Source organism: Anabrus simplex, chromosome 2 (genome assembly GCF_040414725.1).
Source record: "Anabrus simplex isolate iqAnaSimp1 chromosome 2, ASM4041472v1, whole genome shotgun sequence".
NCBI classification, from domain to species: domain Eukaryota; kingdom Metazoa; phylum Arthropoda; class Insecta; order Orthoptera; family Tettigoniidae; genus Anabrus; species Anabrus simplex.
The window spans coordinates 139729733-139873911 of record NC_090266.1 but is presented as its reverse complement, the minus strand read 5'-3'; positions in this window follow the sequence as shown (position 1 = coordinate 139873911).

Genomic DNA, 144179 nt, shown 5'->3' with positions numbered 1-144179 from the left:
TACATCGCAAATGGGAAGTACCCCGGTGGCAATGGTCACTTACAGTAGTGTAATGACAAAGTAAAATTAACATAATTACCCGACAACAAACAAACAACAAGAGTACAACAAGCATTTCTATGGAAAGAAAATATGACAAGAAATACTACTAGTTTAACATTCTAAATCCAGCATCATCATATACAAATTCACACACAACTTAAGTATTTCCAGTGCGTAACACTACGGCTTACAATACTATAGGTTGAGCTTACTACTAGCTTAACACTACAAGGGATAATAAAGTAAACTTAAAACATAACTACCCAACAACAACAATTGGAGTAAAACAAGCAATTCCGCGGAAAGAAATATTGAAAGAAATACTATTAGTCTAGTTTAAAATTCTAAATCCATCATCATCGTATACAAATTCACACAAAACATAAGTATTTCCCAGTGATTAACACTACAGCTTACAATACTATAGGTAGAACTTACTACTAGCTTAACATAACAAGAGATAATACAGTAGAGTCAAGTTAAAACATTGGTAATTACCCAACAATAACAAGAACAACTACAACTACAACAACATAAGTACAACAAGCAATTCCCTGGAAAGATAATACCACAAGAAAAACTACTAATTTCAAAATCTAAACCAAGCAGAAAATCACAAATTCATTGTCCGTAATTTGCAACTTTTACTCTTCACTTTACACTAACATGAATGGTTTTCTGAAATGACTTGATAGCGGACGGGAATCTATCAGAGACTGCTGCAGGTGATTTATTCCAATCCCTTATGGTCCTGTTTACGAAGGAAAACTTGCCCACATCCGTATGCTGGTTTCTGGCCCAAATTTTATGCTGCTTACGATCATTTCTCGGTAAGTATGAGGGAGGTTCCAAACTATTCCTAATACTACTCCAGGCAGCCCTTCCCGTATAGCTCTTCTAAAGACCACACAGGCGAGCTCTAGTTTCTAGATTCAATACTTTCGCATTTAATGGTATTCCTCCTAGTCCCGGGTACGAAACGCATCGTTCTTTCTTGAACTTTTTCCAGGGAATTTATTAAACCCACCCTGTACGGATCCCAGCACGCAGATCCATATTCGAGAGTCGGTCTTACCAAGCATTTATAAGCTTTACTTTTGGCACCAGAATTAACTTTCTTGAGATTCCGCATAATGAAATGTGTACCGGGAGGTACACCTCATCCCCGTGCATTTAAATGAAGCGGCTTAAGGAACGCTATCTATCATTCGAAACTTGAAACAGCTAGTGCATTGAGTTGGGACATTGATCAGAAAAGTCAGTACTAAATGACAGGGTAATATGTTACTTTAAAGTTTCCTAAACTGACTATATTTCGTTGTTTTTTTGTATCACTGGGTTCAAGAAATTTGGACGTTCCTCCATAGATGTCTCTATGAAAGAACTGAGGTCATGTACTCTGGCGCAAAGTGAAATAACTAGAAATCTAAAGAAGTTTTGTATTTACAGGTCTTCTCAACTGAATGGACTTTCATTATTTTGGACCTTCAAGGTTTGCAACACTTCTTATTCATCCCGCCAGCGTTGGTTTCTAACCAATCAGAACTTTAATGTATTTATTTTTCAGCCAATCAAACGTTTCTTGTACCTACTTTATCAGTCCATAAAAATGACAGGGTGTGCCCGCATTTAGTCCAGAGCCTTCTCGATGCTTCCCCTTGGGTATAAATGCTCTAGCTTTTTCGAGCTAACTTGTCTTATTGATCGTCGAATTACTGAGTGTGTGTGTTTTAAGACAGGAGGCGGGGGCCTCAACATTCGGCAGGGAGAACATCAGCTAAGGTAATGGCCAATAGTTTTTCCATCTAAGTAGTTATCTCCACAAGCTGACCCGAGGGGAAGGTTCTAATCTTTAACTATGTAACCGCCTGTTTCCTAAATTAAAATTTTCTTCTTTTTAATGTAAAATTGTAAATCGGGGATAGAGAGTACGTTACCCTCTCGAATTCCCCTTCAAATTAATCTTGAGGTGACTACGATTTTGTAACGTTTTTTCTCTTTTAAATCTTTAATTAACTTGTCCTTTTAGTCACCTCAATAGTGTGGGATTAGCCTCTGCATCATCGGGCTGCAAGCCAAGTGGGGTTTTTACCTTGTTTTTTTAGGAGAGCAAGTGTACGCCTCCATATATTTTGAGTTCGGGCCAGTAACTTAACCTGGTCTTTTCTCGAAAGGCCCAGAAGAATGGGTATTAGAAACCCCTGTATAAGCTAAAATTCATATGGTATTGTAAATTGCAGATTGCGCCTGGAGAGGCCTAAAGGTGTAATTGTATTGAACAGTGACGCTCTATTCTGTTTGTGATATTTAATGGTTGCCTTGAGTAGACCGTAAGAGTTGCGAGCGCAGTCTCCTTGGTCGAATTTGGAGAGCATGTAAGCTCTTTTCTTGTAACGTAACAGATAGTGGTGTAACATTGAGTGGTGCCTTTGGAAGGCCGTTAATTGTAACCGTTGGAGCAAAGTGTTCTTGAAAAATGTGTTTTGGGAGATATCTCTTCTTTGCTACCTGTCTATCGCAACAATTTTGATGTTGGGAACTTGGTAAATTATAAGCGTGAAGCTCAAATCGTAACTAGACTTTTCTGGGGTTTTCCCTGTTTTTTCTACTTTGTACCTGACTACCTGTATCTGACATATTGTTTGTTAAAGTTTAATTTCTGAAAAGCAATATAACCTTTATTTTAAAATTTTAAATTCATCTTTGACTATCGTAGATAGACCCATTCCCACCAGCACCTTCTTTCACCTCTGCGTTCCACGAAACCCCGGTAACAAAATGTAACGATCTCGAGGATTTCCTAACTGCGTTTTCCACTTGCACTGATCAGCTTGAGTATTTTCTAATGGTAACACCTAAGTACTCACAATTATCAACTTCTACAACACTCTCCCCTCCAATTTCGTAATCCCTCTTTCTTGTCATTTTCTTTTAACTCAAACACAATTTCTTGCTTTTTCCGCTGTGGATTTTCATTCGATTTTCACGCGCCCAGTTTCCAATCGTATCGAAATCCTGATGAAGCAATAGTTCGTCCTCCTCTGTCTTTATCTCCCGGTATATGACGCAATCATCGGCAAAGAGGGACACTTCCGATTTTATCGAATCAGGCATATCATTCATTAAAATTATGAAAAAAATTGGCCCAATAACGCTACTCTAAGCCGCACAAGCCGTAACACTTTTTGGAGAAGATAGCGTTTCTCCCACGCGAACCCCCTGAGTTCTTCCATTGAGAAGTGCTCGTATCCATTTCACTACTGTTTTGTCAATGCCCGTACGCGCTAACTTGTTAAGGAGGATGTCATGTGGCACAAGATCGAATGCCTTAGCAAAATCAATTATTATTACGTCAATCCTTGACCCTCTGTCGGGCTTATCCGATGTATCTTGACATGCGGAACAGAGCTGATTTTCGCAGGAGTAGCCTTCCGTAAAACCATGATGCCCCTTAAACATCATTCCAGAAGAGTCCCATTTTAACCTCAAATAATCTACTATAAATTGTTCCATTTGTTTGCATACGATTGATGTCAAGCTTACCGGTCTGTGGTTATTCAAGTCGCTCGTGTCACCTTCGTATTGTTCAGTGATATATTAACGATTCTTATTAAATATAGTAGGATCACTTCATCCCCGAGTTTAAGTGCCTCCCCGGAAATAGAATCTGGCCAGCAAGACTTCCTTCTTCTGAGTTTAGAAAGACTTTTACGCAATAATTAAGCTTTAATTTGGAAATCATTACTAGTTTTCGGAAAATTGTCCCTGAATAACTGTGCCGCCGGATCACAAACCTTTCCGTAGTGCTTATTTAGTGCTTCCGCTTTATCTATACCTGTTGTCGCCAATAAATCCCCTCCTGTACAAAGAGAAGGAACTGACTTGCTCTCACCCCACAAACTTCGTATATAATTAAAAAAGGGTTCCAGTTATTTCGGTTTTCATTCAGGATATTGTCAAAATATTTCTCCCAGCCACTTTCTTTTCTGCTAGCAAAAGCTTCACCAAACGTCTATACTCCGCTTTGCACGCATCGTTATTATTTCTTCTGTTGAACGCTCTCCTAGTTTTACGTTTAAGCTTCCTAATAGTCGCGGTGTTGTACGACGTACCTGAATTTTGGGAACGAATTTATTCAGTCCAGTATTTAAAATGTTTTTTAACTCTCCCCAATGTCGTCCATCCCCTTGTCCTCCTTTAACCAGTTAGTATAGCACAAACTCAAATAATTTTGAAAACCTATTTAGTCTCCCCTCGCATAGCACCAAATAGTCTTAAGACTTCCAACATGGCTCGTATTACAAATTTCCGAAGAGAGAACGAGTACCACTGCACTGTGGTCACTAATCCCCCGAATTACGTCACAAGATATAACTATGTCATCCGGTCTGACTAGAAAAACATCTAAAAGTCCTCGTTTACGTGTGTTCTTTGTAACTACTTGAGAAAAGCCATTATTCCACACTAATAACTTAACTGCTTCCTGCGATAGGCCCTCCCGTAGTTGACCCAGCCCTTTTTACTGACGGTAGGTTAAGATCCACTGCAATTATAGGCCTTTTCCGGCGCTTATATTTGCACGTGTCAATTCTGGAAGACGAGTGATCGTGTTTATTTGTTGGTCAGTGTTATTTCTTTTCCTTCGTACTATGTTGTTCACATTGTTATTATACATTTCGTTGCAAAAGACTGACATAAGTCAAGTGGTCTCGTTTGTAACTAAACTATCACTTTCCTGAATATGTACAATAACACGACGATAAACGAATATATGGCGTGTCCGCCCAGTTTATGCAAGTTGATAATAATTTCTGATAATTCATTCGGAGAACCTAGTCCCGTTCTCAAGAACGTTAATTACTCGAACTGTTCAAGTTTTAATAGAGAAGTCTATCAGCTGTTGACGACTCGCAATATTATATCACTTCCTATCTCGCACATAAATAGAGTTCAAAGTTCCCACCTTTGACACTTAGAAATTTGTACGCCCACAGACGCGAACACTTGTACTTTCCGTAAACACAACTACCGTAGGCAGTCTGCCGAACAGAGTAACGATCTCTGACCGATATGTTCCACAGCTGGCCCGCGCACTGTGGCAGCTGGGAATTCACACAGATACTGATTTAAGTTAACTTAACTAGCGCCTTTTATTCTCGTAGTCCGGGTATCGTGCCTTCTGGTTCGTCAATCTTCTACCTTCAATTTCTTGGTGATCCCGCCTTGGCAGTTTCGATCCTGGCTCAGTCCGGTGGTATTTGAAAGTGCTCAAATACGTCAGCCTCGTGTCAATAGATTTACTGGCAAGTAGAAGAACTCCTGCTGGAATAAATTCAGGCATCTCGGCGTCTTCGAAAACCGTAAAAGTAGTTAGTGGGACGTAAAGCAAATAACATTATTATGGGCTACACGATGATGTAATTGAAGTTAGTGTACCACATTCGGTTCTGGAAATCATGAGATGGAAGTACGAGGACGGTTTGAAAACTTCTCAGAATCACCGCTAGATGTCAGTGCTAGAGCAACGAGGTTCCCGCGCAATAATCACTCATCTTTTGTGAGTGAACACATGGCACGTCAGTGCTCTAGCTCCAGGAGTATGGTAGTTACGACTCTTTGCTGTTGTTCCTGCGTAGTGATTTGTGACAATGGAAAAAACTGAGATTCGAGCAGTGATTAAATACTTTGTAAAGAAAGGTATGAAAGCAAAGGAAATTCATGCCGACTTTCAGAACACACTGGGGGACTCTGCTCCTTCATTTTCAACTGTTGCCGAGTGGACCAGCGAGTTTAAATCTGATCGGGAGAGCTTGGATGTTGATCCGCGTATTGGACGGCCAAAAAGTGTTACAACCCCAGATTTTATCTCAAAAGTGCATAAAATGGTCATGGAGGATCGTCGACTGAAAGTGCGGGAGATTGCTGAAGCTGTAGGGATGTCTTCTGAATGGGTATATTATATTTTAACTGAAGAATTGGGCATGAAAAAATTATCCGCAAAATGGGTGCCGCAGCTCTTGACATTGGACAATAAACGCACCAGATTGGGAATGTCCGAACAAATTCTGGCCCGTTTTCAGTGCAACCAACAAGATTTTTTGCGCCGGCTTGTGACTACAGAAGAAACTTGGGTCCACTACTATACCCCAGAGACAAAACAGCAGTCAAAGCAGTGGACACATGCTGATTCACCACCACCAAAGAAAGCAAAGGCAGTGCGTTCGGCCGGAAAGGTCATGGCCTCAGTCTTCTGGGATGCAAAAGGCATTCTGTTGATAAATTATCTTCCTACTGGCCAAACAATTACGGGGCAATACTATGCAAACCTCCTAGACTAACTACACTTACAACAGATCAAATGAGTTATCTGAGGTGCTGCTGGACCGCAGGGCACGATTTTTCTCTCTTTTTACACGTTCCTTTACGTAGCACTAAAACAGGAAGGTCTTATGGCGATGATGGGAAGGGAAAGTGCTAGGTGTGGGAAGGAAGCGTCCCTGGCCTTAATTAAGGTACAGCCCCACCATTTGCGTGGTGTGAAAATGGGAATCCAGTGAAAATTATCTTCAGCGCTACTTACAGTGGGGTGCGAACCAACTATCTCCCGAATACTGGATAGTGGCCGCACTTAAGCGACTACAGTTATCGAGCTTGGTATATACTTTCATTGCTCCCCACTCCCCCTCCTCTCATGATAAAAAGCGTATGATTGTATAACACAAAGTCGCAGATGAAGTTATTCGCGGTACTGGTGTTGTTAATGTACCGCTTCTCAACCCAACAAGACCGAAGGAAAGACAACTACAGGGTTATTGTTATGAAGTGCAACGTAATTATACTTCAGAGAGGTATTATTAATTATTTTAAACACCAAAACAGCTATCAACAGCTAAGCGAGCTCCTGGGTAGAAAGGCTGCAAAACAGTGTGCAAACCGCCTTCACAACCAGTCCAGACACACCTTTCCTTTGCCTGAAATGCCTTGTATCCTTCCACAAGGAGAAGTGACACAAGGTTAATGGAAGAAAGGTAGCTACTTCTGCTGAAGAAGGGATGTCAACCGCCTTCACAACCAGTCCAGGCACACCTTTCCTTTGCCTGAAATGCCTTGTATCCTTTCACAAGAATAAGAAACACAAGATTAATGGAAGAAAGTTTGCTACTCCTGATGAGGAACGGGTGTCAACTCTCTGCATAACCTTTCCTGACACACATTACCCTTGTCCGAATTCCTCTGAATCCATTCACAAAAATGAGTAATTATAGATTAAAGACAGAAAGGCTGCTGCTTCTGCTGCACATGGGTAGGGTTGCCATACGGTTCAGGATGAAATTCATGACACCAACAAAGACAAGTTTCAACCACAGGCGCCGACTCCACGGGAGAACTTGCTCCCTTACATATAGTGGTACGGGGATTCAATCGTGCTTATGCTCCCGTAAAATATTTGATATATTCATCCTTGACCCCTTGCTCAAGACCAAAATTTGGCGCCTATGGTTCCAACGAAAGTATTTGATTAATTCCATGCGAACTGTCCCATCCATTGTCAAAAGCACACTTGTTATATGACGTTAATGTTGAGAATGAAATAGAGAAATAATGGGAAATCATACTTTTAGTAAAATACCTACTTTACAGACCACTCCAAAATTATATAATATTCAATGTTATTTGCATAGATTTTTAAGCAACAGATGGGATAACAGGTGGAATGACTCATTTCTCAATAAGATATGTAAGTGAAAAATAAAAACAGCATTTATTTACCTTTGCTTAAAGATTTTTATGTCACAGATATGCCCTGATGCTTACAGCGATCATATTTTTTCTTGAACTTGGCACACGTTTTAGCAATGCGTCATCTCTGAACATGCAATCATGAAATTCAAGACAAGATATTTCTTTAAAATTGTACTGCAGCAATTACATTGATTTAACAGATTCTACTTTCAGAATATTTCTGTCATCTCTTCATTATGAACTCATTAAAGACAAAATTCTTTCCAATCATGCATTATGGCCAGGTAAACAAAAATATAACTGAGCCAATTTTAGCAATTCAGAATATTGCTCACTGGATTTACATTGCCTTAAAAACTGAAACCATTTATTACTAGCTAACATGGATACAAACTCATTTTCATCTTTTCTTCTTTAACAAAGTTTATGAAACACAATGCTTGGTTAAATGCCATAGAATCATCAGTTTCGTTGCCCCGTTTCATAAAATATTTGACTGTCTCTTCTATTTGCCCTTTCCATGACGGAACATCCTCCAAAACCATCCATTTCAAACTTGTTAAGTCAGTGCATGAACCCAACCACGTCCGCAAATATTTGTCACACGTTTCATAACAAACATCAGCTTCTTTCTGAATATTCTCTCCTTTTGTGTGATCATCCAGATTGTTTAAGATTTCTTGAACGCTTAATATCCCCGTCAGGAATTCGTAAAATTTAAGAAACGAGATTTCCACTTCCGGAGGTGCATATGGCCCTGAGGTTCACTTAGCCTAAGCCAAAAATGAGTACCAGGTTAATTCCTGGGGGAAAAGGCGGCTGGGCGTAGAGCTAACCACTCTAACCCATCACGTGCCGCGGTTAACAATGGTGGAAGCCTTTACCTTCCACTCCTATAAGGGCCTTAATGGCAACTTCAACAACTGATATAGATTCGTGCTCTATCTTTAAAATGGATATTTGGAATGTATTAGAAAAGGACTGAAGAAAATAGAGCTAGGCATTGGCAAGAGGATTCAAAAAACTATTTCAAGTATTTTGGATAATTCTCGATTGACAGGAAATAGAATTGTAGAGATTCAAACAGTGACAGGGCTCTTTCCACAGCAAGTAAAATGCTTAACCATCTTGTCTTTTGAATGATGTAGTAGATCTTGATAAGAAACACTAACAGAAGCACAGAACTCCTTAAGAGTATTTACTCTAACTGTGTAGATGGAAAAAATTATTGAACAACTTCATGACATCTCTATTATTACAATTTATTGAAATTTGTATCCACCTTATTCAATACATTAAAATGTTGTTAAGATGAAATTACAACATATATTTTATATATATTTTAACCCACGTTAATTTATGAGGAAGCAAACCAACTTACATCGGACCTCATCAACTTAAAGTTTAATACTCGCAAGTCTCAGACAATATGGACTTTGAAACAATACAATTGTAACACGGTTTTTAGATCATCAATAAGTTCTTTAAAATTTGTTTTATGTGACGTAGATAAACTTATGTGTTTGCCAATGTTTCCTAAAATGTATATCAGCTGATGATGACGCAAAATAAGGCGTTGAAACTAGTTACTGATAAACTATATGTTGTAATTTCACCTTAAGAACATTTTAATGTATTGAATAAGGTGGATACAAATTTTAATAAATTGTAATCTTTGTTCAATACGGACGAAAAATGAAATTTATTAACTTAAGTATCTCTATTATCAAATTCAAAATATCAGTCCCAGCATGTGGGGTATTATGCAGAAAATTTGCAGGGTATCCCACTCCTTATAGATTGTCATCACATTACATATAATCAAATGACTGAATATATTATTTCCTTCTTATTTTTTCTTAGCCCAACAAAGTTAGCATTAGTGTTGTCGCCCCCCAAATGCAACTATCTTTCCTGAAATATCAAATGTGTTTACAGTATGTAACAAGTAATTGGAAATAGTAAGAGAAGTTTCATTTTCTGGTTCATCAAATTCAGTAACCTTAGTCTGTGCACGTACAGTTCTTATCGAAATACTGAACAAAAACTGGAAATATTTTATGATATATTTGGTTCCTAGCATCTGTACTTATGCTTAGAAAATCCACATGTTTTACATAATGCATAATGCATTGCTTCATTTATTTTATCATTTTTCTTTGTCGTGTGTTGTTCTACCGCATCAATATAAGGTTTCTTTAGTCTTTAGAAAAATACTTTCATATTTTATATCAATATTATGCAATATAATGTACTGCTTTATTTATTCTATTATTTTACTTTGTCGTGTGTTGTTCCACCGCATTAACATAAGGCTCTTTAGTCTTTAGAAAAATACTTTCATATTTTATATCAATAGTATAGGAGATTAGATAAAATTGTAGAATATAGTTTAGATATAAGTTTCACCATGTTAATTGTAGCTTATCTGTCGTAATTGCCACTGTAATTGGGACACTAAGTCCAGTAGTGTGCAATAAATAAATAAATAAATAAATAAATTAATTAATTAATTAATTAATTAATTAATTAATTAATTATTCTGACCGGGCAAGTTGGGCGTGCGTTTAGGAGCGCGCAGCTGTGAGCTTGCATCCGGGAGATAGTGGGTTCGAACCCCACTGTCGGCAGGCCTGAAGATGGTTTTCCGTGGTTTCCCATTTTCACACCAGGCAAATGCTGGGACTGTACCTTAATTAAGGCCAGAGCCGCTTCCTTCCCATTCCTAGACCTTTCCTATCCCGTCGTCGCCATAAGACCTATCTGCGTCTGTGCGACGTAAAACAAATAGCAATAGTAGTACATTATTCTGGAAACCATTCAAAGTATTGGGAGCAAGAACATTGTTTACAATTGATTCAGTTTTTGTTTTCGCACTCGAAAATTCACATGCAATATTTGAGTCGTTGAATTCCTTGCTATACATCTTAGAGCTACAAGTGGCTGGGTAGTATGACATATGGTGCTTAATGGAGTGATACGGTACGGAAAAGCACCTTCAGCCGCTGTGACATTCTCGGCCTCATTAGTTTGTTCAATGAAGTATCCCTGAAGTACTGATGTTCTTGAAACAGTAGACAGAGTATTCTTATGCTTCCCTGTTAATGAATGTTAGGAGACATCCCCTTTACCTCCGTGGGACACGTTGACATATGTATTCAAAGCAAAATCTCACTTGTTAAGAATCGCAATTATGCTTCTGTTGGATTCAGTTTACTTTTAATGATCAAGTGCCGAAGTAAGAATCATGACCTGCTACTGTCTAGGCTGAGTAAAGATTTCACATAACCTAATCTAATCCGGCACTTTTCAATTTAGGTGGTAAGGTAACCATAGTAGCATTATGTGACTGTTATTAATGTTATACATTACATAATAAAATACACACAAAAACGCAAGTGCCTCTAATCCTTCATAAATTAATGTGAACTAAAGTTAGCTAACCTACTTTAACCTTTCAACTTAACCTAGACGAACACGATTCGAAGTTAAACCATAATTTCTAACGATAATAAAAGTAAGAGTAGCCCTATTAAACATAGGCCATGTTGTGAATATGGTTGTTCAGATTAACTGAAGTGAACGTTATTGTTCGTAACTAACTTCATGTTGCCGTAAATTGGAATAAATCTTATAAATGTCTAATCTATTATTATTGTTGTACAATCTTCCTGCAATAGCTGCAGGTTGCCCAAAGACAAAGAGTACCTTAACAGCAATATATGGATATCGTATGATGTTACGTGTATGCAGTCCCTATTCTATTACACCACAGAATATTATTTTCATTTACTTACTACCAGAAATCACAGTATGCTTCATGTTCATTTCTTCCACGCTTAACCGATGTAATATCTTTTGTCCACATTTCGTTGAATTTTTGAAGTCACATTTTTGACATAATAAAACTTTTCAAAATGATCCGTTGTACATAATACCTTGATAACTATTTTCCGTGAATTGTACATTACAGAAACTCGCAAATAAACTAAAATAGAACAATGTTGAAGAGAGATAATATGCTGAAACTACGTCGAGCACCGTATAAAATGTCTGTTTAGCAATAGTAACCAAAGCGGAAACACGCTACACCCGGGTGGAAGTAGATAGCGTTAGCGTAGGTCAAGCCAGTTACCATGACAACATCCGGTGATGACGTCAGACTCTGCTTCAGGATGAACAACTAATAAATGTCCATTCCCTTTCAGAAGCATTTGAGCAAAAGTTTAAATGATTTGCTCTATATTTTTAATTCATTTCTTTTTTGCTATTTAATTTACGTCGCACCGACACAGATAAGTCTTATGGCGACGATGGGATAGGAAATGCCTGGGAATGGGAAGAAAGCGGACGTGGTCTTAATAAAGGAACAGCCCCAGCGTTTGCCTCGTGTAAAAACGGGTAACCACCGAAGACCATCTTCAGGGTTGCCGACAGTGGGGTTCGACCCACTATCTCCCGGATGCAAGCTAACAGCAGCGCACCCCTAACCGCACGGCCAACTCACCCGGCATATTAAAAATCAGGACATTTAGAGATTTTTAAAAATTCTGTCAGGACGTCGGGACACATGCTCAAATTCACAATAATTCCGCTTTTTCAGTAGGCCTACGTATGGCAACCCTACATATGGGGTGCCAACTGTCTGCAAATTGTACCTAGACCTACATTTTCCTTGTACTGTTGTGCGAGAAAACTTTTCACAACGAGATATTGAACCCTTGAACTTACCATTCCATCGTTGGTCGGCCACGGCTGCTACAGCAGAGCAATATAGAACTCTTAAATCATGGATCGTTGCGGGAATAAATTCGGTCACGATCTTAACCAAACGATGGGGTTCAGAAGAGAGCCTAACTACTTGAAATGAGGAGCAAATATGTGCTTACTAACTTTTATTAAATTCGAAATGGCACGACAACATTATTATTTTAATATAAATCCTTGAAATAAAAAATTTATAAATCATTTATTATTGAATGTTTCAAACGCAATCACATTGAATAGCGTTGATTTATTTCTCACAATATCGAAGAGTTGCTTAGGAGAAAGTAATAAATTAGTGGATAGCGAAACTGAAAAACTGAAAAAGGAAAGACCTGAAAACCGGGCACCTATTACTCCGAACGAGAACTGAGAATTAATCCACACGATCCGTGGAAAATCTGACTTTCAACAAGTAGAACGCCTGATCTCCTCTCAATTAAGGTTATCCACCAGTCGAATACCCTTGCGGATACGAAACACCCGCCGAATGGAGCCTTAATCGAACCAAATTGACTATCAGTTGCTTTGGATAGGTTGCGAAATATTATGGGAAAGCATGGTGTTCACTACGAGTTAATAGTATATTCACAATTGAAATAAAATTCCACCATGTATTTGTCATTCATGACACCCTTAAGTGATAAAATAATCCCGATGCTAAATGTGCATCACCCAAACAGCTGTTCGGAAGGAACCAACAACAACATGATCCGCGAGGATCTTACGTTACATCGTTCTGAAGGAACAAAACTGCGAAATGCAGGAAACACTTATTCATCACGCATTTAGAAGAAATGCCAAACACTGTTAATTAAAAAGTGGTAAATCACTTGAAAAGTATTATTATCAAACCGATTTTCAGGTTAGAAATGGTTATGTTACGTTTAATAAAATTACCAGTCCACATTGAATAATACAACAAACTTAAGGAATTCTTTCCTCTGAAAACAATGACTACCATTACAGATCCAACTACTTATTGTTTGTCCCAACACACTATCTATAAAGTTAGCACTTGATCGAACTCAACTACGTATATGAATGAAAGAACGACAAAGATTGAAAATAAAATTAATATTACTGGCTGACGAATCGAAACCACATTCGCAACTCAAGTCTCACACTAATACATTGAGTGTCAATATGCACACTATCAAAGCGAAACGGACGTCAGAACGACAAAACAATTAAGTCCGTAAAATAAAATAACATATCGAAGTCATTTAAACTCAACACGCATGGAGAATTACAGTAAACTGTTCCATCATAATTTAGAAGAAATCCAATGTTGGGCAACCCTCATTCGCCGATAACGGTCCCATATCTTAGGGAGCACCTTCCAGCTGTTGGAGCTGCGCACAAGTTGGCCTCATTATTACCGATCTAACCCTCTTCATATTTCATATTTTACTGTAGATGCTACCTTCGCCCAAGTCACTTCGCAAAAACAAAAAAAACATCTAATCTGAGACTTGAGTATGTACAGCTGACATCCCAGACCTATCGTCGGGCTCACTTAAAATCTGAACATCCTAACACTAATCTCTATGTACACAATACCTTCCTAATTCTGTCGTCGAGCGTGAACTAGGACGTCTAATCATCAGTATACTCCAAGGATAACATGTGACGTCCTAAATCTATAGTCGGGCGGTAAACTGGGTCGTATTACGTATCCCCTAGCATATCAGGCGAACCAGCAATTTCAAACAAACTCTGACATTTCAGTTGTAAACCTGGTCAGACTAATAACACACCACGGAACAACGTCTCTTACTATTAAACAAACGCAAGTCGGAAAATGCATTAAGTCTCTATCTCGTTACAAAACGTGAGCTCGAAAATAAATATACGTGACGAACAATCCCCCAATTCAAACACGATCTCAGCATGCGCAATGAAGTTTTAGGGAAGAATATAATAATTCCCAACACACGTCTACCGTTTAGTGGATGTATTCAAAAATAATAATCATCACTACCGCATTGGAAACCCTCAAATCGCCTACCGTCAATTTCAAATATTTATATCTATGACTATCCAGTGAAACGAAATTCAATACAACACCAACCGTGTATTCTAAATGCTCTTTTATCCTTGAGGTCACATTATCTTAATATTCATACTGACTTTACGTAACTAGTCACTTGACTTTTACTACCAAGACTTTTAATCTTTACAAGAATCGTTTTCACTTGGGATCTTACTAGAAATCTACGATGCCTCACACAGTAGTCGTCTCAGTTTTCGGATTGTTAGCGGAAAACACTACAGCCTGCCACAATACAGCCTGTCACACAAATCCTTCCTCGGCAAACATAGCCTGTCTCAAAACTCATTCTTCTCGCCTTATCCCAGCGGTATTACTTAAAATCCAGGCTCCCTTTCGCCTTCAGTATTCCTATCACTCTCATCTCCATATATATAAATTCTTCGGTCTCAATCCATCTTTCTTATATTTCCAAGACCCTTTTCATATTTCAATCCTCTTGTGAAAACGATAACCATTATAAAATACACCTCTTTATTTTACTGTTACTACAACTTACGGACCTCGAGAATACAAGAACACACCGCGATTTTCCGTATCATCGACATATACGATGTCACAAAATTTTTACTTCCCATGAATAAAACATAACTCTGTCGAATTTCACTGGAATTATCTAAATGCCTGCGATCCTTGTAAAACATACTTGTTAAATGCACTTTTAACATAGGAAAATTTTTATCCCGTGGTAGACATTATTATTATTATTATTATTATTATTATTATTATTATTATTATTATTATTATTATTATTATTATTATTATAAATTTCGACAAAAATTTCTGAATTCAAACGATATTTGAAATTAAGACATTCGCCACGACTACTTTACCATTATCGCTTTCCTAATTTTCCTCACTTTGGACAATATCTCATAGAACATTAACACCAGATTTAAACGTCGCATTTTACAGTTTCTTGACGTGAAATTTACAAAACTAACATTTTCACACGCTGACCAAAATTATAACATTTCACGCCTGATAATTACAAATATCAACCCGACGCACGTCTTGAAAAAAATTGGTTGGGACAAAGAAAAAAGTCTAACTACAACATAATACAAAATATAGACAGACCTGCAACTGACGTCATCTCCAGTATTCTGGCTACATTTGCCAGCTGACCTCGTGCTTAGCCGCACATTGGTACAGGGAACATCATCTTCTCAAACATATCTATCTTACAAATACTGCCTACTCACACGTTATTAAATGACAACACAAATCACGCACTTTCTTCGTTATAATTTGTACAGCAAACCTCCTTCGTTCTGCAGTCAACTGCGACTGTTTCCCTTCTCCCCAGAGTCGGGTTTCTGTCACCCTAATACAACAGGTGTTCAACAGATAACGGAATCAGAACTACTCTGACTAGCTTCCCCAACTCCCTTAACACTTTCCAACACACACGAGGTGATACAATAAAAATCTGCTATGTACTTTAACAGACGCCTATGCTTTCACAGTTTGTCGGCAAAAGTTCAGAAAAATTTCTATCACCTTCCCTTTCTAACAGAAGATGTGGACCTCAGCCACGAACATGTACTAAGTTATTTGTAGATCAATCTTGTACAATTTTATGCTGACGACGGGCGTAAGTTTCCGCTGCTTCAGAAACCAGACCGACACTGAGAAATATGCAGAGGGGGGTTTCTTTTATAGTCTTAGGATTGACGCTACTCACACCACTAAGCTTGATTACGTAATCTGCTAATTTCGCGTCCAATATACCGATTTTCATGAAACTTGTTCCAGAATTCCGGACAGACTTGCGATTTATTTAGATGTTAATCTCATAATTTTACCACACTCGCAACAGGTGAAATAAATTATTTCTGCCCGGGCGTTTCGCGGGTTTTCTTCATCCATTGACCTTGGCACGTGGAGCTAGTCCACTGATCTGACGCTGATTTGTACTTAGGCTTAACTGCATTTATATTTTACCCTGGGGGCTCTGTCTTCACGTAGGGTTTAAGAATAATTTAGATTATTTATTTCTGTATTTACTGTGTTGCCAAAATTTCTCGTTACGCAGAATTCCGTGAATCTGAAGAATTGTTGTGTACTCGAAGTCCACCGAGGTGTCACGGTATTTCACGAACTTACCGCGACAGCGCGGCTCTGGAAGCGCAACATGGCTGCTCTCAAAAATAAAAGTAGCTTGTTATTTTAAATAAATATTGAGAAAAATGAAAAATATGTTTCTCATCGTAGAATTATGGGTTCAATATATTGTAACACAATGTTCTAGGAAAGTGTAAATATTTTTACTTTTATATTGTATTTTGTTATTTAGAAACTGACACTGATTCATATTATTTGGCTGTCAATCAGACTGAAGATTCATTTTCAATTTTGCCCTGTGTTTCAAACAGAAAAGGCCGAGTGAAGTTGTCAGTAAAATATATATTGCATTCGTTAATGAGTAATTTGAACATTAAAATTAAATATTAGTATTTTCTGGAATTTAAAAACAGTTTTCATGAATATTCGTCATACATAATTTACACTTGTTATTCTGAATTTGCCAATAAAGTTATCATGTTTAGAATTTGTGACATTAATTTCGTGCCTTTACCAAAGCAACAAAATCTTCTGTGATACAACTTGGCGTCACGCTACCTTTTGGTTTCACGAAAAGTGGTGCGACATCATAAGACACCACATATGACCTTAGTATAATGCGATACTGTTCGCTCAGTGCAAAATATAGATATAACTGGATTTTACAGGGTTTTTCGTAAGTAACGCATAATATCAATGAAACTGTTCGAACATAGACTACCAAATGTTCACAATAAACAGACAATTTTTAGCTATTATTCAACAGAATGAGACGTCATAGAACTTTTAAAATGGTTAACTAATGTTTTAACCTGTAATGTGCCTATTTTCTTCAGTTGCATGCAACATGCCATTTGGTATGTATAACTGTTTGTTGCCATGGAAACAGTATAATTCTTGACATGCTTTATTACCATTTGCAACAATTTACACAGCTACTAAATCCAATGAATTTCAAGTTATTTAATAAGGGGTTGTAAATATTTTATAAGGTTTATTTGCTTTTTCAACTACTTGCAAAACCATAAGAAGTGAATTTCAATGTTGTGTCACGGAAATTTTTGTTGTTTTGGTAAAGGTACGGAGATAACGACACAAAATCTGTATATGATAATTTTATGTGCAAATTCAGACTAACAAACTTAAATTCTCTAAGCCCATTTAGGTCTGGCAATGGCTCAATCGGAGTGTGAATTCCTTTCGAAGATCTTCAATTATTTCTGGTGGTATATCTCTGCATGCTTTCTTGGTCCCGTTTGTATCTCTTCTGTCTTAGCAGGCCTTATAACAAAGACCCTGCCAAATATCCCCATAAAAAGTAATCAAGAGGAGACTTTGCAGGGTCTCTCAATAAATTCTCTTCTTGTGAAGCATCTATAAATAAAAATATTTTCCAGACATTCTTGAACAAAGACAGCGTAATGATGGGGAGTACCATCTCGTTGATACCAGATTGCCTCATGTGGAATTTGTGAAACTTCATTTTTCACAATTTGCTCTACGTCGCACCGACACAGAGATGGGAGAGGAAAGGGCTAGCAGTGAGAACGAAGTGGCCATGGGATTAATTGAGTTACAGCCCAAGCAGTTGCCTTGTGCGAACGTTGGAAATCACGGAAAACGATCCTCAGGGCTGTCGACAGTTTGGCTCGAACCCACTATCTCCCGAATGCAAGCTCACAGCTGCGCGCCCCTTACCGCATGCTCAATTCGCTCGGTTTTTCTGTTCATTTCACTTTCTGTATTTTATAAAGCGAAAAGCTCCACTAAATGTATAGCTTAGAACATTACCCGACAAATATGACTGGACATTCCTTACGCAGTTCATATTACGTTCTAATCATCAAAGTTATAAATTGAATATGATGCGAATATCATAAAGGCTCGTACTGAAGTTATCTTGAAAGTGTTTATGTTCTGTTACAAGGATGAAAGCGTTAACGTAAATGTCATCTCATATTCTCCTATTCCCAATGTTAATCCTTAACAAACAGCAAAGTACTGAAAAAGTTGTAACCACCATGGTGAATTAATAAAAGTTGAATATTTTGAATAATCATGAAAGGCAAAATTGAAGAAGGTTATCATATGTTTTTACCTCAATACAATTTATAGATCATGGTTGTTAAATAAAGTGCAAGACGTCAGTCTGCCTTGACCTAGCCCAGGCCCATCGATGGCAGGAAGTAGCAGCTCCTCTTCACTACACAAAACGAAGAAGACGCCGTTAAATGAGCAGGAAGACAGATATCGATGGTGCCTCGAAGGTAAAATCAATATCTTACCGAAGAAGAGTAAACGTGAGAATACAAAGAATAAACGACTCTGCTCGGGATCAAAATATCCGCGAGGCAAATGGATGCTAGCCTTACCTAAGTAAAGACCAGGTAACACATTTTTACCAATTCAAGGGCTAACATACTGGGTTTTCTGCCATAACTATCTGGCCGTAAGCGTTGTTTTTATTCGTAGATATCAGTTCTATTTATTCAGTAATTTTGTGTAGAGATTTTCGGGACTGCTTACTTCGTCACTCAGCCATTACTAGGACTGATTGAAGTAGAGTTTAGTTGCAAGGGCACCCTTTACTAACTACTTGTTATGAGAAGATTGGTCCGTCTTATCCTCCACAATATAGATTAATATATGACATTTATCTAATAATGACAGACTTCATGTTTATATTAAAGGAAATGAACATTATAGGCTATTGTGATAATTGAAATAAAATCGACAGAAAGTTTATAATCGATGTAGTACTGTATGTGACGCAGATGTAGTAACATAAAATTTAGATCAGATCTTGATGATTAAATTAGTGATGATTGAAAGTAAAAACGTTGTAGTATAGATAATAATTTCAAAGATAAAAATAAGTGTAATGATAGACGTAATGATAAAGGTAATGAAAGAGATAAAGACAGAGGGATTGGTAGGGATAAGATAAAGACGATGATAAAGAGAGTATTGTTGACTGGATCATTGAAGAATACTTATTAACATCATCGTTTTACACTTACCAAGATCATATTTCGGTGCGAATCATGAGAATAATTTGTATTAATCATTCCAGTGGCAATAAACTGCAGGACTGCCGCTATAAAACTATTATTTCTCACTCTTCATTACATTAAACAACGATATCCATCTACCAAAATCCATAGGTGTAGTTTGAACGTATCATAAACAGCTACTTTCTAAATGGCTGAAGCCAATAAAATCTAATTATCAATTGAATGGAAAGGAAGCAAGCCTATATTTTGTGTCAAACTGAAAGCTGTATCAATTCCTACCGTTTTTATGAGGTAAATATATAATCGCCTGGCGTAAGTGACAGCCAAACCACTCTCTGCAGCTCTCAAGTCTTAAGCTCTGTCACGTGATAGATATATTAAAACTTGAAGTGGGTCCTACAGAACAAATTCCAAGAAATTAATACACCTAAGAAACTAGAAGCTGAACATTCTTTACTTCAGCCCCTAAGTTTGAACATTTTGTTTCTATTATAAATTGTGTTTGACCTTATAAAAAAGATCTAACGCATTCTCACACTTAATAAGCTGACACTGAAAATCATAACTTCTGATCAGTCGGCTGAAGGAAATTGCAATTCCTTGAATAAATCCTAATTTCTATCCCATATGCCAGGTAAATCAGATGTGCTTAGGTTTTCTTGATTACATGAAAACTACTCGAAATTAAATGTTTCTTAGTCGTATCCTAGGCTACGTCTCAGTGAAATGTTATACAATAGCCTGATATACGCTTTCCCGTACAATAAAAATACCGTACAAGAAGCGCTAAATGAGAGCATATAAAACACATTGAACCTTTTCAAGTAATGCTCAATTCATTCCTTTTATCATTTTTATGAAATATTACTGAACTGTACAAGCTAAAACCACCCTTAAATCTATCGCTGGAGAATTACGTACCTGACTGGTCCAAGTATACATTCCTTGTTGATGGAAAATGTTGGAGTGTAATCACAAGACATGCGACAGGCTTCGACCTATTACAGCAATGACTTTTCGCTACCATATAGGGCAATCTCGTCACATTATCACTGATATAATAATGTTCTTTTTTATTCAAATGAGTGTGTAAACGAAGGTACGTAAATCGTGTACGGCAGATGTGATAGCTCATGCCATGTAATTACTACCCATATAGTGTTCAATAATTGCTTAAAACAAGGCCTCAAAGCTGCAACGCATACGAAATTTTTCGAAGCGAGGACTTTGGTGTCCTAGTGAATAAGCCTAGATAGTTACAATGCACAAACTTGAACTTTTTAGATAGGTGTGTGGAATAATGAAGGGCAGAGATCTGGCCTCACAGGGCATGGAGGGTCCAAATTTTGTACTAGGGTACATATTCGTAGTGAAAATTTAACATTCCTGAATTTTCCCATATATCATTATGACGAAGTTATAATAAACAAAGTAGACATAATAAATACATAAACACAGACCATGAACAATCGTCTTGTGTGTATCATTGCCAGCATTGAGCTGTAAACATTCAATAAAGCAATAGATGCATACACCATGCTTACGACTATCAGGCTTTAAGGCGACCATTATTCAGAAGGCAGTGGTCATTATAGAAAGGCAAATCTTTCCATACGTTGTATTTGACAGTGGTTTAACGTCACACTTACACATAGGTTTTCGATGATGCAAAGTGTTTATAAATTCGAATCATAATTCTTGTACGGGCCAGCACTATATGCAAGGTGATGATTACATGAATATGACATTACTCTAAGATGTAATGGAGTACGGTGCTTATTACAAGAACGAAAACCTACCGGCTTCGGATACGTTTCGATGGGTTGAAATATGGCTGCGTGAATCGATGTTTTTGGATGGTAGTTGTTCGAAATGCACCAGTGATATCTGATGACAACGAAGAAGCTGTGCATAACGCAATTGAAAACAACCCACACAACCAACCCATGATCTGAACATCAGGTGTACTGCGTATGTTGCGTCTCAATAAATTATGTATGCTGAATGCGTTCTACGACCATAATTATCATTGGTATTAATTACTGCGCCTCGTATTGGATTGAAATAACTGCATAAAAATTTTCTACCAGCACATGGTTTGAACCGCCGAACGCGCGGCACAACATTTGCCTATAACGGCAGTGGCCATGGAGAAGTCATCCGCAGCTCCTTTTTTAATACTTTAACATTTCAGTGTTAAACGCAGTTTATGATCAACAAGCAGCATTCCTTTTATACGCTGGTTTTTCAACAACAAATACATGTATGTCAAGCGATGTACCTTCACTACAACTTATTATCGGGCAACAGGAATGAATTTTGACTTTAGATTATAAACTGCAGGTTGAATAACTATGAATAAATATGGGCGGTTGATTCACCTGGTTTATTTAATATTCTTAAGATGAGCCGTATTTTGAATATGATACAGTCCAATATTGTAGGTTCATGAATTGCTTCAGACACTGCTATTACAGATGATCCCAGTCGCATCCCTGGATTCTTTCTTTCGTTCTTTCTTTCTTTCTTTCTTTCTTTCTTTCTTTCTTTCTTTCTTTCTTTCTTTCTTTCTTTCATAATGTGCTTACACTCCAGGGTTGGTTATTCCCTCGGATTCAGCGAGGGATAGCACTTCTACCGCCTCAAGGGCAGTGTCCTGGAGCGTGAGACGTTGGGCCGGGGGATACAACTGGGGAACGACCAGTACCTAGCCCAGGCGGCCTCACCTGCTATGCTGAACAGGAGCCTTGGTGGGGGATGGGAAGATTGTAAGGGATAGACAAGGAAGAGGGAAGGAAGCGGCCGTGGCCTTAAGTTAGGTACCATCCCGGCATTTGCCTCGACGAGAAGTCGGAAACCACGGAAAACTACTTCCAGGATGGCTGAGGTGGGAATCGAACGCACCTCTACTCAGTTGACCTCCCGAGTCTGAGTGGACCCCGTTACAGCCCTCGTACCACTTTTCAAATTTCGTGGCAAAGCCGGGAATCGAACCCGGACCTCCGTGGGTGGCAGCTGATCACACTTACCACTACACCACAGAGGCGGACATCCCTGGATTTTACCAAAGATTAAATAAAGAACGGAGACCAAGAATGTTTCGAGATTCCTGTGAAACACAGCCAACTGATTAGATGCCTGAAATTCTTCCACTCAAACAGGACGCTCATGTCTGCTTTGCAAATTCCTACCTAGAGAGGTAGCTTCAAGTTGTGTAGCATCGATTTAGACGGCACCTCAAGCACTCTACAGCTCTTGAAAAGATAGACGACATGCTATCATACACTGCTTGTCACCAAATAATCAACTATCGGCTTTCTTCTTAAAGCATTAATTTATCACTTCAGAAGGTAATAAACGTTATGAAGATATTATAAGTTAGTAACTAACTAGAGGTAAATTTCTACATTGAATCATGGTAGACTTAATGTCAACAAGACACTGGCGTGCACCTTTCTCGTTTAGGTGAAACGTTTAATCTGCAGGTTTTAAGATTTTCAAACCATTTGAAAAGCTGTTTGCGACTCCCTGTACAATGCATTAATGTATAGGTGGACTTAGTTAAAGTAATGTACTTATTTAAGTAAGCTTGTAGTTTTACGTGACTATTGATAACGTGATCATTGCCATTGGACCTTCAGTTTTACATGCAATCCAAACCACAAGGAAGTAATATTTATTTTCAAAATTCCCATTTACATTGACATGGACTGAAACCGCAATTGCCTTGGTGAGATATCATTCACGATGTCAATCGTTTTACAACCCCTAATCAATGTATTTGAATTAGATTACACCAGCGGTGCTCAACACTTGCGCCTCAGAAGCGCGACCACGTCCGACCAGCGCTCCGGCTATCCGCCACCCCTACGATATTTGGTGGAAGTGTGAGTGGGATAGATGTATCCTGAGAGTCACGGCAGGTGCGCCAGCGAGAAGTGTATCTGTGATGAAATCAGACTGATGAAGCCAAACCCGCAATTACAGCCTTCGTAATCAAACACAACATCTTAGAAGTGAAGCTTCCACGGTATGTACAATTATTCAGTTCTTCTTCCGCGATGAACTGTGTTGTTGTTTCCTGTACATTCCGTACAGTTTGCCGGCGTTTCGAATACATTGAAGTGTTCTTTGTCAAGGCGACTGAAATACCCGTACTCGATCCGAGGTAATCAGTCTCCCAGGCAGCAATCACACTACCTTTTGAAAGGAATTAGCTTATGAAAAGCTATGTCTTCACCAACAATCATGCTCAATTGGAAAGTCAGATTTTCTAGCTAGAGCCCGACAACGTAATTTTCATTGCAGCAGACATTCCCGTAGAGGTAGCATGTATATCTTATCCCACTCCCCTTGAAAAGCTTTCTAGAGGCCATTGATTGAGTGTGGACGTCTATTACCTAAGGCCCTTTCTAATAATAATAATAATAATAATAATAATAATAATAATAATAATAATCAATGTAATAATAATTGTTACGGTGATATCCGTGGAGCAGAAGGAGGTGAAAGAAGGTGCTGGGTTGAATGGGCCTAACTACAATATCAAGAATTGAATTAAAACTTTAAAAGGTTATATTTCTTTTAGAACTTCATTTTTTTTGCTATTGGCTTTACGTCGCACCGACACAGATATGTCTTATGGCGACGATGGGACAGGAAAGGGCTAGGAGTGGGAAGGAACCGGCCGTGACCTTAATTAAGGTATAGCCCCAGCATTTGCCTGGTGTGAAAATTGGAAACCTCGGAAAACCATCTTCAGGGCTGCCGACAATGGGATTCGAACCTACTATCTCCCAAATACTGGATACTGGCCGCACTTAAGCGACTGCAGCTATCGAGCTCGGTTTTAGAACTTCAAACTTAACAATTTTTTTCGCTGAATGAACGTAACAATGAAACATCATGTACAATGCCAATCTTGAAACAAGGCTAAGAAAATCCAAGATTAGCAAAATTTTACAGTTTTGTTGCTTCAAGCCCATAGTTTACAATTTCAGAGATACCGGATCCAGTTTACAAAAAGTGCGAACTATCAATGTTTCGACAAATACGAAAGTATCCCAAATTAAGAGCCCCAAAAGTTACAATTTTTAGCCTTCTAGAGGCACCTCACACCATAACAAAACTTTGAAAAGAGCTTACATGCTCTCGATTTCTTACAGCCCTCTCAAGGCAACATTATATCAAAATCTTATACTCTCTGGCTTCACCAGGCACGACTTACCAATGGAAACAGTTTTACACAGGAGTATCTAGTACCCAACCTACTGGACCTTTGCGAAAAAAGAACAGGTTAAAAAAATGGCCCGAACACAAACTGAACGGAGTCGTGCACTGCGCTCCCAGACAATGAAATATTAAAAACCTACAGGGCTCTCGGCCGATGAAACTGGGGCTAGTCCCAAGCTACTGAGGTGCCTCGCATGGAAATAACTTTAATATATTACAGGAAAGAAAACAGTTACGAAATCGTAGTCACCTCAAACCAAGATGAAGGGGAGCTCGAGAGGGTAACTCACTCTCTATCCCCGACTTACAGTTAAAGACTTGAAAAGGGAGAAGTTTACATTAAAACGGTAACATAGTTAGAAATTCGGACCTTCCCCTCGGATAAGTATGCAGAAACGGCAAGAAAGATTGAATTTATGTGACCATTACCTGGCTGAAGTTCTGCCTGCCGAAGAAAGAGGCGCACCGCCTCCTGCCTTAACATACACACTCAGAAAGACGACGATCAATAGACAAAGAAAATCGAAAAGCCGAAACTTATATACCCTCAGGGAAGGTTCGAGAGAATTCAGGACTAATCCGGACACACCCTCTCAATTTTTATTGGCTAATTCAAAGTGAACCAGAAATGCGGGATTGGTTGAAAACTAATTACAAATTTCATGATTGGCCAGTTTCAAAACTGGCGGAAAGAAAGAGAAGTGTTGCCAATCCAAAAATAAATGAACATAGATTGTCATGAAAATCTAGGAATACGAATCTTCTTTAAGTTATACGTTCTTCCACCTTGCACCAGAGTGCATGATCAGAGTTTTTGAAATGACATCTATGGAAGAAAGTTTAAACTTCTTGAAGTAAACAAACACAAAGCAAAATAAATCCAGTCAGTTTAAGAAACTTCACAACAACACAATTACTCAATACTTCAGTAGTGACATCTTCTGATTAAAGTTCCAACTTCATGTAGTATCAGTTTCACCTTTTGGTCGATAGAGGAGTTCATTAAGGCGCTCGTTTTGAATGAGCGGTGTTGACGTGTACTTCCCGGTACAATAATGATGTTATTTGCCTTACGTCTCACTAAGTACTTTTTTACGGTTTTCGGAGACGCCGAGGTGATGGAATTTAGTCCCGCAGGAATTCTTTTACTTGCCAGTAAATCTAGTGACAAGAGACTGACGTATTTGAGCACCTTCAAATACCACCGGACTGAGCCAGAATCGAACCTGCCAAGTTGGGGTCGGAAGGCCAGTGCCTGAACGGTCTGAGCCACTCCGCAGGGCAAGACACTTTTTAGGAGCCCAATTGCACAGAAGTCTATGGATGACCTATCAGGTGCCTTCACTAAAATGTCAGTAAAAGGAATTGCACGGATTCCATTTTCCATCTACATTCTCTCTAGGGACAGACGAGTCGAACGAGAGGTGTGGCGGGATGCTTTATCCTGATGTACCCATGCGTGATTTTTCGCCCTCCCATACAGTGCTGGGATATTTTTGTTGTAAATTGGTGTTAAATGCTCTTGCTGATAGTATGTGGAGTTCACCTTCACATTACTAGCGACACGGCGAATGGTTAACTTGCCATTGTAGCAGTATCCAGCGTTGATCATGAACCCCCTTGGAAAACTTCCCTGGCATTCTTTATACAATGTTTGGTAAAAAAAATTGTCCCTAGAGCGGTAGTAAATCGGCCAGGGTTTATTACAGTCACTAAGATACACAGATGATTCGTCTAATGTCACCACATTATTTCATCTGTACCCTGCCAAACAGCCCTCATACAGCTTTCATGTGTTAGTGCGACGTTCCGAAATGTGACGAGGCAACAGCTTGTGAACTCGGCGTTTATGCCGCTTTTCTAATTGCAGGTCCTTGTTGATTACGGTGTTAACTGTTGAAACAATCATCCTCAACGTACGTGCTATAGTCCTCAGGGAGCAGGGCCTTCAATTACCTCACCACTTCTAGTGTACTGCTTGTGGCTGGTCATGAATTTTTTCCTATCTAGAATTAAGCCAAGTCGGAATTTGCCTTTTTAATTCAATACAGCGCTGATTGCGGTCTTTGATATCAAGAAATCCCGCTTCATGCACATTCCTTGGATTGCAGAATAGCTATATTTAGCATCGGGAATGGTTGTTATGTAGCCCTACCAATAAGGGTCAATCCGTATCGCCATCGTTTCAGCTAAAGTCACGAATCTCTACACACACGTTCTCAGTACTGACATGAATCATCTTGACGTGCTCAAGTTGATAAGAGCGCCGCCAGCGGTCTTCAAACTCGTCATCGGAGATCCCGAACGACCTTCTGTACTTCTTTTAGTGGCACCTTGGTGAAAAGTGACGTGACGTCAAAACTTCCGTACTTTCGACTGATTAGTCCTTATGGTGCTGGATGAAATGTCAGGAGTCCTTCACGTAGGTTTCAGTGTGTCCTGTATGTGGCTGAAGTAATCCGGCTAGGTAACCGGCGATATCGTGCGTCGGAGATCCTTTGGTGCTCACAATAGGTCGCAGAGGTATGCGTTCTTTATGGATTTTCGGAAGGCCATACAGTTTAGGAGGTATCAGATCCGAGGAATTGTGTTTGCCGGCTGGGTGACTGAATACCTTGAATCGAACAGAGGTATTTCAGTCGCCTTTGACAAAGAATACTGCAAAGTATTCGAAATGTATTCGGCAAACGGTACGGAATGTACAGAAAACAACAACACGGTTCAACCCGAAAGAGGAACCAAACACAACATCTTTACAATAATAATAATAATAATAATAATAATAATAATAATAATAATAATAATAATAATAATAATAATAATAATAATAATAATAATAATAATTATTATTATTATTATTATTATTATTATTATTATTATTATTATTATTATTATTATTATTATTATTATTATTATTATTATTATTATTATTATTATTATTATTATTATTATTATAATTTAACATGTATTTTACAATATCAACATTTTGCCTACTGGCACATGCGTTCATTGTTTTTAGCAAACCAAATATCACAGTGACCTGAGATATGACGTATGTTAGTTCATTTACGTTTGGATTGTACAAATGCGATCTATGTTTGGAACAAGGGCTCACGATATACTGTTAACCGCATAGAGTTTCATAGGTTATAGTCCGTTAAACCCGCCCGTTGCCAGAACTTGGACAATTTCATAACAGATGAGGAACCCACTCGCAGATATAGAGGAAACCGAACATTCGAAGAACTTGAGAAGTTTGCTTGTGCAGAGCAAAAATGCCTCTGTTTTAAGCCTGTATTGTCTCTTCTAATATTTTAGTGTAGAATCATTAACTCCGAAAACGAAAGAGGTTAAACGTATTCGGTAATTTCTTTACTTGCATTTTACATCATATTATTGTAATAATAAAAAAATAATTGCTGCCATGTCCAACTAACTACTTTCATAGTTTTCGGAGACGCCAAGGTGACGGAATTTGGTCCCAATGTGTTTTTATAAGTGTTGACAAATCTACCGACACGAGGCTGACGTATTTGAGCATCAATAAATACCACCGGAATGGGCCAGTGTCGAACCTGCCAAATTGGGCTCAGAAATTAGGCATTTTAACCGTCTGAGCCACTCAGCTTGACTTTTACATCACATTAGGCTACTGAATATTGCTGAGTTATGAATTAAATGACGTCAATAACATACAGAGAATTTATATTAACCGTATTAAAACAATATGCCCGCCTCTGTGGTATAGTGGTAAGCGTGATTACCTGCCACCCCCGGAGGCCCGGGTTCGCTCCCCGGCTCTGCCACGACATTTTAAAAGTAATACGAGTGCTGGAACGAGGTCCACTCAGCCTCCTGCGATCGACTGAGTGGAGGGCATTCAGTTCCCACCTCAGCCGTCCCCGAAATGGTTTTCCGTGGTTTCCCACTTTCCCTCCAGGCAAATGCCGGGATGGTACCTAAAATATGGCCACGACCTCTTCCTTGTCCATCCCACCCTCCCCCAAAAGGCACCTGTTCAGAATAGCAGGTGAGGCCGCCTGGGTGAGGTACTGGCCCGCCTCCCCAGTTGTATCCCCGACCGAAAATCTCACGCTCCAGGACACTACCCTTGAGGCGGGAGATGTATGATCCCTCGCTGAGTCCGAGAAAATTAAGAAGAAAATAAACCTAAGAAGTAATTTCATTATAAAGAAACTCAGGAGCAAAAAGAACACATACAACATCCGTTATGAGCAAGAACGTTTTTGCAATGAAAACAAAACACAGTACGTAGTCTGATTCTAGGATGGCTGTATAAAACAGCTCCGATTTGGAGACCAGTATGAGCCTACGTATTAACGTAGAGGTGTCCGTCTCCGTGACTAAATGGTTAGTGTGCTGGGGCCACGGGTTCGATTCCAGGCCGGGTCAGTGATTTTAACCTTCATTGGTTAATTCTTACAGCTAGAAGGCTGGGCGTGTGTGCTGTTCTCAGCATTACAGATCATCAAAAGCATGGCCCCATCCTCATAGAAACGTAGATCGCCTATACGGCGTCAACTTGACAGATCTGCACCAGTCCTCTTCAGAGGGCAATCGCCATTATTACCACAGAAGTACAAAAACGGACGCTGTGCACTTTTCAATACGGAATGTGGTCAGTAAAATCATGCAAACGATATTTTAAATGCACTATTTTCGATGCAGAAGTTCATAAACGAGAAACGTTGAAGCCCGATTCACTGAGTGTAGCAAGAATTATTTACTTAAAGGTGACCCTTCCCTAGAAAGTGACAAGTGTTAAATTATGAACCTGGTGAGTTGGCCGTTCGGTTAGGGGCGCGCAGCTATGGGCTCGCATCCGGGAGATAGTGGGTTCGAATCCTACTGTCGGCAACCCTGAAGTTGGTTTTTCTGTGGTTTCCCATTTTCACACCAGACAAATGCTAGGGCTGTACCTTAATTAAGGCGACGGCCGCTTCCTTACCATTCCTAGGCCTTTCCTATCCCATCGTCACCATAAGACCTATCTGTGTCGGTGCAACGTAAAGCAAATAGCAAAAGAAAGTTTGATTATGAGCCTAACTCGGTATGACGATAACTGGGACACAATTAAAGCTGGACATGGTTAAAAATAACTTCAGTGTGCTTCAAGCCCCTCAGACTTTATGCTCTGTTTGTAGCCACACATGCAAACAAAATATGTTTCTAAATCACGAAATACGGCAATCGCCTTAATAAATTCTAGGCGTCGTAAAAGTATATCGATGATAAAATGAATTCTTACTTGGGAACTGTCACAGGGGTCAAAGTGAGCTTTTATATTTCATCCTTATCTGTCATTTTATACCTTCATCAATTACTGAGAACAAAAACTGGTACTTATCTCCAGGGTCGAGGATGGTTAGACCCAGTGAAAAAATTGGTAACGGAGCAAATATAATGATTCAATCCCACTCCGCGTAAAACGCCCCAAAGCTCTGCCAAATCAGGCCTTCCCTATGTTTGTTAATTAAAGTTTTCTGATTGAATGTTACTGCGTTTTATATACTGTAACATTCCTACATTACATCTAAAATTCACAACATTAATACAGGTTACCTTATAAACTAAACATGCATTAATTACACAAGGTTGAATGTTATCCTGAAATGCATGGTTTTTCTTAGCATTAAACCCAGTTTTTATGGAATGTATGCGGTAAAAAGAAGCATAAAACAAGTTTTACATGTTTGTAGTTCGCAGACATTCTCAAACTTCATCCCAACACAAAATAGTGTGGCTTTTTCTTACTTATCAACGGATGAAACTCTGAAGTTTGCAGTGCAGCCAAAATGTGGATAGTCAGTGCTAAAAGTATCATACCGTATAAACATGCACTAGTTCATACAATATCCTCCAGAAGGACGCAACTGAATACTGAATTTGTTTATTTATCATCAACAAAGTGAATATTATTCCAATTACTGATATAATAATAATAATAATAATAATAATAATAATAATAATAATAATAATAATAATAATAATAATAATATATGTCCACCATTTATTCCCGTTTTCTTATCGGGGTCGAGGATGAGGTGAGATGAAATTATATTGCATGTTTTCAAGACCGGATGCTATTTCTGATGTCAACCTCAGTTAAGGAGCTAATGAAGATTAAATAAATTATGGTTAATGAATTTGAGTCCGCCTCTGTGGTATAGTGGTTAGTGGGATTAGCTACGAACCCCAGAGGCCTAGGTTCTACTCCCGGCTCTGCCAGGAAATTTAAAAAGTGGTACGAGAGCTGGAACGAGGTCCACTCAGCCTCGGTAGATCAAATGAGTAGAGGTGGGTTCGATTCCCACCTCAGCCGTCCTGGAAGTAGTTTTCCGTGGTTTCCCACTTCTCGTCCAGGCAAATGCCGGAATAGTACCTAACTTAAGGTCTTGATCGTTTCCTTCCCTCTTCCTTGTAAATCAATTCCAATCTTCGTATCTCAACCACAAGGACCATGTTCAGCACAGTAGGTGAGATCGCCTAGGCGAGGTACTGGTCCACCTCCCCAGTTGTATCCCCTACCCAAATTCTCACGTTCCAGGATACTGCCCTTGGGGTGGTAGAGTTGGGATCCCTCGCTGAGTCCGAGGGAAAACCCACCCTGGATGTTAAACGGATTAAGAGTAAGGATGTGCAACGAATAGGCTGTGGTCTGTGAATAGGAACTGTCCTGGTACTTGCCGGGGAGTGAAAATGAGAAATCACAAAAGCAATTCTCAGGACGGCCAATGATGGGATCGTAACGAACTCGTCTCCCGAATGCTGAGCTAGGCTTCATAGTCGCAGTGCATTAACACGCGCGACCAATCCACTCGTAAATGAAAATCTACAGCTTGTTTCCAGTCATTTGACCGGGTCAGCAAAGGAATGATGAAGCCCCCATTAAGCGACGAGGATAGTAGCTGTGCCTGCTGCCGAGACCAGTCGCACTCCTCCGGGACAATGGTTAATAGCCGACCTGATAGATGAAATGAAATTATATTGGAGAGTGTTCCTGGGATGAAAGATGACAGGAGATACCGGAGTACCCGGAGAAAAACCTATCCCGCTCCAGCACAAATCTCGCATGACCGGGATATGGACCAAGGAACCCAGCGGTGAAAAGCCGGCACGCTGCTACCTGAGCCACGGAGGTTCGGTAATATTAATAATAAAATTATTATTTTTATTATTATTATTATTATTATTATTATTATTATTATTATTATTATTATTATTGCTAGTTGTTTTACGTCGCACCGACACAGATAGGTCTTATGGCGACGATGGGACAGGGAAGGGCTAGGAGTGGGAAGGAAGCGGCCGTGGCCTTAATTAAGGTACAGCCCCAGCATTTGCCTGGTGTGAAAATGGGAAACCACGGAAAACCATTTTCAGGGCTGCCGACAGTGGGGTTCGAACCTACTATCTCCCGAATACTGGACACTGGCCGCACTTAAGCGACTGCAGCTATCGAGCTCGGCATTATTATTATTATTATTATTATTATTATTATTATTATTATTATTATTATTATTATTATTATCTAACTGATCAAAAGTAAACGAACACCACTCTACACACGTAAAATAGAGCTCAGCTGTAAATAAGACTACCGCTGTTGTTATAATTGGTTGCTGAGTCCTCAATGTCGTTCAGTGATATGAGGTACCTCCTTCTGGACAAATTTTGCGAAATAGTTTTTCTCGACAGCTCAATTCAATATCTCTTCATTTTCGATTCAAGTCACCCATCTTAAGTTCAGAATTCTTCTGAATTTGAGAAGCTTCGTTTTCCTACTTTATGAACTAGTTATTATCCATGATCCACTTGAAAATGAAGATGTAGCAGCATACGCCTATGCGGATGATATTGTGATTGGTTCAAAAAGCTTAAAGAAACTGCAGAATACTATAAACGAAGTGGGGAAAATGGTGCATTGAACACAAGTTCGAAATTAACACCGAGAAGACGGAAATGATGGTGTTCAGATCAGGCGGACAAATACCAAAATCGACAAGAATCACCCTAGAAGGGAAAATAATATCTATCACCAAAGAATACAAATATCTAGGGATAACACTCCAGCCGTCTGCGAAATGCTTCACTAAGCACACAATAGAGAAAGTGACACAAGCAATTAGAGCGATAAACGAAATAAGCTTCATCAGAACACTAAAACTTAACACAGCAATGGTGCTCTTCAAATCGAAAATCGTTCCAATACTTACATATGGGATTGAAATTACATGGACACATCTGAATGAAAAGAACTTAGCAACACTGGAAAGAGTTAAAGCAACATACAACAAAAGAGCAATCGGAGTGGCAAAAACAACAAGATCCAGATTAGTCTACCTTCTCGTGCAGGAAACCTTCCTCATAGAGGATTTAAGGACAATGTATCCTCTACCTAACACAACGGCATCAGAGAACCTACTAAGAACACTAATAAGGAAACGAGAGGAAGTTCCCACAGAATTCTATGGAACTGGGGCCATGATCGATCGTACATGGACAGCAGCAAATTTTGAGACGAGGCACGTGTTTACAAGACTTGCAATATATGGATTCCACCATGTCATTTGCGAAAACCCAACATACCACGAACCGTCAAACTCATGCAAGTGTACATTATGTGGACAGTTATGTGAACGATATCACTTAGAACTCTGCAACAAGAGGACTAGATCTATCAGAGACTATGCGACCAATGGTGCAAGTGTTAAATTGTTATAACACCTTTCACTAACGTATGGCAATTTTGCTGCAATGAATGTTTTAAAACGAGACCATATCAGTTTAATGGTTTGTCAAAATACTTATGGCCCATCGGCATTTCATGTAGTGTCATCATGCCGAAAGGCAAGCTTCTTATTTGGGAAATTAACAAAGAATCTAAGACTAGAGTCTAACAAAAATGAAAATCCACAGTCTGTTTCCAGTCATTCGACCGGGTCAGGAATGGACTGAATCTATACTCCAATAGTCCAATACTCCAAAAGTGCTACAAGTGGTTGTGAATGAGTGTGTATACAGGGGTATGAGTGAGAGTATAAATGACTGGGTCTTCTTACTCTAATATTTTCAGGATAAATCAAGGTAATTATGATTCTAAGGGTACAGTGTTTGGAGTGTACATATCTAAATTTAAAATTGTCTACATAAGTTTATATGTAAATATTCAGTAGAGTTTATGTACACATGTGGAGACTGAGGCACTTCCGTGTATGTGGGGCTTGCCCTTTCTCCATCTACCACCCCTGAATTGTACATGTACAATTTAAGGAAAAATAATAGCAATAATAATAATATAGCGGCGAGGATAGGAATTGTGCCCGCTGCCGAAGCCTGTCGCACTCCTTGTGGTAATAATTAATGAATGACATATGGAATGAAATGATACTGTAGAGTGTTGCTGGAATGAATATGACAGGGAAAACCGGAGTACCCGGAGAAAAACCTGTCCTGCCTCCGCTTTGTCCAGCACAAATCTCACATGACTGTGATTGGAACCACCGAACCCAATACTGTGCAGTAGGATTACCTTGTCTGCTTCTTACTTAGAGGACACGAGTTTAATTCCCGAATCGTCCGAGGATTTCAGTTCGGAACTGAGAGCAAGAACGCGGTTAACTTAACCTCACGATACCAACCAAGGAGTAATCTTATGTAAGAGACAGCGGGCCAGTCCAAGAAAGCCAAGTAATACGGCTGAATATTTCGTTAGTAGTCATGACCGCATGACAGGTCCTTTATCTATGCAAAATTATTGCTTCACGTGATTGTAGAAATCTTGGTCATAGCCAGGTTTACAATACATGGAATTGTCGGGAATGAACCGCCTGCCTTCGTGAGAATTTAATGATAAAGCCCACTCGCCTCTCAAATTCCGTGAAGGTCCTTTCGTGTATCACTAACTAAAGCGTGAATTATTGCAAATTTGCGAAACATTTAGAGGAAATCTTGATTTCAATGACATTATTGTAGCAACCAACTGCACAGAGAACTAAGTAATCATTCTGAACTTAAATATAAGTGCAATGGAAAAACATTGGCACTGCCAAGAAGAAAGTAATATTGGTAGGGGAGAGAGCACAGCTAATCAGACGAGAACGTGATAGCAGAGTGAAATCGCCACTGGTTTCACACCACGGTGGCAAAAATACGAATCAGAGACTGCGCATGTGAAAATTTTCAAAGAATTATTTACATCCCTATGTTTCAACATCCACATAAAATTATATTTTATGAGGCCATGTCGAGAGTCGACTGACTAGATTTATATTATATATTTTTCTATGATGGCAGTTTATTGCGACAAAGCACGTCAAAGTCATGTAAGGAAACTAATACTGGGAGTTGACTTGTTATCTACAATATCTTTGCTTCAGAGGTCAAGAATCGTACCTCCATTTTGAGTGATTATCAGGTTCTGGTAACGTGAGAATATGTAAAGATAAATCTATTCGAAGGTATGCAGTAGTACTCCCCATTTATTCACAACCAGTATACTGCAGACTGAAGAAAAGGAAGCCTGTTCTCCCAAGTTGATTAGTGGTAGACAATAGAATTATTATATTTGCTGAACTGAATAGAGGATGTAAAATAATGAAGCAATAAATAGCTAATTTAAAAGAAAAGTTCTAACCCTGTGGCTGTAATAATGTACTTGAAAATTGTGAATTACGACTCGTGACCTTTGAGGTACAGACATTGTGTTAGAAGTCACACACCAAATTATTGCTCTGTTTCACAAGCTTTGCTGTAAGGAAGTGGAGACTATGAAAGAACACGCGCGAAAGGAACAATAATGATTGTCGATACTGGAGCGCAAATCATTTTAAAATGATCACTAACTTGTAAGATAAAGAGTAAATCATCGTCGTTATGTTTACTAGTTATTAAAATAATTTACATGCCAAGAAAGTTTTTTAGAGGCATTGTTTCTCCCATGATATAACTTACGCCGCAAAAGTTTAGAATATTGGGAATGTAATGCAATGTTAAAGTTACAGAACGTTGTTCATTGTATCACAGAGACTCACGCCCTGGAAACGTTAACTTTTACAAACACAAATGACATTCTTCCATCATCTAACACAAATAAATACTGTAGAAACAATGAAAAAGTTTAAAAATTTGTGTGTGGTTACTACTTTGTGAAGATTGTCCCTTCTTCACTCTGCTTTAGTACAACGAAGTACGGCTCCATGGCTAAATGGTTAGCGTGCTCGCCTTTGGTCACAGGGGTCCCGGGTTCGATTCCCGGCACGGTCGGGAATTTTAACCATCAATGGTTCATTGCGCTGGCACGGGGGCTGGGTGTTTGTGTTGTCTGCATCAGCATTTCATCCTCTTCACGCCGCGCAGGTCGCCTACCGGCGTCAAATCGAAACAACTGCATCTGGCGTGCCGAACATGTCCTCGGACACTCCCGGCACTAAATGCCATACGTCATTTCATTTCAGTACCTCCTCTGGCATTATTCAGGTCTCTGACACGCTATGGCATGCTTGTGATGAATACAGTGACTTCCCATCTTGGCAACTCTGATTATGTTTGTCCAATGCATTATCAATGCAGTTCATATCCGGTGAATTAGCTGGCCAATTCATATACTTGATAACTGCATCTCTCATGAAGTTACTCACCAATGCACATAGCCTTCGACGAAAATAAATTCAACACCATATTCATCCCTAGAGGGTTGTAAAAATGGTCGAAACATTTCATCGATATACCGCTGGGCAGTTAAGGTCCCTCGAATTGGTATCAAAAGTGTACGGCAGCCATGCATAATCCCAGCTCAAAACATTACACCGCCATCTCCAAGTGCATGAACTTCTTCAACACGCTGGTAATTTTCACCTCGTACTTTACGTCTCTACACCTTTTGTTGTAGTACCTGGCCTAAGAGATATCCGTGTTTCATCTGAAAACGTGGCATTACGCCATTTATTCGAACCCTCCCCCACCACACCCTATCTAGGAGTTCTCTTCTCAACATGATGAGGATTTTGTTGGAACACGTCGAATCGATCCAAATGACTTGAACAGGGCACTATGCAGTCGATTGCCTACACTTCGTGCAGATTCGCTGCACCATTTCCTGTCTCTAAATTTGGCTAAGCTCAGGGTAAAGCGCGTGATTGTGTTCGATAAAAAGCGCAACAGGAAGATCACTAAAATAATATATACTAAAAAGTATATGGACAGAAAACTTGGCAACGAAGCTACAGAATAAAAACGCAGGTATACGGGTAGTATGGATTTATTTATCCAAGAACATAGATATAGCTCATAATAAAATGAAAATAAAATGAAATATCAACGTGAATCAACCTCAAAAATATTGATCAAGAGAATGACACGCATTCGAATATAATTGAAAGTTAATATAAACTAAGGAAGAAAAAATAAAATAAACGGGTCGCGTCCCGTAAGCCAAAATCACAAAAATGCATTAAATTACATTTCATGCAAAATAGGATTCGCACGACGCCTGTTTTGGTGAAGACTGTTCCATTAAATTCCTTTATCAGTTGCCCAAGGGCTCGCTACTCAAAACGTCTATGTTAGAATGCGCATGTAATAATCGGTATACTAGTTGTGGGTTGGAATATACATATTTACAATCTGATCATTCCTATACACCAAAATAAATGCTAGCTTAGGGCTGCCCTAAATATCCCCACCAAAATAACACAGATTCTACAATGGGCACCGTCCCATTATGCAAATGGATCGGAGTTGAAGCCTCACTTCCCTCAAGGTAGCCGAGCGGGCTAAAGATCCTCTTTACACAACGAAGACAAAAGTAATACAACACAATAAGACAAACACATGCAATGCAAGCAATGATATAGACAGCACAAAATACACATGATGACCTGAAATAAAATACATATAAACACACAATTGAAGATAAAGTACTCGGGAGTCGATCCCGACTTATATAGGCTCCGTGGTCTCGTGCCTCCACCAGAACAAGTTTCTTCGGTGTCCGGACATTTGCGGTCATCACAAAATCACGGACATTTGCGGTCACTGGTATAAAATTGTGCCCACTCACAGAAATTCCCCAGTTGTCACAGGACATTTGCGGTCACCGCAATCTCGGCTAAATCTCGGGGTAACCCCGCTATCCTGCCTGAGCTCCTGCTCGCTCCTTTCAGATCAACATTTTTCTCACGCAGGCGTTATTTAGAGACTGATACCTTCAGACACAAACACAATTCTACATCCAAACTTCCTATTGTAAGTATTTACTGTCGTGTGCTGTAATGGATTTGACAGTTACTAGTAAGGCAAATGGTTATATGTACCGAAAGTATAGGGAAAGTCAACATGAAATCGTCACCTGTGTGTGTCTGAAGGTTAAAAACAAGTCATGCCATGTTTTTGGTAACATACAAATCTCTAGGTGAAAAATAAATATATTCTACTCTACTTCATATCCCGCCTCTCTTGGCCAACTGTTGTCCTCTTCCGACCCCACGGTACGATGTTTGCCAAACCAAGGCAGTTTTACATTTTCACGTCCTTCGTGACTTTTCCCTTCTTTTTCTCTAAAAGAGAGTCAGACCTATTCGACTTTAGTTCGGGTTAGTTTTAAGGGAGGATGGTGGCACCGTTCTTCTTACTCACAAAAACAGTATTAACCACCATCACGATAAGGTCCCGTGACTACCATGATATACTGTAAACAGTCACGCAGATATACAAGTTCGTATATTTGATATTTAAACTCTAATACACCACAATCTGAATTTTTATATACAAACATCAGAGGCTAATTTAAAAAAAAGTAAGTTTCCTATTTATTTATCGTGGAATAATTAAAGGTAAGTCAAGGTAAAAGACACTGTTATATTTAGCACCAGTCCTTGACTTTTAGACAATAGTTAATCCATCGTTAATTAATTAAATTTATTTATTAATTTACGGTAGTCTAACGTCATTCTAACATAATTTTCGGAGAAAATGGGATGGCAAAGAGTTAGAAATGTCGGACTCAGTGGCTCACACGGTTGAGAAGCTGGCCTTTTGGCCCCAGATTGGCAAGTTAGAGCCTATCAACCCGCGCTCCCAAGTAATGAGCTCCCGGAAACCCATTTAGTCGCCTCTTACGACAGGCAGGGGATACCGTGGATGTATTCTTCGTCTGCGTATCCCTCCCACAGGGGTTCACAACCTCCAAACTCGAGTAAACACCATAATTTGGTCGACAGTAAATTATATGTTTTAAAATGCTGATTCACACTTTATCCAGGCTTTGGACTGGGATGAAATGAAATGTCGTATGGCTTTTAGTGCCGGGATATCCCAGGACGGGTTCGGCTCGCCAGGTGCAGATTTTTCTATTTGACTCCCGCAGGCGACCTGCGCGTCGTGATGAGGATGAAATGATGATGAAGACAACACGTACACCCAGCCCCCGTGCCATTGGAATTAACCAATTAAGGTTAAAATCCCCGACCCGGCCGGGAATCGAACCCGGGACCCTCCGAACCGAAGGCCAGTACGCTGACGGTTCAGCCAACGAGTCGAACTGGACTGGGATAATGATTGCATTAAAATCATTTTGGCGTGTTTCAAATCAGCTGTAACTAATGATCGTCAATTATTTTTGTCGGGTTTAGGTAAGCCTCGTTATAATTTAGTTCCTTTGTACATACATACAGTATTTACATTTACATTAGGAATACCTGAAGCAGCAAGGAGATTACGCTAGCTTTCCTATGTAAGAAATTGCCTCTAAGCAGGACCTGATGTCGCTAGTTTTTTCATATTTCTTAAGGATTCTTTCAATCCTGTCATCTTTCTACAGTCCGGTTCCATGGCTAAATGGTTAGCGTGCTGGCCTTTGGCCACAGGGGTCCCGGGTTCGATTACCGGCAGGATCGGGAATTTTAACCATCATTGGTTAATTTCGCTGGCACGGGGGCTGGGTGTATGTGTCGTCTTCATCATCATTTCATCCTCATCACGACGCGCAGGTCGCCTACGGAAGACAAATCGAAAGACCTGCACCTGGCGAGCCGAACATGTCCTCGGACACTCCCGGCACCAAAAGCCATACGCCATTTCATTTCATCTTTCTTCACATATTTCGTCTTCCTCCTCTTACCTTGAAAATCGAGCTCCAGTTTCAGGTGCATACAGTTCGTCGCTTCTGCTTACTTCTTTAAACAAACCACCAAATCGTCGAATCGAGGATGTGGATTTCCAACTAAAGAGTTGTTCTTGTGATGCCATCTCTCTACAGCATTTGTTGTTCGATGTCGCTTTTTGCAACAGCTCCACATTCGGATGTAGAGACGTGTATCTTCGTTCTCCGTGCAGTCGCTCATTAGGCCAAGTTGCTGTACTTTCTCCGCAGGCATTGCTGTGAAGAAAAAAGCCACTTAACTCTGCTGACGGAAATAATACTCGAAGGGCTGATATCGTAGCTGCTTGGAAGTCAAACGTGATTTTCTTAGGATTCCATTGGGGAACCGCTTCCAAGGTAAGTGAAAGAAACGAATATAAGTTTCTCTCTTTCGTTTGGCAGGAACGCATAGACGACTGGATAAATGATGCTTTCATCACTCCGGCCTCCAAGGTCTGAGTGAATGGTGTATAACTGGGCGAACTGTTTGCTGCAACTCTTGAACGTGCCAGCCATAAAAATTTGCGCAGTATACGTAAGACTTACTCTATTATTTTCGGCACTAAAAATTATGTTTTTTCTCTCATGCCGTCGCCGTCGTCAGCTAAAAGAACGGGCTGCCATTATTCATCCTTAACGTCTCTTCATTAAGAATTTCCTGAGCACTTGTTTTGGCTCTACCTGAAGTCCGCGTGCATGATTCCGCTGCCGACACACTGTTCTTTTTAAAGTTTCTTGAGCTAGCATATCAGTGACAAAGTCGTAGCTCTTGTTACGCAGGTCATCCAATTCCTGCTCGTAAATCTGTGATAGTGGAGTCGTTTCTTCTCTTGCTCTCTTCTTTGCCTTTTGAAACTGCTTTTTCACTGTGAAGGCCGCTTCTTCATGTGGTCCACACTGATGAACGACGGTATGAAGTATTTCTTCACCTCTTGTCCTCGGCCGTTCTTCACACTTGTTCAGCTCCTTCAGACACACCCAGGTGACGATATCAGGTTGACTATCCCTAATACTTTCTGTACATATAACCTTTCTCAAGTGCACAACGATTTCCCTGATTAGTAACTGTCAAATCCATTACAGCACACAATAGTAAATACAGTATTCACACCAGGAAGTTTCGGTATAGAATGGTGTTTGTGGCTGATGGTATCAATCTCTAAATAATCCCCGCGAGAGTAAATGTTGATCTGCAAGAAGCGAGCAGGTGCTCAGGCAGGTTAACTGGGATACCCCGAGATTAAACTAATGAGGCCCACTCCCTGCTGCAGTGACCGCAAATGTCCAGTGACAAGTGGGGAATTTCTGTGAGTGGGCACAAGTTTATCTCGGTGACCGCAATTGTCTGGCGACCTCAAATATCCGTGACCTCAATTGTCCGGCAAACACTTTCTTCCACTCGGCTTGGGCGAACAGCTGTGATGCGACAACAGGCAAATAACTAGGGCGTGGGAGGGGCGGTATTCCAGGAACTTAACGGATCTCTCGCAAACACTCTCTCTTGTACTCAATGGGCTAGCAGCATATCAACTGGCACAAAAGGCAACTACCTGAACTGGGGTCCTTAACAAAAATAAATAATTCTGCACACAACCGACTTCATCTCTACGAGGACACACATTCTTTCATGTTATATGTTATATCTTCGCATAGCCCAAAGCATAATCAAGCTAATTCACAGGCTTACTCCTTAACGTATTCATGCCAATGCTCCTAGTCACTATATCACGACTTCACGCCTATCTTTCACAAATATAGCGCCTTTAATATCTCTTGGCATTTCCAGCCTCCCGTATAATTCATCATGGGTTCGATGTTCTAACATCCCTTATGCATTCCTGTCCTGAATATCGAAGATTCTGCTCTAATTACAACGATGAATGACATCCTGTCGCACCACTTGTCACAGCTGTAAATGCACATGCGTCATGCAAAGAAACACATCCTGTTCTATAGATGCTTCTAACCTGTCCTTTATCACGCAACACTGAATTGGCGTGTGGCCTCTTTAATTACGGCAATTACTCTATTAAACTCCATCCACAATAAGGAAGCATGGAAAATAAAATACACTAAAATCACAACGAAAACTCTTACCTAAAACTGTACAATAATTACCCTTGATTCTCTCTAATTAAAATATAAATAACATGCAGTTCCAGCCCTGAACAAATTTACTTTACAAAAAATCAACAAATCAATGCCACTCTCGCTTACGTTAAATGAATTCACTAATTAATTAAGAAGCCCAAACTAGTATATATTTACCACAATACACATGCATAAAATACAAAGGAACTTAACTTCCCAGCTACTGCCGCCAGCGACGAATCACATGACCACTAAGTTGAGCTAATTTAGCCCCTCACCACTGCACAGAATATGGGCTGAACAGTCTTCATCTCGACTCCTGGCGCTGCCACCGATACTACCTTTTTGGGGTTGGAGTCGCCTGGAATGATGTTGAATATCAGGATATCAGTTTCACCGCTTTGCGTGCACGTACACTACATATCGGCCTTAATGATAGACTGCGATTTGGTTCAGTCTACGTGAAAATTTTTAGTACGAGTTGCACGTCATTAAATGAAGGGAACCCTCCCGGCCGATATTAGTCCTTCTCGGCGGTAAAGGTAGACATACACACGACAGATCCCGATTCACGAACGCGTATTGATGGTTTGTGCTACTGGTTAGCAATATAGTTTATTCGTGAGCGCACTCAATGTGATTTGATGCTAGTCTAAATGACTCACGAAAGCAGAGTACTTGGTGAAAAAATTTCATATCATCTGCCAGGCCACACTTGGCTTATCTCTTCTACATTTCATGAGTTAAGAGAGAAATATTTAGCAAGGCACGCACTACGACAGTTAGTTCACACAGCGACTGCTCGCCTAACGAATGAGAGCTTTCGGCTGAGTGCTCGGAGAGATTTCGAATGAGCCAGCTACCCCCACCAAAGTAGTTTAAATAGCCTTCGAGCGAGACGTTGGGCTAGGTGAATCCCCATCGGGCTAGTAACGGCTGTTAGAGACTCGACGAACTTTTATTTCAAAGCGCATAGCCTTTAATTTATCACAAGTAGACTGCAATTCATTCCTGATACATGATAATTTATTTTGTACCGGGCGGTACACCTCCACGCCGCTAGTTCAAATATTGCGCCAATCGAAACTCCTCTACAGGAGAAAGCCTGAACTTTAAAAAACTGTATTAACTCAACAGTTTCTCAGAAGATGGCTCTGTGTGAATTTTGAAGTGTTTTTATTTGTCATTGATCAAGAAGTGTGGACGTTCTCTACCAGATTTATCTACATAAAAACTACGATTATGCACTCTGGTGCGAAGCAATGAACTTTCCTGGAGAAATTTTTTATTCATAAGTTTTGTCTTTACTATATTTTGTTCTCTTATCTTTGGGTTGGCAATATTAATCCTTTCTATCCGCCTGTTTTGAATTTAGCCAATCCCGAATTTCTTTCATTAATTCTCAGCCAATCATGTATGTCTTCTTCGATATGGATATGTAGCTCTAAGCTATCCAATAAAGTTGATTGAGGTGTGTCTACTCATTCTTGAAAGGTCTCGAATTTTCCACGAGGGTATAAAAACTGCTGATTTTCTTGTCCCGGAGCCACTAGTATAACATCTAACTCAGTGTGTGAATATGTAGCAGGGGGCGGGAAACGCCTCGTTCTTCAGTGAGCAGATCTTCAACAAGGTAATGGCCTTTTAACATCTTTATTTCTTGCTAGCTCAGCAGTTTAACTCTCGGGGAAGGTTCGAAACCTTTAATATGTAACCTACCACTTTTAAAATGTAAATTCCTCTTCTGTCTATGTAAAAAACTACAAATCTCTTTAACTGTAAAGCGGGGATAGAGAATGCTTTTCCCTCTCGAGCTCCCCTTCATTTTGAAATTGAGGTGAGTACGTTTTCATAACCGTTTCTACGCTTCCTTAATGTATTAAAGTTTTCTCATACGGGTCACCTCCCTAGCTTGGGATTAGCCCCTGTGTATCGGCCTAGAGCCATTTAGGTTTAAAAAAAGTGTATTTGGAGTGCAAGTACACGCCTCCAGTCCTCTCTGTACATTGGGCCAGTAACTTAACCTGATGTTTTATTTTCATTGCGAAGACCCTGTAGGTTGGGTATTAAATACCCCTGTTTCTTTGTGTGCCTTGAGGGCAGATAGAAGTGAAATTCGTTGTGGCCTTTGTTAGGCTTGAACTTTGAGAGCGGGTCTGCTCTTTCCTAAATTTGATTTCTGTGTGCCTCTAGGAGGCTTAACATTGTAATTTGGAGCAAGTGCTCCTTGGTATGATGGGGTTTTCTGCCCCTTTGTTCGATTTTGTACCTTGGTAAAGTTGGGCTAATTGCTCAAGGATTGCGATTGTGGGGCTCGAAGCCCAAATCTTGTAACGAACTGTAATTTGTAATTTCTAAATTTGTTGATCTGCTACTTGGTACCTGTTATACTTTGTTATTGGTTGATTTTGAAAAAAATATATAACCTTTGTTAAAGTTTTAAATTAACTTTAATTTTGTAGTTGAGACCTATTCCAGCCCGCACCTTCTTTCACCTCCGCCTACCACGGATAACCCCGTAACATAGTTAATAATATCTGAACTAGTTGTACCTGTGGAATTAAGCTTAATAGCGGTAATATCCATTAAAATTCCAATGATCACAGCCCTGGCATCTCGAAGTTTGCCAGCCTGAAACAACTGTGAAGTGGTTTCCCTCCAGCTCGCATCGGTTAAATTTGAAATCTAGAGTGGGGTCTGTACAACAGAATACATAGCCAAGGGCTCGATTTAAACTTGAAAAATCCGTTTGTACTGAATACAAGCGGGGTCCACAAGGCATGTGCCACAGCCTTTCAAGGTTCATGCCTTTGTCTCCAATTACTCCCTGATATAATAAAAGAAATTATGCCACAGTGCACCATTAAATACACTGATTGACAGAGCAAATGCAACACCAAGAAGGAGTGGTTCGAAAGGGATGAAAGTTGGGGAAAAAAACAGAGACGGCACGGACGAATAATTGATGTTTATTTCAAACCGATATGCAGGTTACACAATGCGAACGGCATCGACTCAGTAGGATGTAGGACCACCGCGAGCGGCGATGCACGCAGAAACACGTCGAGGTACAGAGTCAATAAGAGTGCGGATGGTGTCCTGAGGGATGGTTCTCCATTCTCTGTCAACCATTTGCCACAGTTGGTCGTCCGTAGGAGGCTGGGGCAGAGTTTGCAAACGGCGTCCAATGAGATCCCACACGTGTTCGATTGGTGAGAGATCCGGAGAGTACGCTGGCCACGGAAGCATCTGTACACCTCGTAGAGCCCGTTGGGAGATGCGAACAGTGTGTGGGCGGGCATTATCCTGCTGAAACAGAGCATTGGGCAGCCCCTGAAGGTACGGGAGTGCCACCGGCCGCAGCACATGCTGCACGTAGCGGTGGGCATTTAACGTGCCTTGAATACGCACTAGAGGTGACGTGGAATCATACGCAATAGCGCCCCAAACCATGATGCCGCGTTGTCTAGCGGTAGGGCGCTCCACAGTTACTGCCGGATTTGACCTTTCTCCACGCCGACGCCACACTCGTCTGCGGTGACTGTCACTGACAGAACAGAAGCGTGACTCATCGGAGAACACGACGTTCCGCCATTCCCTCATCCAAGTCGCTGTAGCCCGGCACCATGCCAGGCGTGCACGTCTATGCTGTGGAGTCAATGGTAGTCTTCTGAGCGGACGCCGGGAGTGCAGGCCTCCTTCAACCAATCGACGGGAAATTGTTCTGGTCGATATTGGAACAGCCAGGGTGTCTTGCACATGCTGAAGAATGGCGGTTGACGTGGCGTGCGGGGCTGTCACCGCTTGGCGGCGGATGCGCCGATCCTCGCGTGCTGACGTCACTCGGGCCGCGCCTGGACCCCTCGCACGTGCCACATGTCCCTGCGCCAACCATCTTCGCTACAGGCGCTGCACCGTGGACTCATCCCTATGGGTATCGGCTGCGATTTGACGAAGCGACCAACCTGCCCTTCTCAGCCCGATCACCATACCCCTCGTAAAGTCGTCTGTCTGCTGGAAATGCCTCCGTTAACGGCGGCCTGGCATTCTTAGCTATACACGTGTCCTGTGGCACACGACAACACGTTCTACAATGACTGTCGGCTGAGAAATCACGGTACGAAGTGGGCCATTCGCCAACGCCGTGTCCCATTTATCGTTCGCTACGTGCGCAGCACAGCGGCGCATTTCACATCATGAGCATACCTCAGTGACGTCAGTCTACCCTGCAATTGGCATAAAGTTCTGACCACTCCTTCTTGGTGTTGCATTTGCTCTGTCAGTCAGTGTATATTGAGGCATATCGTGATATTGCTCAATACGGATCTCGGTGGCCCTGAAGAAGTCATCTTGTAATTGTTGAACAGTCGAAGTTGGTCTCCTCTGTACTGTTAGGCAGATATACTGATCTTGACGTGGAGCTGTTGCCCTCGGTCGACCGTCCCTCGATTTGTCAGTCACATCATTGGTCTCACTGTACCTTTTGTACACTTTTGACATTGCACGTTAGCTAACTCCTAAATGTGTCATACTGTTGCTTGTGCATGTCCAACCTGAACCAATGCCAGAATTGTAGCTTGGTCATACTGGGAAAATAATGCGAAAGACAGAAAGCATGAACAACAAATGGCAAATAAGTTAATATGGGAAGGACAGATAATTCAGAAAGAGAAGGAATCAACTAGAGGGACGAATAATCTGGACGTGGTGCTGGTAAAACCAGATGAGCTCTTTAGAGAGAAACCAAAGTAATAGATGGTATTTGTGATCACGAAGCTTTTTATGTCGTAGTTAAAAAGAATGTGATAGAAAGGAAGGTTTTACAAGTAGGACTATTATGCAGTACCATATGGCCGATAAAACCGGCATGAGGGAGTTTTGAGAAAGTAAATATGATCGGTGGAAAACGGCAAATAATAATGCTCCGGGATGAGTTTACAGCAATTTTTGAGGAATGAGAAAACTGGTCTGTATTTTTGAAGTTGCTAAGGTATGGTAAATCCCCACTATATTATAACAGGGAAATAAAGAGACAAAGAAGGAGGTGCAGGTTGGAAAGGAATAGAATTAGAAAAGGCTGCGGAAGTAAGGAGAAATTGAAGGAACTTGCTAGGAAATTGAATGTAGCGAAGAAGTGAGATAAAAATAACATAACGACAAGCATAATTGGGAGTTATAGAAATTCTAGTGCAAAATGGAAGGGTACGTATAGGTACCTCAAGGCAGAAACAGGTTCCCAGAAGGACATTCCAGGAATCATTAATGAACAAGGGGAATGTCTATGCGAGGATATTCAAAAGGCAGAAGTATTCAGTCAGCAGAATGTAAAGATTGTTGGTCACGAGGATAATATCCAGATAGAGGAGGTGACTGATACTAAAGAAGTAATAAAATTTACCGATGATAACAACGACATTTACAATAAGATAGAAAAGTTGACAAATAGAAAATCAGATGGAATTGGTAACATTTCGGGGGATACACTAAACACTGCTAATTAAGAGGGAGTATTATTGGACCTTTATGTTTTCTTATACCAGGTGGCTCACGGACGCCGTACTTTCTACTTATAAATGTCCCGCATGCATAAGTGATGTGTGGGGTGTCTACCAACTGATTTTAACAGGGGAACTACTGCCAGCGGGCAGGTTACGTCAGAATATGAAGAGATAAGAAACAGAGTCACACTCGCAGCATATTACTCAGCGTTGCCGGTCGAATGCACCCCTTACATTAGTAAACATCGTTTTCGACCGCATAGCTCTAGGCTGGTGTATGCTACAGCCGCACTGTATTTGCTGTCTGCATATCGGCAGTAGCTAGTGTGATCAGCAGCGGTGAATACACAGACATTATTTTAATCTGGACAATATGATCGGAATGCAACAGAAGCTCCAAACAGACGTATGCCTTCTACATACGTACTTCACCGAACAGTATTAGTTTTTGTTTCATACAAGCAACTCTTCCATCGAGTGGAATGTCTACACTTGTATAAATAAATAAGTTATTAGATTTCCTTTTCTACACCTTTGGCGTGTCTACAAACAGTAGCGGCGATTAGGAGGTGCGGCTAGGAGGGACAGTCGACCCCCTCCACTTTGTGGAGTACACATTACATTTTCATTCCACTAGGAATTATTTTAAAAAGCTGTTTGTACAAACCTTGTTATCTTATCCGCTAATTCCTTCGTTTATTTTCTTTAATTATTAACATAATTATTGACGGAAATACGCACAAAATGCTGTTCGTCACCGCTTACCAATTTGCATAGCACTACGTCAAGTATGATTAGCTGCCACCCCCGGAGGTCCGGGTTCGATTCCTGGCTCTGCCACGAAATTTGAAAAGTGGTACGAGGGCTGGAACGGATGCAAGCTCACAGCTGCGCGCCCCTAAGCCAACGGCCAGCTAGCCCGGTGCAATTAAATAGAAGAACGGCATGATTATGCAATTAAAAATCATTTAGTATTTGAATACACACTAAGAATCTAACAGGCACTAAAGAGACTGCCAGACTAACGAATGCGCGCTGGGAGCGGGTGAGTTATAACTCAGTGTCTACGACCTTGGCAAAAAATGTATACCCTTAAGACGCTTCCCCACAGCACAAGCAAAGTTTCCACTACTGGCCGTAGCACTATTCAAATCGGTTAGCCGCGACAAACGGCATTTTGTGTGTATTTTCGCCATTAATTATGTTAATAATTAAAGAAAATAAATGAAAACATTAGCTCATTAGACAGCAAGGCTTGCACAAATAGCTTTTTTAAATAATTCCTAGTTCCAGCTGGCTAAAGTGGAATAAAAATGTAATGTTTACTTCACAAAGTTGTAGGTGGGGGCGACTGTCCCTCATCACCCCACCCCCTAATCGCCGCTACTGTTTGCAAACACGCCAAAGATGCAGATAAGGAAATTTAATAATTTAATAACTCGATAAAAGAGTTGCTTGTATGAAACAAAAACTAATACTGTTCGGCGAAATACATGTGTAGGAGGCAGACGTCTGTTTGGAGCTTCGGCTGCATTCCGACCAGGTTGTCCAGATAAAAATAATGTCGGTGTATTCCTCGCTGCTGAACACACTAGCCATTGCCGATATGCAGACAGCAAATACAGCGCGGCTGTACCATACACCAGCCTAGAACAGTGCGGTGGGAAACGAGGTTTACTAATGCAAGGGGTGCATTAGACCGGTAGCGCTGAGTAACATGCTGCGAGCGACAGTCCCGTTCTTATCTCTTCATATTCTGATGTTACCTGTCCGCTGGCAGTAGTCCCCCTATGAAAATCAGTTGGTAGACTTCCCATTCATCATTTATGCATGCGGTACATTTATAAGTAGAAAGTACGGCGTTCGGTAACCACCTGGTATAAATGTTACGAGTAAAAATTTGGAATCAAAGATAAGACTCTCTGCGGATGATGTTATTCTGTACAGAGAAATAAACAAGTTACAAGATTGTGAGCAAGTGCAAAATGATCTCGATAATGTTGTGATATGGGCAGTAGGCAATAGTTTAATGATAAACGGAGTTAAAAGTCAGGTTGTGCGTTTCACAAATAGGAAACGTCCTCTCACTTGTATTTACTGCGTTGATGGGTTAACGTTCCTTTTGGGGATTGTTTAAGTACCTAGGTGTTAATATAAGGAAAGGTCTTCATTGGGGGTAAGCACATAAATTGGATTGTAAATAAAGGGTGCAGATCTCTGCACATGGTTATGAGGCTATTTTTGGGGTCTTAGTAAGGATGTAAAGGAGAGGGCACATAAGTCCCTGGTAAGACTCCATTTAGAGTATGGTTCCAGTGTATTGGACCCTCACCACGATTACTTGATTCAAGAACTGGAGAAAATCCAAATCACATAAGCTCGATTTGTCCTGGGTGATTTTCAACAAAAGAGTAGCAATACAAGAATGTTGCAAAGTTCGGGCTGGGAAAACATGGCAGAAAGGAGACGAGCTGGTCGACAAAATGATATGATCCGAGCTGTCAGTGGAAAGACGGAGCGGAATGACATTAGTAGACGAATAAGTTTCTGTGATGCCTTTAAAAGTAGGAAAGATCACTGTATGAAGATAAAGTTGCATTAGAGAGGATAAACATATCCGTTTATACGAAGGGGAGTTAGGGATTGGAGTAACTTAGCAAGGGAGATATTCAATAAATTTCCAATTTCTTTGCAATCATTTAAGGAAATGCTAGAAAAACAACAGATGGGGAATCTACCTCCTGGACGACTACCCTGAATGCAGATCAGTAGGCCTAGTGAATGACTGAGCAGTTAAGAATACATTCTTGAAGCATAAGGCTACACATTGGAGGGCAGGGTCACCATATTCGTAATAGATTATATCACAACCGATTTTGAATTCAGTAAATACGTTGGGAATTTGCGGGTATTCCGGATATTTTTCAACGATGCAGGCCACTATCCTACCTGTAGGGAGCGAAGTATCTCTAGGCCTAAGATAGAGAAAATGAAATCTGTCTGAAGCTGAATAAATGTAGAGAATCTCCAGGACGAGGAAATTAGGCAGAGGTACATGTATGTGATCGGTGAAAAGTTCCAAACAATAGACAGTAAATAGATTCAGGGTATAGAAAGAGAATGCGTGTATAAAAATGGGAAAAAGCTAATATCTTGGGGAAATTCTTAAGTGTGTGCAGCTTGTAAAAACTAAAAGAAAGCGTATCAGAAATGACTTGAGACAACGACTGATACAGGCTGGGAATTGTACATAGATGAAAGGAACATGACGGATTTATTAATTTTTAAACCCAAGAAGTAGTCGTAGAAAGATTTTGGTAATAATCTTGGAAGACTAGATCAAGCAGCAGGGAAACCATTCTGGACAGCAATAAATAAAGAAAGGGAACGAAGACAGAAATGAATAGTATTTTGTATAAGTCAGGTGAACTCATAATTGATCCCAGGGAAATCTCTGGGCAGGTCAAAGGTATTGTTTTTTTAATAATCTCAACTTAAAAGGACATATTTCTGTTGACGCCGTGAACAACCCAGCTCTTTCTGAGGAGTACAATGTTTTCAGTGAAATTACACTTGAGGAAGTGGTAAGCATGTTAAATAAAATCCACTGTCATAAAGCAGCAGGAATAGATGAAATTAGAGATGAAATGAAAAATATAGTGGGAAGGCAGATATTTAATAGCTTCAGAGAGTAAAAAGGTTAGAACGAAATGTTATTAAGGTGCCTTCTGATTGGACGAAGGCTTACAGTATTTCATTGATCAATATAACAGGCAAGGTGTTAGTTGGCATTTCTATACCGTTTTTTGTGTTTGTGTTTGACATTATTCATTTTCTTCTTGTACTCGTTTTCCATAACTGTGGCCATAGTACCAAACAATTTATCTACATCTTCTGCAGATTCGGATGTAATTACAATATCCTTGGAACATCTGAGTATTTTTATTTCCTTTCCTTGAATAATCAACTATTACTAAAGCCTCTTTGAAATGGTTTACAACCTGCTTCATTCTGCAACTGTACCTCGCACCTTTCTGGGTAGTCACCTCTCTTTCGTATCCCTTGATTCTTATCTGTGCAGTTTGACTTTTGAACAGATTGCACAAAATTATTTCTTCATAAACTCAAATAATTTTTTCTATATATAAAATGAAACGGTTTTGTCCGATCTGCAAATACAATGCACGTGGACTTGCCTTTCGTAATACGATCCTCTAACATTAGACGCAGAGTCAGAATTGCTTCGTGTGTTCTTACATTTCTTCGGAGGCAAATTGATCTATTTTCCTCGAACATCTCCTCCCAACCCCCACCCCCCCACTCCAACCGCCGACTAGGATTCAACATGTCTGGTCATTAATCTGTGAATAATATGTGTTAAATTTTTCAAGTGCGATCCATTAAATTAGTGGTACGGTAGTTTTACTCTTGTCGGTAACGCCTTTCTAATAATAATTAGAAATGTCGATATTCTTTATAAGAATAGTTTGCACTTCTCCAGGAGCATACACGTAACAGTAATGAATTGAATGTCTAACCATCTGAATGTGAGGGACGCTTATGAGTGTCTTTATCATAACTACTGTCTCACTAGCTGTGAAATATATGACTTCAAAACAATTCTAACTTCAGTTCTTATTATAATAATAATGAAATTATTAATTGGATAAAAACCCATCATAGTCAACGGAATATACTTGGGGAGCGCATTTCAAACCGTCAAGGCAAAACATATGCCATTGTAATTTGACTGGAAACAGCTGGAACTTCCAGCAATATCCATTATTAAATTAAAAAGACCACTATATAATATCCTATGAGCTAGTCAATCTTAATGTCTGTGGAACATTATTTTTCTCAGAACGAGTTCCTACTTCCTTTTGTGCACTCTAAGGAAGATAGTCGAACATTAGAAGAGGCACTGATGGCCACTTGGCGCAAGTGAGCTTCTCAAGAGGGAGCGAGGCTTTAGGAGAACAACTAAGAAGCTGTCCGTACAAGCCAATGCAGAGGGCAATGGAGTGAAATTTATCATCAGTAAACTTCACCAAAGGAGAGCAGCGTTCTGTGATGATGTCGACACACTGTGTAAGGGTCGGAGCCTCTCAGTGTGAGGTGACGACTTATTCTCCAGTTAATCTGTTCAATAGTAGTGATGAATGTGTCTGAGCTAATGGACCTATTCGATAGGATAAAGTACATTCGGACCCCGTGATGTAAAGGATTACCTCCGCATAAGAGTTTTATAGGAGAATGACCATGCGCGTCAGGATCTGAGAAATACGACAAGAGGTCTAGAATGCCACTCTTTGGCTCCTTGGTGAACTTCATCTTGTAGATCCAGTGGTTTATTTCATATGGAGATAATACCCGTAGCCAATAATACAGAAGATCAAGTGCAACTAGAATTCTACCACAAGATGTATAAATAACCCACTGTTATATTTCAGGTAATCATCGTACCTTTCTACTAGGACGACCCCATATCTATGTAGCATTGACACTATATGTTCTGGTATGAGGTAGGACTGACTTTAATGATGAGGAATATTTCAAGGATTTTTTCCTCGACCAATAGTTTTTACACAGTATGGTAAATTTTCATAGATCATTTTCAAAATGGTCACAATTTACCTACGACTTGAAATATAAAATTTATTTCTAGATAGGAGAAGGATAGCATTAAGCTAAAGGAAAATGTCGTGACATCATGACGACATACGCAAATGATGAAAGCAATACTGACTGAAATATTTTGGGAAGTAAAACGATCAAAATTACCTTTCACGATAGATGAGCACACAGTAATAAATCTGCAGATAAACTTCCGTAATGAGTACGGGTCCAATAAAATTGTCATTCATTAGAATTTAGAACACAAAATTACACGTAAAATAAGTTTTGAAAGGAAGAAAGTTCATCAAATTGGTCTATAAAATTGCACTTTGCCATGCTGCATAATCATGAACTGCTAGGTGTTTGTAAGTCTTAGCACCTTTTCCACTAAACGATAGGGGTGTTTATTTTTTGGTGAAATTACGAAGTCTGGGAAAGTCAAGCATTATTCTTCGTATTTTTAACCAGAAAAGGTTTCAAAGAGGAAAGCGGAAAAGAGTTTTATCTCCTTTGATTTATCAATCCGTTTTTACAGTTTTCTCTAGGTCTCTTGTTCCAACAAGGCGTTTGAATCCGATCATTTGTAGAAAATTTCTTCTCCTTCTACTTGCATGTTTTCATCACTGAAATGTACGTAAATTTCAGACAAATAATGCCGATGCTGGCGCTGGCTCAAAGTCACAAACGTCTGTCACATATATTATTTGTGTAGTGCCGAGCTGAATAGCTCAGCTGACCTTCTGAGAATAAAGTAGTGGGTTTAATCCCGGCGCAGTCCGGTGGTATTTGAAAAATGCTTAAATAATCCATCTACATGTCAATATATTTACTGGCACTCAAGGGAAATCCTATGGGACAAAGTTCCCGCACCTCGGCTTCTCCAAATATTTAGTGGATAAAAAACCAATGGTATTATTAATTATCTTCTGTTAGAAATGTACTATTATCTATCAATGTATCCTTTTTCGTTTGTAGATGGCACTCAGATGCAGAAATGGGTAGTTTTAGGAAAAGCGCTGTGTCAAATTCTGTGGAGAAAACAGAAATTGGTCGAACTGGAGACATGTCCAGGCCTACTATTTTGTGCGGGCAAACCATACTGAAGTTGATTGAGAGACTGGCTTTCAGTTTTGGACATAAAGTACTATAGGTAACACTTTTACAGCAGACGGAATAGCGTGCGCCATAAAAATGACCAATATCATAACATTCAATAAGGTGATAAAAGTCTACAACCTACGAGCGAAGTTTTGAATTAAGCTCACCTAGTAACTGCAGAATCATAATAAGTCTCAAGAGGCTGTGTAGATTTATGGCCGGTGGTCCGATGGCGCGCTAAGCTGACTATACTGGGCGTATAACACATTGATTAGACCAGAGATAATATATGTCTCAAACTTAGTGCTCATTGAGAAGAATGAATGCGGAGGAGGTACACACAGGAAGGTCATGTGTACAATTTTAGAGCGATTTCGTGAGAATCGATTTAACAAGGAATTAATTATGTACACTACGTGTTGATCCAGGGGCTGCCTATCCGGTGCGGTAATGGCATGCTCGGTGCAACCGGGAAGACAGTTCGATTGTACGTTAGGAAGTCGAATAATTTAGAAACAAGATGTCCATTTGTGAAGGCCACATAGCCACCATGTTCGCTCAGCCTACACCAAAATTAAGTATCAGGTTAATTCCTGGGGTCAGAGGTGGCTGAGCAAAGAGCTTGCCACTCTATCGCACTTAAAATGAACATCAGCGAAACGCCTGACTGATAATGGTACAAAATCAAATACAGTGGGAATTTCAGCTGTAATAAATTGATGAGCCTAGATAGACATTGGTATAATAATGAAAGGAGACAGGCAAATAAGCTATTAATAGTGGTTACTCTACTAATTTTAGCAGCCGGCCCCGCTGTGTATGGGTAGTGTGCCTGTCGCTTACTCGGAGGCACCGGCCAGGTCAGGGATTTTTAACTGGATCTGAGAGCTGGATCGAGGACGACTCAGCCGACGTCATTACAATTGAGAAGCTACCTGACGGTGAGATGGCAGCCCAGATCTAAGAAGCCAAGAATAACGGCCGAGAGGATTCGTCGTGCTGACCACACGACACCCCATAATCTGCAGGCCTTCGAGTTGAGCAGCGGTAGCTTGTTAGGTCATGGCCCATCGAAGTTTTGGCGCCATGCTGTTTGGTGTTGTTCTACTAATTTTAGCTGTCTTTATACGTAGTTAAAAATGTTTGTGGATCTTGATGTAGAAATCCGTTAAGCACAAATGTAGAAGGTTATTGAATATTTAATTTCGTGTGGCTATTCCTAGCCTGGTGCAGCCCTTGTAAGGGAGACTCTCCGACGAGGGTGGACGACATCTCCCGTGAAAATAAGTTTATTGATGTTTTGTTTGTTTTCTTTTTGTGATAGAGGATGGTGTTGTGTCGGGTCTGTGAGTTTCAGGGATATCGGAGGCAGTACAACCACCCTGACTCCGAGCAAAGGGAATTAACCATTTAAAGTTAAATTCTCCGACCTGGCCGGGAATTCAACCCGGCTAACTCTGAACCTAACAGCACTATGCTGATCAATCAGCCAAGAATCCGGACAATTTAGAAGATAATAAGTAAGCCTAATACATTTGTGCAGTTGGGAGTTGTGCAACTCGAATCTTCAGTGTCCCAGATAACACTGTCAAGAGCATGAAAGGCATCACATTTGACTGGAAATGTGGCTTTCTTTCAGGCATACTTAGCAATTTTATAGAATATGTGTGCGCTAAACTGATTGTGGGGAATCGCATGAAGGTAGATGATAGTGTTACAGCTCTAGAGCTCAATATCAATGCTGTCGAGTGAATGTCGCTCGTGAAACGATCAACGAACTTCTTTGTTTGTTCCTAAGGCTGAGCAAGTGAAGTTTCCCTAGATCAATGGATGTTACCTGTATGAGTTAATCCGGAATTACGAAGAGATGTAATTGATGGAGTGAAAAAGTAAATTTGGAACTAAATATTGTTCCCGACGTAGTCAGTCAGCGAACACGAGACACCCCAGGGGTGCTCAGTTCGATGGCTGTAGGCTTATAAAAATAAATGAATGTGGCAGGATTAACATAGGGTTCGTCGAATAAGCATGTTCAAGGTATAGAACAGATATGACACTTTTATTGAATTAATTGAAATATTAGCCATCCTGAAGTCTGTGATTATGACTATGATCACTACTTTATGTAATTTAATATGGCTCTTGATGTAACAAACCTAAATGCAAACAAATGGGATGGTACACGGCAGTTGTTTTCCCTAATATTCTAACAGAGTATTTTACATTGTTAATTTTCTTTATCGACTTTAAAGTCATTAAATTATTCATATAAAGTTGAATCAAAAATTGTTATTCAGAAAAAGGAGGTCTGGGCCAAGCCTTCATCGACAATCTGGAAAAAATGCAGTAATTGTAAGAACGCGTATAATAAAGAAATATCCAAGATTCAATAAGTTAACAGTTATAGCAAAATAAAATTTACATTCGTTATATTAACAATTTTACAGTTATAAAATGAAAAGTTTAATTTGCCTTTGTTTTCTCTAAGTTAATCCGAGACGTCGGATATACCGGTTCACGTCGTCTCACATCTCTTTTCGTGAGAACTAATACTGAACTTTAAGCCTCTGATCGATAATTGAACAAAATAAAACGCCTTCTGAGCTTTTGAACATTCATAAATGGAGAGAATATCATCCATGTGGAAATCCCATCCACTATCCATCGATAATATCGAAGTGTCACACATTATCAGAACAAAACACATAGAAAATAATTCTCTAACTACTAGCACATTATTACATCTACAGCTAACTACGGAAATTATCAAGAAGACTGTGATTACTAAGAAGAAAATATCTACAATATTTACATGTCGACGAGTGTCGATCAACTATATCCCTCTCCTGTTAACAGATTTATTACGTTCCAAGAAGATCGAGTTACCTCATGAGAGCGAAAAATTGCATTAACGAATGAACTTGCATAGTCGCGAATCAAATATTATTGAGATATTTCATCGATGATCTGTTCTTCAGACCTAAGGCCTTCGCGAACATTCACCTGTACCATCAACTTGAAATTATTAAATTACTTGAGCAAAATTGGGATATTCTCACGAATTAAGAAGTACATCGATTAACATGGACTTTCATTTTCTTCATCTGAAGACACTAATATTAGACTACACTACATTCATCTCGAATAATACATATTCACATTACAACCTAATCAACATCAGGCTTAATAATATTCCAACATTAACATGTGAAAAACTCAGTTTCACGAAGATTCATATCATGCGCAATCATTCCATATACTTTACGTGTACAGTGTACCACAATGACGACTCTAACTTGTCGCATCCTATTATCAAATATGTGTAGCCACGAAATATCAGGACCTACCATCGTCCTACAAATACATAATATCCACTTAAATGTGTCTCGATGATTAATTAATCCAATTAATTATCACATGCCACAATGCACATATTCTCATTAAATTCATACATAGAATTCAGACTTAATATCCCGATGACACGTTATCTCAAACACGAGGTACAAGTAGAAGTTCCATTATAAGGAAAATATTGAAAGTATTGACAAAATATCCTTTCATTAAATCCATCGGACATAAATTAACTCATATTCGTAACGAAATTCACTCAATAAGCAGAGATGGTTTCGATAACAAATGAATAACTCTATCAGAACCCTCGCTGTCAAATTCATGGCCACATGGTCATTAAGCAATCGCATGTGCTAATTTTACGACATATCCGAGCAAAAGATACAACCATGAAATGTGTCAAAATAAATTACTAAGAAGAAACAAAGAATAGAACAAAACTACATAGAACAGATATAAATGAGACGTAATCGACTTAACTTAAGGAGATATATTCACGTCTGGAAATCTGGATTCTCAATCAGCCATGCTAGGATGAAGGAATCTGCATCCCGACGCCGCCGACGGTGGTCGATGGTTTAGAACTTCACGGTGAAGCACAGGTAATCCATATTACGAAGTTCCGTCCTCTTCTGGAAATGATCACGTTCGGGTCCTTCACGTTCACTCGTGAGAAAGCTTAAACTGACACAAAGTGCTTCAGAATAAACTCCAAACACACACGTAACTGTATTTTGGAAATGACACGTACTTAAGGGATTAATATCTGCACATTCGACGTCTGATCACAGCACTGTTCTACGTTGTAGACAATTATCAGAAGTGTAGAGCACAGGAGTGAAGCCACTATTCCTGACGACAGTATTCACGATGTTCTACGTTGAAAATCTTGCTGTCAAGGACTCTGAGTGACTGAAGATGATAGTTCGGGAACACGTCAGTATGTGAGAGTGAGTACTCTTATCACATGACTTAAATATCGTGTCTGGTACACATGCACGGAAGTAAAGTCAAATTTAGATACTAAATTCTTCTACCGTATGAATATATAATTTTATCACCACTTTAGCCAAAAGGTCGTGTAAATTAGTTCAAAAATTTTAGTTTTTAATTTATATCATCTAAATGTACTATTATTTATCCAGTTTATTTTAATTTAATCCATGAGCATTCCGTAATTATGCATGTCACGCCACCAAAGATATTATAAATATTTCATTCATATCGTCCCTCGCAATTACAAGTGACACGCGCTAGCATCTTTTTTTCTCGCCAACCTTCATTTTTTTATTTTATTTTGTTAGTCGGCCAGCCACACTCTTCACGTAAAAAACTTGTTCTCGTCCTCGAGCCAAGGTCGTGCACAGTCCCTCTCGCCGACAAGCGAACACAAGCCACACACCAACACCTATCCAGTCAGCTGTGACCTACTCACGGCCACATCCACCTCTTATTGGGACAAAAATTTTAAACGAGGTTAAAAATTTTTAATCACGTTCGTTCCTTAAAATGTGGCCCATATGTTGTCTACCTCACTGTTTAATTTTCCATGGTATTAATAATTTCCAAACATCTGTCAGTTGTCTGAACGGATATCATTCTGCACGCCACAAACTGGTATTTCTTTGAAGGCCAACCTGGATCTTTTCTTTTCTCTTTCTTCACTCTTCTGCTTTACGGTAGAGTCTGAGGTTCGAGGCGTTGAATATAACTGTTCATAGGAGAGTGATAGTTTGATTATTTTTACATTGGAGTCTTTATTCTGGCGCCCTGATTTTCAGGTTGATATTGTGGCGCCGAGGGATTTAATCTTCTATCGTCATGAGGTGAATTCCGGTGTCGCTGGAACTCTAAGCTCTCAGCTTCCATCACATCTGGATTGGTGTCTTGATTATGAATGGCGTCCTTCCATTTTGAGCCTTTTTCAGTTTCCTTCCCTAATTCTTCAATGTACCGCATACTTTCTCGATGACGGTTCTCCATGTCATCTCTGAAATTCTGGTAGTTACGATCTGAATAATATCTAGGTCTATCATAGGGCCTATTCCGTCTGTAGTTCTGTGGTCGGTCCCGTGTCCTGTAATTTCCCCTTCTTCGGACGTTCTTCGGATCTTCCATCCTATCCTCTCTGGGTCTCGTTCTTCTCTCTTCCCATCGACGATCGTACGCTCTGGGATAGTTTTTGTACTCTTTAGGTCCGCTCTGACTTCCGTTTTCAGGCATCGGAGTCGAATTTCGGTTTTTCGGAGTGTCTATTACATTGATCTGGTAAGTATTGCTCCTTTGAGTTTTCGGTAATGTTGAGACATTCATGGTATGGTCAAGCTTTCTCAGGATAGCCTCAGCCTGCACTGCGGTCTGAACATTGGCAGCAATGAGTAAACGCTGTACTTCCACAGGAAACTGCTTTGTTATCGCTTGGACCAACTCGTTTTCAGATGGTGGAGTGTCGAGGTCTTTCATTCGTCGTACTTGATTACAGAAGTAATTAGCGTACAGTGTCTGTCCAGCTATGGAATATTTTCGTGAATATAAATCCAACCGTAGTGCTTGTTGCAAATCTGCTCCCCAGTATTTCTGTAGAAACAGGCGCTTGAAACCTTCGTAGTCTTCTAACGTATAACGGAAAGCGTGGTACCAGTTGAGCACGTCTCCCTCTAAAAATTTCTCCGCTGTCCGAAGATGTTTTTCGGTAGGGATCTTCTGTTCGCGAATATATTCATCAAGGTCCCAAATGAAATTTTTAGGTGTGACCCCATTTAAGTTGTTGAATTTTCTAGCCCTGTCCTCGCTCATTCTGATAAAATTAATGATTTGAGGTACACTTTGTGCCGGTGTAGTACTTAGATTTACTGTGGGTTGTTCGACATGGGTAATATTCTGAGACGATTCAGCTACTGGCGATATTCCTTCTGTTACAGCAGATTTAGCCTGTACGACCTCTTCGACATTACTCTGTCGGTCCATTAATGACGTCACTAAGACCCTGGTGCTCCTATCCTGTAACTTTAGGAATCCTAGTTCTTTTTCTAATTTTTGGAGGGCATCCATATTTTCCTCCATTTTCTGTTTCCCGGACTTGACATCTCCAGCCAGATTAATAATTTGTTCAAGTATTTCCGACTTATCCTTGTCAATCATGTTCTTGATATCATCGAAATGGAGTGAAATATCTTGTATCTCCATTTGGTTGACTGAGATACTGTCCTTTACGGATCGGAGATCATCGTCAACCTTCTCTTTTATTTTCTTTAAGTCTTCTGTGACCTCTCCTCTAAGATTTTTCACTTGTTCTGACATCTCCTCTTGTGCCGTAGAAATCTCTACTTTTATAGCATCTATCTCCTTCCTCACGGATTCAATGTTATTTCTTACTAGGACTACGTCACTCTGAAGAGCGGTAACCTTCCCGGTGATAACCTCATTATCCTCTTTAATCTGGCTTGTCAAAGTAACAACTTGTTCCAGGGTTTTTTTCTGATTTTCCCTGCACTCTAACACAATATTGTCAATCCGACAGCTTGTTTCCTCCAGTTTTGCATATAGTTCGTCACGACCCTTTTTCGCCTCTTCCTGTGCCTTCCTACTCTCTTCCTGTATCGCAGCACCAATAATGTTCATTTTTTGACTTATTCGCTCACTATCTTCCTGTATTTTCCTAAATTCCTCTTTATTCTCTTCTTGTGCCCTCCTACTCTCTTCCTGTGCTCTCCTACTCTCTTCTGTCATAGTCTCTAATAACTTCCTAATCTCCTCGAGATCCATTCTATAATTCATAAAGTGACCTGTGTCAGCAAACGCCGAAATGCAGAGACTTCCCCCCAGACATGTTGATTGTGATAAGGCAAATTCAAGTTTCATGTGAAAAATTCCTAACCCTCATTTATCCATGTAAAACATTTCATCATAAATAAAATATTCTGAAAATTCCGCGTACTCTGTTAGAATTCTACCTAACCGGGATGGCATTAAATCTAAAATGAACCTGCCGAACCTTGAATAATTAATAATTTGATCAAGTCGATTTAAACCACGTGGAGAAGCCATTAATCAAGTTCCACGATGGATTAAGCCACAAATCGAGCCCCACGGAAGGGACTAGCCACTAATATGTCCCCGACGTAGTCAGTCAGCGAACACGAGACACCCCAGGGGTGCTCAGTTCGATGGCTGTAGGCTTATAAAAATAAATGAATGTGGCAGGATTAACATAGGGTTCATCGAATAAGCATGTTCAAGGTATAGAACAGATATGACACTTTTATTGAATTAATTGAAATATTAGCCATCCTGAAGTCTGTGATTATGACAATGATCACTACTTTATGTAATTTAATATGGCTCTTGATGTAACAAAACTAAATGCAAACAAATGGGATGGTACAAGGCAGTTGTTTTCTCTAATATTCTAACAGAGTATTTTACATTTTTAATTTTCTTTATCGACTTTAAAGTCATTAAATTATTCATTTAAAGTTGAATCAAAAATTGTTATTCAGAAAAATGAGGTATGGGCCAAGCCTTCATCGACAATCTGGAAAAAATGCAGTAATTGTAAGAACGAGTATAATAAAGAAATATCCAAGATTCAATAAGTTAACAGTTATAGCAAAATAAAATTTACATTCGTTATATTAACAATTTTGTAGTTATAAAATGAAAAGTTTAATTTGCCTTTGTTTTCTCTAAGTTAATCCGAGACGTCGGATATACCTGTTCACGTCGTCTCACATCTCTTTTCGTGTGAACTAATACTGAACATTAAGCATCTGATCAATAATTGAACAAAATAAAACGCCTTCTGAGCTTTTGAACATTCATAAATGGAGAGAATATCATCCATGTGGAAATCCCATCCACTATCCATCGATAATATCAAAGTGTCACACATTATCAGAACAAAACACATAGAAAATAATTCTCTAACTACTAGCACATTATTACATCTACAGCTAACTACGGAAATTATCAAGAAGACTGTGATTACCAAGAAGAAAATATCTACAATATTTACATGTCGACGAGTGTCGATCAACTATATCCCTCTCCTGTTAACAGATTTATTACGTTCCAAGAAGATCGAGTTACCTCATGAGAGCGAAAAATTGCATTAACGAATGAACTTGCATAGTCGCGAATCAAATATTATTGAGATATTTCATCGAAGATCTGTTCTTCAGACCTAAGGCCTTCGCGAACATTCACCTGTACCTTCAACTTGAAATTATTAAATTACTTGAGTAAAATTGGGATATTCTCACGAATTAAGAAGTACATCGATTAACATGGACTTTCATTTTCTTCATCTGAGGACACTAATATTAGACTACACTGCATTCATCTCGAATAATCCATATTCACATTACAACCTAATCAACATCAGGCTTAATAATATTCCAACATTAACATGTGAAAAACTCAGTTTCACGAAGATTCATATCATGCGCAATCATTCCATATACTTTACGTGTACAGTGTACCACAATGACGACTCTAACTTGTCGCATCCTATTATCAAATATGTGTAGCCACGAAATATCAGGACCTACCATCGTCCTACAAATACATAATATCCACTTAAATGTGTCTCGATGATTAATTAATCCAATTAATTATCACATGCCACAATGCACATATTCTCATTAAATTCATACATAGAATTCAGACTTAATATCCCGATGACACGTTATCTCAAACACGTGGTACAAGTAGAAGTTCCATTACAAGGAAAATATTGAAAGTATTGACAAAATATCCTTTCATTAAATCCATCGGACATAAATTAACTAATATTCGTAACGAAATTAATTCAATAAGCAGAGATGGTTTCGATAACACATGGATAACTCTATCAGAACCCTCGCTGTCAAATTCATGGCCACATGGTCATTAAGCAATCGCATGTGCTAATTTTACGACATGTCCGAGCAAAAGATACAACCATAAAATGTGTCAAAATAAATTACTAAGAAGAAAGAAAGAATAGAACAAAACTACATAGAACAGATATAAATGAGACGTAATCGACTTAACTTAAGGAGATATCTTCACGTCTGGAAGTCTGGATTCTCAATCAGCCATGCTAGGATGAAAGAATCTGCATCCCCACGCTACCGACGGTGGTCGATGGTTTAGAACTTCATGGTGAAGCACAGGTAATCCATATTACGAAGTTCCGTCCTCTTCTGGAAATGATCACGTTCAGGTCCTCCACGTTCACTCTTGAGAAAGCTGAAACTTACACAAAGTGCTTTAGAATAAACTCCAAACACACACGTAACTGTATTTTGGAAATGACACGTACTTAAGGGATTAATATCTGCACATTCGACGTCTGATCACAGCACTGTTCTATGTTGTAGACAATTATCAGAAGTGTAGAGCACAGGAGTGAAGCCACTATTCCTGACGACAGTATTCACGATGTTCTACGTTGAAAATCTTGCTGTCAAGGACTCTGAGCGACTGAAGATGATAGTTCGGGAACACGTCAGTATGTGAGAGTGAGTACTCTTATCACATGACTTAAATATCGTGTCTGGTACACATGCACGGAAGTAAAGTCAATTTAGATACTAAATTCTTCTACCGTATGAATATATAATTTTATCGCCACTTTAGCCAAAAGGTCGTGTAAATTAGTTCAAAAATTTTAGTTTTTAATTTATATCATCTAAATGTACTATTATTTATCCAGTTTATTTTAATTTAATCCATGAGCATTCCGTAATTATGCATGTCACGCCACCAAAGATATTATAAATATTTCATTCATATCGTCCCTCGCAATTACAAGTGACACGCGCTAGCATCTATTTTTTCTCGCCAACCTTCATTTTTTATTTTGTTAGTCGGCCAGCCACACTCTTCACGTAAAAAACTTGTTCTCGTCCTCGAGCCAAGGTCGTGCACACTCCCTCTCGCCGACAAGCGAACACAAGCCACACACCAACACCTATCCAGTCAGCGTGACCTACTCACGGCCACATCATGCTATTTAGTTCCTGTAGGACTTTATCCTTCCGTGGATACAATGAGCTGAATATTGTATACGAATATCATCTTCCACGCACTGATTTTACTCCGACAACCGTGGGGAGATATTGTGCGGTCTGTGCGAGTTTCATAATTAAATCCAGATTGGTCGACATTCAAAATTTCAGCTGAACGCTCTTCTCAGTGAATTCAGTACAAAATGTATTCGCAGAATTCTCAATCTCTTCTTGCGACTGAGCTTGTTGGTAAGTTACACAGTGCACAACAATCTTGTGAACTGCTTTGACATTACAAATACAGGTCGACCTATTTTTGAAATCATCGAATCGAAGCAGTCCAGATTTCGCACACGCCTTTCGCCTAACAACATTATATAAGTTCATGCCACCTGAAAATTAAACCACTCGTACTCCGATACGACCTAGAGACTCTCATGATTTGTTCCTTGTTATTCATAATATACCCGATAACTAGATAGGTATCTGTTGTCCTTGTCCGTCTTGAAGTGATGCAATATTTTCAATGGCCATCCTTTGATAGTAGCTTCAATTATCTTATTGACATAATCGAAAGGGACACAGTCTTTAGCTACTTCATTATTCAAAGACTCACAGACAAACTCGAAATCAGTAGCTTTGTCGTAGGAAATTTCCAGTAGTTCTTCATCTTCCAGGATTTCAGTGATAGTGGCGTCTCCAAGCTTTTTGATTAAACCGAAAATAGTGTTTGCATTCTCCTCCCTCCTGATGAACTTCATGTGACGAAGACGTTCGTTCAATCTGGATATAAGAGAATCATTGTTTATTGTATCTCTGGATTTAGAAGATGCCTTCGATAATGTGAAATGGAGTGTATTAATGAAGATTGTGGCTAGTGTTGATCTAGATTTCGGAGGCACACACACAAGTCCTATCGACACAGATAGGTCTTATGGCAACGATGGGATAGGAAAGGACTAGGAATGGAAAGGAAGTAGCCGTGGTCTTAATTATGGTACAGCCTCAGCATTTGCCTGGTGTGATAATGTGAAACCCCAGAAAACTGTACTTAGGGCTTCAGACAGTGCGGCTGGAACCTACTACCCCGCGAATGCAAGCTGGTAGCTACGTGACCTACGCCACACGGCCAACTCGCTCAGTCAGATATTACAGACAGAAGAATTCTATATGAACTGAATAAAAATCAAACGTAATTGGTGAATATAGCAATTGAGGCCTTCACGGCCGGTGTTACAAATCATATCAGTGTTTTCCGGGCTTGTAGGCTGTGGTCCAGGAGCATGTGATGGTCCCGACGTTTCGCCGAAGAGTGCGTTCGGTATTATCAAGGTTTCCGACCGACTAGGATAGCAGCGAAGCTCTCAGTGGAATGGAGTGGTGTTGCAACTCCACCTCATCATATAGTGAAGTATAAGAGGCTTACGTGCAGAAAGGAGTGCGAAAGGGATGTAATTTGGCACCAGTGTGTTTCAACTTGTATATTGAGAAAGACATCGAGGAATGTAAGGAGTATATGGAAGAGATAAAGATCAGTGGAGTGGAAGTTAAAATGATGAGATTTGGTGATGAACGAAGATAAACTACAAAAAGTGTTAGCAAAAATGAATAGGATCTTGTGAGAGAAGTACGAGAAGAAATTGAATACAAAGAAGACGGAAATTGTGGTATGCAACCGCCAACAAACTGAATTCGAAGTAAGACTTAATATGACTCTGTCCGCCTCTGTAGTGTAGTAGTGATTAGCTATCACCCCCGGAGGCCTTCTATTTCTGGCTCTGCCACGAAATTTGAAAAGTGGTACGTGAGCTGGAACGGGGTCCTCTCAGCCTCGGTAGGTCAACTGAGTAGAGGGAGATCGATTCCCACCTCAGCCATCCTCGAAGTGATTTTCCGTGGGTTCCCACTTCTCCTGGCAAATGCCAGGATGGTACCTAACTTAAGACCATGGCCGTTCCTTCCCTCGTCCTAGTCTATCCCTTCCAATATTTCCATCACATCGCAAGGCCCCTGTTCAGCATTGCAGGCGAGGCTGCCTGGGCGAGGTACTGTTCCTCCTCTCCAGTTGTACCCGCGACCCAATGTCTCAAGCTCAAGGACACTGCCCTTGAGGCAGTAGAGGTAGAATCCTTGGCTGAGTCCGAGGAAAACCAACCATTCCAACCATTGAGTGTAAACGGATTAAGGAAGGAAGAAAGAAAGATATGTTACTAAGACAAGTACATACCTTTACCTACTTACGGAATAAAATGACTTCACTTGGAAAAAGTTTAGTCGGCATTAAGAGCAGATTTGCACAAGTAAAGGATGTCTATTACGTAAAAGGTTGCTGCTTACCTCAAGAAATTTAAACGTAGAGATCAAAAAAAGAGATTTACTAAGAGCTATGCCTGGAGTGTGGTTTCGTATGGCTCGGAAACGTGGACTATTAGTGCATGCTATATCAGTCGTCTGGAGGTATTTGGGATGTGGTGCTGGAGAAGGATATAAAGGATTTGTGAACAGAAAATCTCACAAATGAAGATAATATTAGAAAAAAAGGTGAAAAAGTAACTCTACTCTCAACAGTAAGGAAAAAATAAAACAATTAACTGGCCATCACTACAGGCACAGTAGTTTAATAGTTAACTAGCCGCAATACCGGTCTTCGATGGGGGAGTCATATAGAATGGGAAAAGTTCTAACTCCCCATCTACTTTCCGCCAATATTCAAGCATGCTGTTTAAATAGGGATGCAGCAGTAATCCCATCTATCAGAGATGAGAGGCAGCAGAAGAGACAATCACATCACAAGAATGGTCAGTGTAATGTTATTGTTCATTAGTTTTATGGGTTTTCTATAGTATAAGCCTTCACATTCAGCTTTCTTACGACACTGGGATTTTTCTCATTTTTTATAATCATACGTACGATGACCACGCGGTCTTATACCTTGAGACAATCATGACAAAAACCATCGCCAGTTAACACTATTCTGCGTTCAACTATCTACTGGATACTGCTTAGCTCTGCTAGATAATGACAAGAATTATGAAAAGGGGTCACCAATGTCAATTTATTCTGAGTTGTGACATAAGGGGAACAATAATATTACAATAAACTCTCCGCACACGGAGGGAAAAGGAAAAATAAATAAGCAAATCAAATTGACTAGCCTGAAGGGCGTTCACTGACCTCACTCAGCACAAACTTCACTTAGCAAACAGGAATAATCCCGGTCTGGCCATTAACATCATCAATCCTTCCATCGTTAATTTCATCGTTTCGGTCGATCACACCGTGTAATTTGAGAAGATGTCCCCTACATAATACATTTTATTCTTAGCACGTAATTAACCGGTCCCTACGTTACATAATTAATACGTAAGAAAAATATTTACATAAAAAGAAGAAACACACAACACTGAACAAGGCTCTCCGGATGATTTTCTATCCTCTCGTCGGGAGAATAACCTGGCACCAAGACAGAAAACGTTGAACATCGGTTCTGTTTGAACTCAAAGAAATACACACTAAATACTGAACACAATCATATGTACACTTCATGTACAAATGGGGCCGTTCCTGAAAGTAAAATATGGATATCACTTCCTTCTGCCCCCCCCCCCCCCCGACAAAAGCTTATGGCAAGCTCGCGCAGGCCGGTTCAGTACCTCAACGTAACTGTTTCCTCCTCTCACAGGGTTTTGTTCCTTTCTCATTTTGCTTGTGCCTCGATATTTTCATTTATATTAGACCTTAACTAACTTCTACACAACCGCTCAGCACTGTATCAATTAACTCACTGTTACGTAAACATCACAAATATTTATCATTTATTTCTTATAAGTTCCAAATTATATGATTACTGCGTGGATATCAATGGCAGATCCTTCCATGGACATCAATATCCAGCTACTCTGACGTTTTGTTGAAAACCTCGTAAAATTCCTAACTTAGAATTGGCTAAATAACTCAGGCAAATCGAAGTGGTATTGCTATTTTTATTCCTATTACCTGACTTTACAAAATTTGATAAATATAGTTAATTACGTTATCAAAATATTATGAAAATTATTATTATCGTCGCGACCCATCATTAAAAATTTTCATTCGCAACAAAACACATTGTTATTAATATTTTATTTATTATTATTATTACTTTCAAATGGCTTAGAAATGAGGGACACGGTAGATATAATTTTAGATTATTAACTAACACAGGAGATATCCCAAAATCTTGAACGTAATGACATCACGTACTTTCAATCATTAATTCAATGTCGGGCTCAGCCTTAATTCACGACAAGCCCGTAATTTATAGTACGTGACCTAAACATTTACATTTAAGGTGATTTTAGCTGTTCTTTCTAAAACATAACATAAAGAATATTGGCATAATTACATATATCGAATGACAGCGTGGTCACGGATATAGTTAATTAATTACATATTAATTAAAACAACATTTCAATGATCTGATACATCATCGAAGTTGCGCCGTCGGGCTATCCCCTGGTCTCCCTCAGCACCTTCCCTGGATTTATTCCATGTTAAATATTATATAAATATTAATATAAATAAAAAATATCATGCTGAAAATTGTTGTATATCCGAATTGGCACATTACCTATACACTGATAACACACGCCTTATTTTACGCGCACACGTGTCACTCTTCTTAAACTTAATTCTATGCTCTAATACTAATTGTTATCCTAACACACTCCCGTTGATACTCTCACTCTATGATGGTGGTGTGACGCTGTCCTACAGTTCCATAATTTCTTATCAACTGGTCTGGTCTGCGGGAAAATAAATGGCCCTTTCAATTCTCTGTCAATAGGACATCTGTCTCAGTAGGCTGGTTAGCAATTGTTTACGATCTCTCGTTCGTTTGATTCTGCTTATCGGGTCGAAGAAATGTCTTTAATGAGCTCAAGGACAGCCTAGCGAACTTGGAGACTAGTGAATACACAAGAGCTTGTCGCTTACCAAAACGTTCCCTTCTCTACCTCCTAAGAATATTCGGTTAGTCTCTGCTAAGTTTATCCTGTCAACCTCCATTATTTTAAACAAACTGCCTATCCACCTCCATTGTTTTTAATCGAACTGCCTACTTTTACCTCGACGTTGCATTTCCACTTTGTATCAAGAAATATTACATTGTCCTAGGCAATGGCAAGTTATTATGCTAAGAAAGTCACCTACTTAGAGCTTATTCTCTACACTGAAAGTGAATCAGTGTAGTTTATGAATATTCACTTACATTTCCGAATTATATTGAAGTATGGTCGGTCAACGACGTTCACTCGAAGTCGGCTGGACACGCACACGGCTGATCGTACTGAGACTGAAGTAGACTGACTGACTGAATGCTCACTCTCCGACTCACTGACTGCACACTGACTGACTGCCCACACTCCGACTGACTTCTCATTGACTGACTGATTGCGGTTCGGTTCATGTCTCTGTTATAAGCCTTCGGTCCAACTCCGTGATTCAACTCAACTTCTGGTGATATCACGGAGCGTCACAAATTAATCCAGTGGCTTCAAGGAGTCATTAAACGGTGTCCGTTGTTTTTTATTATTTTGTATCACGGTACGTAGCTGGAAATATCTGTAGGATTGTACCGTTTTGTATAGTTCACTTGGCGTGGGTTCGATTAAACTAAGGTCGGTCATTTGTTTGATGGCGCCACTTTTTTCACTTCCGCTTGTCTTCACGCCAACAACACGTGATAAGTAGCTCACAACTATTGTATGAAACGTTCGTTGTAATTAATTTAATGGAGTCCACCAAAATTATATTCACTCCGATACAGTCATTAGAAGCCCAGCTGATGTGCAATCTTACACAAACTCCTGAGATAGACTCAAATTTTCTCAGAGGGAAATTTTGGCGCTTAAAAATTGAGCAATTTCATTGGCTGAGCCAGTTTTCTATGAGACTTACTCGCCTAATTCCAAGGATTTCGGCTATCCTCTCTCTTTTTAGCAGATCTCAGGTTTTTATGTCTAAAAAGGATGCGAGGAAAATTTAGGAAGTTTCGGTTCCCAGGGAGCGGCGAGCGAATTGTCCCACGTGTAGCCTGGGTGTAGCTTCCTGCTACGTGTATTTATGATATTATTGCTCAAAAAAACCACGAGAACGTTCTAAACCTCTGCTAAGGTGTTAAATCTTCTACGTCGGTGGGCTATGAAAATCCTGCAGTCCTTGCTAGAATTGTCGAATGCTACTTTGTTTCCACTAAGAAATCCATGAATTAAATATTCCGTCCTATCGCCTAAGGCAATTTGGGTGCTATATATATACACACTGACTGAGCAAATGTCATGGGATAGCGGAGCACTGATGCTCAGGTGTGTTGTCTGCGCACCACACGCCCCCTGTGCCAGCGGCAGTTGTATAGGAGACCTTGTGAGCAGTGGCTGTGCATGTGACAGATTTAACATGGAACGTCGCCGTGAGCTGACACCGTTCGAACGGGGTATGGTGGTCGGTGCCCGACGGATTGGAAGTGCGATTTCGGAAGTGGTGCGGGAATTCGGCTTCACACGATCAGCCGTGTCCAGGGTGTATCGTGAATGGTTGAATGCGGGTGTCACTGTCCACGCACACGGCTGATCGTACTGAGACTGAAGTAGACTGACTGACTGAATGCTCACTCTCCGACTCACTGACTGCACACTGACATCTGACCGGCGACATCTGAGACGGATTGTCAATAGTGACAGACGGGCAACCATGCAACAAATCACGGCTCAATTCAACACAGGCCGTGCTAGACACGTCTCCCAGTGGACAATCCTTAGGAACATGGGTTCTATGGCGTATGGGAGCCGGCGCCGCGTACGCGTGCCACTGTTAACCCAACGTCATCGGGCACAACGACGCGCATTTATCGCCAGTCACCAGGGATGGACATTGGAACAAGGGCGTAACGTGATATGGTCGGACGAATCACGATTTCAACTGCACCATGCCGATGGGAGACACTGTGTATGGCGCAGACCACATGAAGCGATGGATCCCGCCTGCCTCGAATGTGTGGTCCAGGGCGCTGGTGTCTCTGTTATGGTCTGCGGTGCATTTTCCTGGTATGGAATGGGCCTCCTAGTAGTTCTGGAAGAGACTTCGAATGGTATGCAGTATGTTGAGCTGCTCGGAGACCATCTCCACCCATTTTTGAACTTCCAGCGCCCAGACGGTTCTGCGATGTTTCAAGATGATAACGCGCCGCCACATCGCTCCCATGTCACCCTGGAATGGTTCCAGGAACATGCATCGGAGGTCCAACGACTGCCATGGCCACCTATGAGCCCAGTATGAACCCTATCGAGCATACCTGGGATGTCCTGGAACGCAGGCTCCGTGCCATGGATCCTGCACCCACGAACAGACCAGCATTGGCGGCCGCTCTGCAAACGATTTGGTGTCAGCTGCGTCCAGAGGACTACCAGAGACTTGTCGACTCACTTCCACGGCGTCTCACTGCAGTTCGCAGGGCAGAGGAGGCCCCACACACTATTAGGTGACTATCCCTTGACATTTGCTAAGTCAGTACATATATATACATATGGTTAGATGGATAGATAAATGTATTGGAAGGAATGATTCAAGGCATCAGAGGAAAACATAGACTGTAACACGTTGCGATACGATATGATACGATACGATACAGTATCTTGTCCGCTTGCAGTCGTGAGCAACGTCAATTAATGATATGTATCCCCGTTTTCTATGTGCACGTTTGTGAGTACCGTACATTCTTACTCGCGGCCGTGTATTCTGTTCCCTTCTTATGTTACCTAATTCATGTCCCTCGCACCTTGTACATTTATTGATATTAAACTTCACTCTTCTTACTTTGTTCATTATACATCCCTTCTCACTTATTACATTCAACGCCGTATCATTCCTTTTCTTTTCTATATTTTCTAAACTCTTCTCCTAATTTCCATCACAGTTGCCTCTAGTTTCGTAATAAATGCGTTATAAAGTTCCCAATTCAAAGTACTCCTATTCTAATTACTTGTTAGAGAGTTACTGTTTTTTTATCTCTATTCTTTTTAAAATCGGCTATGGAACCTTTCCTTTGACATACCGTACTTAAAATTTATTTTACTTTCCCACTTTACAAGAGGACATTAGTCGAATTTCTTGGTGTCATCTGTTTTTATATTTTCACTTTCAATTAGAAGCTTCCGCAGTGAATTTTTCTCATTGATTTCCAAACAATTTTTAGAGTTTTCTCTGGGATCCCTTGTATGTTCCTGTCATTTACTGTAATTTTACCCGTCATCATGATGGCATCCTTTGTAAGTCTAATAACGTGTGTTCCTTTCACATTCACAATTGCGTTTTTCTTCGTTGGTGTGTTGGCTTCGTCTGTGAGCAAATTGGATAAACAGGTTTAAAATGAGCTCCTTTTATCTCTTCATCTATTACCCACAGGCATTTACCTTAGTCTCTGGTGATGTGAGACATAAACATGATCAGTATCTAATCCCTACTTGTCCTGTCAAGCCCAGACTTTTTTAATGCTAAACACAGGAAACTACATTACCGTTTCCTGAACGTCCTATTTATGCCGCTAAACATCGGCTTATTATCCTTTCAATAACACAACCCAGCATTTTCAAACTTTTTTCTTGCGGCAAGAGGTGTGATAGGTGATCTTAACTAATTTTGGGTCGCTGAACACGAATCCGTTGTCCGTTTCTACGTATCACGTCACGTTTTCTCGCAATAGGTATATCAAAATAAGATATCGATCTGAATATTTCATATATAAAGTACTGAATAATGCTTATAAATTTGGAAATATCTATATTTCTTTGTATTATTATATATATTTTGAAATAGTTTAATATTGTCTTGAGGTATTGTATACAATGAATAATTATTGAGTATAAAATTACAATGAAATATTTAGCATTTATTGTAATATAATACTGACTTACACAAAAACACATAAACAATTCTGAGGCAATGAAAGCATTTTATTTTTACAATTAAACATCATTTACAAGCAAACAATGTAACTTTTATTCAGTATCTTTATGAAATCATAAATGTGAACAAAATCAACTTTAACAGTCCTAGATGACCGCTTGGAATGAACGCTTGGCTCCCCAGCGTCTGACTGCATCAAAGTTTGTCTTTTCTTTTCAAACACCAACAGTAGTCGGCCATCATTGGTTCATCCCACCTCCCATGGTATCTTATTTTTGCCTCCTTGATGTCCTGATGGAACCTCTCTCCCATCTCTTCATTAACAGCCCCAAGATTTTTCGGAAATTGATCGAGATAAGAATGTGCAGTTTCAGACTCATTCTACGCAACTCTTTCATATCACCCAACATCGTTTTCACTATAGTTTCGTATTGTTCATCCTTTATATTTCCTAGGAACTTCATTATGGCGTCTCTTATTGAATTCCATGCATCAAGTTCATGGCATTCATCGTCTGTTCAAAGTTTCTATCTTTCATAAGCTTTATAATTTGTGGTGCATTAAAATTCCTTCCTTGACTTTTGCATCAGATAAATGTGCAAATTTGCTTGCAATGTAGTTGAAACAGAGGATACTTTTGTCCAAGGCCTTAACGAACTGCTTCATGATTCTCAGTTTGCTGTGTAGCGGTGGCAAAATAATATTTTGCGGGTGAACTAATGAAGCATTTGTAACATTTGTAACATACTTCACACCAAGTGTCAAAACTTGTCTCTTGGGCCAAGAAGGTGCAGACCATGAATGTTTGTCCCTAGCTCTGCTGTCCCATTCACATAAATAACAAGGGAATTTAGTGTAGCCCGCTTGTTGTCCTAATACAATACCACCCACCTTCAAGTCACTACACACATCCCACCGGTGCTCATGATACTTGATTTTATCTAAAAGAGTTTGCATTGTGATATATTGTAATTTCCCTTTAGTGAAACCGAATGTGCCACAAGAATCGAAGCTAGAATGTTTCCGTTATGAAGTAGTACAGCCTTTAAGCTCCTCTTGTAGGAATCCACAAACACCCGATTCGCCGTTATCACAATGCAGCACTGTGCCGCAATGACACATTTTCAGTCAGTAAACGGCAAATATCATGAAAACTAGATGTGATAGAAAAGAACCAATGACATTTCTGAAATCAGGAGACCTTATTTAGTTAAAGTCATGTATCAGATGCCTTGCCGCAAAAATCATGCTGGGTAGTGTAATTGGATGCAGTTATGCACGAATAGACTAAGCACCATTTTGTGAACACAGTTTAGCTCTATCATGTAAATTCTTTCCCACTGCGTTACAAGAGGACATTAGGTGGCTGTTACAGAAAACCTAAGCACCATCGTGGGAAACATTTCAAATGTAAATTGCACGAATAGATTATACTACGTTCTATTTGACATCATTAGACCAAGTGCCACATTCTTCACATTGCGCCGTGGTTGACAGCGAGGGAGTCGGCATTTTCGAAAATGCTTACTGACGTGGCGATACAATGAGTGGTTTATCAGGTCACCAATTTGAACAATGTTTTCCGAAAGCAAAGAGAAGGACAAGGAACATTATCGTGAATCATAAAAAAGGATGCGGAGGGTTGCAAGTTAAACTCGCAGAAACTAAAGGAAATCCAGCTCTCGATATTACGACAGTTTTCCAAGTATTAAAAATTAAATTTGAAGGTGAATCTCAGGGGTGAATATAGAAAAGTCAGTACTGGGACGGACATGAGAAAGTAGACTTCCGTTTCATCAAGCATTAATACCTTTGTGGCCGAATGGGAATCCTATCTCTGGAGCTGAACTTGGTAACCTTAAGTAGCTGATGCAACTAAAACCTGCAGATACCAATCTATTTTACCAGAAACTTTCAGAAGATTCTGACATTGTGGACGACAAAGATGGAATCCCGGTCACATTAGTTTACAAGTCCTGCTCAGCAGATATTCAACAGTAAGGTGTTATTGAGGTCTTTTCATGTGTGAGAAGTACATTAAATGCATCAGTAGACTAAGCGACGTTTTCTTAAAATGTCTATGTATTGTCAGCATAAGAATGTTGAAATTTGGAGAGAAGGTACAATCTACGAGGGCCATCCAGAAATTAAGATTCCTTACACTTTAAAGAAAGGAAACATGATTACATTAAAAACTTCATTGGCAGAAATGTTGGAGCTAATTTTCGACATAATCATCATGAGAATTGAGACACGTGTAATATCGTGGGATCGACTTTTGTATGCCGTTGTAGAAATCTTCCACGTGGGAAAGGAGCCAGGGTGTGACATACGTCTTCAGCCCTTCGTCCGGGTGAAAATGCTGACAGGACAGAAATCTTTGAGGTGTAAGAAAGGATGAAAATTACCCGGACCAAGATCAGGACTGCACTGTGGATGATCAAACACCTCCCAGTCGAACTTTTGCAGAACAGTTGCTGAGCGCACCGAGTCGTATGTGGGCGAGCATTGGTATGGATCAGCACAACACTTGCACTAAGAATTCCACGCTTCTTGTTTTGAACGGCCCATCGCAGTTTCCGTAGAAACTTTATCACAGACCGAGCCTCGCAGGCAGTGGTAGAAAGAATACGAGTCTCCATTTCGAGCCACTGCTGCTGCGCTACTGACACCAGGCGGAACTTGTCCTGCCGGTATATGATTGCTACGTAATAGATCTGTCACACATGCTTATATTACCTGGCTAAATACTTTTACTTTACGAGAATAGAAATAGGGAAACTTAATTTTTGGATGGCCTAGGTATTATCCTGCAACACCAGGAATACCAGATTTAGTACAATTACGTTTGCTTGAATTTAAACATAAACGAAACCTTAAACGTTAATATCTCTAAACTAACCCCTGGCGCTTGGTCTAATGATTTATAATGGCATCCAATTATGAACAGAGCGAGATAACCATCTCAAACTGCTCTGAAATTGCTCTGGATACTGTAAGATACGTTAGAAAAGAGCTCCTGTAACTGAGCTACGACATTCATTTAAAACTGTCGAAAAAATCTTGAACGTTCTTAACATATTACCAATGGAAGGAGAATATCAGCGATATTCACACGAATAATGTGAAATAAAAATAACATAATTATTATGGAAACAACAACCAGAATGATAATTTGTAGTGACTTGTTTGGGCTAGCATCTCCCTACGCTTTCTATTCCAGTCAATATCTAGTAGGAGGACGGGGTTATGGAAGTCAAATAGGCAGTCACATCTCCGTGGTTTGAACTGCACGAAAACATATGAGGGATTCAGAATACAAGTGGTGTAATTCCTGATAAACCGTTTCTGTGTCACTGGGAGTTAATGATGTACGGAAAGAGAAACTCAGCATATATTTCACAAATCTAAATTTGGTGTATTTGCAAAGACAAAATAGTACTTCACTCGTTCCATGTTAATTTTCAGTACACAGAATAAATGTTTCATATTGTTGTAATTTTTAAATAGATGTTATGGATTTGCTTCCGTTCTCTACTGAAAATTATTACAAAACATTCAGTACACAATATAAAATTTTCATTTGAAGTTTGTAATTGACAAAACTAAATCATTCCTCTGTTTCCATTCGCGGTTCTTGTACTGATTACATTTCTTTACACATGCACGCATAGAACAATCGATCATTGTCTTCAGCATCTACGTTCGTTTGAGCAGGCTCTGATTGATAAGTGTTTGAAACATAAGGAAGATGCTTAAAGAAACTGTGGTGGATGGGAGGAACAAAACGCAGCGGATTCAACATATTCTTCTTCATCGCGTCAGTAACTGCACGTCGTAGCATGTAGGGACGATCTAGTTCTGGTAGCTGTAGTGCTGGTCTTTCTTTAACTTTCTTTCCTAAATTGAGTTATGAAACTGTATGTAAAGATTGAGGCTGGCCTTCTATTTTGGTGAACATTCACATCATTTTTCGTACCTCAACCATCGTACTTGTAGTCAATGAACTTGTGACCATCAACAGCTTTTCTACAGTTCACAATGGCTTCTTCCAATTTCTTGGTGTATAAGGATTCAGTATGCTTCATTTGAACTTTTTAAAAGGAATTTTCCTATCGGATTCTTTCAGAATGGCCACTCAGTCCTCTGGCGAATAAACAAGTAAACGTGTTGCTCTATCAAGCCTAAGTCTGCATCATTGTGTAGGTAGGAATGTCCTGACACGAGGAATGTATGATCTATTTTTTCTTTGTCCATACCAGTTGTTTGTAATAACTTAGTCAATGCAAGTACTATTTTTATATTCCGATATAGTCCAGTGTATAGATGTCGGAATACAAAATCATATGCTTGCAATGTTTGCATGATTCCTAGATGCTTCACCAGGCGAGATGAACGATCTTGCGATCCTCTTCCCCTTTCCGTTTGATTCCAAATGTATATAAAGACATTAGTTTCATTAAATGAATGTACTCCAAAGTTGCACACATACATATTCCTCTCATAGTATGCTACCGATGTGGACAGTTTTGGAAATGGGAGTGCCTTCTGCAGATCAAACGTCAGTACATAACATTCATCTGAAAAATTAGTCCCATCTAATATTAAATTCTCGCCAGCCTGAGCAGCTCTCAATAAGTGCACTTCTCTTTCCTGCTTCAGATACATCACTTTAGGTTCATTCTGATCCACTGAAAAAAATTAATGTTACCACATAAACTGCATGTGTCTTTTGATAGTAGCTTGAAATGGAGATTGAATTTGGTCGCGAAAACATTGTAATAGATTTTATCTTTCACTGGTGTTTTCTATTCTTCTTTACACTCCTGCACTTATATATTGTGCATTTTTCAGATAGGCATATCTGGATTTAAATTTTTTTTGGGATTTTTGTTTCTGGTGTAATGATTCTGATAGATAGGAAATTATTTCACATGATTAATAACATCAGTTGTAAAACTTACCTTCATTTACTTCCAGACACTCTTCTCTGCCCATAGTAATGTTTACCTGGTGTTATAGCAACAAAATATCAAAACAACATGGAGTGTGGCCTTGATTCACTTCTATTATGAAATTATAAACAGCTGCTTCATTGGTCATGTAAAGTGCTGCCACCTGGATACAAACACCTCAACTATGGACTAGTCCTCAGGAAAGGCCCATACCGGAGAGAATAATATGCTTCTGTTCTAAAAATCAATCATTTTTGGACATTCGTCACTTGTATTCTGAGCACCTCATACCAGTCCCGGGATCGTTATCAGTGAACATAAGAAAGAGTGTCCGAGTCATCGGCTGAATGGTCAGCGTACTGGCCTTCGGTTCAGAAGGTCCTGGGTTCGATTCCCGGCCAGGTCGGAGATTTTAACCCGTTCCAGACTTCACATCACTTTTTCAAATTTCGTAGGAGACCCGGAAACCGAGCCCGGGCCTTCGGGAGTGGCAGCTAATCACGCTAACTCCTACACCAGAGAGGCGGACTGTAATAATGATGATGATAATAATAATGATAATAATAATAATAATAATAATGTTGGGGGTGTGATTAGCTCAGTGGCTTATCTGCTGCCTTCCCACCCGAGAGGATGCGATTCAAATCCCAGTCGATCCCGGGTCGATATTTTCATCTCGAGAATCACGTAGCGTAAAGAAGGGCATCCGGTCTCAATTTTCCGGACAAAACAAAATTAGCCTGGATGGCTCCAGCGACTGCACAAATAAGTGGGATAAGCTGAAGGTAGCTTAAACTTAGCTAATAATAATAATAATAATAATAATAATAATCATAATAATAATAATAATAATAATAATAATAATGGTTTTACGTCCCACTAACTACTGTCACGTTTTCCAGAGTCACCGAGGTATCAGAAGTTTGTCCCGCAGGAGTTTTTTTCGTGCCGGTAAATCCATTAATACGAGGCTGACGTATTTGAGCACCTTCAAATATAACGAACTGAGCCGTGAAAGATCCCGCTAAGTTGACCTCATAGTGCAAGCACTCTATCGCCTGAGCTACTCAATGCGATTGCTAGAGATACATCTCGCCTGCTGTACCATAACTTGAGCCTAGGTAAGAGTAACCATACATTGTTGAAATTCTTAATTTACCGAAACCAAAAATGGCTCGATGATCAATCTAACTAATTTTATTAAAATTGACTGATTTCGTGTTACGACAAAAGTGCATTCTGAATATTTTATTGATATGGAATACTGAACATTAACGTGTAATTTCCTTACTTCCTGAAAAGTATGAAAATTAGCTAGAAATAAGTAATATTGTGTGGTTAGATGCATTTATGATGATAATGACGCACAACGTTTCGAAAGCAGGACTTGCAGAGTAAGTTTGGAAAGAGAATACGAAAACATTTCTAGTGATACGAACCTTTTCCTGTAATTAAGTGTATAGTATCTTTAGTGACACCACAAGCATTTTTGATAGGACATTAGAGCACATTCGCGTGATACTCCTGACTTTACGACGCATATTAGAAGCTCTTGACAAAACTAAAGTCCAACTGCAATTTCAGTCGTGTTATAATTCGTGGGAAAGAAGAAAAAAAGAAGGAAATTCCTCATAAAATGCGAATTAGCAGGGCATGATAGCAATGCAATGCATGGATGGACAAACGCTAGAAACAGTCCGCTTCTTGTTCTATCGTTTCTCCCCACACTGAACTTCGGCACGTGTGTACGTATACTGTGCCACCACAATCAGATTATGTTTTCGAGGTGAGGAGTCGGGGTACGGGGAATAATTTGTGTTCTAGAGAGAGAGAGAGAGAGAGAGAGACTCTGTTACTCTGTGGTGGCAAGTTGTTCACAAATATTCCATCAACAATTGAGAGGTGGCTGCTAACTTCTGAACCAGGCGGTGCATTACAGCGTTTGAGCTACTGAAATAGGACGTTGTCCTAAGACGAATCGCGTAAGTCAGTTTTGCTCTAATCAAATACTGCATCGATATATTAGGATATATTTATTGAATTCTGAGTCTTCAGCCCGAAGTTTGGTTAGTTCCACATCAGCTGCCTTAACAGTGCCAGTGAAGAGACGTACTATTTGATTTGTTATTCTTAGAACCAAATAAAAAAAGCAAAAAGCAAAATGCAGAAAGCAAAAGCCATGAAGGCCCTAGGATAGGTGAAATGCAAACGCTTCCACCACCTGTAACTTCGGCACTTACTGGGGTAGAGTGGTTTGCTCTACGCCCGGCTACCTTTGTTCCTGGGATGAACATGGTACCATTCTTGGTGTTGGCTGAATTAACCTCAGGGCCGAATGTGGAAATCTCGTTTCTTAAACTTTTCGATTTCCTGACGGGGAATCGTATTCTTAGAACACCTTAACCATTTAAAGTCTGCCACGGACTAGGGGCCTTAGCTTTACTTTGCATCGCCCTTTCTTTTATCTTGAGATGAATAGAATGGTAGTTTCTCTTCGATTTGCATCCCGTAGTACTATGGCTTTATACACTGACTCCGCTTCGCCCGTACTTCTCCTCTGCAGGAATCATTCTCTGTACTGAAAGAACTGCTGCCTTCTCCCAGGTATTACTTTCAGCCACACTTCACCTGATGAACAGACTCTTTCATATGGTTCAAGTGGAATTTTCTCCATTTGGGATCCGTATTCTTCCCTGGAGAGAACTCATCCAGTGGGATTTGTTCCCTTCCAAGGGTATAAGGTGATTTCCCGCCGCTCAACACTCGACGTTGAGCTGCTGGCTCTACAGTTTACTCCACAACTGTAGCAAGATTTCCTCCGGCCAAACGATGTCATGAGCACTAACTAAGAGGAATAGCCTACATCAGATTAGTTGACCAAAAGCCACGTATAACAGCACTCAGCAGCAAAGTAGTATCTAAAACAAAATACAAACAAGAAAACTATCATACACGTCTAAAGATATGGAGGTAAACCATTGATATATGGGAACTAAAGTTTGTCCTCTATCACCATCTTAACGTAGGTTCAACTGAAATACTTATACAAAACTGCTCTCCACAACATGTAGGATATCACATCTGAAGACCAATGACCATGTCGAGAAGGGACCACCTACGTTTTGATACACCTTGCCGCTTGTAGAGTTAAGCTGACCACACAGAAGCTCCATACAATTGTACTTTTAGCAACGTCGGAAACTGAAAGTATTGAAACGTAAAATAATTGAAGTCAGTACACATAAAACTTCAGAGTTGCATTATCACTTCAAGTGAGTAAAGGAAGAGATGTGTTACACAATCACTGAAGGTAGAACACAAGTATATCCACTAAACTCAGAACGATGCTATAATATGATATCAATACTTTAGGGTGGGTCACAAAATCTAACTAGAACTTGTAAACTTTACAAATACTGGAAATAAGAGTAAGTAAACACCAATATTGACTGAAAGTCCATTTCAGGAAGTTTCCTACTATATATGAATGAAACTATCTTCGTGTTACTCAGTCCATAGAAACCACCTAAAGAAATGTCAGCAGCAGTAATTGTGTGCAATACTTCAAAACAGACGATCAAAACCCACGTATAACCATACTCAACAACAAAAGAGAGCTTAAAAAAGCACAACATATATTATAAAACAACCACACATACCTCAAAAAATGAAATAAATCATCAATATACACTGCCTGACAGAAAAAAGTTAAACACCCAGAAGGAGTGGTCCGATAGTATCCCATTTCGGTATACATGCAAACCATTGATGTTTTATAAATGATTCGATTTACAAGGATCTGTAATGTGTAGAACGCCCACCAGAGTGCATTTGTGAATGCACGGTCCTGTTGTTGATAAGTTGTTACCAGTCAACAGCTGTGAGTCAGACAATTAAGCAAGGCGTGTAGAGAAGACTCCATACAGTACGAAGCACCCGCGATGCCTCGCAGATGCATTAGACAGCCTATCCACCAACTGACAGCATTTGACAGCGGCCGCATAGTAGGATTGTATGAGACTGGTTGGTCGTATCGTGCAATTGCGAGGCATATCGGCCATTCAGATATCACAGTGGCCGATGTTGGACACAATGGGTACATGACGGTGCCCAATCACGCCGTGCAAGTTCGGGTCGACCAAGAAACATCACCCCGATGGAGGACAATTCTATGGTGCACCAAGCATTGCGGGATCCCATAAGTTCAGCACCCCCCATCCGCGAGCATGTAGTGGAGACACTACAACATCCTGAGTTCCCGCATAGTGTCTTTACGATTCGCATCTGTCGGATTGGGGTCCTACGGCCCCATGCGTCGGTTTCCATTGACACTAGAACACCAACGCCTGCGTTTGGAGTGGTGCCTTGCCCGGGAGGCATCGGCAGAGGACAACTGGCGTCGCATCATTTTCGGCGATGAGTCCCGCTACTTCATAACCTCCGATGACCATCGTGTGCGGGTTTAGCCGAGTTGGGAGCAGAGGGCAGATCCTGCCCATATTTTGGAAAGACACACAGGCGTAATCCATGGCATCATGGTGTGGAGAGCCGTCCGATAAGCGATCAGGTCACCTCCAATAGTGCTTCGGCAGACTTCGAGGGCACAGCGATACGTCACAGACATTCTGCGTCCGCACGCTCCACTCCCTACGGCACAGCATCCTGGAACAGTGTTCCAAGAAGATAATGCTCGTCCACACACAGCACGTGTGTCTAGAGCATGGTGAGGTCCTTCCGTGGCCAGCAAGCTTCCAGGACCTCTCCATCATTGAACGCGTGTGGGTTGACATCGGAAGGGGACTTCGTCCCAGTGCCAACCTGCGGAATCTGGAGAGACATCTGCAACAACTGTGGACGAACCTGCTTTAAGTGAAGATCCAAAGGCTGTTTGAAACCATTCCGAGCCGCATAAAGGCATGCATTGAGGACATCTGGCACCAACATTCCACCTGTAACTGCCAACGGCCTTGTCACTTTCATCCCATACTGTAATCAGTTGGCACATGGTCTTTCAACAAATGTAGTTTCATTCAATTTTAGCCACTCCTTCTGGGTGCTTAACTTTTTTTGTCAGGCAGTGTATTTGGACCATAGAATCTCTCATGCAACACCAGTACGGTATATGATGTATCATAATTCCCAACCCCTGGTCCCACAGCCCTGATGTGCCTTGGCCTAACAAGCGGACGCTGTTCATCCTGAAGGCCTGCAAATAACAAGGTAACATATTGTCAGCATTACAAATCCCCTCGGCAGTTATTCTTGGCTTAGACCACGGCCGCTATCTCACCGTAAGATAGCTCCTCAATTGAATTCACATAGGCTGTTTTTACCTCGAACCAGCCCTCAGATTCAGGTGAAATATTTAACGTGACCGGAATAAAACCTGGGGCCTCCGAGTGATAGGCAAGCAGGCTATCCCTAGACAGGGCGAGGGTTACACCCATAAATGAATTGAAATACCATAAGTTAATGAAAGATAAAATCAAAATTCGTAAAACTGGATATAGTGAATGCATCCAAAAAATACACATAACTTAATTTAATAGAAAATCACTTAGGTCATTTATCAGGGAACCTTTTCCGAGTTCAATAGACAAAGTTAAAAACTTAAGGTGCGTATTAAAATTGGAAAATAAGTTTAATAATACACTAGAAAAGTTGAGTCGCAGTAAGCAACGTCTTAAGAAAACGATAGCTGTTGCTATCTATGTTTTGTACTGAACATCCTAAACGGAAAGTCCATACGTTTTAAAAACTTAAGATGTGAAGAATAAATTCTTGACAGGGAATTAAATGTATTGATCCAATTGCGAATCTTCTTGTATACTGAATGATACGTAATACGCTCTTTTGTGACTGAATTAATCCTCAGATAGCAATACTGGTATTGGTACAACTATCTGAAGAGAAGCCTGTGCATACACAGGATCGGGCTGAGGTTAAATCACCTCTCTTCCTCGTCTTTCCTTTCAAACTCGCGTACAAACCCTTAGTTCCTCCCTCTATAGGTAGCAAGCTGGCTGCTATCAAACACAAGGCTGTAATCAACAGCTGAAGTTTCCGCTAGCATTGAAAACATGTAGTCAGGAAAGGAATTGCAAAGTTATTTGAACTTACAGATAATTCAATATTACATATACTTTTAAAAAGGAAAACTGGTCAGAAAGAAAACTGTAATATTTTGTAGACAATTGTGGGTAGTGCAAATCTGAAAAGTGCGGATGATGTCATACTGAACACAGTAATAAGTAAGTTACTGTATAGATGGGGTGAAAGTACGTCATGGGGATCATTGCAAGTACAGTACCGAGGTGTTAATATAAGGAAAGATCTTCACTGGGTTAATCACATAAACGGAATTGTGAATAAATTTTAGGGATCCGTTTAGATGGTTTTGAGGGTATTTAGGGGCTGTAGAAAGTATGGAGTCATAGTCTGCAGGTTTAGTAGGCGGTTCTACATCGTCAGCATAAACGAATCTCTCCTCATGGATAATATAATTATTATTTACAACGCAGAGTCACCATGTACAATGCCACTACACTTACAGGACACATTGGTTACACAGACACAAAGCGAACGCGTAGCAAAGACACACTCAACGACACCGAATTTCGCTAGTTCAGGGGTCTACATAAAACATGATGTAATATTACATGGTGTAGAAGGGTGCGTTCTGTACCTGGGGTGAGTTCACTCTTCCGAATTCCGCCACAAAAGGGTGTAAAGGAGAAGGAATGTAAGTCACTAGTAAGACCTCAATTAGAGTATGGCTCTCGTGTATGGAACCCTCCCGGAGATAACTTGATTCGAGAACTGGAAAAATCCAAAGACAAACAGCATGGTTTTCGTCTAGGTGATTTCCGACCAAGAAATATTGTTATGAAAATGTTACAATCCTTGTGCTGGGAAGACTTCAGACTTGTTCGGCTATGCGGTATGTTCCGAACTGTCGGTGGATAGGTATAGTGGAATGACATTAATTGATGAATAAGCTTGAGTGGTGTTCTTAAAAGTGGGAAATACCACAATATCGATGGCTTACTTCTAAAACTTCGTATGTCCCAATGCTCTTCCTATCCATTATATGCCTTGAGACTGATCACGCCTCCCAATCTCATATTTATATGCAGTCCGTCAGAATAATTTTCGTTGTGTTCATTTTCCTGTGCTAAACTGCAACGGAAAATAGACCTTCCGTACCGTATTGTAGGGATGTCTTGAAAGCAAAATTACGCACTCCTACAGTAGAATGTATTTCAGATTTATTTTCCTTTACACAGACCCATAGGAAAATGAGCACAACGAAAATTGTTCTGATGGGCTGCATATTCATATGTGGCTGGGAGGCGTGACCGGTTTTAAGGAATATAATGGATAGGAAGAGCACTGGGACATACGAGGTTTTAGAAGTAAGTCGTCGATATGAACATAAAGCTAGAATTCAAGAGCACAAATTGGGATAATATTTAAAGGAAGAGCAGTTAGGGACTGGAATAATTTACCCAGGAAAATATCCGATAAATTTCCTAATTCTTAAAAGTAATTTAAGGAAAGACTACGTAAACAACTTACAGTGAATCTGCCACCTGGGCGACAGCACTAAATGCAGATCACTGGTGTTTGATGATTTATGAACTTGCTGCTACAGACAGGAAACACCACGAGTAAATGTATAGGCAACCAGTATTACAAATTTTACTTAAAGCATAGCGTATCGAAGAGGAAGTGCGACATCTCCGTTCGCCCGTAAGAGAGCTCAAGAGGTTGGTGGGACACCCGCTTGGTGGCAGCACAGGCGATTGCGATGTCAACAGAGACCCTTGGCCATCAGCCCGCGTTATATTTGCCTTCAGATGTAGTAATTTTTATTGCTCATTATTGTCGCTGTCAGAGATGTTTCGACAGTTTGCATTATTAGTGTATTCACGATTGAGTTGTGTGAGAAGTGTTATGTTTTAAATACCTCGGTCTTTGTCGCTATTGTGCTATAAGGCAACGTATATCAGTGCCGGAGAAAACTATCACATTACGCCCTCGTGTTTTGTAGCCGGCTGCAGATCTGGATATGACCGATCGTCTTCAGGTAGGCATTTCTTTAGGCCCCCTAAAGAGAGTGGTGTTTTACTGAAATGGGGGAAGGCTATCCATAGAAAAGACCGAAAATTAACTCATAACTGTTTCGTTTGTGACATTCATTTTGCGATGACTTTCTAGTGAAAGTAGACTCGTTTACGGTGAATGGTGAAAGAGTAGAGATACCAAGACAGCGCTGGAAATTAAAACCAGAAGCATTTCCTCACATATTTCCTAATCTACCCAAGTATATTTCTAAGGCAGTTAAGAAACGCAACTCCCCCACGAATAGGCAATCCACACGAAGAGATTTCTGTAATAAAAGCCCTGAACAGATCGTAAATATCAGTGATAGTGATCAACCTGTATGCTCAGCAGTTGAAGAGAGCTCGAATGTCGCAGATGCTAGGAAAGCAATTTCGCTATTAAAGAGAAGATTGAAGAATCAGAAACGTAATTTCATTAGAACGCAGCATCAACTCAATGTCGCTAATGCTAAGATACATTTGCTTATAAAAGACATTTCTGATATAAAATCAAAGAGAAATTTAACTCAGTCAGAACAATTCGGTTCTCTCAGCAAAAAACAGAAAATTATAGTCGATACAATGTTAAAGAAATGTGAAGCGAAAAGTAAAAAAGGAATGAGATATAGTGATGAATTTCTTCTTGATGCACTTCTTTTAAAAATAAAGTCTCGCAAGGGTTATCGGCACTGTTTAAATCATGACTTGCTGCCTTTGCCTTCTGAATCCCACATGAGAAATTTGGTGAAGGGCCTAAAATGTTCGTACGGCATAAGTGAGCATGCTACCGCTGCCATAGCAGATTTTTTTAATGGAAAGGAGGAACATGAACGCTTAGGGATGTTGATATTTGACGAGGTGAAGTTACGAGAAGAAATTCGCTTTAACTCGGAATCGTTGCAAGTGAATGGTTTTGTTGATTTGGGGAAATTTACTGAAGATAAAACCAAGGGTCAGTTGGTAAATCATGCTCTAGTTTTTATGTTTGTTCCTTTTCTATATAACTGGATACAACCCATAGCGATATATGCTAGCCGGAACGCAACCCCTGGTGATATAATTGCAAACATTCTCATTCAAGTCATCATACAATTAGAGAGTAGGTGTCCGAATCATTGGTTTCACATCGGATGGTAGCCAGTCGAAAAAAAAGTTGTGGAAATCCTTAGGAATATCTGCTAACATAAAGAATCTGAAGGGTTATATTTCCAATCCAGCTGACTCCAACAAAAAATTATGGGCATTTTCAGACGCGCCACATATATTTAAATGTGTAAGAAATCATTTTCAAGACAAAGGACAGGTTAATTATAATGGCAATATTGTTGATTATTCAGATTTTGAAGTAGTAGTCCCGATAATGCCTCTGTTATCCTCTCGCTCAGACACTGTGGATGGCAGTGCTATCTGTGCGGCGGTCCACGGTAACTCGTGAAGACGTCGCACTTCCTCTTCGATACGCTATGCTTAAAGTTTAGTGTAGTTTTAGATTGCGTATACTCGTGGTCAGAAGAATCCCGGATGGAAAGGAAACAGGTAACGTTTGGGCGTAGATTTTGGCCAACCCTGAGGATGAAGGAGAAGTAACCATGGTAACCTCACATGTGTTCTTCTTCCAGGAATTGTGGTTTGTGATGTTATGCACTCAGAGGTCACTCCAAACACCATTTTCTCGGGAACTTAGGAAGATGCTTCTATGGTTAAACATCCGGGCTATACTGGCTTCTCCTAATAAAGGAAAACAATTAATTAACTGTAATTTAATTGGAGGGCTTATTTCTACAGTGACGCAACTCCACATTTTTCGGATTTCAAGCTGAACATGGGAATGTATTCCCACAATAGTTCTTTATGATGTCGAAACGTATTTATTTCCAAAGTGGAGTATATCTTGGTTAAAATGGCATCTAAAAGTTGATTTTATTTCCAAAGTGCCGCAACTCCACACGACCAATAACCCGGCGCACGCATATCACGTGACCGCTTGCCGATTGTGGTGGGACTCTGCTCTTTCGCTCACGGTTTCATAACTTCTCTGCGGTTGTATCTAATAGTGGCGAATATTAGTGCAAATGGTGACATTTGATGAAAAAATTGAAAGGCAGGCAAATCATTACGTGCAGAAAATGAAACGAATATCAGCAGAATGGCAGAAAAATGAGGATAAAATTAGAAGGTGTGGACGTGATTGTCACTAACCGGCGATCACGTGTAATCGTAATGAAAAGTGATGTCAGGCTCAGGGGCAGAGTAAGAGAGACTGTGACAGGATTCATCGGCTTTTTTATAACTCAGTACAATAAATTTTGTTTGTTGCCAGTCAAATGTTAGGTTTTGCTAAATTCATTTTATGTTCTTCTACGTTGTGGGCATTTTTATTTTCTATTCATACCATAAGCATCTTGAAATTCATACATTGTGAATAAATACAGAATTTTTGCGAAGTATTGAATTAAATATATCATTAAGAGTTATATTTGAAAGTTTTAGCACCTACAATATAAACTATCCTACGGCGTTAAGCATTATTTACATTGTCAGCCCCACCCGTCCTCCTCCCATTTCGATGGTATTTTTCGCAATAGGATTTTTCCACCATGGCAAGCATATTTTGCTTAATTTGATGTAGCTGCATAGAAAAAATGAAGTCTCTTATCTTATTAGGAATCTATTTATTAAAAAATTATGTTCTTGAAAAATTTCATTTCTTGGAGATGCGTATAAGCACTTCAATTGTGCAGAAATGTGCACGATGTAATCCCGCCCCAAAAGTGTTTGATCAGCGCTGACAATAACTGCATTGGAACGGTTTTCCAAACACCCTTGCATCTCGGATTATCATCATTATTTAATGCCAGGTTATTTTTACTTTGGTTGTTGAGTATAAACTGTGTTATTATTAATAATAATACATCGTATAGGAAATAAACTCAGCAGGTTTTTTTTTTGCTAGTGGCTTTACGTCACACCGATATAGATAGGTCTTATGGCGACGATGGGATAGGAAAGGCCTAGGAGTTGGAAGGAAGCGGTCGTGGCCTTAATTAATGTACAGCTCCAGCATATGTCTGGTGTGAAAATGGGAAAGCACGGAAAACCATATTCAGGGCTGCCGACAGTGGGATTCGAACCCACTATCTCCCGGATGCAAGCTCATAGCCACGCGCCTCTAACCGCACGGCTAACTCGCCCGGTAAACTCAGCAATTAATTAAAATTCAAGAGCTTTATAAAGGTAGAAAATTTGGTCATAATAAGAATGAATATTTGTATATCACATGGCAGTTCGTGAAAAGAAAAGACAAGGACTGACCTACTTAGCACGATTTGCCCTGTGAATAGCTTATGGACCTGTAATGTGTTTTCGGCAATATAGATTAGCACACAGCACCTCGACCCATTCGAATACTGATCATGATCAGGCTCGTATGAATATGGATATCTCATGTAATTCAGTGTTTCCATTCTGCTAAAACAATGGAGTTGCAGACAGGCCTTAAAATGCTTCAGTAATCAGCGACGCGACTGTTATAAGTTTTAGTGCTTTTACTCTACCGTATTACTAGAAGACACAGTTTGGTTTTAGATAAGAAGATACCGGGAGGAGGGCACGGAAGGCCTTAACATTCGCAGAAAATCGAAGAAACTTAAGAAGGCAACTAGAGGGAAAGACAGCTCTTTTAGAAGCCAGAAATGAAAATTCTCTCCTATGAACAAAGCAATGAAGAACCATTCAGTTTCCGTTTTCCCCTTGATTAGATACCTCCAATTATTTGAATGCCTATAAAATAATTATTTTCGTGGAAAACCAGTGCATTGTTTAAGATTATATTCTACTTTTCGTTTTATACAAATACAAATATTTCCGTGGGCAGGAAGCTTTGATTTTATTTATTTACTTTTTTCTTACAAAATACACTCCTTTGTTTCTTTACAACATTTCACTAAGATATTATGTGAATATCTTATCGTCGCTCCACCGGTAAAACGTTGTATTCCACAAAGCTCTTCCTATCATTATTCTCCTTAAGACTGGTCACGCCTCCCAGCCACATATGGATACGCAGTCCATCAGAACAATGTCCGTTATGTTCGTTTTCCTATGCCGAGCATTAAACGAAAATGAACCTTGCATGCATTATACACCAGGAGTGCGTGAATACGTAATGCAAACATACATTCCTACAGTACGGTACGGTAAGGTTATTTTTCCTTTAAACAAGGGCATAGGAAAATGAACACAACAAAATTTGTTCTGATGGACTGCATATCCATACGTGGCTGGGGGGCGTGACCAGTCTTAAGGAGAATAATTGATAGGAAGAGCTTTGTGGATACAACGTTTTACCGGTGAAGCGACGTTATTCATTACAGTTCACCTCACATTCTTCGTTTTTGGATTGTTAGTAATATTCTTCATTTACATGCCTTTTAAATGTAAGCATTGTATCTGATTTTATATTTGAACGTCATTTTATCTCATTTAATTTCTCTCCCATTTACCATAATTATATTAAGAAATAGCATGGTATAATATTTCAGTAAAAGAGTATATCTTTAAATGAAACACGAATCGCGTTACTAAGTTCTTAGTGAAGGTCAAGATTTTTCATCTTAATTTCTTGCATCCAATTTGGATATCTGTGCATACTTTGCTGCAAAATATATAAATATATTCAATTTGACAGTGCCTGCAATGTTATTAATGTAGAGTAATTTAATAGGTTGTATATTGATGAAAAAGGGCCATTCTTTCTTGCAATGATCAGGCGCGATATCATTTGACAATAAGGTCATGTTCGAGACAGCTAATATTTCAGTCAGCCTTCGCACAAAAGAATTGCAAAGAAATAGGAGAATTTGACCCACTATGAACAGACATACGAGTCAGTGTGGTTCCTCCCTTCATTCCCCTTTCTACCACATATTGAAGGCCAAACCAGGGGTCGTTTGGGCAGGCGGGAAAGCAAGTACCTTCCCCTCTGTAAGTGTTTGGTTCATCATTCGCTCTCTCCACCTCCCTGTTCATGTGTTATGCTTCAGCATGAATCTGACCAACGAAAGAGAGAATATAACGATGGCTTACGTCTAAAACCTCGTATGTCCCAGTACACTTCCTTAAGACCGGTCACGCCTCCCAGCCACATATGAATATGCAGGCCATCAAAACAATTTTCGTTGTGCTCATTTTCTTATGGGTGTGTGTAAAAGAAAATTAACCTTAAATACATTATACTGTAGGAGTGCGTAATTTCGCTTTCAAGCAACGTCCCTACAATACGGTACGGTAAGGTCTATTTTTCTTTACACGTTAGCACAGGAAAATGAACACAACGAAAATTATTCCGATGGACTGCATAAAAATATGAGGCTGGGAGGCGTGACCAGTCTTAAGCCATATCATGGATAGGAAGAGCATTGGGACATACGAGGTTTTAGAAGTAACCCATCGATGAGCTGGTACTGGACGGATATGAGGGCTGTACTGATTTTCTTGCTTGAAATGAATATTTCTGGCCCGAGATTAAAATGAACGACAGTGTACAAATACCTGTATTACAAGCTTCACTCATGCTCTAGTCACTTAAATGTTGTCAAAGCCAAGGATGAGGCTCTGATCAATGAAAGCAACATCTGCTTATTCCGGAAAACACAGAACTCTTAAAATATTACATCTCACCAAAGATGGATCTGAACTTCCTTATATAATAGTGATGGGGTACTGCACAATATTTGATATGTAAATTACGTAGGTTTAATCTCATAATCACTTAATTAAGAATGCACTGGAGTTCCAATCTTATTCATAATACTGAATATCGATGGCTTACTTCTAAAACCTCGTATGTCCCAATTCTCCTCCTATCCATTATATGCCTTAAGACTGGTCACGCCTCCCAGCCTCATATTTATAAGCAGTCCATCGGAATAATTTTAGTTGTGTTCATTTTCTTGTGCTGATGTGTAATGGAAAATATCGTCGTTGCCGGGACAAAACCTCCTATGTGATAATATTTTTGGAGATATACTGACCCGCAGCACATACATTATGAAGAGCGAGAATGCCTTGACCACATCCACACAATATTGTACCTTAGATGACAGAACATAACCGGTCAAAGTTCTAAGCTAAAATATTTCACATAAGAGGTTTTGTCCCGGCAGCGACGATATACTTTACCGTACCGTATTGTGGGGATGTCGTTTGAAAGCGAAATTACGCACTCCTACAGTATAATGTATTTAAGGTTAATTTTCCTTTACACAATCCCATAGGAAAATGAGCACAACGAAAATTGTTCTGATGGGCTGCATATTCATAAATGTTGCTGGGAGGCGTGACCGGTCTTAAGGAATATAATCGGTAAGAAGAGCACTGGGACATACGAGGTTTTAGAAGTAAGCCGTCGATATTTAAAAAATAATGATCTCAATGCGTTAAATAACGATTTATCTTGACGAAAAATAAATAGTTCAATTAATTGGAGCCGCTGTATCCGGGAGTTTCACTAGGCCTGGCCTGATAATGGACGACGCCGAAGGGTATAAACAAACAATACTCTTATAGAGCTTTGTAAGAGGTTGAATTTTAAATTTAAAATGAACGCAATTGCTGTGACTATTGATGTTGACATTCAAGAATATATTACAGTAATTAAAATTATACACCGAAAAATTGTTACTTTAATTTGTTGTGAATCTGTTAAAATTTGCATTTATCAAAGCTCTGCTGCTTGATAACGATGTGATGGATACTGTAGATTGAATGTTTCAACGGCGGCTGTGGTACAAACATAGCTCGTATACAGCAGCACGTCTCGTGCTTACATCTATTGTATAATGGAATCAAATTGCTTTGAAACCAATCTGACTGGCTCAGCTCGTTAATCAAAGTCCCTCTGTGAACAAGAATACGAGTTCGTTCTCAGCTGAGGTCAGTGCTATTTCAATTCGATGTCATTGGCCTACGGCACACCTCTGCAGGGATACATTTCTGTACCTCGGTGCCTCTTAAAAACCTATACTAATTGAAAAAAGCATTATTACCACTAATTTATTATTATTATTATTATTATTATTATTACTATTATTATTATTATTATTATTATTATTATTATTATTATTATATAAATGTAAGGTTTTTCAGCCTGTAGAACGTAATGCAGTTTAATTAAAATAAAACTTCCAACTACTTTCCATTATTTTCGCTGTGTAATAAATAAGATGATTGATGTCCGTGAAGTGCTGGCCTTGTCGTATGTATGTTCACAGATGGTCGAGTGTGTGTTATGTCTAATTGCAGTTTTGTGTTCTTTGTAACTGGTATAAAAATACGTTTAGTTTGCCCGACATCATTTGAGTTCCCATATCGATGGCTTTCTTCTAAAACTTCGCATGTCGCAATGCCCTTCCTACCCATTCTACTATATATTTTATATTCCTTACTATACCGTATTGTAGGGATGTTGTTTCCATAGCGAATTTACGCACTCATACAGTATATTGTAATGTAAAGTTAATTTTCCTTTATACACTGGCATAGGAAAAATGTTCACAACGAAATATATTATTATGGACTGCATATAAATATGTGGCTGGAAGGCGTGATCTGTCTTAAAGAATAATATGGGTAGGAAGAGCACTGGGACATATGAAGTTGTAAAAGAGGGCCATCGATATTCCAGATTTGAAAAAGGTTTCTTTCTATTTTCATTACGTTTGCCAATTTGAATTTAATGAGTTGTTTGTTTGAATACTATTTTTGAAATTTTCCTTTTGAATACGTTAGCTGTATATTTGTCATTTTGGAGTGGGTGTTTGTTCTGTCTTTTTCGTTGTATTCCTAATGAACGATCTACTCTGTATGGTAATTGTTTATTTTTCTTCGCGATTTATATTATTATTTGTATTTTGTTGTTAAAATCAGTTTTTGCTTGGTATGGCTATTGAGCGATTTATCATTAAGTTTTAATTAACCGACATATTTCTCAGGTACAATTGGTTATTAAAAGTTTTCTTCGAAAGGTGTGTTCTAATTTTATTTAAACTGCATTTGTTTCGACAGATTAAACATTTTACTGTTATATAATAAATACAGGATCTGCCATATAAACTAAGACCGTCCAAGCGTTGTTTCTACTTTGCGATACCCAAGCTGCGGTATTGGAGGAGGGCGCTCATATTTATTGACCTTGCACGCAGCGTGCACGTATACGAGCTCGCTAGCATCAGTCGCCAGTCTGAGTCTCAGCTGTTAACATGGTGAGACAGTTATCATTGCAACACCGCATTTGCGTATGTAAAGGTTAACTTAAGTACGAGTCGGCTCGACGTGAACGCGATGCATTTGTTCAGCAATTTCATTATGGTTTTCCACCTTAACGAGCACGAATTCACGTAATTGTAAATAAATTTGAAACTACTGACCCAGTGCTCAAGGAAACATGTGTGCACACGAACAGAGGAAAGGCTGGATGACATTGGTACGAATCTTGAACGATCACGGAATGAATCACTCACAAAATTAGTACAAGTAGGGGTTTAGGTTTTTTCTGCACACAAGAGCTACAAAGCTGTTACACATGAAACCTACAGGTTTACATAGGCCCATTGTTTAAAAACTGCTGATCCAGCCACAAGAGTGAGGTACTTTGAGTGGTATCTTGCATCATTGAACGATCGTTTATTCGGATGAGGCCTAGTTTCAACTTAATGGTCTTGTGAACAAACACAACTCTCTGTATTGGTGTGCAGAAAAACCTAATGGTGTTTATGAAGCTTTTAGTGCAAGCCAAATAATTGGGCCCATATCCTTTTCGAGACAACTATAAATGCAGAATGGTACTAAGACGACATTTTGACGCCGTTCTTTCATCAGTTAACGGGAAAATAAAAACCGTGTGGGTGGTGTCAACAAGATTCAACCCCTGCTCATACAGCAGAAGATCCCCTTCTTACAATCTCGGAAGTGTTTGCAGACAGAGTGATCAGTGCTGGACAATTTCCCCCTCGTTCTCCAGTGTGTGATTTTTGCTTGTGGGCTAAACTGAAAGAAAAAGTGTATCGAATAAATGCTCATACATTGGAGGAACTGAAAGAAAGCATTACGAATGAAATATGAAGCATTACAGTGGCAAACTCGGTCGCATCAGCCAGAATGTGGTTACCAGGCACTATGCCTGTATAACCCAGCAAGGACGACACTTCCAGTATCTGTTATAAGGTAAGATTTCATAAAAGATTGTATACACGCTTAAAGCAGAGCGACCGTGCGCGACAAAAGTTCGGCTGAGGCAGCTGCCGTAGCACCGTGCGTTCGGTCTTACTTTATATGGGATACCTTCTTTCCTCTTCTTCTTCTTCTTTTCCCACACCTGTGGGGTCGCGGGTGCGAACTGAGTCGCACGTGTGGATTTGGACCTGTGTTACGGCCGGATGCCCTTCCTGACGCCAACCCTCTATGGAGGGCTGTAATCTCTGTTGCGTGTTTCTGTGATGGTTGGTAGTGTGGTACACTACCGCTCATTATTTTTAATACACCCAATAATTGACATCTAGTTCTCTGTAGGTAAGGTATAATACCGTGAGTATGGTAGAGGAAGCAAAGGAATAGTACAACAGTTGTACACATGTCATGATTTTTGTTTGTAATCATGGAGATACAATAGTATCCAACAAACAATGTAGTGTACATAAACGTTATGTACCTATCGGATATGTTTGTTTACCTATTTGCCGACGGACACCGCATTTAGTGCACCTGTGTTGTTCCCTGTAGTGATGTGATATCTGCAGCGAACGGCAAGCATTGGTACGATACATACCATGTGTTTCCTGCATGTCAGTTCCTTCGTGACAGTTGAAGTGTGCACATCGCTAGTATGGCTCCACGAGTGGAGATATCCGTAGAAAAACGTGCTGCAATTGTAGCACTTACCCAAGCAGGTTTATCTATTCGAAAAATTGCGAAACAGTGTAGTGTGTCCATAGGGGGGAGTGCAATACACCCTTCACCGCCAGAAGACAACATGTAGCAATAAGGAAGTGCCACGACCAGGACGACCTCGTAAAACAACTAAAAGTGATGATAAATATATCAGAATTACCAGTAAGAGAAATAGATACAAAACAGCGCCCCAAATTCGTGCAGAATTGGTAGACATGAACACGACAACAATATCTGTTGCAACAGTAAAAAGGAGACTGACTGAAGCCGGCTTGAAAGGATGTGTCATAGCAAGAAAACCCCATCTAAGGCCCATAAATAAACAGAAGAGGCTTGAATGGCCTAGAAAACATCGTAATTGGACATCGGAAGAGTAGACGAAGGTGTTATTCACCGATGAATCGAAGTTCGAGATTTTTGGAACCAGAAGGAGAATATTTGTTCGCCGATTTGTAGAGGAAAGGGTAGCCCAGCAGTGTGTTCTACTTACAGTTAAACACGGTGGAGGTTCTATTATGGTTCGGGGATGTTTTCCCGGAAATAGATTTGGCGACATTGTGAAAATAGAAGGATGTATGGATCAGAAGCAATACAACCGCATATTTCAATATCATGCAATACCAAGTGGATTGCTCTTAATATGGAAAGGGTTCATCTTTTTTTACAACAGGATAATGACCCAAAACATCGGTAGGCATACTGTACGAACTACATTCCATCAAAGGAAAAACAGAAAGTACTGGAAGACATGGCATGGCCGTCCCGAAGTCCCGATTGTAATCCAATTGAAATGGTCTGCGATGAAGTGGACAGACGTATCCTGGAAGTTAATATATCCAGCAAGGAACATCTGTCAAATATTGTTAAGGGTGTGTGGAATCATATAGATTCACGATACCTACGAAAATTGATTGACCGCATGCCTCGAGTTTGTGAGGCAGTCATCAAATCCAAAGGAGGATACTTTGATGAAAGTAAAATATAATGATTGTGATTGTATTATATATGTGTAAGTTAATATAATTGTCTTTTGTGAGAAATAACGTTTGATTTGTGTTGTAAATCTGAAATACCAGGGTATATTGAAATTAATGAGCGGTAGTGTATGTTGTCTGAATATGATGAGGAGAGTGTTGGGACGGACGCATACACCCAGTCCCCGAGCCAGAATAATTAATCAGAAGCGAATAAAATCCCCAACCCGGCCGGGAATCGAACCCGGCACCCTCTGAACCGAAGGCCATTACGCTGACCATTCATCCAACGAGTCGGACGCTTTACATGGGAGAACCTTTAAGTCGAAACTCGCTTGAAGCGTGAGCCATCACTTGAACGTACGTATAAGTTAGAGGTTTTGTTTAGAAGAGTTACAGAATGGTACATGTAGGGTAACGGGGTGGACTAGGGAGCGGTGATGATACCACAGCGTGCTAAAAGTCTGGTAAGGATGACATAAAAATGCTATTTCTAACTACAAAGTTGCTCCAGAGAAAGGAGCAGAATTGTGTCATTCAATAGATAGATTTACCAGATATTGGAACAGAAGTTAAACCATGAGTGAGAAATGATGTAATTGACGTAGGTAGTGATTTTCTCACGGAAATGGAGTGATTATCGTAGAGGCTGGACAGGAACGGTAGGAGGGATAGTAGGCATACTGGTGAAAGAAAAACTTGTGAGATACGAAAAAAGTTAAGGTGGATAAACGTGAAATTCTTGGTGTAAGACCCATCTCTAAAGGTAATAGACAACTTGATGTTTTTGGGGTGTACACACTTCGAAGTAGTGACGCTGATGGAGAATTATTCGATACAATAATCAGCTATGTGGGGAACAATATAGAAAGATAAATTACTGGAGCGGGTGATTTCACTTCACCAAATGTTCACCGGGATGGCAATGAGAAATTCAGGAAGCATGGCCTACAAATGGTAGGGGCGACATCCCTGATTGCAGATTGATTGATTGATTGATTGATTGATTGATTGATTGATTGATTGATTGATTGATTGATTGATTGATTGATTGATTGATTGATTGATTGATTGATTGATTGATTGATTGATTGATTGATTGATTGATTGATTGATTGAACCAACTAGAGGGAAATGTGTTCTAGACGTGGTACTGATGAAAACTGAAATTATAAATGGCGTAAGTGATCGCGAAACTGTTTTTGTAGTAGTTCAAAGGAAATGTGATTGAAAGGAAGGACGTAATAGTAATACTTATAGGCAGTGCCATATTGTTTATGAGACAGGCATGAAGAACTTTAAGGCAATGATTATGACCGGTGTAAAATTGTAAATAAAAATTCAAATCGGCTATGGGATGTGTTTAAATTAATAGTTGAGGAGTGTGAAAACGGCTGTGTACCGTTAAAGGTGCTATATTGTAACAGTAAATGTGGTACTTCGGTAGACATGAGACGCAGGGCGTGTACCATTCGTTGAAGTGCGTACAGAGGGAGAGGGTTTGTTTAGAAATAAATCTTAAAATTTTTCCTCTGAGTTTATTAATAAATTCAAAGTCATGTCACCTCTGTACAGCAGATGCAGTAGAAAACATTCCTCGTCCTAGGGCTGGCGATGTCCTTGGATTCCGGCAGCTCCTTTTCCCATACCAGTGAACCACCATTCATCCCCCAATGGAAGTTCTAGAAAATCCATTCGACGTATTGAAGATCCATACGATGCTGATGAAGGGCGTTGAGGTAGTCCTCGTGAACGATGAACGTGAATGAACATCGTTAAGCCTTGGGGCGAGTTAATGCAAAGACTGCTTCTGCACAGATGAGAGGAAAGTTTATCAATGTTTTAACAAGGTTCAAACACAAAAATGTATCCTTGAGAGTTTATCACACGGTGAAATGTCACTAAATTTTGTCCCGTGTTAAATGAAAGAAGGCCACTAGACTCGAATGAGCATGTAAGTTTAATACTCATAAAAATAAAAGTCCACTCGAAACTTATCGTCGAATTTTAACAGAGTCACTTAAAGTTTGTGGCACTTGGTACAATGTAAAGTAATGCCGCACGACTTAGTTCTTTGAAGCACTGTTCAACATAATTTAATTGGATTCGAAAATAAAGATGTTCCACTCGTGAATTAGAACTCATTCACGTACTGATAACAACATGAAATCAAAAGACGAAATTAATCGAGTATTGACAGTCCTCGGTTCGACTGTTCGTAAACTGAATGTTCGTAGAATTGAAATGTGCTGTTTAGTGGAATTGAAATGCACAGTTCACACATGCACAGTTCACAGTTCATCACCTAAAAATATTTACACAGTTCATGAAATGGTAAATTAGTGACGTAGTCATGCTTGGAATCGAGTAAATCTGGATTCAAACACAGTCTCATAAACTCGAAGTATTTAGTACTCTGTAAGGAGCAAACTGTTCTAAGTCCTGTCCATAACATGAAACTTCAAATTACGAGCACTCGAAAACATTCGCAAGTCTTAGACACTCGTGTAGAATAACAGTCACTTGATAATGTTCAGACGAAGCATAATTTATATCACGTCCCGTCGGAGTAAAAAGTTGTCACTCACAGTATAAAGAAATCCGTACAAGTCCATATTCGACGCGATTAGGTTAAAGTCCACGGACTCGAAGATTAATAGCTGCTTCACGCTCGATCACGGTGCTCGCGAACCGACTGTGTGAACTCCACTGCCTAGCGTGCACATACATACTCAGGCCACACACTCAGGCAACACACTGGTCTGCTGAGCGAAGCAGTACGTATTTATATCTGATCCGGGCCTTCACATCTCGTTCCATAACCTCATCGCCTCATGTCAGATTTACGCGAAACTCGGCAGGAACATAGATAAGGGATCGAGTTACATGGTGATGTTGTTAAATTTGTTTAATTATTATTGTGGGGAAAGTTATTACCCATAGAAACTCGAAGAACATTCCACATCAGTCTAGGCTCTGTATCGCGGCGAGGCATGCTCTGACGTCACCCACTCTCTACGTCACACGCACACAGCTGTTGCTCGCCGTCCAGTCAGTCTTTCGTAGGCGGCCCGGAGCGTAACACGTAAGTTTTTAAAGCTTCTATGACGGGGACTTAGTTTTGTACCGCCGTTACCGGTACATCTCCCCCTCCTCCTGGGGAGAAGAAAATTCGATTGGATTTTCTTTTAATGATGTTCTCTCCTGAAATATTTCTTTAGGTTGGCTGCATTGTAAATGCCCTCGATGCTTCCATCCAGCTTATTAATTTTGTATGCCCCGTTTTCGAGAACATCTGCAATTCTATATGGTCCTACATAAAGTGGGCAAAACTTTGCATAAATGCGATGTTCGGGGTGCGAAACAGCTGGTTTTCTTACCAATGGCCAGGGGGTTTAGATACAGAGTGACACATTTAGAAATGATACCATTATTATCCACCTCCTTTATCACAGTCCTGGCTTCCTCTCGGTACTTCTCAGGAACTGGATAGGGCCGTTTTTTATAAGGAGAGGTGTCCTTAACATTCAATTGGTATTCAAAATCTCTAATAACGCCGGGTTTGTCATCAAAAACCTCAGGGAATTTCTCAAATATTTGTCGAGTTGCTTCTGCCACGCGGGAATCGAACTCTGGGCTTTCAGCCATACTGGTGAGAAATATGAAGTGATCACGACCTTCGTCGAACACATCCTCAATAATGGGCACTTCCTGGCCCTCGACGGGTCCCTCTTGACCGGGTCCACCCTCTTCGCAATCTATTTCATCGGCAGGCAGAGCATCGCTCATCTTGCCTCCGGTTTCTATGAATGGGGTACCCAGACCTTGGCACTTCAAATTATTACAGTCTACCAGCTGCAACTCTACAGAGTCGATGTTAAAAAATCGTATGACGTTGGCAGGATAATCAATGATTCCCCCATACTTGGCTAGGAAATCTGACCCTAGGATGACGTTGAATTTCATCGGCAAAATGACTAGGAATATATGCTCGAACTGGACACCTTCAATGTCAAATGTAACAAAAGCTTGAAATTTACATTTGATATGCCTGTCCGGTACTATCCCTTTAATTTTGATCTGTGCGACTGGTATCAATAACATGTCTTCTCCCCCCTTCAACGTTTCAATTAACCTCTCAGAAATTAATGAAGCCTGAGCTCCAGAATCGATTAAGGCAGTTACGTAAAGGGTATCCAAAGTAATATTAATAACTGGAAGACTTCGTTGGACCCTCGGTGTTGTAGGAGTGGGATCTTCATACAAGAGATCTGAGTCGTCCAAGTACCAGTAATTAATATTCGTGACACAAATTATTTCCCCTCTACTCCGGTTTTCAGGCAATCTTATTGTTGTGTTGTCGAAGTTTTTTTTAATTGCGCCTGTCGATTCGGGGTTTGTCGCAGGCGTCGTGTTCTGTCTTCTGGCATGCTCTTGGTATTCTAAAGAGGTAGCGCCAGGTAATCCTTCATCCCGGTTTCGATTCTGGATATATTCGCGAGTTTCTCTCCATCTTCTTTCGATCTCGGCTCTCGGCGAATCTCCATCTCGAGTAAGCGACTCGATAGGTTTCTTCCATGTTTGATTACGTCTGTAAGGCGTACTTTGCCCGTATGGACGTCTCCTAAATCGCCGGAAATGAGATAATGAATCTCTCCGTGGTTCTACTTCCTCACGGGGTTCGGGATTCGATCTCGGCGGGTTGTTAACTTCGACATGGTTGGTTTCAACCTCTTTCGTCTTAGTAACCCTGGGTGGATTTTGTGTATGGGCAGTGTCAAGTTTCCTTAATAAATCATCAAGTTGTTCTAGGTCTTGAACATTGGCTGCCACAAGAATTTCTTGTACATGCGCCGGAAATTGTAAAGTTACTATCTGTATTAACTCCTGTTCTGGCAAAGGAGGATCTAAGAATTGCATGTTCATTAATTGAGAAATGAGAAAATCAGAATATCGTGAAGAATTAATAGCTGTGTTGTATCTCCTGGTGTACAACTGTAGCTTAATCAAATGTTGAATTTCTGAATTCCAAAACCTCTTCAACAAGGCTTCCTTGAACTCATCATAGGTTTTAATGTTAAATTTAAATGCTGTGTACTAATTTAGTGCTTTCCCTTCCAATAATCTAGAAGCTATCCTCAATTGATGATCGGATCGTACTTTATTTTCTTGAAAGTACTCTTCAATGTTGAGAAGGAATTATTTCGCTGTGTACTCTTCCTTTCCGGAAAATTTGCAGGTTTATCGTCTGATAATTTTAAAACTGTGGAAATGCTAGAAGTATCTCCGCTAGACCCTTGACACTGGTGTGTAGACACCTCCTTCTCCACCTGAGAGATTCTATTATCAATCGTCTCTATTTTTCCTTGCAATTCGACCTTGATAGTCTTAACTTGTCCACGGATGGAGTTTTCCACGCTCTGGACTTCCTTTTCGAGGTCCTGCTTCACTTCATTTACGTCGCGGCCTATGCGAATGATTTGAGTATGTGCGCTATCTAATTGGGTTTTTACATGCTTATCTGTTTCCTCCTGCTTTGTTTTATGTAAATTAACCTCATTACTTATTTTCTGAAAGTTAGTCTTAAAAGATTCATGGATGTTATCCTGAATAGAGGCTATTTTTGCTTGTGCCTGTGATAACTGACCATGAGATTCTTTAAATTCTGCCTTTAAGCTTTCAACTTCCTTAATCAATTGATGTGAGGTGGGAAACGAAGCTTTTAAGTCTTCAACTATTTGTAGTTTAAGGTCCTGTTTTACTGTTTCTAAGTCACGGGTGAGGCGTTCGTTTATTTCCGTAAACTTAGAATTAATCTTCGCATTACTTTCCGAGAATCGTTTTTCAATCTCAGAACCAGCTTTAGTAAGCCTATGTTCCAAATTAGCATTAACTTCGGTAAACTTGGTATTAATTATTTTAGTTACTTGTGTGATACGATTTTCTAAGTTGGCTGTAGTTGCAACCTTAGATTCGTTAATGCGAGCTTCTAAAGTAGTACCTAATTGAGCAGTTACGGCATTGGCCACATCAATGCAAGCTTCTAAAGTGGTACCTAATTGAGCAGTTACGGCATTGGCCTCATCAATACGAGTGTGAATCTCAGTAATACGAGATTCTAAAGTAGTACCTAATTGAGCAGTTACGGCATTGGCCCCATCAATACGAGTGTTAATCTCAGTAATACGAGATTCTAAAGTAGTACCTAATTGAGCAGTTACGGCATTGGCCTCGTTAATACGAGCTTGTAAATCAGCACCTACTTGAGCATGCGATTTGGCGATACGTTCATTTCAGCTAATCTTAAGAGCTTCAATAGCAGCAAAAATATTTTCCATTTTGATGGTAATGTATTTAAACCAAGCAACAAGAAAATCATAAATCACTTGAAAAGAATTCAGGTATCACCATTATTGTCCAATGGTTAAAAGTTCATGTTCACAGTCATTCAAACATTCTCAAAAAGAAAAATCTCCAAGACATTTAACACACAAAAATTATCCAATATCATTGATAACACTTCTTATAATAGAGAAGTTAAATATTGTTAGAAAGTTCACTGTAATGTTAATAGCTATTCCACACAAAGCACTGGAAATGTATCTGAATTAAATTGCTAAGTCACACGATTTTAGTGCGATTTTGTCTGTCACTGCACTTCTTAATTTATTACTAGTACTTCAAAATTGAGCCTAGAATGGTTAAGTGTCAATTTAATTTCTACTGCACTCATAATTAAGTTCTGATATTGCTGAAGCGCTAATTTCTAATTCTACTGCACTCCAAATCGGCCCCAACACGACTGGGCGCCAATTTCTCCCCCTCTCCTCTGTAACAGTAAATGTGGTACTTCGGTAGACATGAGACGCAGGGCGTGTACCATTCGTTGAAGTGCGTACAGAGGGAGAGAGTTTGTTTAGAAATAAATCTTAAAATTTTTCCTCTGAGTTTATTAATAAATTCAAAGTCATGTCACCTCTGTACAGCAGATACAGTAGAAAACATTCCTCGTCCTAGGGCTGGCGATGTCCTTGGATTCCGGCAGCTCCTTTTTCCATACCAGTGAACCACCATTCATCCCCCGATGGAAGTTCTAGAAAATCCATTCGACGTATTGAAGATCCATACGATGCTGATGAAGGGCGTTGAGGTAGTCCTCGTGAACGATGAACGTGTATGATCATCGTTAAGCCTTGGGGCGAGTTAATGCAAAGACTGCTTCTGCACAGATGAGTGGAAAGTTTATCAATGTTTTAACAAGGTTCAAACACAAAAATGTATCCTTGAGAGTTTATCACACGGTGAAATGTCACTAAATTTTGTCCCGTGTTAAATGAAAGAAGGCCACTAGACTCGAATGAGCATGTAAGTTTAATACTCATAAAAATAAAAGTCCACTCGAAACTTATCGTCGAATTTTAACAGAGTCACTTAAAGTTTGTGGCACTTGGTACAATGTAAAGTAATGCCGCACGACTTAGTTCTTTGAAGCACTGTTCAACATAATTTAATTGGATTCGAAAATAAAGATGTTCCACTCGTGAATTAGAACTCATTCACGTATTGATAACAACATGAAATCAAAAGACGAAATTAATCGAGTATTGACAGTCCTCGGTTCGACTGTTCGTAAACTGAATGTTCGTAGAATTGAAATGTGCTGTTTAGTGGAATTGAAATGCACAGTTCACACATGCACAGTTCACACATGCACAGTTCACAGTTCATGACCTAAAAATATTTACACAGTTCATGAAATGGTAAATTAGTGACGTAGTCATGCTTGGAATCGAGTAAATCTGGATTCAAACACAGTCTCATACACTCGAAGTATTTAGTACTCTGTAAGGAGCAAACTGTTCTAATTCCTGTCCATAACATGAAACTTCAAATTACGAGCACTCGAAAACATTCGCAAGTCTTAGACACTCGTGTAGAATAACAGTCACTTGATAATGTTCAGACGAAGCATAATTTATATCACGTCCCGTCGGAGTAAAAAGTTGTCACTCACAGTATAAAGAAATCCGTACAAGTCCATATTCGACGCGATTAGGTTAAAGTCCACGGACTCGAAGATTAATAGCTGCTTCACGCTCGATCACGGTGCTCGCGAACCGACTGTGTGAACTCCACTGCCTAGCGTGCACATACATACTCAGGCCACACACTCAGGCAACACACTGGTCTGCTGAGCGAAGCAGTACGTATTTATATCTGATCCGGGCCTTCACATCTCGTTCCATAACTTTATCGCCTCATGTCAGATTTACGCGAAACTCGGCAGGAACATAGATAAGGGATCGAGTTACATGGTGATGTTGTTAAATTTGTTTAATTATTATTGTGGGGAAAGTTATTACCCATAGAAACTCGAAGAACATTCCACATCAGTCTAGGCTTTGTATCGCGGCGAGGCATGCTGTAACGTCACCCACTCTCTACGTCACACGCACACAGCTGTTGCTCGCCGTCCAGTCAGTCTTTCGTAGGCGGCCCGGAGCGTAACACGTAAGTTTTTAAAATTTCTATGACGGGGACTTAGTTTTGTACCGCCGTTACCGGTACAATATAGTCCTAAGAACCGAAAATACTGTAAAAGACAAATAAAGAGCTTAAGAAGGAGGTGCAGGTTAGAAGGAATTAGAGTTTGGAATGGTTGTGAAAGTAAGGAGAGATTGAAGGAAGTTACCAGGAAATCGATTTTAGTGAAGAAGTCAGCTAAGGGTAACATGATGGCAACCAAGACTGACAGCAACTAGCAAGCATAAATGGATTGATTGATTGATTGATTGATTGATTGATTGATTGATTGATTGATTGATTGATTGATTGATTGATTGATTGATTGATTGATTGATTGATTGATTGATTGATTGATTGATTGATTGATTGATTGATTGATTGATTGATTGATTGATTGATTGATTGATTGATTGATTGATTGATTGATTGATTGATTGATTGATTGATTGATTGATTGATTGATTGATTGATTGATTGATTGATTGATTGATTGATACAGGAACAGGTTCCAGCAAGGAAATTCCAGGGATAATTATGAACGGGGGTCGTGAATATATGAGGACATACAGAAGGCAGAATCATTCAGTCGGTAATTTGTAAAGGTAGTTGGATATAGACCCGGGATTGATAATATTTCTGGAGATATACAGTACTAAAGACAATGACTTCATTGATGGAAAGTGATGGAACCAACTAGAGGGAAATATATTCTAGACGTGGTGTTGATAAAACCAGATGAACTCTATAGAGAAACTGAAATGATAGATGGCGTAAGTAATCGCGAAACTGTTTTTGTAGTTGTTCAAAATAAATGTGATCGTAAGGAAGGACGTAAAAGCAGTATCAGTGCCGCTTATTTGATCACTGTCTGCATGAAGGTGCTGTCCCAAATGAATGGAGAGTAGAGTAGGTGAAGCATTTTCTGATCCTGTAAAAATTAAGAGGGATGTCCCGCAAAGATATATTGGACCTTTACGTTTTCTTTGTATACAAATGCTACGAGTGAGTAAATGGAAACACAGGTAAGTATTTCTGGTGTTGTTTTATACTGCATAGAATAGTAAATAAATTACCGAATTGCGTGCGAATGAAAAAAAAGACCTCGACAATGTTGTGAGATACACAGTAGACAATGGCACGATGGTAAACGGGATGAAACAACTTGCCAAACCACGAAATATCTCGGTAGAAGAGTTAGAAAAGATAAGTAAATTACGAAAGTACACCTTTGGCAAAAGAACACAGAAATAACATAAGTCTCACAGATAGAAGGAGAGACAGCTTGTGTAAATGTCGCCCTTAGATGGCCATAGCGATTAATGGATTAATAGCATAATAATAATCTATCATTAAACACAATTTCTATTTTATCTCCGCCACATTTCACAGAGGTTCATGGGGAATCGGGTGCGAATTCTGTTGCACATATGGACATTGCCCAAGTTTTTCGCCCGCAATCCTTTTTTCAATGTGGAGGGATGTATACAGCAATTATATCGTCGGCTTACTTCTAAAACCTCGTATGTTACAATGTTCTTCCTACAAATTATATTCCTTAGCACTGGTCACGCCTCCCAGTCACATATTTATATGCAATCCATCAGAACCTTTTTCGTAGTGTACATTTCCCTGTGCAGACGTGTAAAGGGAAATGGACCTTACAATACAGTATTGTAGGGATGTTGCTTTCATGGCGAATTTAAGCACTCCTACAGTTTAATGTATGTAAGGTTCATTTTACTTTACACAGCACCATAGGAAAATGAACACAATGAAAATTGTTCTGATGGACTGTACATCCAAATGTGGCTGGGAGGCGTGACCAGTCTTAAGGAAGAAAATGGATAGGAAGTGCATTGGGAGATACGAGGTTTTAGAAGTAAGCCATCGATATGTACTTATGTTGTGTTGTATGCAAGTGCAACGGTGTGTATAGACAAAAACAAATCCCAGTCCCGCAGCCAGAGGAACTGACCGCCAAGATGAGTAGCTCAGATGGTAGAACTCTGGCTTCCTCAGGCGAATCTCGAGAGTTCAATCGCGGCTCAGTTCGGTGATATTTGAAGGTGCTCAAACAAGCAAACCTCTCGTCGGTAGATCCACCAGCATCCAAAGAAACTACCAACGGGACAATATTCTGGCACCTCGGCTTGCCCAAAAACCGTAAACTTAGTTAGAGGGACGAAAACAAATTCCATTATATTTTTTACAAGTTGCTTTACGTAGCACCGACACAGATAGGTCTTATGGCGACGATGGGTTAAGAAAGACCTATGAGTGAGAAGGAAGCGGCCGTGGCCTTAATTAAGGTATGAAATCCCAGCATTTGCCTAGTGTGAAAATGGAAAACCATGGAAAACCACCTTCAGGTCTGCCGACAGTTGGATTCGAATCCACTAACTTCTGAGTGCAAAGCTAACATCTGCAAGCCCTTAACCGCACGGTCAACTTTCCCGGTAACATTAAAATTAAAGAATTAATGACATTACCAAACGCGGCTAAAATACCTAACTCAATGGGGAATAGAAATTGGATCTCTCTGAATCGAAGTCTATTACCCCACCATTTAGCAAATTGTCGTATAATAATAATAATAATAATAATAATAATAATAATAATAATAATAATAATAACAATAATAATAATAATAATAATAATAATAATAATAATAATAATTCAGTAGATAGTGGGTTCGAACGGCACTGTCGGCAGCCCTGAAGATGCTTTTCCGTGGTTTCCTATTTTTACGCTGGGCAAATGCTGGGGCTGAACCTTAATTAAGACCACGACCGCTTCCTTCCCACTCCTAGGCCTTTCCTGTCCCATCGTCGCCATAAGACCTATCTGTGTCGGTGCGACGTACAGCCAATTGTAATAATAATAATAATAATAATAATAATAATAATAATAATAATAATAATAATAATAATAATAATAATAGTACCGGGAGGTACACCCCCAACGCCGCGCATTTAAATCTAGCGCCTAAAAGAACTCCTCTACTGGTGAAACCGTGAAATTGAAACTAGACCAACTTATAAACTTACTCAGAAGATGTCACCACTAAAATCTATATCTATCTATATATCTATATATATAAAATAGCTTGTCCTGACTGACTGACTGACTGACTGACTGATTCATCATCGCCGAGCCAAAACTACTGGACATAAAGAAATGAAATTTTGGGGATATATTCATATTATGATGTAGGTGCTCGCTAAGACAGGATTTTTGGATATTCCTTCGGTAAGGGGGTGAAAATGGGGGTGAAATTTTAAAATGAGTGTATCTATATCTCAAAACTTTAAAAGTTTACAGATGTAAAAATTGGTCTCTAGAATCTTCTTTAAAAATAACGAAACACGTATTTTTTTGTTTTCAGAAAATCTCAATATGAGGGATGAAAAAGGGTGAAAATGGGGGAAAATGGGATGAATGCCTTTAATCAGGATACCGGTACTTATATCTCAGAAACTGAAGATATTACAGACCTGAAAATTGGTACTTTTGATCTCTTTTAAAAATAAAGAAGCACGTATTTTTATGTTTTTGTAAAATCCAATTAATGGGAGGGTGAAAAGGGGGTGAATTTTTAAAATGAGTGAATCTATATCTCCAAACTTTTAAAGTTTGCAGATGTAAAAATTGGTATTTAGAATCTTCATTAAAAATAAAGAAACACGTATTTCTTTGTTTTCGGAAAATCGCAATAGGAGGAGTGAAAAGGGGTGAAAAATGGGTTGAATGCCTTTAATGAGGCTAATTATATCTCAGAAACTGAAGATATTATAGACCTGAAAATTGGTGTTTGGGATCTCCTTTAAAAATAAAGAATTACGTATTTTTCTTTTTGTGGAAAATCCAATTAATGGGGTGGGGGTGAAAAGGGGGTGATTTTTTAAAATGAGTGTATCTATATCTCAAAACTTTTAAAGTTTATAGATGTAAAAATTGGTACTTAGAATCTCCTTTAAAAATAAAGAAACACGTATTCTTTTGTTTTCGGAAAATCCCAATAGGAAGGGTGTAAAAGGGTTATAATGGGTTGAATGCCTTTCATGAGGCTACTTATATTTCAGAACCTGAAGATATTACAGACCTGAAAATTGGTATTTTGGATCTACTTTAAAAGTCAAGAAACACGTATTTTTTCGTTTTTGGAAAATCCAAATATTGAGCGGTGAAAAGGGGGGGGGGTGAATTTTTTAAAATGAGTGTGTCTACATCTTAAAACTTTAAAATTTACAGATATAAAAATTGGTAGTTAGAATCTCTTCTAAAAATAAAGGAACACTTTTTTTTTGTTTACTGTAAATCCTAATAGGAGGGGTGTAAAAGGGTGAAGAATGGGTTGAATGCCTTAATTGAGGATACACATATCTCAGAAACTAAAGATATTACAGAACTGATAATTTGCATATGGGATCTCCTTTAAAAATTAAGAAACACGTATTTTTTAGTTTTTGGAAAAGCCAATTAATGGCGGTTAAACAGGAGTGACAAATTGGGGTGAATTTTTTGAAAGACTATATCTACAGAATATCTTGGAAACGTAAAATGTTACAGACGTAAAGAGTGGGTGTAAATTTCCTGTAAATGTAAAGAAATATAGGTGATTTGTTTTTGGAAACTCCACTTAAGGGGAACTTAAAAGGGGTGAAATTTTAAAATGAGAATATTTACAGTATATCTAAAAAAACTTAACATGTTACAGAAGTGAAAAATGGTATTTTTTATCTCTATTAAACATAAAGAAACGTGTACTTTTAGTTTTCGAAAATACCACTTGGGTGGAGGGGGGGCGGGTAAAAGTGACTGAAAATGGTGATGAATTCTTTTAATTAGGCTACTGATATCTCAAAAATGATGATGTTACAGACGTGAAATTTGATATTTGCAATCTGCTTTAAAAGTAAAGAAACACGTATTCTCGGAAAATCCAATGAAGGGGGGGGGGGGGTGAAAGAATTGAAAAATTAATTGACTGAATTGTATGAGAATACATACATCTAATAAAAACTAAAGTTGTTACAGACGTGAAAATTCTTATTTGGACCTCCTTTAAAAACAAAGAAGAACGCGTTTTGGTGGGGAAACCATCTTGGAGGGCGGGAGTGTAAAGGAGTTGAATTCCTTTCATGAGGACACATAAATCGAAAACTGAAGAAGTTAGAGTCGTGATAATTGGTATTTAGAAGATCCTTTACTATTAAAGAAACAAGTATTATTTTGCGGGAAAATTCACTTAAGGGGGGGGGGATTATTGTGAAATGAAGTGAAAAAAAGTGAATTATTTTTATGGGGATACTTATATCTCAAAACTGAAGGTAATAGACGTGAACATTGGTGTTTGGAATCTCCCTTAAACATAAAGAAACAAGCATTCTTTTAAATTTGTTGGTGGGGGGGGGGGGTGGCGGTAATTAAACTTAACGGCGGTGGGGGTGGGGTGTAGAAGGAGGTGAGACCAGTTGATTTTACTGTTATTAATGTACTTATAAGGATCCTCCGTTGCTCAGGTGGCAGCGCGCTGGCCTCTCACAGCTGGGTTCCGTGGTTCAAATCCCGGTCACTCCATGTGGCATTCATGCTGGACAACACGGAGGCGGGACAGGTTTTTCTCCGGATACTCCGGTTTTCCCTGTCATCAGCCATTCCAGCAACACATAATAATAATAATAATAATAATAATAATAATAATATTCCGGACCGTCGTCAAATGTGCGGACCGCGCTGGAAACGGCTCCTGGACGGGTAATGACTAAGAATGCAGTCCGGCCGCGGGTTCAGTGCCGCCAAGGCACCCAATATGACACCACGCCAGATCTCCTGAAGGATTTTATCCATATTAAAAATATTATAGGAAGAGATGGCAAAGATTTACGGATCCAACTCACCGGCAGGAATACCTGAGCCTAGCCCGGGAAGTACGAAATCGATTGCTGGAAAGGAAGATTTAAAAGTGGGAGGAAACGTGCCGTAAAATCATAGAAAACCAGTCAGATCGGGAATTTTGGTGGATTCTCGCAGCAAACGAGTCAGATCGCGAATTTCGGCGGATTATATATCTAATACAATAAACATTCAATTATACATTTCAGTATAATACCGTAGCGAAGCACGGGTATCTTGCTAGTATAAAATAACTTGTCCTGACTGACTGACTGACTGACTGATTCATCATCGCCGAGCCAAAACTACTGGACATAAAGAAATGAAATTTTGGGGATGTATTCATATTAAGATGTAGGTGCTCGCTAAGAGAGGATTTTTGTATATTCCGTCGCTAAGGGGGTGAAAAGGGGGGTGAAATTTTAAAAAGAGTGTATCTATATCTCAAAACTTTAAAAGTTTACAGATGTAAAAATTCGTATTTAGAATCTTCTTTTAAAATAAGGATACACGTATTTTTTTGTTTTCTGAAAACCCCAATAGGAGGGGTGGAAAAGGGTGAAAATGGGGAAAAATGGGTTGAATGACTTCAATCAGGATACCGGTACTTATATCTCAGAAACTGAAGATATTACAGATCTGAAAATTGGTACTTTTGATCTGTTTTAAAAATAAAGAGACACGTATTTTTTGTTTTTGGAAAATCCAATTAATGGGAGGGTGAAAAGGGGGTGAATTTTTAAAATGAGTGAATCTATATCTCCGAACTTTTAAAGTTTGCAGATGTAAAAACTGGTATTTAGAATCTTCATTAAAAATAAAGAAACACGTATTTTTTTGTTTTCGGAAAAACGCAATAGGAGGAGTGAAAAGGGGTGGAAAAGTGTTGAATGCCTTTAATGAGGCTACTTATATCTCAGAAACTGAAGATATTACAGACCTGAAAATCGGTGTTTGGGATCTCCTTTAAAAATACAGAAACACGCATTTTTTTGTTTCTGGAAAATCCAAGTAAAGGGGGTGAAAAGGGGGTAATATTTTAAAATGAGTGTATCTATATCTCAAAACTTTTAAAGGTTATAGATGTGAAAATTGGTATTTAGAATCTCCTTTAAAAATAAAGAAACACGTATATTTTGTTTTCGGAAAATCCTAATAGGAAGGGTGGAAAAGGTTGAAGAAGGGGTCGAATGCTTTTCATGAGTCTACTTATATTTCAGAACCTGAAGATATTACAGACTTGAAAATTGGTATTTGGGATCTACTTTAAAAGTAAAGAAACACGTATTTTTTCGTTTTTGGAAAATCCAAATATTGGGGGTGAAAAGGGGGGTGAATTTTTTAAAATTGTGTCTACATCTTAAAACTTTAAAATCTACAGATGTAAAAATTGGTAGTTAGAATCTCCTCTAAAAATAAAGGAACACATATTTTTTTTTGTTTCCTGTAAATCCCAATAGGAGGGGTGTAAAAGGGTGAAAAATGGGTAGAATGCCTTTAATGAGAAACGAAATATATTACAGAAAATTTGTATATGGAATCTCCTTTAAAAATAAAGAAACACGTATTTTTTAGTTTTTGGAAAATCCAATTAATGGCGGTTAAACAGGAGTGACAAATTGGGGTGAATTTTTTGAAAGACTATATCTACAGAATATCTTGGAAACGTAAAATGTTACAGACGTAAAAAGTGGGTGTTTGGAATCTCTTGTAAATGTAAAGAAACATGGGTGATTTGTTTTTGGAAACTCCACTTAAGGGGAACTCAAAAGGGGCAAAATTTTAAAATGAGAATTTTTACAGTATATCTAAAAAACTTAACATGTTACAGAAGTGAAAAATGGTATTTTTTATCTCTATTAAACATAAAGAAACGTGTATTTTTAGTTTTCGGAAATATCACCTGGGTGGAGGGGGGGCGGTAAAAGTGACTGAAAATGGTGTTGAATTCTTTTAATTAGGCTACTGATATATCAAAAATGAAGATTTTACAGACGTGAAATTTGATATTTTCAAAAATACACGTATTCTCTTAAAATCCAATGAAGCGGGTGTGTGTGTGTGTGTGTGTGTGTGAAAGAATTGAAAAATTAATTGGCTTAATTGTATGAGAATACATACATCTAATAAAAACTAAAGTTATTACAGATGTGCAAATTCGTATTTGGATCTACTTTAAAAACAAAGAAAAACGCGTTTTGGGCGGGAAACAATCTTGGAGGGCGGGAGTGTAAAGGAGTTGAATTCCTTTCATGAGGACACATAAATCAAAAACTGAAGAAGTTAGAGTCGTGATAATTGTTATTTAGAAGATCCTTTACTATTAAAGAAACAAGTATTTTTTTCGGGAATGTTCACTTAGGGGGGGGGGGAGTAGTGTGAAATGAAGTGAAAAAAGTAAATTACTTTTATGGGGATACTTATATCTCAAAACTTAAGGTAATAGACGTGAACATTGGTGTTTGGAATCTCCCTTAAACATAAAGAAACAAGCCTTCTTTTAATTTTTTGCGGGTTGGTGGGGGTGGCGGTAAATAAACTTAACGGCGGTGGGGTGTAGAAGGAGGTGAGACAAATTGATTTTACTGTTATTAATGTACTTATAAGGATCCTCCGTTGCTCAGGCGGCACCGCGCCGGCCTCTCACAGCTGGGTTCCGTGGTTCAAATCCCCGTCACTCCATGTGACATTCGTGCTGGAAAAAACGGAGGCGGGACGGGTTTTTCTCCCAATACTCCGGTTTTCCCTGTCATCAGCCATTCCAGCAACACATAATAGTAATAATAATAATAATAATGTTCCGGACCGTCGTCAAATGTGCGGACCGCGCTAGAAACGGCTCCTGGATGGGTAATGACTAAGAATGCAGTCCGGCCGCGGGTTCAGTGCCGCCAAAACACCCAATATGACACCAAGCCGGATCTCCTGAAGGATTTTATACATATTAAAATGATTATAGGAAAATATGGCAAAGATTTACGGACCCAACTGACCGGGAGGAATACCTGAGCCTAGCCCGGGAAGTACGAAATCGATTGCTGGAAAGGAAGATTGAAAAATGGGAGGAAACGTGCCGGAATCTAATAGAAAATGAGTCAGATCGGGAATTTTGGTGGATTCTCGCAGAAAACGAGCCAGATCGCGAATTTCGGCGGATTATATATCTAAAACAATAAGCATTAAATTAAAAATTTCAGTAGGCCTATAATACCGTAGCGAAGCACGGGTATCTTGCTAGTATGATATAATTTTGTTATTGTGAAGTTTCATGAACTGTGTGAATTTCTACTTGTTTTGTTTTCCTTTCATCAAGAAGTTTGGACATTCTCTCATAGATGACACTACCAAAAAACTATGATCATGCACCTTGGTGGGTGGTATAAGAACTTATATGTTAAAGAAATTTTGTATTCATAAGTTTTTTTTACTAATTGATGTTCATTTATTTTTGGGTTGGCAATATTTTTCTTCTTTCCACCAGTTTTGAATCCAGCCAATCCCTAATTTCTGTAATTAATTTTCTACCAATCACAGTCTTCTTCTTCTTCTTCTTCTTCTTCTCCTTCGATTTTCAGTGTAATTTTTGAATTCACCAATAAAGTGAGGGGGTGTGGCTAGTTTCATCTTGAATGATCTCGAACGTTCCCCGAGGATTTATAAACTGCGGATTTTCACGTCTCTTGGCCAATTGATCATCATCTGAACGAGTGTGTGTGTCAAAGCAGGAGGTGGGCAGCGCCTCTTTCATCAGGCAGCAGTACACCGACAAGGTAATGGCCACATAACATCTTTATTTCTTGCTAGCTCCGCATTTTAACCTGAGGGAAAGGTCCGAATCATTAAGTATGTAACCTAGTTTTCCTAAAAATGTAACTTTCTGCCGGCTAATGTAAAAACTTCATAAATCTTTAACTGTAAAGCGGGGATAGAGAGTGATGTACGCTCTCGAGCTCCCCTTCGTCTTGGTTTGAGGTGACTACGTTTGTAACTGGCTTTCGTCCTTTCCGTAATGCATTAATTTATCCTTATAAGAGTCACCTCAGTAGTTTGAGAATAGCCCCTGTAGGTTTCAAGTGCTCATATCTAGGAGTGCAAGCATTCGCCTCCATTCATTTTGTGTTCGGGCCATTAATTTTACCGTTTTTCCTTTTACATGAAGGCCCAGTAGGTTGGGTATTAAATACCCACTGTATAATGATTTTCCTATTTTAAGTTGTGCCTTCAGAGGCCAGAATTCGTAAGTTGATGTTGCTTTGAGTAGGCTTGGAAAACTGAGAGCCTGTTAGCTCTTTTTCAAAGTTTTTGTAAGATTAATGAATGCCTCTTGAAGGCTAGGTGTTGTAATTTCGGGGAGCAAGTGCTCCGTGAATTAGGGGATTTCTGCCCTTTGAACAAATTGGTGGTCGTCTGTAAATTTGAGCTGGGAGCTCAAAAATTTTTAAACTAGGGGTTTGAAGACCAAGAGTGTTAAAGTTCTGAAATCTTGGATTTTCTAAGTCTTGTGTCCAAATTGCTATTTTGTACCTGAAATGTCATTGTTATCTCACTAAGTGAAAATCTGTTAAGTTGTAGTTTTTCAAAAATATAAACTTCAGTTTATGTTTTAAATTCAATTCTTGACATTGTAGTTAGACCCATTCACCCCGGCCCCTTCTTTCACCTCTGCGTTCCACGCGTAACCCCGTAACAATAATAATAATAATAATAATAATAATAATAATAATAATAATAATAATAATAAAATACATTATGTTCAACATGAATTCAGAACGCAAAATATTATAATTATCTCTTGAGAAGTCCTCACCCTTAAGGAAATGCTCTAAGATCATCCCGCGTATTGAACTCCAATTTTCTTTTAAAGATTTACAAGCGAATATCTGCCACGATTTATTCTCTGAGACTTCCCTGTACTTGACAAGGATAAACTTGCTTAATTGAGCTCCACCAAACTTTTCATTAACGTTCCCCTTGACGACTAGTTCGTACAGACCCTATTAGCAAATAATCGGGCATTATACACTCTGTCCTCCATTGGATTTCACTGAAGTTTCCCCACGTGCTTGACAGGGGCTCACCCGTTCGCTCCACACACCAGATTCGACCTCACACACAATGACTAACCATGTTCTTTCGCCTTTAACCCTTTAAGTGACCAATTAATTTAAGACCGCTTATTATTTTAAAAAAATTCCAAACAGTTCCATATAGATCCTAATAGTATTATATAGTGCAATATTGCCATAATCATTTGTTTCCTTGCAGTTATGCTCTGGTAAATATGTATACCAATGGATATTTAGGGTAAATAAGATCACCATAAATTCTCCGGTAAGTATTCTTACCGAAATTAATTTATTGGTTTTCAATCAAATTAATACAACATTAGGACAGTAATGCTTAGTAGGTTATTATTGAAAAGATGTCCGACTCGTTGGGTGAATGGTGAGCGTACTGGCCTTCAGTTCAGAGGGTCCCGGGTTCGATTCCCGGCCGGGCCGGGGATTTTAACCTTCATTGGTTAATTCCAATGGCTCGGGGGCTGGGTGTTTGTGCTGTCCCCAACATCCCTGCAACTCACACACGACACATAACACTATCCTCCACCACAATAACACGCAGTTACCTACACATAGCAGATGCCGCCCACCCTCATCGGAGGGTCTGCCTTACAAGGGCTGCACCCGGCTAGAAATAGCCATACGAAATTATTATTGAAAAGATAAAATTTCATTCAGTGTTAGTAATGTAAGACTTATCTAATTTTCAGTATGAAACGGATGAAAACAAGACTTGCAGAGGGCAACTTCACATTTCTGACAAATGAGGTTACTGCGCTGCTGTTTGTTCCCTCTGGTGCAATATGCACACCGTCTCCATGTCCCAGTTCATTTGCCAAAATACTACGGAATTCAAAATGAATTACTGGATTCACTTTATTGTCTTTGAGCCGTACAGTATCCCTGTACAGAATTTAACTATAGACAATGCAGGCATCTAACAGGTGATAAAATATCTTTACCCACCACCTTCTTCATTTCCAGGTCACTGAATAACAGGAGTGGAGCTGATAGAATCGATCCCCCCCCCCCCCCCCCCCCCGTCCCAAAAACATATTGTAGTCTTTGATGGCTTCGGGACACTGTAGTAGTTCTTTGTTACCTTCCTTACTTGTGCGCCTAACTGTTCATTATTACTTGTACGCTGAAGGCTGTTGGTGATCCCCACTGACACATTATTGAAACTTATTTCATCTTCAGCTTCACTGTCCCCGCCAACTTCCCAATCAATAGCTTGATCCACAGTGATCTCTTCCAAAGCATCTCCCACAAACTTAGCAAGGGAGTTCCCTCTCCTTGTAGAATTCCGTTTCCAAGAGCTCATGGTGTATTGTACGATATCTGAAATCTAAACACATTATTATTATTATTATTATTATTATTATTATTATTATTATTATTATTATTATTATTATTATTATTATTATTATTATTATTATTATTATTATTAAGCAATTTCACTGGAAAAGTTTCTTTCAATACATAATTTGTTATGATTCTTCATTACTATCCAGAACCAAATGCCAGTGCCTGTACCTTCACACATATTAGCAGTGCAGGAAGCAAAAAGTAGGGTTATGGATCACTCGCAAAGTAAAATAATTTTAACATCTTTACGCCACATAGATTACATTTAATAACTATGGTAATAAGATACTAAATAACTGGGGTTTAGCCATAATATATTATATTACTTTCAAACGGAAAGAATAAATCGAAAATCGGATGGGCAAAATGTGATTTTCGATAGCCGCTTGTGATATGTGCAAGAAAAGATGCTCATTATGGAACAGTAAAAACTCATTACGTGCTCTTTTGCTAATCACTCAATAGACAAATAGTATATAATCGTTGGCTTACTTCTAAAACCTCGTATGTCCCAATTCTCTTCCTATCCATTACATGCCTTACGACTGGTCACGCCTCCCAGCCTCATATTTATATGCAGTCCATCGGAATAATACCTGCCTCTGTGGATCAGTTGGTACAGTGTCGGCCTCCGGATCCCAGGATAGCAGGTTCAAATCCAGCAGAGGTAGTCGGATTTTTGAAGGGCGGAAAAAAGTCCATTAGACACTCCATGTCGTACGATGTCGGTATGAAAAAGATCTCTGGTGGCACATTTGGTGTTTACCCGACGAAATTCATTAAATCTCAGCCATAGACGCCGAAGAGAGTTTCGGTTTACTCGGTCTGCCATCTAGTGGGCCTAGAGTAAAATGGAACGTCGAAATTGACGAGCAGACAGCCAGACGGCGTCAAATTGAAATGTCTGCACACGGTAGCTGAGGCCATACGATTATTGTTATTATTATTATTATTATTATTATTATTATTATCGGAATAATTTTCATTGTGTTCATTTTCCTGTGCTGGTGTGTAAAGGAAAATAGACCTTACCGTACCGTATTGTATGGATGTTGTTTGAAAGCAAAATTACGCACTCCTACAGTATAATATATTTAAGGTTAATGTTCCTTTACACACACCCAAAGGAAAATAAGCACAATGAAAATTGTTCTGATGTGCTGCATATTCAGATGTGGCTGGGAGGCGTGACCGGTCTTAAGGAATATAATAGATAGGAAGAGCACTGGGACATACGAGGTTTTAGAAGTAAGCCATCGATATGTTATGCTAACCTCAAAAATCTACTCAAATCTTCATTGTAAATTATGCAATCTTTGATAAACCATGTGTATCTCAATAGATCAGCGCCGCCATGCCGACCGGAAATAATATCGGTAAATATGCTTACCGTTATTCGCTTTTTTGCCAGTGAAGCCAACAGATCCCCACAAAAATGGTCAATATGATTACCAGGGATCATTTAGCACACAAAGTTAACATAGCTAACCAGTAAGGTCAATATTCACTTGATAAAGTGTTGAAATATAGCCTTTATAATTTCGGTACGTATATTTACCAAAGATTGTTAAAGTGTTTAAGCAGCTGAATTTGAACAAAAGCATTAGAGAGCTTTACGATTTTTACACCTCTATGATCCGTTTAGATCATTTTTGCATGGATACCAATATACTCTTCTTCTAAAAAATGCTCTGTTGCCATATCTTGTGTAATATTCAAAGCCAGGTCGTACTTTCTTCCGGCGTCTCCGAAGACCGTAAAAGTAGTTAGTGGGACGTAAAACAAATAACATTATTATTATTATTATTATTATTATTATTATTATTATTATTATTATTATTATTATTATTATTATTATTATTATTATTACTTTCTTCCTCGCTGTTGTTAATAGACTGTTCATGTACAATTTGTTGGCACTTTCGTACTGTACGTTTGCAGCAAGCTATGTTGTAGTAGGCCTAACTCAGTATATTTATAGCTGTTGATTTTTAAGTTATGAATATCCCTACATAGTATGTAATCATTCACATACTGTAGTCTCCAGTCACTTCGAATTCCGTTCCGTAAAACGCTGATGAACGCGATATGTATGGTGTCTGTTATTTAGTAGAGCAAGCCAATCACAGAAGAATACTGGGTATGAAAGGATACTAATATAGTTTTAAAGACTGTTCTATGCTGAGTTCAGTTTGTGAACAAATAATGAAGTTGGGAACATCGCACAGTGCCCACGCGTGGCCGTGTTGGGAACAGTCCAGGGAAATCAAACGCTCGTGTAATGTGTGTGTGTGTGTGTGTGTGTGTGGAGGTGGGGCGGGGGGAGGAGATCTGCTGGCTTCCTCTACTGAACAAAACAAATTAGGAGGCAAACGGATCCACTGATTGGCCAAACACGTGACAAGCCCAGTCCGTACCATTCGCCGGCCACAAACATCGCCAATTCTTTACTTTCGCCGGAATTTCTAACACTTCGGTGAAGAAACCAAATCTCGTATGTCACAATGCTCTTCCTATCCATTATGTTCCTGAAGACTGGTCACGCCTCCCGGGCACATATGATATGATATGCAGTCCATCAGAACAATACCCGTTGTGTTCATTTTCCTATGCGAAAATGTAATGGAAAACGAACGTTAAATATAGTATACTTTAGGAGTGAATAAATTAGTCACTCAAACATACATTCACCGGGCGAGTTGGCCGTGCGGTTAGGAGCGCTCGGCTGTGAACTTGCATCCGGGAGGTAGTGGTTTCGAATCCCACTGTCGGCAGCCCTGAAGATGGTTTTCCGTGGTTTCCCATTTTCACACCAGACAAATGCTGGGAATGTACCTTAATTAAGGCCACGGTCTCTTCTTTCCCATTCCTCGGGCTTTCTTATCCCATCGTCGCCATAAGACTTATCTCAGTCGGCGCGACGTAAAGCAAAATAGCTATTTTTCTTCAGTTTGTTCTGCGTCGCACCAACCGACACAGATAGGTATTATGGTGACGATGAATAGGAAAGGACTAGGACTGGGAAAAAAGCGACGCTGGCCTTACTTAATGTCAAACCGCACTGACAACTCGCTCGGTACCACAGGGGAATGTTCGCTTTTACACTGTACAGGGAGTCCTGTAAATGGTGCAACAAGCCGAATGGGCATGACAAGTCTCTAAACAGGGAGCGTAACGCACTTTCTTTGAGAATCATATTGAAGACCGCATTTAGAGTATGGCTTCAGTGCATATAACCCTCACCAGGATTACTTGATATGAGAACTGGAAAAAATTCAAAGGAAAGCAGCTTGGATGATTGCCGACAAAGGAGCGGTGTTACGCAAATGTTGTAAACATTGGGCTGAGAAGACTTGGGTGTACGGAGGAGAGATGCTCGACAATGTGGTATATCAGTGGAGAGATGGCGTGGAGTTTTTTTTTCTATTTGCTTTACGTCGCACCGACACAGATAGGTCGTATTGCGACGATGGGCTAGGAAAGGCTTAGGAAGTGGAAGGAAGCGGCCGTGGCCTTAATTAAGGTACAGCCCTGGCATTTGCCTGGTGTGAAAATGGGAAACCACGGAAAACCATCTTTAAGGCTGCCGACAGTGGGGCTCGAACCCACTATCTCCCGATTACTGGACACTGGCTGCACTTAAGCGACTGCAGCTATCGAGCTCGGTACGTGGAGTTTTTAAAGGTCACAGTATGAAGATGAAGTTGGAATGCAAGAGGACAAATTGGGGCAAATATCCATGTATAGGACGAGGAGTAAGGGACTGGAATAAATTATCAAGGGAAGAAGAAAAATAAGGTAAACAATTGATAGGGAATTTACTATCTGGGCGATAGCCCTAAATGCAGATCACTGATTGATTGATTGATTGATTGATTGATTGATTGATTGATTGATTGATTGATTGATTGATTGATTGATTGATTGATTGATTGATTGATTGATTGATTGATTGATTGATTGATTGATTGATTGATTGATTGATTGTGGATATAATGGCAGCAAGGTATTCGCGATAGTGGGATGATTAAGTAAAATTTGCTAGTGGCACATAAAAGTAAAAATAGATTAACCTTTTTATTGCTATTAAAATCATACCTCTATTGTAATGCCTATAAGTGTACATCCAACCCCTTGTCTATGCCCCTTGCCTAGGCACGGGCTGAGCCGAGAGAAGCTCAAGTTGTTATATTACAATTAAAGCACTTAAACGTTGTCATAGAACCAATTAACTGGATGTCACTCTCTGTAACAGGCTCTAGGTTCACTTCCACAGCACTAACCATTATTACTGGCAGGAGCAACAAGGTACTTGGCCCAGATTATCCCCTCAGACAGATCGAGGAAGAGCTAATTACATACTGGTAGACGTTTGTCACACTTGAACACAACAAAATGTCATGGACTGGGGTTGAGCTGACAAGATGAAAACATACCTCAACAAAAAATACATCTGTAGTAACTTATGTGATAAGATAATAATAATAATAATAATAATAATAATAATAATAATAATAATAATAATAATAATAATAATAATATAAATAATAATAATAATAAATTTATCTGTTTTCCCTCCAGAGTTGGTTTGTCTCTCGGATTCAGCGAAGGATCCCACTTCTACGGCCTCAAGAGCAGTGTCCTGGAGCGTAAGACTTTAGGTCGGTGAGATAGCATCGGAGAGGAGGATCAGTACTTCGCCCAGGCGGCCTCACCTGCAATGCTGAACACGGGCCTTGTGCGGGGATGGGAAGATTGGAAGGGATAGGCAAAGAAGAGGCAAGGAAGCGGCCGTGGCCTTAAGTTAGGTACCATCCCGACATTTGCCTGGAGGAGAAGTGGGAAACCACGAAAAACCAATTCGAGGATGGGTGAGGTGGGAATCGAACCCCCTCTACTCAGTTGATCTCAGGAGTGTGAGTGGATTATTATATATATATACACTGACTGACAATGACAATGCAACACCAAGGAGGAGTGGTTCGAAAGGGATGAAAGTTGGGGAAAAAACAGAGACGGCACGGATGAATAATTGATGTTTATTACAAACCGATATGCAGGTTACACAATGCGCACGGCATCGACTCAGTAGGATGTAGGACCACCTTGAGCGGCGATGCACGCAGAAACACGTCGAGGTACAGAGTCAATAAGAGTGCGGATGGTGTCCTGAGGGATGGTTCTCCATTCTCTGTCAACCATTTGCCACAGTTGGTCGTCCGTACGAGGCTGGGGCAGAGTTTGCAAACGGCGTCCAATGAGATCCCACACGTGTTCGATTGGTGAGAGATCCGGAGAGTACGCTGGCCATGGAAGCATCTGTACACCTCGTAGAGCCTGTTGGGAGATGCGAGCAGTGTGTGGGCGGGCATTATCCTGCTGAAACAGAGCATTGGGCAGCCCCTGAAGGTACGAGAGGGCCACCGGCCGCAGCACATGCTGCACGTAGCGGTGGGCATTTAACGTGCCTTGAATACGCACTAGAGGTGACGTGGAATCATACGCAATAGCGCCCCAAACCATGATGCCGCGTTGTCTAGCGGTAGGGCGCTCCACAGTTACTGCCGGATTTGACCTTTCTCCACGCCGACGCCACACTCGTCTGCGGTGACTATCACTGACAGAACAGAAGCGTGACTCATCGGAGAACACGACGTTCCGCCATTCCCTCATCCAAGTCGCTCTAGCCCGGCACCATGCTAGGCGTGCACGTCTATGCTGTGGAGTCAATGGTAGTCTTCTGAGCGGACGCCGGGAGTGTAGGCCTCCTTCAACCAATCGACGGGAAATTGTTCTGGTCGATATTGGAACAGCCAGGGTGTCTTGCACATGCTGAAGAATGGCGGTTGACGTGGCGTGCGGGGCTGCCACCGCTTGGCGGCGGATGCGCCGATCCTCGCGTGCTGACGTCACTCGGGCTGCGCCTGGACCCCTCGCACGTGCCACATGTCCCTGCGCGAACCATCTTCGCCACAGGCGCTGCACCGTGGACACATCCCAATGGGTGTCGGCTGCGATTTGACGAAGCGACCAACCTGCCCTTCTCAGCCCGATCACCATACCCCTCGTAAAGTCATCTGTCTGCTGGAAATGCCTCCGTTGACGGCGGCTTGGCATTCTTAGCTATACACGTGTCCTGTGGCACACGACAACACGTTCTACAATGACTGTCGGCTGAGAAATCACGGTACGAAGTGGGCCATTCGCCAACGCCGTGTCCCATTTATCGTTCGCTACGTGCGCAGCACAGCGGCGCATTTCACATCATGAGCATACCTCAGTGACGTCAGTCTACCCTGCAATTGGCATAAAGTTCTGACCACTCTTTCTTGGTGTTGCATTTGCTCTGTCAGTCAGTGTATATTGCGAATGAGCCCATTAGGACTACGCAAAGTACTTAGAGACAGGCATTTGCCTTTCTTTGTGCCCACACTTCCTTCATTCGTTTGCTGTGTGCTTCTTTTCTCTCTTGAGACCATGTTGTTCCGGTCTTCTTCCTTGGTTTTTCCTCTTGGTCAACCTGCCACTTATGAACTTTGGTTCTGAAGATAACCCGGCTTTGGATGTCTTCAGGTGTAATTCCTGCCTGTTTGAGATCTGTTCTAATTTCGCCAATCCATTTTATTGTGTCCGTTTTGGCTTTACTTCGGTTTTCATAAAATTCAACTATTTGCTTGGTAACTCTATCTGGGTTCATCCTTTTTATATGTCCAAAGAATCTTAATCTGCGTTTTCTAATGTCGCTGTGAATGTTAGAAAATTGTTTGATTTCCTGTTTCCCTCTAAGGCGGTACTGTTCATCTACGAGTTTTGGGTCTAAAATTTTTCTAATGATCTTGCGTTCCTTTTTCTGAATATTTTCTAGATCAGTTTTCCTGTTCAAAATTAGTGTCTCCGATCCATAGAGGCATTCTGGTTTTATAACTGTATTATAGTGTCTTAGTTTTGCATGCTTGGAGAGACACTTTTTGTTATAGATATTTTGGGTGAGTCTATACGCAGTTTCCATTTTTTGGCATCTAACTTCATTGGCTTTTGTTTCCATTCCATTCTCCTGAATTATTTCACCGAGATATTTGAATTGCTGGACCCGTTTTATTTTGCCACATTTTGTCTCCATGAATTTTGGGGCTTCTTTGTTGCAGGTCATGTATTCAGTTTTTCAAACGATATTTGGAGGCCGACTTTTTCCGCTGTTTCTTTCAGGAGTTCAATCTGGTTTATGGCTGTTGAAACGTCACGAGTTAAGATTGCCAGATCGTCCGCAAATGCCAGGCAGTCTACTGCTAATTTGCCCCTACCAAGAGTGATTGGTTGGTCAATCTTGAGGACAGACTTCTGTTTGCGCCATTCCTGTATTACCTTTTCAAGGACGCAGTTGAAGAGTAGTGGAGAGAGCCCATCTCCCTGTCTTACTCCTGTTTTGATCGGAAAAGTGTCTGAGATTTCCCCTAAGAATTTAACCTTAGATTTTGTGTCTGTCAATGTCTCTTTTACAATTGCGAGTGTTTTCCGGTCTAGACCCTGTTCTTTTAATATCTGAAACAGTGATTGACGATCAACTGAATCATAGGCCTTTTTGAAATCAACAAAAGTACAAACTACATTTTTGCTACAAATTCTCTGATGCCTTAGGATTAACTTTAGGTTCAAAATTTGCTCTGGACATGAACGGCCTGATCTGAAACCTGCTTGATATTCTCCAATTTTTTGTTCTAGTTGCTGTTGGGCTCTATCGAGAAGGCACTGAGATAAAATTTTGTAGGCAACAGATACCTATTATTATTATTATTATTATTATTATTATTATTATTATTATTATTATTATTATTATTATTATTATTATTATTAGAGTAGACATGAATTTAATAGAGTAGTAGGGCCTCGGGGTCGGACGAAGGTAGTCACAAGAAAAACAAACGTCAAAATTTAGCTAATAAATTTATTACTTTTCACTTTTTTTGATATGCGAAACAAATGCATAAATCTTCTTCTGCTACCGTTTTCTCCACATCTGTGGAATCCCAGGTGCGAACTGTATCACACAATGTGGATTTGGCCCATTTTTACGGCGAAATGCCCTTCCTGACGCCAACCCTATATGGAGGGATTTACTCACTATTACGTGTTTCTGTGGTGGTTGTGGTGTAGTGCGTTGTCTGAATATGAAGAGGTAAGTGTTGGGACAAGCACAAACACCCGGGACCCAGCGTCAGAAGAATTAGTCTGACGAGATTAAAATCTCCGACCGACCGGGAATCGAACCTGGGACCCTCTGAACAGAAGGCTCCAACGCTGATCATTCAGCCAAAGATTCGGACAATAACAAATGTAAAAAAATATTAAGGAAATAACACTTGAGTAGATAAAGTTGTAGTTGATGTTGCAAATGTTGCTTTTGGGTTTGGTTTCTAACCCCACTTGCGGCATCCCTGAGGATGGTTCGCTGTGTTTATTTGTACGTCTGATGTAAGTAGTTGCTGGGTAGCTATATTTTTTCTTTATTATCACTTGTAATGTTAAGCTAGTAGTAAGCTTAACGTATAGTATTGTAAGCCGTAGAGTTAAGAACTGTAAATAAGTAAGTTGTGTGTGAATTTGTACATGGTGATGCTGGATTTAGATTGTTAAACTAGAGTATTTCTTGTAATAATTTTTTCCATGAAATTGCTTCTTATAGTCTTGTTGTTGTAGTTGATGTTGTAATTGTTGTTTTGGGGTTTAGTTTCTAACCCCACTTTCGGCATCCCTGAAGATGGTTCTCTGTGTTTTCCCGTTTCCACACCAAGAAAATGCTGGGGCTGTACCTTAACTAAGGCCACGACCGCTTCTTCCCACACCTAGCCCTTCCCTGCCCTATCGTCGCTATAAGATCTACCTGTGTCGGTGCGACGTAAAGCAACTTGTAAAAACAAAATATATAAGTATACAGAGGATATGCCAAGTAAAACTAGGCTTACGACCATGGCCTACCAAGCTACCGCTGCTCAGCCCGAATGCCTGAATATTGCGAGGTTACACATGGTCAGCGCGGTGGTTTCTTCCGGCCATTTTTGTTGGCATACTGAAGCGAAGCTGCTAGTTCACTGTCAGTTATGTCGTCAATTGTAATCACGTAGGATGAGTGGACTTCTAACCAGCCCTTAGATCCAGGAAAATATCCCTGATCTGGCCAGGAATCGAGCCCCGAGCCTACGGATGAAAGGCGCGTGGGCTATCACTAGACCCCGGGGCGGGCAGACGCAATGGCATACAGCCTCCACCTTGCGACTATGCAGGGTACAGTTAGTCGGTGTAGAAGCGATAAAATGACATTATCTTGGGATTAGGAACGCCTACAATTAGGAATATAAGTCCAGTTATGAGCAGTTCGGATAACGTAATGGACAAGAAATAAATGTCCAGAACGTGTCATGTCATAAGGACTGCATTCCTTTTACGACATAAACTAAAATGTGTTCATACGAGCAAAAGTCAATCTACACAAACGCACATGATCTATCTGCCTGCGCAGCCAAACGAGTTAACGCACGCTCCACTATAAAACTGGCATGTTACATTTGAAATTGCAGCACGATGTGACTATTCTGAAAGTTGCTTTCCGTATTCACCATAATAAAGTGCCCCCATGGTTCCTATATTGATTTTTTTTTTTTTTTTTTTGCTAGTTGCTTTACGCCGAACCGACACAGATAGGTCTTATGGCGACGATGGGACGGGAAAGGGCTAGGAGTTGGAAGGAAGCGGCCGTAGCCTTAATTAAAGTACAGCCCCAGCATTTGCCTGGTGTGAAAATGGGAACCACGGAAAACCATTTTCAGGGCTGCCGACAGTGGGGTTCGAACCTACTATCCCCCGAATACTGGATACTGCCCGCACTTAAGCGACTGCAGCTATCGAGCTCGGTCCTATATTGATGGCTTGCTTTTAAAACCTCGCATGTCCCGATGCACTACCTACCCATTATACACCTTAAGACTGGTCACGCCTCCCAGCCACATATTTATGTGCAGTCCATCAGAATAATTTTCTTTGTGTTCATTGTCCTATGCTGTTGCATAAGGAAAATGAGCTTTAAATACATTAAACAAGAGGAATGCACAAATTCGCCATGCAAATAACTTCCGTACAATACGGTATGGTATGGTACATTTTCCTTCACACGTTAGTATTGGAAAATGAACGCAACGAGAATTATTCTGATGGACTGCATATGAATATGTGGCTGGGAGGCGTGACCACTCTTAAGGAAATAGTGGGTAGGAAGAGCATTGGGGCATACGAGGCTTTAAAAGAAAATACACTGACTGACAGTGACAATGCAACACCAAGGAGGAGTGGTTCGAAAGGGATGAAAGTTGGGGAAAAAACAGAGACGGCACGGATGAATAATTGATGTTTATTTCAAACCGATATGCAGGTTACACAATGCGCACGGCATCGACTCAGTAGGATGTAGGACCACCGCGAGCGGCGATGCACGCAGAAACACGTCGAGGTACAGAGTCAATAAGAGTGCGGATGGTGTCCTGAGGGATGGTTCTCCATTCTCTGTCAACCATTTGCCACAGTTGGTCGTCCGTACGAGGCTGGGGCAGAGTTTGCAAACGGCGTCCAATGAGATCCCACACGTGTTCGATTGGTGAGAGATCCAGAGAGTACGCTGGCCACGGAAGCATCTGTACACCTCGTAGAGCCTGTTGGGAGATGCGAGCAGTGTGTGGGCGGGCATTATCCTGCTGAAACAGAGCATTGGGCAGCCCCTGAAGGTACGAGAGGGCCACCGGCCGCAGCACATGCTGCACGTAGCGGTGGGCATTTAACGTGCCTTGAATACGCACTAGAGGTGACGTGGAATCATACGCAATAGCGCCCCAAACCATGATGCCGCGTTGTCTAGCGGTAGGGCGCTCCACAGTTACTGCCGGATTTGACCTTTCTCCACGCCGACGCCACACTCGTCTGCGGTGACTATCACTGACAGAACAGAAGCGTGACTCATCGGAGAACACGACGTTCCACCGTTCCGCCATTCCCTCATCCAAGTCGCTCTAGCCCGGCACCATGCCAGGCGTGCACGTCTATGCTGTGGAGTCAATGGTAGTCTTCTGAGCGGACGCCGGGAGTGCAGGCCTCCTTCAACCAATCGACGGGAAATTGTTCTGGTCGACATTGGAACAGCCAGGGTGTCTTGCACATGCTGAAGAATGGCGGTTGACGTGGCGTGCGGGGCTGCCACCGCTTGGCGGCGGATGCGCCGATCCTCGCGTGCTGACGTCACTCGGGCTGCGCCTGGACCCCTCGCACGTGCCACATGTCCCTGCGCCAACCATCTTCGCCACAGGCGCTGCACCGTGGACACATCCCTATGGGTATCGGCTGCGATTTGACGAAGCAACCAACCTGCCCTTCTCAGCCCGATCACCATACCCCTCGTAAAGTCGTCTGTCTGCTGGAAATGCCTCCGTTGACGGCGGCCTGGCATTCTTAGCTATACACGTGTCCTGTGGCACACGACAACATGTTCTACAATGACTGTCGGCTGAGAAATCACGGTACGAAGTGGGCCATTCGCCAACGCCGTGTCCCATTTATCGTTCGCTACGTGCGCAGCACAACGGCGCATTTCACATCATGAGCATACCTCAGTGACGTCAGTCTACCCTGCAATTGGCATAAAGTTCTAACCACTCCTTCTTGGTGTTGCATTTGCTCTGTCAGTCAGTGTACATCGATATTCAATCACGGGCACCTAATCATAAGCCATCTTATAGCTCAACAGAGTACATGAAAGTACTACCATAGTTTTGTTCCTTAACTTCTCAACCTCCTTGTAGGGAATGCGTTCCACATCCTTCCACATTATTATTTTTATGGTAGCACGTCACAATTCCGAGAAACGAAATTCAAGCAGCTCGCCTGAGGATGCCATTCCGTTGACCACGTGCATGCTTTCTGGCAGGTCAACAATCGTTTTAGAAAGCCAAAACCCTAAATGAGGACATAATATGCAAAACCCGCGAAGTCCAATTTCTGACATTTTTGAGCTGTATACGCCATTATGTGCGCAATGAAGAATTATTTCGTTATAGTTTATTACGCATAAGAAAAACCCGACATTTCGTATTATAAATGCAAGTAGAAATTTGCAGTTTCAAGCAATAACCGCCCAAGTCCATCGGGTCTTGGCAAGCAAGAACAGGCAAGTCCACAGGAGCCAATGAAACTGCTCATCCGTCTCACGTGACATAGTTCATGTCTTTATTCTGCATAGGTTTCATTTCAGAGCAGACTGTCAGGTCGTAAGATCACATAAATTTGTTTAAATTATCAAGAAATATATTAATAACATGGAAGATTGTTCTGTTAAAATAACTCCATGTGATCCAGGGAGAGATCGGAAGCGAGAAGGGTATCCTAGCAACCAGAAACGTGAGAGAGAAAAGAGGATCAGGTATGTATGTTTAGATGGTAAGATATGACATTTTATACTCTAAGTTAGTACTGTTTTGAGTCAAAGCTATAAAATGAAACCATCGTTCTGACAATGATGTTTATTATTCTTACAGATATTGTGCAAAGTCATTACCGCTATATCCAACTTGCAATCATGCTGGGAAGCCACGTCAAGCATTCAGTTAACCATTATTCTAGAGTTTACAATTTTAAAAAGCTTTTTATTATTGAAATATGGCATTGTTAACGCAAAATACTTGATTGCAGAGACTTAATTTCTCATTCATCTACATAATTTTGAATCGATGAATTACTACCATGTTCCAACCAAAACCCTCCAAGTCCTAAATAAAATCCACATTTACATCGAAAATAATAGGTATACGTTTGTTTTTCTTTGCTCATATTATTCCCAAACCCCTTACATATCACTTGTTCAATACACACATGATAACTACAAATTGTAAAGCAGAGGCACATTTTTCTCAATTACCGAAAAATTTGTCAATGTGGACTTGGCGGCTTTTCTCTTTTTTTTTTTTTGCTACTTGCTTTACGTCGCACCGACACAGATAGGTCTTATGGAGACGATGGGATAGGAAAGGCCCAGGAATGGGAAGGAAGCGGTCGTGGCCTTAATTAAGGTACAGCCCCAGCATTTGCCTGGTGTGAAAATGGGAAACCACGGAAAACCATCTTCAGGGCCGCCGACAGGAGGATTCGAACCCACTATCTCCCGGATGCGAGTTCACAGCTGCGCGCTCCTAACCGCACGACCAACTTGCCCTCAAATGGGCTATACGTGACACGACTTTTTCTAGCTTATCAGCACAATTACGCACATTAAAGAAAGTAGAAGAATACAATTCAAGAAACATAAAATAAGATTCTAAATTAATACAGCAACAATCTCCAAATCACAAAGAACTTATTACTTGCCGTCAAGAAAATCGGTGAAGTACACTCTATCGTCCTGATCTACCTGTACTCTGATTAGTAGCCGATGATTGCCTGTCAACTCTAAATTCGCACTTCGGCGGTGGAATTTACACCCTTACGGTAGACATCTACTCCTCTAGTGGTTAGTGTCCATTCTGTTTTGGCCTGACCCGATTCTGACCGGCAGGTCGAATGGAGACAGTTTCCTTGTGATACAGGGCAGACTTTCGTAGCTTGGACACCAGCGATCTTGGAAGGTTTTCTTCCAGGTATTGGTGATATCTGGAGTCTGTTGCGATTAACTCCGCAGCGATAGTCACTGAATGCCTAAATACCAATCTCCTCCTTGATAAGTCTCCCATCCGACTGTGTTCGAAGTGTTGAGTATGGTTTTACACTCTAAAGTGCTGTAGGTCAGAATTTTTCATGTTTAGGCCTACGTTGTCCAGCAGCACAGGAGCGCAATACTCTTTTCCTTTCACAATTGACTGAACGACGCACCGACACAGACAGGTCTTACGCCGACGATGAGTTAGGAAAGGGTTGGGAGTGGGAAGGAAACTACCGTGGCCCTAATTAAGATATAGCCGCAGCATTTGCCTGGTGTGAACTGAAAACCATCTTCAGGGCTGCCGACAGTGTGTTTTGAACCCACTATCTCGCGGCTGCTAGCTCACAGCTGGGCGCCACTAACCGCACGGCTAACTCTCTCGGTAAAGAGTGCAATACTATGCAGCTGAATAGACTAATCGAAGGGATAGCATGCGTACTGCATCGGCGGAGGAAATCCATGCACCATTTAATTCGGAATAAATAACTTTCGCTGCAGAATTTTTAATATGGTTCTGATCACGTTAGCTGCCACGCTACTTTGGCTACCCCCACTCAAGTGGCATTTTGACTGAAATATGTTAACTTTTCTCCTAATTTCGTATTTTATCTTGTATGTATAGGCTACGTACTAGTAATTTTAAAATACATGGGCTCACAACTGCCATGCCGATGTTGGCCCATTTGGTTGTGCTCATTGCTAGCATTTAAAATCGGTGTACCGCTCAATCGGGCACTGGGTATTGTTTAGATTTTATTTCTCTTGTGTGTCACATTTTACCGTTTATTTGGAGAACTTCAGGCCTCATAAACTGTAATAGTTCATTTTCGGTATGTCACTGTCATACATATTGGAAAACATGGAATTTTTGTTCTTTTATTTAGTTAATTTTCATCCTCTAATGCACACAAATGTCGGTAGTGTAGTTTTTAACTGAAATTGATTGCATTATCAAATAACTCGTTCAAATGATCGATAGCAGACGTGGTCTACCACAATTTTGACGACGAGTATGCCTGACCTCACGTTTCCATGCAGTCTAACATCGGGCCACTTTCATATCCGAATTCCCTCAAATCTAGATATGGCACGATTCTATCGGCTGATCAAATGTAGTCTCACAATGGCGTCTCTTCCAAGCTCTGTCAGCTGCTGATAACGCTGTCTCACACGAGTACGCGGCATCTCCGTATCCTTCACAGAGATCACTCAACATCGGACGCTGTTCACGCCTCTTTTATACCCTACCAGGCCTGGTAATAACACTAAACACAAGAAACACTACTGCAGTCTGGTGGCCGTTCTACCTGTCCCAGAGACGGCAACTCTAACAATTCACATATCCGCCGATGGCGTACGTGTACGAAGTTACACTGGCATCGACTATTTCTTCTGGGTGCTTCAATTGTTTTTGTCGGGCAGTGTATATGCTGATCCGTCGGAGCGATAACCTACGTTACATAATAAGCAATTTTGTAAGTGTTCGACGCTGTCTAAACGAACCAGTCTGGTGACATTCTTACATAATCGCCATATTGCAGGATGTCTCAAGGTACCAAGATTCATCTTATCCATACTAGAATGCGTACAGTTAAGATAAGAGTTCTATTCGCACTTACCCGGCATCCAGCTGTTACGGCCCGGTAGGACCAGCAGAGTCCTTCATGTGCTGTCAGTGCGATCGCGCCCCTATGACAGCTAACGTTTTAAAGAAGGTAGCCCTCACTAATATAACACAGAATGTAAAAGCCTAACAAATATACGGGAGGGGGGTGTATTCTGCCCGAAGGCAGGTCCGAACCTCCGCAAAGGTGTGCCTGAGCCGGAGTTTACGTACGGTAGAGCGGCCAGTTACTTTCCGCTCTTCCATTCCCTTCCCCCGACCCCCACCAACAGCGCGCGGCAACCCATCCAAATCTTGACTACGCACAATGTTGCTTAAATTCGGAGATCCGTAGTTGGATTTGTGTCCCACGCTGTCGGTTCATCGCTCGTCGGTGTCTAACTGGCATGGTTCGTGGGTCGTCCTGCCGGTGGTGGCGAGTCGAAAGCGCGCGGTCGCCGTAGTTATCCGCGTGCGGTTCCTGCGCGCCGTAGGCGGACCCCGATGAAATCCTACCGCGGTGCTCTTCATTGAGTGTCGAGGTGGGCCGGCACGTTTACTTTGAACAAATTAGAGTGCTTAAAGCAGGCCGGCTGCGCCTGAATACTGTGTGCATGGAATAATGGGATAGGACCTCGGTTCTATTTTGTTGGTTTCCGGAACCCGAGGTAATGATTAATAGGGAAAGGCGGGGGCATTCGTATTGCGACGTTAGAGGCGAAATTCTTGGATCGTCGCAAGACGGACCGAAGCGAAAGCATTTGCCAAGTATGTTTTCATTAATCAAGAACGAAAGTTAGGGGTTCGAAGGCGATCAGATACCGCCCTAGTTCTAACCATAAACGATGCCAGCTAGCGATCCGCCGAAGTTCCTCCGATGACTCGGCGGGCGTCTCCCGGGAAACCAAAGCTTTTGGGTTCCGGGGGAAGTATGATTGCAAAGCTGAAACTTAAAGGACTTGACGGAAGGGCACCACCAGGAGTGGAGCCTGCGGCTATATTTGACTCAACACGGGAAACCTCACCAGGCCCGGACACCGGAAGGATTGACAGATTGAGAGCTCTTTCTTGATTCGGTGGGTGGTGGTGCATGGCCGTTCTTAGTTGGTGGAGCGATTTGTCTGGTTGATTCCGATAACGAACGAGACTCTAGCCTGCTAAATAGTCGCGTCCGGTATCCGTTCGTGCTACCGGTGACAACACATCTTCTTAGAGGGACAGGCGGCTTCTAGCCGCACGAGATTGAGCAATAACAGGTCTCTGATGCCCTTAGATGTTCTGGGCCGCACGCACGCTACACTGAAGGAATCAGCGTGTCCTCTTAGTCCGAAAGGACCGGGCAACCCACGCGATCCGGCGTTTCAACACGGTTACCGCTGTTGACAAGAAATGTACAATTTTTAAAAAATAAGGAAGCAATGCGGAAAAGACAAGTATTTTCTTGGTTGAACGGCTCCAGCATTTACCTGGTGTGAAAATAGCTTTGCGTTATCTAAGGCAACTGCCAGTTAACCAATGCCGAGCGGATTACAAAGACATACTCAGCTGATAATGTTAGACTTTAAGTCATGGAATGCATCTTTTTATTGCTCTAACGAAGCCTCGCGAATCCATCTGCGTATCCGGCACTTCAGGCCCATAATCATTAATCAACAATACCGGCCAGTAGATCCCGGAGGGCGACAGTTAACAGATATTGTCAGTTTATCAAGATCATTAATTCCATTAGGTGTACATAACTACATAAATAATTTAGGCAAGAGGAAGGGGGTGATGGAGCAGTGTTTCTAGTCTCGGGTCCAAATCTCTACGACGTTGAATAAGAACTTCAATACAACCACCGCACGGCATCAGGACGGATATTCGTACTTAAGCGATGAACCACGTACTATGTGCCACGCGACCATTATCTAGGGGTAAGTGTGGTAACTATCCGTAAAGCTAGTTTAGGTTGTATTTTATGCTCTCTCACGAACTTGCAATTATCTATTGGCTTTACGTCGCACCGACATTGATAGGTTTTATGGCGACGGTGGCACAGGAAAGGGCTAGGACTGGGTAGGAAGCGGCCGTGGCCTTAATCAAGGTACAACCCCAGCATTTATCTGGTGTGAAAATGGAAAACCACGGAATACCATCTTCAGGGCTGCCAACAGTGGGGTTCGAAAACACTATCTCCCGCATACTGGATACTGGCCGCATTTAAGCGACTCTCACGGACTCGAAACTGCTCTGAAGGAGTAGAACGGAGAGCACTTAGTCTCAGATAATACCATTGAGAAGTGCACTGATTTAGTAAATGTCATGGGATAGTCACCTAATAGCGTGTGGGGCCTCCTCTGGCCCTGCGAACTGCAGTGAGACGCCGTGGAAGTGAGTCGACAAGTCCCTGGTAGTCCTCTGGACGCAGCTGACACCAAATCGTTTGCAGAGCGGCCGCCAATGCTGGTCTGTTCGTGGATGCAGGATCCATGGCACGGAGCCTGCGTTCCAGGACATCCCAGGTATGCTCGATAGGGTTCATATCGGGGCTCCTGGGTGGCCATGGCAGTCGTTGGACCTCCGCAGCATGTTCCTGGAACCATTCCCGGGCGACGTGGGAGCGATGAGGCGGCGCGTTATCATCTTGAAACACCGCAGAACCGTCTGGGCGCTGGAAGGCCAAAAATGGGTGGAGATAGTCTCCGAGCAGCTTAACATCCCGCGTACCATTCAAAGTCTCTTCCAGAACAACTAGGGGGGCCCATTTCATACCAGGAAAATGCACCCCAGACCATAACAGAGACACCAGCGCCCTGGACCACACCATCGAGGCAGGCGGGATCCGTCGCTTCATTTGGTCTGCGCCATACACGGTGCTTCCCATCGGCATGGTGCAGTTGAAATCGTGATTCGTCCGACCACATCACTTTACGCCATTGTTCCAGTGTCCATCCCTGGTGACTGGCGACAAATGCGCGTCGTTGTCCCCGATGACGTTGGGTTAATAGTGGCAACCGTGTGCGGCGTCGGCTCCCATACCCCATAGAACCCATGTTCCTACGGATTGTCCATTGGGAGACGTGTCTAGCACGGCCTGTGTTGAAATGAGCCGTTATTTGTTGCACGGTTGCCCGTTTGTCACTATTGACAATCCGTCTCAGATGTCGCCGGTCACGGTCATCGAGGGTAGCTGGACGGCCTGTCGTTCGTCTGTTGTGGACGGTGACACCCGCATTCAACCATTCACGATACACCCTGGACACGGCTGATCGTGTGAAGCCGAATTCCCGCACCACTTCCGAAATCGCACTTCCCATCCGTCGGGCACCGACCACCATACCCCGTTCGAACGGTGTCAGCTCACGACGACGTTCCATGTTACACCTGTCACATGCACAGCCACTGCTCACAAGGTCTCCTATACAACTGTCGCTGGCACAGGGGGCGTGTGGAACGCAGAAAACACACCTGCGCGTCAGTGCTCCGCTATCCCATGACATTTGTTCAGTCAGTGTAGTTAATTTCATACTGCAGGATATCCTACAAATTGTCCGACTACAAAGTCAAGCGGAATGCCGGGATTTTACCTAACACATTGGTCCCAGCCCTTCTTTCTAAATTCCGTTCCAAATAATAATAATAATAATAATAATAATAATAATAATAATAATAATAATAATAATAATAATAATAATAATATAAATTATTATCATTATATATAAAATATACTATTATTATTATTATTATTATTATTATTATTATTATTATTATTATTATTATTATTATTATTATTATTATTATTATTATTACTGACGATGCCTATACCTATAAACATGAGAAAGTAGCGTTGGTGGAAAAGAGAAAACCTTATATTACTTTTTAAATAGGACTAGAGAGAACACTGTATCGCAGCAACACGAAAACCAGACGAGGTGCCAAGCACAACCAATTCACCCGCATCAAAACACACCCGGCTCCGTGGTTACTTCTCCCTCCCCTCAGCTCACTTCTCGCAAGTAGACATTCAAATGAGGGCAGATGCAATTGTTTTCTTTTTCTTTCCATCTGTTCTAGGGGACGTCGAAGTACTTCGATCTCGTACACATTGTAGCCGCTCGCGAACAATTGGTTTGGAAATAACTACGAGAAAATGAACGTGATATGATTTGAACGAGAGAAGAATCGAAGTTGTTCTCTGTGCACAGATTTTTATTAGGAACTGTACACATTTCGAAGTACAATATCAAATTCGGAACATATGTACTTCAAAAACGGGAGACCACAGGAATGTATGTATAGCTTCTGAAAGCTGACTTTAATGGAGCAGTTGGTTATTCGCTGTGGTTTTTCTCCCAGATACCGGGTTCGACTCCGGATAAGCACTTGAGGATTTTGAAAGGAGGCACCTCCGTGTCTTACGTATTGTTTCCGGCATGATAATGAACTCTAACGATGACAAATTGCCGACACCCTGGCGTCTGTTAAAATTAATTAATATTGATGGGACGAAAGAGTTTAATATCAATAATGTTTTGGGTTTACGTCCAACTAACTATATTTTAATGGTTTTTGAAGACGCCGAGGTGACGGAAAGTTATCAAGCAGGAGTTCTTTTACGTGCCACTAAATCAACCGACACGTGGCTGACGTACTTGAGCACCTTGAAATAACACCGGACTGAGCCAGGATCGAACCTACCAAGTTGGTGTCAGAAGGCCAGCGCCTTGACCGTCTGAGGCACTCAGCCCGGCTCTTATTATTATTATTATTATTATTATTATTATTATTATTATTATTATTATTATTATTATTATTTCGTACTTGAAAATCCAATCTCTGTGGCTAAGGTAACGTAGGAACACAAAGACTAAAGGAGAAGTGGATGTCGAAGAGTGAGATACAAGGCAAAGACCAGTCTTTAGGTAGGAAGTTACGAAAATGAGGGATGAACCCAAGAAGTAACTTGCCAAGCCACGAAACTACTTGGCAGAAGGGCGAGGTCTTCGGAGCGAGTGTCCGAGGGATAAAAGAGCAAGCAGAGTTTGTAAACTAGGCCCTTTGTTTGCCATAGCGACAAACAATGATTAATTAATCATTCTTGAAGCGGTCAGATATGAAAGCGACCTTGTTCTTGTTCCTCTTTTCTTGAAATTAATCCAGGCAAAGACCATCACTTTTGCTGTGTAGACGGAAGTCGCGAAGGGAGAATGTTTGGAATGATAGCGACTGTACATTGCGGGAAGGGCCACAAGTCACCGTACCCATACTTGTCTAGTGACTCTAATTGCTCTGTCTAAGTGTTACAAAGATGGCATGTCTCCTTCTTTGAGAGGTTTTTCGTAACCCTTCTGATAGTCAATTTTTACGGCGACTGTTCGATAGATTCGGCAACACCAGTATGTTCATCTAACCTGGTAACCTGTTGGTCACTTCGAGGACTCATCTCAACCAAATGCTCCTCTCCCCAAAGTTAATTTTTTACTTCTTTTGGAAGTGGCTTCCTATGTCACTGGCGGAACTGTGTTAGAGAATTTTTTCATTGTCTACCCAGTGAAAGCTTTTTAATGGACCGAGACACACGCAGCTATAGTCTGTGTCAGATGGGAAGCTGTTTCCGTTGCGGTCGTTTTTATGAAGTAAGCCTATTTCGTCCTGGCGCAAGCGATAATTAATGCAGTTAAATTTTCCACGGAGCTTAACCTATTGAGTGTGTGGTATGATACGACAACAAGGCAGCCTCTTGGTTGGACATTTTTTTAGTAACCTGTTGAGGTCAAAACCCTTCCCACTTGACAGAGATTATAAGTGCTCTTCAATCAAATAGTTACTCCTTTCGGCCATCTTATGCCAAAGATCCCACACAACTAAATTACATTATCACAATATTGAATTATCTTTGTCACTGGTAAAAACTGCATTTTTGTAGTTTTAATGTTCCCAAACCTCACATTTCTACACTAGGTGGTATTCTAAATTCAACGAGTAACATAATGACAACATCTGTACAGATTATAGTGGTACCTTAATTTCTCACCCAACCGAGCTCGATAGCTCCAGTCGCTTAAATGCGGCCAGTATCCAGTATTCGGGAGATAGTGGGTTCGAACCCCACTGTCGGCAGCGCTGAAGATCGTTTTCCGTAGTTTCCCATTTTCACACCAGGCAAATGCTGGGGCCGTACCTTAATTAAGGCCACGGCCGCTTCCTTCCCCCTCTTAGCCCTTTCCTGTCCCATCGTCGCCATAAGACCTATCTGTGTCGGTGCGACGTAAAACCAATACCAAAAAACTCACCCACTCATTTGGGAAGTTTTGTGCTTTATGGAAAGGATCAGATAATAATTCGAAATGACCCTGTGAATTCATGATAATATGAATTTTTAAAACACTCTTTCAAATACATTTGATAAAAGTACAATTATTATTCAATCCTCTGATCACCTCAGATTTAATATTACGAAGTGTGGTAAAATTAAGAAATTCAGAATACTCCACCCATCAATATTTGGGTTCCTGGCTGGTTTTTTCAGTGTAAGGTTTCGTCCGTAATATTGTCACAAGTTTTGTGTGCTTTGGCGGTGTATTGTTCAAATTGGGAACGAATATACTATTTAATATTTTGTGACATTTAGCGGAGAATCTTACACTGAGGACATCCTTTAAGAGAGCGAAACATGTATGTCATTCATCAATTTAGAATAAATGTTCACATATTATTGACTGGTGAAGAGAATGAACGTCCTTAACATCGCATAGTCGATAGGCTTACTGATAAATGCGACATATCTATTTTTCTCAAGTTTGTAAAAACAAAAGCATGTTTACTGACGCATTGAGTTATTACAAACATGGAAACATAACAGGAATGCAACGCTTCACAGGCACACACATAAGGACAAAAGTTCTGTTCTCCTTCAAGAACTCGAGAAATTCTTGTATTTTAACATGTAATAATGCAGTGCGTTCAACATATCTACGACACGCGAAGGTGTCCATTTTTCTATGCTAAAGTACAAAGGAAAATGGTGCTTAAATATATTATACTGTAAAAGTGCGTAAATTCACCATGCAAAAACATTCATAAAATACGGTACCATAAGGTCCATTTTGCTTTACACATTAACATAGGAAAATAAACACAACGAAAATTATTCTGATGAACTGCATATACAAATAAATGGCTGGGAGGTGTGACCAGACTTAAGGAACCTAATGGGTAGGAAGAGCATTGGGTCATATGAGGTTTTAAAAGAAAGCCATCGATATAATATTTATAGCATACATACACCATTATAGAACGTTAGCCTATACCTTCAGCGTTAAGTCTGAAAGCCTCTGTGAATTTACTAAACGTCGCCACAATCCTCTCTTTGCAACTAGTACTCTGGCCTCATTTAGTTCTACACCTCTTATCTTTACATCGTTAGAAACTGAGTCTAATCATCGTCGTCTTTGTCTCCCTATACTTCTCTTACCGTCCATTACAGAGTCCATTATACTCCTAGGATATCTATCCTCCTCCATTCGCCTCACTAGACACCACGACCGATGCCGGTTTATGCGTACCCCTTCATCCATAGAGTTCATTCCTAATTTAGCATTTATATCCTCATACCACGTACCCTTCTGTCCGACGCGTTGGCTGAATGGTCAGCGTATTGGCCTTCGGTTCAAAGGGTCCCGGGTTCGATTCTCCGCCCGGATGGGGATTTTAACCTTCATTGGTTAATTCCAATGCCCGGCGGCAGGGTGTTTGTGTTGTCCCCAACATCCCTGCAACTCACACACCACACATAACACTATCCTCCACCACAATAACACGCAGTTACCTACAAATGGTAGATGCCGCCCACCCTTATCGGAGGGTCTGCCTTACAAGGGCTGCACTCAGCTAGAAATAGTCACACGAAATTTGTATTATTATTATTAGTATTATTATTATTATTATTATTATAATAATAATACGTACCCTCCTGCCATTGTTCCCACCTGTTTCTACCAGCAATCATTCTCGCCACTTCCATGTCCGTTACTTCAAACTTACGAATAAGATATCCTGAGCCCACCCAGCTTTCGCTCCCGTAAAGCAAGGTTGGTCTGAATACAGACCGAAATAAAGATTGTTTCGTCTAGGAGATGACTTCCTTCTTACACAATACTGTTGACCGCAACTCAGAGCTCACTGCATTACCTTTAAAGCACATTGGTTCAATCTCACTTAGTATGTTACTATTCCGGGAGAACACACATCTTAAATACTAGAAATGATCTACCTGTGGCAGCTTTGTATCACCAATCTGACATTAAATTCTGTTGAATTTCTTATCTACTGGCATCGATTTAGTCTTCGAAATGCTAATTTTCATACCATACTCATTGCACCTATTTTCAAGTTCCAGGATGTTAGACTGCAGGCTTTCGGCACAATCTGCCATTAAGACTAAGTCGTCAGCATAGGCCAGACTGCTTACTACATTTCCACCTAACTGAATCCCTCCCTGCCACTTTATACATTTCGGCAGATGATCCATGTAAACTACGAGCTACAGAAGTGAAAGATTACAGCCTTGTCTAACCTCTGTAAGGACCGTGAACCAAGAACTCATTCTAGCATCAATCCTCACTGCGGCCTAATGGCCAACATAAATGCCTTTGATTGATATTAATAATCTGCCCTTAATCCCATAGTCCCACAGTATGGCGAACATCTTTTCCCTCCGTACCTTGTCATATGCTTTCTCTAGATCTACGAAACATAAACATAACTCTCTATTCCTCTTGCAATATTTTCATTTACCTGCCGCATACTGAAAATCTGATCCTCACAACCCCTCTGTGGTCTGAATCCACACTGGTTTTCATCAAACTTCCTCTCAACCACTGATTGCACCCTCCCTTCCGAGACGCCAGTAATACGTAGCCTGGTATAATAATGATGCTTGTTGTGGTTAAAGGGGCCTAACACCTAGGTCATCGACCCACCTGGTATACTAATCAATGAGATACCTCGATAGTTGTTGCAATCTTGTCTATTCCCTTGCTTATAGATAGGTGCAGTTACTGTTTTTGTCCAATCTGAAGGCACCTTACCAACACTCCATGGTAATCTTCCAATACTCTATGAAGCCATTTCACCCCCGCCTTCCCACTATACTTCAGCATTTCAGGCCAAATTTCATCTATTCCTGTTGCTTTAAGGCAATGGAGTTAATTTACCATCTTTTCAATTTCCACAAGCGTAATTTCTCCAACTTCATCTCCTTTCTCCCCATGAGCTCGGTTGTTCGTGACACCACCAGGAAGATATCCTTTTACGTTGAGAATATTTTCAAAATATTCCCTCCACCTGTCCAGTGATTCCCTTGGATCTATTGTGAGTTCACCTAAATTAAAAAAGCACTGTTCATTTCCTTTTTCCCTCTCTTCCTAAGATTTTTTATTACTGTCCAGAAACGTTTCCCTGCTGCTTGACCTAGCCCTTCCATGTTATTACCAAAATCATACCACGACTTCCTTTTGGATTAAAAAACTTACTTGTTTCGCTCTGTTTCTTTCATCTACGTACAATTCCCTGTAAGCATCAGCCCTTGTTTGGATCTATTTCTGACAAGCCTTCTTTTACTTTTAAAAGCTGCTCTCACTACATCATTCCACCAAGATGTTCGTTTTTTCCCCATCTTTACACACAGTTGTTCCTGTTTCTAATACAGCATCCCCGTATCCCACCCAACTCTTTATATATCCTGAGCCAATCAATCAATCAATCAATCAATCAATCAATCAATCAATCAATCAATCAATCGATCAATCAATCAATCAATACTGATCTGCATTTAGGGCAGTCGCCCAGGTGGCAGATTCCCTATCTGTTGCTCACCTAGCCTTTTCCTGAATGATTTCAAAGAAATTAAAAATTTATTGAACATCTCCCTTGGTAAGTTATTCCAATCCCTAACTCCCCTTCCCATAAACGAATATTTGCCTCAATTTTTTCTCTTGAATTCCAACTTTATCTTCATATTCTGATCTTTCCTACTTTTAAGACATCACCCGAACTTATTCGTCTACTAATGTCATTCCACGCCATCTCTCCACTGACAGCTCGGAACACACCACTTAGTCGAGCAGCTCGTCTCCTTTCTCCTAAGTCTTCCCAGCCCAAACTTTGCAACATTTTTGTAACGCTACTCTTTTGTCGGAAATCACCCAGAACAAATCGAGCTGCTTTTCTTTGGATTTTTTTCCAGTTCTTGAATCAGGTAATCCTGGTGAGGGTCCCATACACTGGAACCATACTCCAGTTGGGGTCTTACCAGAGACTTATATGCACTCTCCTTTACATCCTTACTACAACCCCTAAACACCCTCATAACCATGTGC